The sequence below is a fragment of the Xyrauchen texanus genome, chromosome 16 (genome assembly GCF_025860055.1).
Source record: "Xyrauchen texanus isolate HMW12.3.18 chromosome 16, RBS_HiC_50CHRs, whole genome shotgun sequence".
NCBI lineage: Eukaryota > Metazoa > Chordata > Actinopteri > Cypriniformes > Catostomidae > Xyrauchen > Xyrauchen texanus.
Window position 1 is genome coordinate 21,286,395 of NC_068291.1, and position 120,928 is coordinate 21,407,322.

At 39.5% G+C, this 120,928-nt stretch overlaps 1 protein-coding gene across 1 annotated transcript; it reads left to right on the forward strand.

The window, feature by feature from the left end:
- Positions 1-17,235: 17,235 nt before the first annotated feature.
- LOC127657279 (tyrosine-protein kinase receptor-like) lies at positions 17,236-119,571 on the forward strand. The gene is made up of 29 exons (XM_052146006.1): positions 17,236-17,403; positions 47,814-47,909; positions 52,598-52,747; positions 52,889-53,114; positions 55,722-55,861; positions 56,034-56,180; positions 59,029-59,178; positions 60,424-60,524; positions 61,408-61,568; positions 69,145-69,239; positions 71,989-72,084; positions 72,254-72,428; positions 74,775-74,925; positions 88,648-88,779; positions 89,857-90,013; positions 93,144-93,326; positions 94,166-94,264; positions 96,334-96,486; positions 98,050-98,163; positions 101,769-101,955; positions 104,919-105,009; positions 105,860-105,924; positions 106,978-107,107; positions 113,419-113,516; positions 113,627-113,719; positions 113,864-113,965; positions 114,205-114,339; positions 114,499-114,589; positions 115,526-119,571. Exons 1-29 carry the CDS (start codon positions 17,349-17,351, stop codon positions 116,516-116,518), a joined length of 4,566 nt encoding a protein of 1,521 aa, XP_052001966.1. The 5' UTR covers positions 17,236-17,348; the 3' UTR covers positions 116,519-119,571.
- The last annotated feature ends 1,357 nt before the right edge of the window (positions 119,572-120,928 follow it).

Below are 120,928 nucleotides of genomic sequence, written 5' to 3' on the forward strand. Positions count from 1 at the left end.
CAGAGCCAACAAATGTCAGTGAGCTAAGGAGTTTTCTTGGTATGGTCAACCAGCTGGGGAAATTCATTCCTCATCTGGCAGAAAAAGATAAACCCCTCAGAGATCTCCTGTCCAAGAAAAATTGTTGGTTCTGGGGGGAAGAGCAAGTCAAAGCTTTTAAGAACTTGAAAAGAGACTTGTCTTCTGCTCCAGTGCTGGCCCTGTATGATGCAAACAAGCAACTCAAAGTATCTGCAGATGCATCATCGTATGGCTTGGGAGCAGTCCTGCTGCAAAAAGAGGGTGTTGATTGGCGACCTGTGGCCTATGCATCACGGTCTCTTACTCCTATTGAGCAAAGATATGCACAAGTTGAAAAGGAGGCCCTTGGGCTGACCTGGGCATGTGAGAGATTTCGTGACTTTTTGATCGGACAACAATTTGAGATGGAAACCGATCACAAACCACTGTTGAGTCTCCTTGGTGGCCAGGATTTGGATGCCCTACCTCCCCGCATCCAGCGGTTCCGTATGCGGCTGATGCGCTATTCATACAAGATTTCTCATGTTCCTGGAAAGAGCTTATGGACTGCTGACACTCTGTCACGTGCTCCGCTACCTGCTCATAGAGAAAACATGAATGTGGATTTCATGGAAAGCACTAACATTTACGTCGACAGCATTGTGGAGCATCTCCCAGCAAGTCAATCTTACCTGGACAACCTGAGAGAGCACCTCAAGTCAGATAGTGTTTGCTCAAATGTCATGAAAATGTGCAAGGCGGATGGCCTGAGTCAGGTTGTTGTACAGGGACCGAGAAGCTCTACTGGTCTGAGCGAGCTTACCTATCTGTCCACAATGGCCTCCTTCTGAAAGGTACAAGACTCGTCATTCCCTCGGCTTTGCGAAATGATGTCCTTGACAGGCTGCATCAAGGAGTAGTTAAATGCAGAGCACGTGCATGGCAAAGTGTGTGGTGGCCGGGACTTAGCCAGCAGTTGAACGAGCTGGTTCTGAAATGCCATACTTGCATTAAAGAGCGCACTAATCACACTGAACCGTTGATCCCATCAGATCTTCCTGAGAGGCCCTGGCAAAAGCTAGGAACAGATCTGTTTGTCCTGAAAGGGAAAACCTATCTTTTAGTTGTGGATTATTATTCACGGTATGTTGAGGTGGCAAATCTTTCACTCACCAGCTCTGGAGATATTACTACACACCTAAAGTCTATCTTTGCACGGCACGGCATCCCAGAGATATTAGTGAGTGATAATGGGCCACAGTTCTCGTCCAGCACTTTCTCACATTTCGCAGGTGCTTATGGATTCAGACATGTCACCAGTAGCCCAAAGCATCCACGCAGCAACGGAGAAGCCGAGCGGGCTGTACAGACAGTAAAAAACCTTCTCAAAAAAGAGCAAGATCCTTATCTTGCCTTACTGTCATATAGGTCGACTCCACTTCAAAACGGCTACAGCCCAGCCCAGTTGCTCATGGGACGCCGCCTTCGTACTATGGTGCCAACCCTCCCAAGACTACTGGACCCCTTGTTACCTGATGGCACTGCCATAAGTGTTCGAGAGAGAGAAAAGAAGTGCAGATATGAGATATTTCAGCAAACGGCATAGGGTGCATGACCTGAACAAGCTCTCACCTGGCGATCAGGTGTGGGTCACAGATCAAAAGGTGACTGGGACTGTGGTAAAGAATCATCCAACACCCCATTCTTACCAGGTGAATGTGCCTCATGGAACTGTTCGTAGGAACCGGCATTTCCTCTTTCCTATGGATGTACACGATGGTGATTGTTACACCCATGCTGGTTCCCAGTTGTCTGAGAACAGTACAGAGACACAAAATGCTCTGACACCCCAAACATATTCTGTCAGTCCAACGGGAGCAGTAACCAGAACCAGATCTGGGAGGCCAGTCGTAAAACCTAAAAGACTGGATTTGTAGTCACTTTGCTGTAGCAGTTACCCCCCAGCCTCCCTGGTTGTGAAAAAAAAAAAAAGAACAGAAAAGGTGAAGAGGGGAAATGTTGCTAATAATGTTAAAAAAAATATATATATACATGTGTGTCTGTTGGTAATGTGTTTTTCATAACAACAACAGGTATTGGTTATTGCTCAGTGTTGAGTTGTTCTTTAAGCAATGTCTAGTAAAGAAAATATGTTATTGTTTTTGTTGTTGCTTCTGTTAAAAGGGGAGATGTAGGATAATCTATGTAGTGGAACTACATAATAATGGGTTACATGGTTTAGGCCCGGAGTACTGTGGTCTGCCCAGGAGTGGGCGCTGGGTGGGGGTTCAATAAAGGCGAGGCTTGTGGAAGAGACGCACGAGTGAGTGTGTGTGTTTACTCATGCAATAAGCAAGAGAATACAACACATATCAGAGGCTTTCTCCTTCTCTGCAAGGCAGTGCAGATTTGCCCCTGGGTGCTTTGACAGCGCTTCTAAAAGAGTATATTTCTAAAAGAGTTTTTTTCTCTAAAAGAGCAATACACAGCTGGCGTTGAACATCCTCTTCAGGACGCGTCTTTGTAAAGATGCCCTTCCTCCGCTGTGTAGTTCCTGGATATGGTCGATTTCTCTCCACTCCTGACGGTCATAGACGCTGCCTCGTGTGTCTGGGCCACGATCACACTGTGGCGGCGTTTGTGAATGGTTCATGTTCTCACTGCGAGCAACGTTGCATTCACGGCTTTCCTTCTTAAAGAGGAATGCCACTTCAGCTGCCCCCCATGTTGCTCCTTCTTCCCACAGTATTGAGGACAACCCGGCTGGTGATGGAGGCGATTTGGGGATGGCAGCGTGCTCGGTTTCACCGGGTAGATCCCTACAAACCACCCGCCCCCCGGCACGCTTGTTGACTTCCGTCCGGGTTCGAGGTGAGAGCGGCTCGCCACACGGCCAGTCTGTTTACTCCCTCGAGCCCCCCGAGCTGGATGATGAATTTGCTGCTGCATCGGAGAGCGTTCCGGCGTCTGACGCGGAAGACTTGACTGCCACCTTTGGGTCGGCACGCCCAGTCTGAGACTGATGCCCAGATGGCCGACATGCTTGCCCGGGCCACTGTCAGTGTGGGGTTGGACTGGAACTCTCCGTCCTCCCCGCAGCCCTCATGGCTAGATGATTGGTTCCTTGGGTCCGGGCATCATTCACAGCCACACCCCCCCCAGGCCCTTTCTTCCAAAAGGTGCATAATGAGACGGCCACCGGACAGGCCGCCTCCGCCCTGTATGCCATGGCCCTCCTGCAGGTTCACCAGGCCAAGGCACTCAAATATCTGTACTTGGGTAGTCCTGACCCCAAAGTGCTGTAGGAACTGTGCATGGCGACGACCCTCTGGGCCAAGAAGGTCACAGCGTGGACACTCAGGCAGGTGATGGCCACCTTCGTGGTCCAGGAACGTCACTTATGGCTGAACCTGGTCGAGAAACGGGAGGTAGATAAAGCACGCTTTCTCAACACCACCGTCTCCCAGCTCGGCCTTTTCGGCAACACTGTCGACGACTTCACCCAGCAGTTCTCGGCGGTGAAGAAACAGATGGAGGCCATTTCCCACATCATGCCCCACTGCCGCTCCAGCGCGGGCCATGCTCCGTCTGCTCGCAGAGGGCATCCCCCTGCGGCTTCCAAACACCAGGCAGCTCTGCCTCAACCTGGGCCCAGCTCTCAGCCCCAGCATTGAGCGCCCCGCAGGAAGCGCACGCCCCCAGTCTCCCGAACGTCCTCGAGGACCTGGAAGGCTACCACGCGTTGCTGAGACGGATGACCCAGGGAACGAGACGTTTGCTCTGGAGCTGGTAAGCAGACCACTCCTTCCCCCAGTGGAGGTTCGGGAGGACATTATTTCCTTTGCTGCACCCCCTTCGGGCTACGGTAACCACAATCTCAATAAAAGGGCGATTTTCTCATTTCCTGGGTCATCTGGCCTGCAAATGCCTGCAACCCGGTGCCACACTCCGGCAGACCCGGACCTCCGGGTGAGGACCCCTCGCCTCCAGACCCATGACTGCTTCCCCCTCCGGCTTGCTGGTTCTGACGAGTCCAGAGGACGCCTACACGGGACCTCCTCTTCAGTCACTAACCCGCTCCCTGCTGGGTGTGCAGAGCAAGGTAATTGCTTCGAGCCTTCTCGCAGCACCAAAGCCTCGGGACGCGACTTTGCCTCCTGTCGCCACAGTACCTGCTCCGCCCTGCTGCGAAGCCTCGCCAGGTACGTCAAAAACAATAATTCCCTTAGTGCCCCTCGCACGGAGCTTGGACGCATGGCTCTCACTTCCCAACCCATCGTGCTGACTGGCCTGGACCATCCGACTTGGCTACGCGTATCAGTTCGCCAGGCCCCCGCCCCCTTTCAGCAGCGTCCGCTTTACCTCGGTGCACGGCGAAGATGCCAACATCCTACATGCGGAGATCACGTCCCTTTTACTCAAAGACTAGATAGAGCCTGTCCCTCCAGCCAAGTTGAAGAAGGGTTTCTACAGCCCTTACTTTATCGTACCCTAAAAAGGCGGCGGCTTACGACCGATCTTGGACTTGCAAGTTTTCAACCGGGCCTTGCACAAACAACCGTTCAAAATGCTCATGAAAAGACACCGTCTAACTTGCGTCCGGCATCAAGATTCGTTTGCAGCGGTAGACCTGAAGGACGCATACTTCCACATCTCTATCTAGCCTCAAAACCAACCCTTCCTATGGTTTGTGTTCAACGGCCAGGTGTAGCAGTACAATGTGCTCCCCTGCATGTACCTGTTCCCTCGCGTCTTCATGAAGCCCTTGCCACACTAAGGGAAGTGGGCATCCGCATACTCAATTACCTCGATGACTGGCTCATCCTCCCTATCGAGAGTCACTGTGCGCCCACAGGGACCAGGTGCTCAGACACCTCAGCCGTCTAGAGCTTCAGGTCAGCTGGGAAAAGAGTAAGCTCGACCCGGTTCAGAGCATCTCTTGTCTCGGAATGGAGTTAGACTCAGTCTAAATGACAGCATGCCTCACCAACGAGCGTGCACAGTTGGTGCTGAAATGCCTCACCTTATTAAAGCCAGGGACAGCGTTTCCTCTAAAACAATTCCAGAGGCTCCTGGGGCATATGGAATCCGCCGCAGCAGTCGCGCCACTGGGGTTGATACATATAAGACCACTTCGGTACTGGCTTCAGACTCGAGTCCCAAGATGGGCATGGCGACGCGGCACATACCGTGTGTTCATCACCCCTGCCTGCAACTATGACTTTCAACCCCAGGGGTCCCCATACAGCAGGTGTCCCAACGCACTCTGGTCACCACAAATGCCTCCAAACAGGGTTGGGGCGCCGTGTACGGGGCCCCAGCTTGGTTGGAACATGTAATCCTTGCCCTGTGGAGGTTTCTCCCACTACTTCGGGGCAAGCACGTCTTGATTCACTCATACAGCACTGCCATGATAAAGTACATAAATAAACAAGGCGGTGTGCACTCTCGTCACATGTCGCAACTCGCCCTCCATCTCCTCCTTTGGAGCCAGCAGAGACACCTCTCATATCCCGGGCAACCTCAACATGGCAGCGGACTGATTTGGGACTAGTTCGGCAAAGCACAGGTAGACCTGTTTGCTTCCCAAGAGACCTCCCACTGCCCGCTCTGTTACTCCGTAGCAGAGGCTCCCCTCGGGACAGACGTGCTGGCACACAGCAGTTCTCATTGGCCTTTTCTCAAGTTCAGAGGTAACCGAGGCCTTCAAGAAAGTCCCCTAATGTCGCTTCACTCGACACCATGTCTCGTTCCCTCCATCAGGGAACGGAGGTTACAATAGTAATCTAGACGTTATTGATGAGATTGTTAATAGTGGGGCTATTTAATGAGAAGAAAGATGTAAAAGGGGGCTGAAACTAAAGTTTCCATATGCTCTTTTATTTATTTTTGTTGCTGTCTAGGAGAAACAACTGATATATTAAAGTTCTCATTCGACAGTTTCTTTTCTATGGGATGTCTTTTCTATCTGATAACTCACCTTTTCCTGCATGGATTATTCAGAATAAGATTATTGAAAAATAATTCTAGTTAAATAGTTATAATTGAATAAATTCACAGAATTTAAATAAAAACAAAAAGCAGTAGTGTCTGTGCGTATGAATATCCAGAGAGCTATAATGACTCTCTGTACTGTCTATCCAAGCACAAACTGCTTTTTGACACCAGTTATCTTGATCAAGAATAGGGCCTGAATATTTAAGCTATAGTGGGAAGAAAAAGAATGTGAACCCTTTGGAAATACCCGTATTTCTGCATGAATTATTCATAAAATGTGGTCTGATCTTCACCTAAGTCCTGACAAAAGACAAACACAATCTGTTTCATTTAATGACAAACAAATAATTGCATTTGTTTTTGTCAATACTGAATACACTGTACGTGTAATGTTTACCATTTAAACATTCATAGCCTAGGTTTGAGAAAGTATGTGAACCTCTGGGCTTCTGACGTATAAAAAATGCTATTTAGAGGTAGGTGTTCCAGTTAATGAGCTGAGATTGTAGGTGAGGACTTTAGAGGTGCCCTGCTGTAAAACAAACAGTACAGTCTGGTGTACTGACAGAGTCTGAACTTCTCAAGATTACTGTGAACCATGCCCTGATCAAAACACATGTCAGAGGACCTTAAAAGAAGAATTGTAGAGATGCTTAAAGTTGGAAAAGGCTGCAAAAAAGTTAGAAAGTCTGGATATTCAACAATCCACAGTACGAAAAATTCAGCAATGTTACTAGTTTGGAGCAAGTGTCCTGCACAGTTCACACAAAGAGCACAACATGCAATGCTGAGGGAAGTGAAAAAGAACCCAAAGGTAACAGCAAAATATCTGCAAAAATCTCTTGAACTTGCTAAAGTCTCATGTTCATGTGTCAACTATAAGAAAAACACTGTGCAAAATGGTATTCATGGGAAGACACCACAGAGGAAACCACTGCTCTCTTTGTCACATGTTTGCAATAGACCCCGTTGGTGCTCCACAAAACTTTTTGAATAATGTTCTGTGGACATATGGAACAAAATCTAACTTTTTGGAAGAAACAAACAACACTATATTGTGAGGAAAAAGGCACTGCACACCAACAAAATCATAATCCCAACTGTGAAGCATGGTGGAGGAAGCATCATGGTTTAGGACTGTTTTGGTACATCAGGGCCTGGACAGCTTGCAATCATTGAGGAAGAGTGAATTCAAAAATGTATCAAGAGATTTAACAGGAGAATATCAGCGCAGGGGTGCAGATTCCACGGTGACGCCCCCAATGACAATGTCCCAAAATACACAAGCAAATCAACAACAGAAAACAGATGAATAAAATGTGTGTTTTGGAATGGCCAAGTCACAGTCCAGCACTTAACTCAATTCAGATGTTGTGACATGACCTAAAGAGGACTATTCATGCAAGAAATCCCAGAAATATTAATGAACTGAAACAAATTTGAAGGGAGGAATGTGTACAATCCCTCAGTGAAATACAAGACTGATGCAGCTACAGGAAATTTCTGGTGGAGGTTATTGCTGTTAATGGAGGTTCCACCAGTTATTAAATAGAAGGTTTCACATGCTTTTTCCAGCACGGACTGTGAATAATTAAACAACATGTTCAATAAATCTTGAAAACTACAATTATTTGTATGTCATTACTTTAAGCAGATTGTGTTTGTCTATTAGTTTGTCTTAGGTGAAGATCAGACCACATTTAATGCGGAAATGCGGGTAATTCCAAAGGGTTCACATACTTTTTATTGCCACTGTATGAAAAAGTTCTCTCCTGTTTTGCAATATTTCTTTTGGAGGAGTCTGTGTTCTATTTGTTCAGTATTACTTACTCTTCTTATTTAATTCATCATTAAAGTATTATTTTAACTGTAATTTACATCTATAAAAAATGCAATTTGCTCTATGGCTCTGTGCCTAGATAAGGCGAGGCAATCTGTGACCACTGTCATGATTTGTCAATGTTTTATAGATGGATTGCTTTTTTTTCAATGTACTTGTTTGTGCATGCCCTGTCTATTTCATATGAAAACCGAAAAGTGGGCTGCTGGAGTTGCTAGATGATTTTATTAAATTTACTTCAAAGTTTGGGAACAAACTCAATGTTTTTTCTTTTATAGAAAGTAGAATACATATTCACTCCTGATGCTCTCAATGGCTTGTTAAATTGAATGTTTAAAGAGCCCATATTATGCTCATTTACAGGTTCATAATTTTGTTTTCGTGGTCTACTAGAATCAGTTTACATGCTTTAATGTTCAAAAAACAAACTTTTTCTCATACTATACATGTCTGCTAAACCTATTTTCATCCTCTGGCTCAAACGCTCAGAATTAGCTCCTGTCTCTTTAAAGCCCCCCTTTACACTATTGTAACTTCGGTAACATTGGCGTCAGTTTTTGCAGCAGATTGAGATCGATAATTAAAGTTTGGAAGAACAAGCTGATTGACCCGAACCACCTTCACAAGCATGAATTGAGCAGAATGTTTCACAGTGGTAAGTTTTACTTTAGTAGATTTCTTACTAGTACACTGTTGATTATTGTGTACCTAACAAAGCTTCAAATAAAAGACACACATCTAAGTTAGTCATCTTTTGCTGGAATGAGTGCAGATTAACTTTTTCACCCGAGCTATGAACGGAGAACAGAGGCTTAATGTCCGGTTGGACATTACTGGGTGTTTTAGAGTGTTAGTGAGCAAGTTAGCCATGACTACCATGGATAGTGGCCGTAACATTACAGCTTGTAAATATATAATTATATAAGACTCTTGAGATCAACCATTTTGTTACACAGTTTTAGGTAAAAGCCGGCACACAGCTAAATAGTAAACCTTACCAAAACAATAACATTACATAGCAAGTTAGCCGCGCACTATCGTGGATTGCGAACGTAAAATTACCATTTGTTAAAATTAATCCATCTCCAAACTTGATCACTATTCATGATAGTAAGAAGGACATACAATCTGCATAATTCTACACAATTGTTGGTAAAAATGGGCCCACAGCTGATTAGCAAATCTATTTCAACACAATAACATTAGCTAGCAGGTTAGCAGAGGCCTACAGCTGTGCACTGGGTGTACACAGTAGCTACAACACAAAACTCATCATTTGATCTCTCGGTAGCAGATAAATCCATAAATCAATCATACTTAAAGGATGTGATCCTAGAGCGACAGATTGTTCCAACAAAGTGGGAACCGCAACTTCTTTCAGTAGTAATCACCTTGAATATCCAGCATTGGTTGTGATTGTACTGCTAAATAATTCAAATACATTTTAACCACTGATTCTTCAATTAGTCTGCCTTTGGAAGTACAAACAAAGAGGTTTTGCTTTTGCAGTGAAGTGACATGGTGACAACACTAAAGCAACTCATCCTTGCCTCTGCTATAACTAAGTTTGTATGAGGGCGGGCCAAAGTAGCCCTTGGGCAGGCATTGTGCAAATGTTTTAAATAGTGACACTGATACTTTAATGAATAAATGGCTGGATTACAATCAACTGTTTCTTGTAGTTCTTGTGTCTGTGTTGTCTGTGGGAGAGAATAACTCCCTTAAAAAATGTATTTTGTTGGCAATTAGTGCATATGGTTGTAGAGTAATTCTTTGCATATTTAATCTTTGAGTGATGATGCAATGTTCAGGTCAAGACGCTCTCCAAGCTAATAACCTGTTCAGGCTTTTGTCTGCATCCAAACATCACATTGCTGCCTTATGAGGGGATCTATCACATTCGAAATAGAGAATCATTGCTGACATCAACTAAATAAATCTAATCTAAATCAAATATCTAATATAAAATATTTAAATTAAAGATTTTCTATTAAACAAAGTTTTTTAGTTCAAGATGATAAACATTTGGAAAATCACTTGTGAGATCAGGCAATTTATCTCCCATAAAACTTCAGCTGGGATAGTGTATTGCACGAATGTAACCTGTGCAGTTTCATGCTATAGAGAGTTGTTTAAATGTTTGGAAACTTGATCTTTTTGGCAGTCAGCACATTTGTCCATACAAGCTATTCAATTTTAAACATCCCTTAGGCAATTTACCAACAACTCACAACAGCTGCAGCTTAATTATTGCAGGAGGCAGCATGTTTGTTTGCATTTTAAACATTTTGACTTTTCATTTATGTTTTAGGTGTGCAAAGAATTTGTGCATTTGAATAGTATTTGCAAAAATAAAACAAATAATCAAATTTAAAAGAGTATCTGCAAGAGTTGTGCATGTGCATGAGTGTGTAAGGTCAATCAAGGTAAACAAACACACACACACACACACATATATATATATATATATATATATACATATACATATACATACACTGTAATGCTCTTTTAGCCAGCCTTGCTGCATGCACAATTAAGGTCTTTGCAATTGATCCAGAATGCAGCAGCATGGATGGTCTTCAACAAAATAAAGAGAGTGCATGTTACATCCACTCCTTGTCTCTCTTCACTGACTGCCGATTGCTGCACATATCAAGTTCAAGGCTCTAAAGCTGGCATACAGAACAATCACTGGGTCTGCGCCAGCTCACCTAAAATCATTCCTGCAGAGCTACGTTCCCAATGAAGGCTGCAGTCTGCAAATGAGTGGCTTCTTGTGGTACCAACACAAATATAAATGTTTTTTTTTTTTTCTTTTTTTTTTTTAACTCTTATCTCTATCTTGGATAGTACTTTTCTAATGCAATTGACACTCTGTAATGCAGCACATTTTTTGATAATGTTTCTTAAGATGAATTGCTTATGTTCTATCCTTCCTAATTCTGTATGTCACTTTGGACAAAAGCATTTGCTAAATGAATAAATGTAAAATAAATGTAACTACTATGCCGATTTTTTTATCAGATATTGTGACTAAATCAGAAGTTAGGCCGTGTAAAATTTTCCTGATAATCTGCTTCAAGTGTTCATTATTTCCCCTAACTATATAAGGCCAGATCTATGGCATTTATATATAATCTTATATAACTTATATATTAGCAGGCACATGTAGACAAATGATAGGCAAGTCAATATAATTTGTCTCCGTGTAAAAAAAATGTTAGTCATTTACTTATTTTCTCAAGTGTGAAAAAAGAATTTCTCTTCAGAGAAAATTTTTACAGAATGCAAAAGCCTTTCAGGCTTTATTACTGGTGCTCCTGGAGGGAACTGCTTGTTATAAAGGCTGGCTTTACAATCATTAGAATGGATCAAATGTAATATCTGAGCTGAGAGGGAAGATACAGTATTATTACAATCAATCCATATGATAAAAAATTCTTACTGCTGAATCCTTCAGGGCATTGATTTAAAATAAGGATATAGAACATTATTGTCCTCTGAATTTTGTTGGAGATGTGATATTTGGGTATGTGCTGGTCTGCCTATTTTGAACCAGATGGATGGCATTAGGCTTAGGGCTCAGCGGAAACCTCAACACTAAAAACTTTAATGGGGTGGCTATGACTCAGGTGGCAGAGGTTAAAAAAGGCCCTATATAAGTGCAGACCATTTTTTTTACTTATTTAGAGTAGCTATATTTCAAGGTTTGAAAATGTACCTAAAACTTATGGTTTATGTATTGGCATCTTACTCCAGGGCAGGCTTCAAGGCATAAATTCTCATCTCAAATCGTCCAAAAATATCTTTCAAAACAGGAAGATAGCCTGACAGAGACATAGACAAGGAGTTCCCCGTCTGTCGCTCACTTCGACGTTGTGTCGAAGAAGCGACACTAGGGGTCTCTCTTGAGCGCCGAATATGCCTCTGATCTATAAAAAAAGGCCAATGAGAAGTTGGCAGACAGTATTTGCATACCCCGCCCCCGGACATACGGGTATAAAGGCGGTGAAATACGTCTAGTTCATTCAGAAATTTTCTTCGGAGCCGATGGTCGTGTATGCAGTCAGCTGCGAGTCACACACCTGTTCCTCTTCCTCTGAGCTGATTCTGCTGTTGGATCTACGGCGCACTTCAGCGGCTTTCTCCTTCTATGCACGGCAGTGCAGTTTGCCACTGGGCACTTCGACAGTGCAAGACTTAAAATAGTTTGTTGTTAAAAGAGTGAATTTCTCAGTAAAAGAGTATTTTCTAAAAGAGCAATACACAGCGGCGTTGAACGTCCTTTTCAGGACACGTCTTTATAAAGATGCCCTTCCGCCCCTGTGTAGTTCCTGGATGCGGTAGAGTGCTCTCCGCTTCAGACAGCCACAGGCGTTGTCTTGTGTGTCTGGGCTGCGATCACACCGAGGCAGCATTTGTGGATGGTTCATGTTCTCACTGCGAGAGCTCATTGACTCCCGTCCATGCTCGAGGCAACAGTGGCTCGCCTCACAGCCAGCCTGCCTATCCTCTAGAGCTTGAGGTGGATGAGCTCGCCGCTGCATCGGAGAGCGGTCCAGCGTTTGACGCGGACGACTCCCCTGGGCTGCCACCTTCGGGCCAGCACGCCCAGGCTGATGCTGACACGCAGATGTCCGACATGCTTGCCTGGGCCACCGCCAGCGTGGGGCTGGACTGGAACCCTCTGGAACCCTCTGTCCACAGCTGGATGACTGGTTCCTGGGGTCCGCGGGTCGCTCACTGGAAATTGAGCGAGCTCACAGAGTCCCGGCTCGCAGATCCGATGAGGGAGACAGGCCCTGATCATTTCTGGATCATCTGATAAAGATCTTGTGTTACGCAAGGCAAGAAGCAAAGAAATACAGCATTTTCTTGTTACCAGACTTTGCGAATTTGACAAGAGAGAAACACAATCGATTCAAGGAATGCAAGAAACTCTTACATCAACGGAAGATCGCTTTTGCGACCAAGCTGAGAATAGATGCTAAGGATTGCCGCAAAGTATTTACATGTCACCAGCAAGCATTGTCTTTCATAGAGACAATGGTGTGAGTAGGCCTTTTGGTGATTTTCATGTGGCCCCCAATTGAGCTTGTCTCACTGAACATACACTTGACCGTCCAAGAAAACTTGGCACCTGTTTTGTTTCTTTTTGTGCTGGTTCTGCCTAGCAGCTGGAGTTTGTTTTTTGGAATTACACACCTTCGGGACAGTTGTGGATGAATCTGATCATTCTTTGTGTTTATGCCTCCTATTGGCTGGAGTTTGTTTTGTGACATGAAGACAGCTTGCGACCTGGCCACGCGTTGCAACGTGAGCGTGACATGAGACATCAACAGACAGACATGGAGCACGAGTGTACAGATCCCGGCACAGACTGAAACCGAACCAGACAGGAAGTCAAGATCCAGACACCATGCTCTCGACATGAAACAAGACGGACTGAAAAGTGCACAGCAGGGAATGCAACCAAAACCAGTTCTGTTCGCTCTCCTTGAGACTCCTCCACCAGCAGTTCCATCCACTCCTCCAGAGACTCCTCCTGAGGTTCTGTCCGCCCTCACTGAGACTGCTCTTACAGCCGCTCTGCCTGCTCCTCCTCCAGTGGCACTGCCTCCTGACCCTGTCCTGGCCCTGTGTCCACCTCCCAGGCCTCCTGACCTAGTTCCTGCCCTGCGGCCGCCTCCCAGGCCTCCTGTTCCTGCCTAACCTGTCTCCTGGTCCACGTTGGTCTTCGGGCTCCCTATCCACTTCACCTTGGCTTCCTGGTCCGTCTTGCCCTCTGGAGGGCTCTCTGGGTTTACTGGTGACCAATTATGTTTAGGAGCACCAGGAGTCACTCCTTAAGGGGGGCTATGTCACACCTGAGACTTTTGCCAAGCAGCCACCAGAGGTCGCTAGGTGTTTAAGAGACTTTTAATTTAAGTTTTGTTTACCTTCTTGTGTCTCTGTTCCTGGTTCCTGCCCTGGTTTTCCCAGCTGTTTCTCATTTACCTTGCTTGACCCAATGTATTTAATATCCTTGTATTTGCTTGTGTCTTCGTCAGTTGTTGTTTCCTGTTACCCCCATGGATGTGACATTTGTTCTGTTCCAGAGTTTTAGTTTTGTTTTGTTCCTGTGTTTTCTAAGTATTGTATATGGACTTCTTTTCTTGTTAAATTAAAGCTGCACTTAGATCCTGCTCTCTTGACTCTTCCTGCTTTCGTTACATTACATTACATTTTTGTAATGTAGAATGTAGAGACATTTTTATAAATAGAAATAGGAAGTCCCAGATTCTCATTATTTAGATAAATGTTTTCACACCAATCTATTTAAGATAAACCACCCCTAAATGGCTTATAGAAACAAAATGGTAACACTTTACAATAAGGTTCCATTTGTTAACATAAATTAACTATATTAGTTAACATGAAATAACAATGAACAATACATTTACTGCATTTATTAATCTTAGTTAATATTAAATTCAACATATAATAATACATTTTTAAAATCATAATTTGTATATGTTAACATTATTTAATGCATTATGAACTTATATGAACTAACAATGTTATTTGCCGTGGCGACACCATTCCATGGCTCTCCTGTTTTCTTCTGTATTCTCTGATGGCTCTGTTTTTATGTTGGGTTGCCAGTCTTTCTATTGTTCAACCCTCTCCCTACATGGAGTAATGCCATCCAATTTAGTTTTCCACTTAATTTGTCAATGTTAAATTAATTAGGTTTATAAGAAAATATGGAGCTTTACAAAATGTACAACAGTCATGTCAGTGTTCACAAATGTAAATAATCATGCAGTTTTAATTACAACATCAAACCTCAAAACACAGACCTCATTAGACATGGGCTGGACTACTGAGAGACACTCAATTTACAGTCCTTTCTAAAGGAGAGTTTGAGGGGGAGCCATGAAATCTTAAATTAATCCAAAACAAAGGTTTAATTCTGAGTACAATTTAAAGCAATGATGTTGTGCTAATTTGATTAGATGATTGAATTTGTGGCCATTCTGATATGGGCGGATACTGTCAGATGGAGGTCACATTACCAGTGCATTGTGGACCCCTCTCCCAACACAGGCATCTCTATGGATCTTACTGGATTTAAAAAAAAATTATGTTTAATCTTAAAAGTTATTGTCTACTATTTAGCACTGACTGCTGATTACAGACTCCTCAAATAACCCTAAAAAGGACATTTAACACTTAAGTGCTCCTTTTTTCAGTAGTTTACCACACATACTTCATATTCACTTTTACATTCACACAACTGATTAACATACTGTATTTACATGCATAACTTAAACTAGCTTATTTAAAAATATGTTTTGGTTGGTGTTGATCATATACTAATCTCACACAGACATGCAAAAACACAAACAAAAATATGTCATGAGGTTTTAGAGACAATGCTGAATAGATTTGACATAAAGACGACCATGTGAAGAGCTTCAAAGGCAGGAAGTGAACTATTTGCTGAAAGGTTAAATGCCAGCCATCCCATCATTATTCTGAGCGATGACAAGCAAATCTAAATTCTATACTAGAAACTCATGTCACACACAGGCTTTATCACATGACATAGAGAAACACAATAGTCCCTAATTCTGGCAACAACACTCACTGTGAACATGAAACATCTTAAATGACAGTAATGCCACGGTGAGTTCTAAATATTTGTGATTGCTTTGGATATTGAGGTAATTACACACACTGATATTCATATTATATTGTTAAGACTTTGATTTTTATACTTTAATGTGTGTGTTTGTTGTTGTTGTTTTTTTTAAAGAAATCCAGTTATTTCAATATGAGATTTATAGACCACAGGCTGCTTAACATTACTTTCCTCAATGAGCAAGGTAGAACGTAAGAAAGTATGCAATCCTTGGGATGTAAGAATTTGTGCATCTTTTCCTATCAATGCACAATTTCCAAGTTTCCTATTTAAAAAGCATTTTTACAAAGTTTAATTGTATTCAAACTGTATTTAAAAATTAAAATAACAGTTTTAGCATGTGGTCAATTTATTGTTGCACGAAAAACAATACAGGATTAATCACAGATTAAAATCTTTTCTGATTTCATTTTATTCACTTGCAGAGATGTATTACAAACCCTTTTTTGTGCTTGTTTCATGTACTACTATGCCCTTGATATTCATCAGCAACTGCAATAAAACCCAAACATTCTGTGCTCTATTTTCTTGACTGCGTTCTTAACAAATGTTTGCTACGTCTTATCCAATTTTCATGAGATCACTAATTCTAAGAGCAATTTTTTTATGCCAGCGCAAAAGCAAGTGGGAGTGTTTGCGCTTTCTGTGGGTGCATGAGCACAAACTGTGGGTGTATTGTATGTTAATGAAGTGCCGCAAAGCCTGATTTGCTATTCTTCTGATAAATAGGTAATTGCGCTTAGATGTTTGTGAAGCACCTAATCTAAGTCAGTTCCTGCATATGCAGTTTGGAGATTCCACCAGCAGATGATATTAAAGAGGTATCACTCAATTTGAATACTAGTCATGATTTGTGTGTCAGTAGATCAATTTAATTAACAATAATAATAATAATAATAATAATAATAATAATAATAATAATAATATGTTTATTTTCTATAGCAGCTTTAATAATTATAATAATTATTAAATTATTTTATAATAAATAATTTAATAATTAATAATATATATATATATATATATATATATATATATATATATATATATATATATATATATATATATATATATATATATATATATATATATATATATATAGATAGATACAGATATATATAGATATAGATATAATTATTATTATTCATTAAACATAAGTCCAAATGGTTTATTACAGTACATTTTCAGAATTACTTCACTTCCTGTTGCTCATTTAAAAAATTTTAAAAAATTGTTCAAATATATATATATATATATATATATATATATATTTGAACGAAATGAACCAGTTATTAACCGGTTTCCAACATTTAAAGTAACATTCAAGTTTTCGGTTATGTTCTGCAAAAAAAATAAAAAATCGTTCCTTTTCCAGGTTTTCGTTCCTCTGAACGTTTTCTGGCCCTGTAAGAAGTCGCCTATGTTGCCTTGGACCGCCGAAAGCTGTGGATGCACTGAGGACCCGGCTTTGTATGACTGACGTATTAATTAGAACCAACCAGATCTCATGAAAAGTCGCTTTGAGTGTGTGTTGATTAGGACCGAGCGTTAGTGAGTGAGTGAGTGAGTGAGTGTGTGTGTGTGTGTGTGAGAGAGAGAGAGAGAGAGAGAGAGAGAGAGAGAGAGAGAGAGAGAGAGAGGCAGGCTGTAGCATCAGCATCATATTGAATCACAGCAGCTTTGAAGCGCGAGACGCAACCCCGAGCAGCGCGAGCTGGCGGAACTGGATGCTTAAGGAAAGACGTTTTATTTGTTATTATTTATCTTCTTCCCCCCCAAAACACTAGGTTAACAGTATTTTATCTCCTGGATCCTTTTTAAGCAGCCATGGATTATCTTACCGGACAGACTTTTCTAAAACTTGCCTTTCTTATCCTTACAGGTGAGTGTTTATAAATTCTCTGGTGATTTCAAACGTGCTGCCGTTAAAAAACGGATATAAATTAATTGAGACTTGAAGGTTTAAACGAAATTCACATTGTCTCGTGGAATAGGCCTACTGATAACAGCATTAATTTCCATTTAATATGTGGGATGAGGTGTCATTCATCAGGAACTGCTCTGCAAGATGTGTTTAATTTCTACTTCTAAAATACTATAAATATCAATAAGTGCAAATTGCCCAAAGATTTGAGCTGAGCAACACTTCGAAGAGCCGCTTCACTCCACTTGTGCGTCATTAAGCTGCAATGCTTCAGATCAATCCTGCATCATTTTCGTTTAGTTAATTTATTCAGAGGCATAAAACCTTTGGAGGTCTCAGAATAGACTGGCCAAATGTGTGGTGTCATAATGAAAGAAAGTACCCTGCTTAGATCATTCTTCAGGGAAGATCATTCTTCAGATGGTCCCCAGATATGAGCAAAGCAGGGGAGATCCAACTGTTCTTGGCAACCTATGTGAAGTTTAAGAAAAACTCTAGCTTCAGTCTATTTACTTTTTTCACATTAAGTTTCATGTCAGCTCTCTTAAAAAACCCATGTTACACATCTTCAAGTCTGTTATTGGCTATTTGGCTTTCCAAAATGTTGATTGTTTTTATGGAAAGCTACTGACTTACCTGTTTTTTGTGTATGTTGTTCACATGGCATACATTATATGATTATTATTTGATATTGGCTTTAAAATGTAAGGCTATTATATTTCCCTTCTATATTATTTGTCATCATGGTCAACTTCTGGCACAAATGCTGTCGATTGAAGTAAACTTGTACTGAACCCCGGATATTCCTTTAATAATATTAGTAAACTAATTCATTTATGATATTGTCCTCAAAATATTGCTCTGGGGCGAAGAACACTATAGACCGAGTTTGCAATTCCAGGAGTATGCAGTCTAGATGCATACACAGATGTGCAGAAAACATATAGAAATATTCAAACACATTAACGTCTGAAAACATTCGCTTACAGATGTTGATATTCACTAATGGAAATACAGAAGCAAAGACATTTGCATCTGGAAATCTGTTTATATTGGTCTGTGTCTTTCATATTTATATTTCATATCTAGTCTAATTCTGCTGTTGAGAAACTCATCTGTCCTTCTCCGACATAATGATCTTACCAAAACCACATTTGTTGCTTTATTGCATGCCTTTAAAGTCAGACGTTGTTTGTCGTCCATTAGGCAGAAATATTTGATTTATGTAAAGAGCATGCTACTCACAGTTACTCAGGCCATACTGTACATGCGTGTAGATGAATACTTTAATGTTTTTACATGTTTTTCTTTTATTTTAATTTGTTTATGGTTTCACTACCATTATTAGTTTCCACTGATTTATGTATCTTTCCATGAAACTTTTTAAGACAAATTAAGTAACTTATGACTTACTCAGAAATTAGTCATACAAATATGGATGAATAATGATAAAAAAGTGATTTATCAAAATTGTTAGCCTGGTTTCAGTTGCTTACACATTAAAGACAGTACAGCACACAGATGTCATGTATTATGAGTCTGTCCTGTCAGCTTACAGCTGTCTTTGAGGATATTTTACTATATTTACCAGGGATTGTTAATGTCGGTGCTTTTGAATTAAAAGCCAGATTCAAATGTCTTATTCAGATACATTTTAATGTATTTTATATTGTCTTTTCAACCATTCTGACTTATAAGATTGAGTATGCCATATACTGTAGTATATTATTGTGACACTTAAAAGGTAGGCAAACTGTCAGTAGAAGTGGCTGTATAAGAAATGAATAAGTAGTGTCAATAGAACATCAGTTTTGCAGAGCCGGATTTTTGATTGGCATAAATTCTAGTCCACTTTGCAGCTTATTCTGGCCAAGAACCACCGACTTAGATAGGAAAAGCATGTATGACTGACATGTAAAGCGACCAGCTGCAGTTCCATTCGCTTTTACATGCCATTTGTGGGTTAGTTTATCTGAAAAAGTTGATAGCACAATAATAGAGCACAACAGTCTGGTTCTGGAAGTAACAATCCCATTCATTTCTTCCATAGACTAATTGATTTTCAATGATAACTTATAAACCTTTAAAGAAAGACCTACCTTGAGCTCCGAGATTGTTCATCGATGATATATGCTTCCGTGGAATCCATTGATCTGCGTTATTTCTTCATTGTTTAAAAATCATGTTTGATAGCAAAATTCTTGGTAAACAACTACATTACCCATGGTACAGCAGAGAAAGATCCACCAAACAAAGAACCGTGGGTAACAAAGCCTGCAAAATGTGTCTCGGGAGCGCCCACTCCCATGAGGCACTGTGAATGATGTAGTTGAGTCAGTGTCTCTTCACCCTTAAACTACTTATCAATCTACAGTATTTGTACATATCGGAATATTTAGCAATAAACATAAAATATATTGTTTCTATACTACAGGCTGCACAGAAAACTCTGAAATTAGTAGAAATGTGTTTAAATTTTGTCATTAGAATCCATTCAAAAGTAATAAGTACTGATTATTTGGCAGGTATGATTCAGAAAACAAAGTCAAGGATACAGTTCTGCTTGTGGATATCTATTTTGCTTGCAACTACATACCTCAAACAAAGCTCTGACTATCTTTCAAAGATTTGTCTCCACAAATCTTTGTCTTTCCTGCACTTTAATTAAGGAACAGTACATTTTATAAAAGCACTTTATACCTGGGCCAAAATGTAGCTGATTATTCAAGTTATAACTGTCTCTTTAGAAGGTCATTTGAACAGCAGGGGGCAAAAATAGTGGGCTAATGAATCTATAGGTGGGCGCTTAGCTGACAGGTTGCAGCTGATTGCTGAAGTCATAGCATGGATCACATCCTGAAGTTTAAGGAGGCCAGAAATTTTGAGTCTGATTCTAGCAGTTAATGCAAGCCAGAGGAGGAACCACAGAAGACTTGTGAAGATTTCATGGGGTTTACTAAACAAATCAGGGTGCAGCAGATTAGATGTGCTCAAAGTTTCATAGCTAAAATGAGGAAAACTACACAAGGAGCCTTTGGTGGAGTAGGGCTTTGGGAAATATATTTTATTATGTTTTGGAAGTTGCAGGAGGTGCTGAATTACTTAATTGGGTACTGAATTGGAGGTGTACCTCTGGATGTATTTTAAGGCCTACCTTCAAACTTAGTGCCTCTTTGTTGACATCATGGGAAAATCAAAAGAAATCATCCAAGACCTCAGAAAAAACAATTGTGGAAATCCACAAGTCTGTTCATCCTTGGGAACAATTTCCAAATGCCTGAAGATTCATCTGTACTAACAATAGTATGCAAGCATAAACACCATGGGACCACGCCGCCATCATAACGCTCAGGAAGGAGATGCATTCTGTCTCCTAGAGATGAACGTAGTTGGTGCGAAAAGTGCAAATCAATCCCAGAACAGCAGCAAAGGACCTTGTGAAGATGCTGTAGGATGCAGGTAGACAAGTATCTATATCCACAGTAAAACGAGTCCTATATCAACATAACGAGCTGCTCAGCAAGGAAAAAGTCACTGCTCCAAATTAAAGTTTGCAAGTGCTCATGGGGACAAAGATTTTACATTTTGGAGAAATGTCCTCTGGTCTGATGAAACAGAAATTGAACTGTTTGGCCATGATGACCATCGTTATGTTTGGGAAAAAATGGGTGAGGCTTGCAAGCCGAAGTACACCATCCCAACCATGAAGCATGGGGGTGGTTGCATCATGTTGTGGGGGTGCTTTGCTGCAGAAGGGACTGGTGCACTTCACAAAATAGATGACATCATGAGGAAGGAAAATTATTTGTATTTTTATATCTCTAGACATCAGCCAGGAAGTTAAAGCTCGGTCACAAATGGGGCTTCCAAATGGACAATGACCTCCAAAGTTGTAGTAAAATGGCTTAAGGGCAACAAAGTCAAGGTATTGGAGTGGCCATCACAAAGCCCTGACCTCAATCTGATTGAAAATTTGTGGACAGAACTGAAAAAGCATGTGCGAGCAAGGAGGCCTACAAACCTGACTCCGTTACACCAGTTCTGTCTGGAGGAATGGGCCATAATTCCAGAAACTTATTGTGCAAAGCTTGTGGAAGGTTACCCAAAAGGTTTGACCCAAGTTAAACAATTTAAAGGCAATGATACCAAATACTAACAAAGTGTGTGTAAACTTCTGACCCTATGGGAATATGATGAAAGAAATAAAAGCTGAAATAAATAATTCTCTGTACTATTATTCTGACATTTCACATTCTTAAAATAAAGTAGTGATCCTAACTGATCTTAGACAGGTAATTTTTTCTAAGATTAAATGTCAGGACTTGTGAAAAGCTGAGTTTAAATGTATAGACTTCTGGTGTAAACTTCTGACTTCAACTGTATGTGATAAAACAAAAATAAACTTCGGCACCATGGTTTCAGAGAAAACCGCATTTCATTATTTCCAATACGATTAATTAATGGTGAAATCACAATACATCGCTTAAAAAGTTTTCATTGTGTGAAGTAAATGCATGTGCAAGTGCAACTCAGCATGACTCTTGTAAAGGAACTTTAGACAGCATGTTTAGTGAGAAGGAGTTCATTTGCCAAGGCAACTGCATAATAGTCCAGCAATTACAGATGAGAATCTCTAAACACAGTTTAAAGTATTTGCTTTTAGCATCACAAATTACAGGGGTGCAATAAGTGCTTTGCAATGTGCCTCACTGAAATGTGTCTGCATACTGAAAAGTGGTATTAAGATTTGTTTTGGGTGATCTGATCACAAGTGGTCAGGCAGGCAGGACACATCACTGTTCACATCTGGTAGTTACATGTCTCAAACATGTTTCATGTTCGGATTTTGAGGGGAGGGTCTCTGATTTTGTGACAACATATACTCAAAAAAGAGAGAGAAAAAAGAAAACTTTCACACTGTTTCTAATCTTAGCCCGAACATGATGTTTTGTGCTAAATTTTGCATTATTTTAGTGCTTTGGAAGTCTTGTGCTTGTATATTTGCTATTTTCCAAACTTTTCAATCAGACAGTTATACCTAACTGGTACATTTTAAAACCCTTGTTTTTATTGTAGTGGTTGATTGACAAATTAATAGGTGGCCCTTTGGAGATGTCTGGGACGCATCAGAACAGCTTTTACAGTACAATTGTGGACACATACGTTTTTGTCTACCTTCCAATGTGGTTTGAGTGATCTGATCACATAATGTTTTGGACCCTGTTTACACCTGGATTTAGTGCTGTCCACTTGTGATCACACCACCCAAAATGGCATAAACAGGGCAAGGCTCATTGACATGGTTACTGTTTCTTTTTCAACTGTGTTGCAAAATCAGGATTTGAGTGGACTGACTCGAAAAGTGGTCAATCGGGAGTCGCCATATCACTTCAGGTGCTCCTCCAGAACAGTTATCTGTCCTGAGTATGGAGAGGTAATCATGCTGAGAATTCAGGGCTATGAATGGTTAGTAATTGTACTGTACTAAACCATGCTCAAATGGAAATGTTACTGGAACCATTCAGCCCGATGGTAAAAAGCAATTTATGATGCTTGGTTGTGTCACGTCCAAGTAGTTGTGTTTTTGTTTGTTCATCTTTTGACCATGTGCATACTTGTAGTACTTGTAAGATTCATACTAATTCAACCAAACTGTCTCATGAAGGCTGGCCAAACAAAATAAATTATCCTGTAATTATTTTGTTCCCTTAATGTCTCTCACACCTACTACATAGTAATGAAACACTTTGAATTCAAAGGCAGAGTGTGTTATAATGCAGTGGACCAGAATGTGCATTAAAAATACCTGAATCTGTCTGATGCTGTCTGGCAGCAGTTTTGACTTTGTCATGTTGACATTTATTTTTGACATTGTCTCAATATGAAGTTTGTTTTAGAGATCTATAGCTCCTAAAGAGCAGCAGTTTAACTGACGTCGTTTTTTCATCATTCCTTTTTAGATTAGACAGTTGTGAGTAGGGATGTGTAAAAATATATATATATATAAAGACTTTCTGATGCATTGTGATCTTCATTTGAATGATCTCAATATGGATTCTTAAATCCCCAAATCAATCTTTTACTCTGTGCACAGCCCTGTACTACATTGAGAGGAAATGACTCGCATTTGCAAACAAATTTCACACAATGCATCTAAAATGTATACAGTACTGTGTACAAGTTTTAGCCACTTGTGAAAAGCTTTCAGTGAAGTAATGATTTCTTAAAATAATTATGACATAAATAGTTTTCATTAATCAATTAACATCATACAAACTCTAGTAAACAGAAAAAGAGCTAAATCAGTATTTGGTGTGAAAACATTTGCCTTCAAAACAGCACCAATTCTCCTACTTACACCTGACACAGTTTTTCTTGGTTGTTGGCAGATAGGATGTTCCAAGTTATTTTATTTATTTAAACTGTCTCATTTACTTCTGTCTCTTCATAATCCCAGACTGACTCGATGTTCAGTGGGGGATCTGTGAGGGTCATGCCATCTTTTGCAGGGCTCCCTGTTTTTCTAATCTATTCTATTTGCAAAAGGAATATTTGGGAGTATAAAATGTATATTTCCCATACACTCACTAAAGTAGCAGATGTAAATAACCTGTAAATAATCTTAAGACGAATGTTTTTGTGAAACATCTTGTGTGCCTAAGACTTTTGCACAGTACTGTATATTTGGCGTCTGGCTGGTAAATGTTTACATTTCACTCACCAGTAACTGTGTAGTATAGTGGTGGAGTATTCAGCAGCAAGATCCTTTCGCTGCATTTTGAGAGTTAAAAGATGTTCCAAAGACGAGATCCATGCGACCCATTTGTCATCGAATAATGTCATTTTTAATATCCTTTCAGTTCTATACATTTAGTTGTTGATCAAATACAACAAAAAAGAAAAATGTATTTCTAATAATCATGGTACAGATGAGATAAAGTCATTCAAGTCCTCTCTCATTAACATGCGCTCATCTACAGATGCTCTTAAAAGAAATGCTGGTTTTGTTAAAGAGACTGTACCGGTTTCAGCACGTATTCAACAAATCAATATAAATTCTTGTAAATAGTAAAAAGTTTGCAATTAAACAAATAAATAGGTAACTAAAAATAATATATGAAATACTGTTTCTTGATAGAATACACAGATATGTTCATTTATTTGTTCATCATCAGGGGCTTGTGAATCGGAATCAGATTGAATCTCTATCAATACTCAGCCCAAGTTGTGAGCTTGTACATATTGAGTACATACTTTACATACAATGTAGAGTAAATCATTTTGGCTGACTTGACCCAGACTTGGTAATCTGACATAGCAAGTCAATGAATCATTGAATGTTTTCGACATGTGGCAGTGTAGATTGTTAATAGCAACTCAGATATTGTATAGTCTATGATTGAATGATTACAAGGAACACTCTATGTTAAGTATTATTCTCTCAATGGCATTGAATCTGATAAGGATAACCAAAGGTAATTGACTGAGCAGGGCGGAGGGTGATCAGGCTAATCAAACCTCCGAGAGGGATAAAAGTCCACCAAAGATGGCGGTGGGTGTGTGTGTGTGTGAGAGAGAGAGAGAGAGAGCGATGTGTTACGGGCAGATGTCCGACACTTGTCTGTGTGTGTGTGTTTGTCTTTTGGTTCAGTTCTTCATTAAATATAATTTATATTATCAAACCGGTTCTCGGCTCCTCCTTTTCCATTAATCCCTTTACACTGGTGCTGAAACCCGGGAAAGGAGGAGGGAGTAGTAGAGCCGTAGTAGAGTCCTTGCCACTGCCATCCACCCCAACGGAGCAGCCGCGGCCATTAGCCAAGGGACAGAGGAGCTCGGCCACCTGAGAGCGGAGGAATGGCCGCCGACCATGAGAGGCCAGTGCCAGGGGCGGAGGAGGCCTCTACCAGCCGCTGAAACGCGGTGGGGTCTGAGACCGCTGACCGCGAGCGGGGAGGGGCTCCTGGCCAACCGCCTGGAGTGGGAGGACCGCTGCCAGGGGTGGGGAGACCCCTTCCATCCCCCAGAACAAGGCAAGGCATTCCATCTGCCAGGGGCCTGCCGCCAATCCGCCCGGGGAGGCGCGGCTGTCGTCCGCCAGAGGGTGGAGGAGTGGCCGAGTACCAAGCTACAGCGTATTGGAGGACCGGCGAGTAAGTTTTCTCTCTCTCTCTCTCTTCCGCTGCCTCTCCGTGTTGGCCTTTCCCTCTCTTTTAAAATTTTTCTATTTTTTTTTGTATGTTGCTTTTACCGTGAGTACCGTGTTTTTTTTATTAATATTGTTGTTTCCCTCAGCCTGTCCCCTCCCAGATCCAGGAAGTCTGGGATGTACTGCCGATGATCTTTTCCTGTGTCCTTAACTCTTTCCCCGCCAAACACGGAATTTTCCGGGTTTTATGAAAAAACGCTTCCCCGCCAAACACTGAATTTTCCGGGTATCCGTGTTTTAGGTGGTATACGGTAAGGAAGACCCGCGCGCATGTTTTGAAAGCGTATGCAACTCTTTGATCAAAGAAACAGACTGAACTGAGACTCGTCTCAAACGTGAAGAAGTGGAACACCATACTAATACTAAAGCACTTGTTTGATAAAAATGCCTTTTTCTCAGCTTTTTGTCCGAAATGTTGTTATTGACAAAACCTACCTCTGTTCAAGTGGCAATAAAAAAGTTTTTTTTGCCTAAAAGCAGAGGCTCAGATCTTTATTTTGATATATATAGCATCTTCATATATTCATGGAAGAAAATACTCTGCGGGCCATTAAATTTTAACGAAAATCGTCAAAAACCCTGGCGGTGGCTGGCAACTTTTTTTAAAAACGCTGGCAGGGAAAGAGTTAATGAGCTTGGAAATTATTATTAGGGGTGCTGTGTAATGCACGCATTCCTATTGCTATTGCTATGTTTATTTATTTATTTTTTAATGAGACCTGAAATTGTGCATAATTTTTTGAAGTATGGTATCAGTTTACTAAAGCCTGGTTTATAATTGACACATCACCTTGTTTACAAGGGGTTGCGGGCAAAGTGACATCATCGCTTCTAGTGATGTCTAGTCTTCGCGGGGCTCTGTTTTGCGCGAACATGACAATTTCTGTACCTTTTTGTGCAGTGCATGTGCAGTGCTTCAATCCCATTGGATAAATTCGAGGAAAGGGGCAGGGCCGATGTGCCTACACTTTTGAGTCACGTAAATATACTGCGAATAGTATTAAAAGGATAATTTTTTCCTATGAAATTACCACTTGCAGCTCCTCAGCTGTTCTTGTTTAGAAAGACAAGCAAGCCACTCCCTTTTGCACACTGAATAAAAATGTCTAAACAATACACTAAAGTTTCAGTAACCTATAGTTGAACAGCTCTTGTTTATTGTATACTGTGTAAAATATTTCATTATTCATTAACATGTGTTGAACTAGTCTCCAAAAATAAAACACTAGTATAATTTTATTATAATAATTATTATAAAAAAAATATTTGTATCCCATTTTCTCCCAATTTGGAATGCTCAATTCCCACAACTTAGTAGGTCCTGGAGGTGGCGTGGTTACTCACCTCAATCCAGTGGTGGAGGACAAGTCTCAGTTGCCTCCGCTTCTGAGACAGTCAATCTGCGTATCTTATCACGTGACTCATAGTGCATGACACCGTGGAGATTCACAGCATGTGGAGACTGCGATCTCTGCGATCCATGCACAACTTACCACACGCCCCATAGAGAGCGAGAACCACTGATCATGACCATGAGGAGGTTACCCCATGTGACTCTATCCTCCCTATCAGCCGGGCCAATTTGGTTGCTTAGGAGACCTAGCTGGAGTCATTCAGCACATCCTGGATTTGAACTTGCGACTCCAGGGGTGGTAGTCAGCGTCAACACTCGCTGAGCTACCCAGGTCCCCAAAACACTAGTATCTTAACTGTAATCCTAAATGCTTGTGTTGAGCCATTGACAGTTAGACAGACTACTGGTTTGTAAGTGTTTTTGTTTTGTTTATCTCTTGTACATAACATAAACATAAACTATTGTTGTCAAACCTGGCTAGGTAAATGTTAAGTTCAGCAATGCTCTTCTTTACTGCTGAGAGCTGTGCGCACAGGACGTGTGGTGGTACTAGAAGAACGTATAAACCAGGCTAAAGAGCTTTTTACCCAGCAGATGGTAAAACGTGCAAAAAATCTGATTGATCTTAATAGGGGTGCAGCGATCGATCGGTTACCGATCTAAATCGGCCAGTATTCATCTTAAATCGTGCCTAGATTTAGATTTATTATTATATATAATAAAATATATGCCACCCTCCCCATCTCCACACACCACTCCGGAAATGGTGGCACTCTGTCCGACTTCCAACCCCTTAAAATAATTTGTCTGCCAATCATCATGCTAGTCAGATTGTTTTTATATTTGTCCCCCAAATGTATGCCTGCCCCATCACCCAAAATACAAAGTCTGGGACAAAGTAATTTTTGAGTGCCCAAAACATCACACAAATAATTCTGAGCCTTTAACCAAAAATCTTAGATCTTAACACCCCTCCCACAAAGGACAAGGGTTATGTCTCTAACTTCTGATTGGCATCACAAGCAGGTGGGTGTGTCTTTAAGACCAAGCCTATATAATCTAGAGGGGGTCCAATAAACTCATGTAAAAGTTTATGATGCAGACCTGACAGGAGTCCACACTCCTTCCTCAAAAACTAAGTAAACAAATTTCTCCCATAATCTGTTGATAGAAGTTAAAGCTCCATCCCTCAGACTCTGAATTGGCAGGGAGTAATATGCTGATACCTCATTACCTTTTCCAAAAACAGTACAGAGTATGTGGCGCAGCTGTAAATACCTATAAAACTGAGATCTGGGAATCCCCAAATAATGACCCATAATAATGACCCATTATACTTTTCTGACGAACAGAAAGAGGACTTGTTGATACATAATTTAGAGTTCAGCCATATGCTTGAGGCAACATTTAAATATATGTCCAAATTAAATACTCTGGCCACGCTTGTCCAAATCACGTGCAAATGTGAGATAAAGGGGTGTGACTTAACTTCCCTGGGTAGGTTTATAGCGTCTTGGGTAGGCCTATCCCACTTTGTCAACCGGCCTTGTAAATGTAACTTGTTGAAATGTAATCTTGGATGTTTATCGTTCCAAATAAAGGACTTCGCTATCCTATCAAATTGCTTGAAATAAGAAAGAGGACAATTACAGCGAGAGATTGTAGCAGGTAGTTGAACTTTGGAATACAATTCATTTTAAGAACATTAATCTTCCCAATCATAGCAAAACTACATTGATAAAACCTATTCATATCACTTGAAAACCTTTTATTAAAGGGTCAAAATTAACTCTAACTAAATCAGACAAATTAGCTTTGAATAAAATGCCCAAATACTTAATGCCCTGTTTGGGCCACTGGAAGGTGCCCAGCTTGAAGGCTGTTACCGTGCAGTATGCTGTCAGAGCAAAAGCTTTGGATTTAGACCAATTGACTCTGTATCCTGAGAATTTAGAAAAGGAATGAATAATTCTGTGGAGGCAAGGCATAGATCTAGTGGGGTCAGAGACGAATAATAAAATATCATCTGCATAAAGCAGAAGCTTCCAGGGCAAGACAGAACAATAATGGGAAAGAAGGCAACTCTGCCGGGTGACCCTATCCAGAGTAAATTCATCTGAAATTAATCCATTTGTTTGTACCGCTGCTACCGGATGTTTATAAAGTAACTTAATCCGATCAATAAAAGTATTCCTGAACCCATACATTTCCAAGATAATCCCATTCTACCATATCAAATGCCTTTTCAGCATCAAGTGAGATGGCATCGACCGGAGTCTGATCGTTCGCCACTGACCACATGATATTAATTAGATACCTGGTTTTATCAGAAGAGCTACGGCCTCGAATAAACCCTACATGATCTATATGTATAAGAGATATCATAACTTTAATTAATCAGTTAGCCATAAATTTTGACAACATTTTAATGTCTAGCTGGATCAGGGACATTAGATTGTAACTCCTACACTTGCTTGGATCTTTGTATTTTTTAAGAATCAGACTGATTCCTGGCTTGTGTCATGGTTGGCAGAAGTTTTCCATTCTTTTATGATTCCATATAAATCTCTAGCAAAAGTGGAGCCAGTTCTGTAGCAAAAATTCAGCGGGAAAGCCATCTGGCCCTGGTGCCTTGCCTGTAGGCAGGGCCTTAATTACCTTGTCAAGCTCCTCAAGATTATCTCACAATCAAGAGAATTGTTTCATTCAGCCATCAGTTTAGGAAGATCTAATGGTTCCACAAAATGTCTAATATCTTCATCAGTAGATAAAAACGTGGAACTATAAAGATCAAGATAGAATTCTTTAAAAGCATTATTAATATCAATGGCCGAGGTAAACATTTCACCACCAGCAGATTTCACTGAGGGATAGAAAAAGACTATCTCTGCTTTATATATCTAGCCAAAAGCTTCCCTACTTTGTCCCCTGACTCAAAGTATGAGTGTCTTGCCCTGAATAGCCAAAACTCCACCTTCCGTGACAAAATAGCATTATATCTGTATTTCAATTGGGTCAATTCTCTGAGGCCGTCAGACGACATTTGGTGCTTCAGCTCTGTCTCGGTACTTTTAATGTTCTCTTCCAACTCCAGGAGTTCTCGTGCTTTGGATTTTTTGATGAATGAGTCACACTGTATGATCCGACCCCCTACGAACCGACTTAAATGCCTCACAATCTACGCCCAGTTGGTCTACATAAAAGATAAATGTATTGTCGCTACCAGATAGCTTCAAAAGTCTACAAATATCTGTAAGACCAACATTTTCACACATCATGTGAAGCATCAATGTTGCTCTAGGGGACTTGCACACTTTTGCTTCACTATGATTAAGGATTGAGTAAAGTCTCCCCCCAATATTATATCATGAGGGTTTCCAGCGGTTTGCAATATCCCTTCAAGATCTTTAAAATAGCACTGATCATCAGATTAGGTGCGTAAATATTAGCCAAAATCAATCTTTGGCCCTAAATTTAAGCTAAAACAAAAACGACTCTACATAATTTATCTTTAATCTTTTTGAGACATTTGAATTGTAGATGTTTACGTATCAATGTAATGACTCCCCTGCTTTTACTTGAGCCAGCACTAAAGAAAACATGTCCACCCTATATCTTCCCAATTTTTCATTTCGTTTAAGAAAATAAATAACCTTACTTCTTTTTATGGGGTGCCCAAACCCATTCACATTCCATGTGGAGAGAGACAATCCATTCATATTAACCTTTGACATTTTGACATATTAGAAAAAAATCGATTCTGTGTCAAAAATAAAATTATAAAGACCACATTCCCATTAGTGCAAAAATCAAACCCCGAACTTCCCCCCGAACCAAACAAACAGAAAAAAGAAAAATGTGTGCATTAACCCAGTGCATGACCACGCCAACCGGCGTCCATCCCTCCAAACTCAAAGAGTCCATGTATGCCTGCGAGAGTTCCCATGACAACTTTGCCATCGGATTACTCAAGTCCGATGATTCTATAAAAATTTTGTGAAACAGAATTGCACAACAAAAGATCATCTATAAAACAAACTCCAGCCAATAGGCGGAATAAAAAACTTGTATATTCATACACAATACAGTCACGAAGGTGAGATCCATCACAAAACAATCTCCAGCCTAAAGCAGAACCAGCACAAATAAATAAATTAATGAATGAATTAAAAATTCATAAAAAAATTAATTAATAAAAATTAAATAATAATAAAGCTGTAAACAACTGTTCAGTGAGCCGGCTGTTTCATAAGTGCAGCAAATGACATAATCATTCCAAAAAAATAAAAAATCCTCGAAACAAACTCCATCCAATTGGAGGCATATGCTCCAGCCGTTAGGTGGGATAAAAAAAATAAAAAAATAAATAAATATTTGCGCCCAGCTTCCTCAGACAAACAATAGTAAGTTTTGCGGCCATCCTTAGTACCTATTCTCAATTTGGCTGGAAACTCTGCAAAAGTACATTTACATTTATGCATTTGGCAGACGCTTTTACCCAAAGAGACATACAGAGCACATATTACAGGGACAATCCCCCTGGAGCAACCTGGAGTTAAGTGCCTTGCTCAAGGACACAGTGGTGGTGGCTGTGGGGATCGAACCAGCAACATTCTGATCAAACCAGCGACCTTCTAATTTACAGTTATGTGCTTTAGCCCACTACACCACCACTACTTCCATTAAGAGTTTTTTGCATTCCTTGAATCGATCACGTTTCTCTCTTGTTGAATTCGCAAAATCTGTGAAAAAGAAAATGCTGTGGTTTTTCCAAGAAAGCTTTCCTTTGCACCTCGCTTCATGCAAAACAAGATCTTTATCGGATGATCTCAGAAATTCAAAAATCAACCAAGTCAGAGACAAATTCGTCAGCGTCACAAACATGTTGGACAGTTGACGCTGGAATTCTCCCGCTACACAGTCCAAAACGAGTCAACAACAAAAAGCTACAGGAAGTTAAAAATTGAAGAGCATATTTACTTATATGAGCCCATTATTATCCTATGTGTTTCTTAATTTCAAACATAATTTGCACAGAACATACATATTACTCAGGAGGAAAGGCTCCTCATTACCATGGTTAAGTCAGTGTAGCTAGTCTTAAATGATGACAATAATAACAAATCATAGTATTTATGAAAAAAGAAATACTAGCTGAAACACATCTTGAAAAATGCCACTGTTGATATAAAATGAGGTCTAATAGATTCTACCTTTAGATTATTTAATATGAAACTATATAATTTTGTCAAAATATAAGTTACTTTTACTCATGTAAAATTTGTGGAACAATTTTGTAAAGGTGATGATGTATAAGGAAAATAAAAATTTGCGCATAGCACTCTTTTCCTCCTCAGTGCTGTTTGGCATTTCAGGGCTGCCTACTGTTTGAGAGGTTTGAATTGACTTCCTTTGTAACGCTTTAAACTAGAAAATGCTCACTAGAATTGAAATTGGTCACATCAGTTTTGAGGTCTGCACTCCGCAATATCGAGGGAAGCCTGGTTGTTGCATGTGCATGCATGCCAGAGAGCAGGCCAGATTGTGAGCTTGTTACACTCGTGCAAAAGTGTAGATGAGAAACCTTTAGTTGATTGCAAGATTATAATTAAATCTGCCTCGGCAGTCCTAAGTAGGCTATCACTTGGGCGGCTGCCAAAATATCTTCAATGGGAGAACCATTGCATTGTTCTTTCCCTGCTGTCCGCTACACAGTCTGAACAGACATGCGACCCACCAGTTAAGAAACACTGCTCTAGCTCACACACTTATGTCAGACCCCCTCACCTCACTTCTCTCTGACATTTTCTCCACTGCATGTGTGTGGCGCAATTTGACGAGTCTGACAGGCAGTCGTGGAGGAAAGGAGATGTGCATGCGCAGGTGAGATTCTCCGTACCGTTGCATTTTTTTCTCAATAATATTTTTACAGCATTTATTAATCATAATCTTTGTTAATAAAAATACAATTGTTCATTGTTAGTTTGTGTTAGTTCACAGTGCATTAACTAATACAACTTTGATTTTAAAAATGTATTAGTATATTTTGTAACTAACATTAAGTTCATTAGTTTAATTTAACTACAGTAATGTTGTTAAATAATGTTAACAAATTGAACCTTTTTGTAAAGTGTTACTGTAATTTTACTGTGTAGGGCATAAACATATACAGTAGATGCAGCATATAACTTACAAAAAATGGCAAAAGGCACTTTAAAAAATTGGTATCGGCTGATCTTAGTGTTAATGTGGCAGGGCAGAGGGCGGGGCCGGGTTGTAATTATACACACCCGGTCCCTTATCAGGCTAATTAAGCCTCGGAGAGGGATAAAGGCCGATGACAGACGGTGGTGCGACGAGAGAGAGATAGTTTACCGACATGTCCGTCATGTGTGTGATTGTCTTTTAAATTTATCATTAAAACTATTATTTATATGGTCAAGCCTGTTCTCGCCTCCTCCTTTCCATTAACCCCTTTACAGTTAAATAATCGGAGATTGGTATTGGCCTCAAATTTCCTGATTGGTGCACCACTAGATCTCACTCACAATTCGGCGACAGTAGGTTGAAAGTTCTGCTGCTGAAATTGGTCTGTGCTAATCAATCAGCATCATGTGCTGTTCATGTTAATTTTTCAGGTATGAAGACAAAAATCACCTTTAATTGGCAGAATATGATTTTCTTTTTTCTAAGCATTCCTAGTGGCAGATAAGTTTGTTATTTTCCTGCTAGAATGTATTGCTGGCTTTTAACATTTGGCAAGCTGCAGCATTCACGCTAACTTAATAATCATTCTTGATTTGCTGGTCACATGCACAGGTCCCTCTATGCATGGCCAACATTAAACTTTTCTCCTTTGTTTCACTGGGGTTTACAAGATCATATTTCCATCTGCTAATAATAAATCTAGACAGTCTTTGACCTGTGCAAAATCAAATGAATTTCAGAGTATAACAAAAATGATCTTGCCTTCTTTAAACATCAGTTTGATAATAGAACTTTACAGACATGAAGTGAGTGCTGGGGTTTTGGGGTCAGAGGAGGTTTTATTGTCAGAACAGTATGTCAGCATAGTGGCAGGCTGAAGACAGGAGGAAATGGAGACAAAGTAGCTGAAGTGTGAACCCAAGAGCAGATTTATTTACAGTGCTGGTATCCAACGCATGAAACCAAAATAAACATAAATGACTTGACTAAGAATCGGATAAACTGGACAGGAAAACAGTTACACCAGAGTTACACCAACAATACTCGATGAGGGACTATAGCAAAAAAGATAACTTAAATACACTGACAAGGGAAACACATGACAAAGACAACCAATGACAAGACTAAACTAATAACAAGATAAGAGTGTTAATAGGAACCAATAACAGAACAGAACTGATAACAAGTTAACAAGACAACGAAATAACGAGAACAAGACACATTAACATGAGGGAAACAGGATATCACATGACAAGACGTACACCAAACGTCAAACTAAAAGTCTAAAAGTAACACTGCCGCCCCCCCCTCCCCCCTTTAAAGAGCAACTCCTGGGGCTCCTAGACATAACACCAAAAAAAAAAGAGTTCATAGGTGGAGCAGGACACCATGGAACCGGCAGTCCAAGAAAGCACAGGGGGAACGAGAGGGCAAAACATATCAGGTAGCCAAGGCGGAGCGAACAGGGAATCTGAGGACCAACATAAACCAGGAGACCAAGCAGGCCAGGGCAGATCAGGTGGACAGTCCGGAGGCCAAGGCTGATTAGGCAGATGGCCTGGAGATCAAGGAGGCTAGGGTAGTAGTTTCAGGAATGGAGTAGGGTCCGGAGGTTTGGGCGGCAACTCCAGGAAGGGAACTGACAGAGTGTGAGGAGACCAGGACAGAATAGCGGAGGGTCAGGAGACCAGTACAGAACTCGTAGAGGGTCAGGAGACCAGGACAGAACTGGCAGAGGCTCAGGAGACCAGGACTGAACTGGCAGAGGGTCAAGAGACCAGGGCGGAATGGGAGGAGGGTCAGGAGACCAGAACAGAACTGGCAGAGGCTCAGGAGACCAGGACTGAACTGGCAGAGGGTCAAGAGACCAGGGCGGAATGGGAGGAGGGTCAGGAGACCAGAACAGAACTGGTGGAGGGTCAGGAGACCAGGACAGAACTGGCAGAGAGTCAGGAGACCAGGACGGAACTGGCGGAGGGCCAGGAAACCAGAACAGAACTGGCGGAGGGGTCAGGAGACCAGGATGGAACTGGCAGAGTGTGAGGAGACCAGGACAGAATAGCGGAGGGTCAGGAGACCAGTACAGAACTCGTAGAGGGTCAGGAGACCAGGACAGAACTGGCAGAGGGTCAGTAAACCAGGACGGAACTGGCAGAGTGTGAGGAGACCAGGATGAAACTGGCAGAGGGTAAGGAGACCAGGACGGAACTGGCAGAGTCTGAGGAGACCAGGACGGAACTGGCAGTGGGTAAGGAGACCAGGACGGAACTGGCAGAGGGTCAGGAGGTGGAAGCCCAGGGGATGGAGCCGCTGAAGGTAGGGACTCCTAGGGAAGAGCTGCCAGGGATGGAGGCTCAGGAGATGGAGCTGCTGGAGGCAAGGGCTCAGGGGTGGAGCTGCAGGGGGCAGAGGCTCAAGAGGCTGAGCCACAGGACGTTCAGCGGCTGTGCCGCAGGAGGCGGAGTCACAGGAGGCTCAGCAGATGGAGCCAGAGGTGGAGTGGGCAGTGCCGCTGGAGGATCAGGAATTTGAGTCTCAGGGGTGGAGCCAGAGGATGAAGCAGGCGGAGCCGCAGGATGAGCAGGGAATTGAAACTTAGGGAGTGGAGCCGGAGATGGAGCAGGCGGAGTTGCTGGAGTATAATGGAATTGAGACTCATGGGGCGGAGCCATAGAAGACTCAACAGCTGGAGCCATAGGTGGATCGGGCGGAGCTGCTGGAGGATCAGGAATCTGAGTCTCAGTGGCGGAGCCACAGGAGGAAAAGGGAATTGAGACTCAGGGAGGGGTACCGAAGGTGGAGTAGGTGGAGTCGCTGGAGTATCAGGGAATTGAGACTCAGGGGGTGTAGCCGTAGAAGACCCAGGGAGGCAGAGTCGTGGAAGACTCAAGGGACTGAATGGACTTAAGAAACTGGACAAGCTTGGGGAACTTGACAGCCTCTGGGAACTGGACAGGATCATCAACAGCCTCGGGGAACTGGACAGGCTCGTTGTTGACCACGCTGTTCAGGAGCGCTGGCAGTGGCTGGTGAATGACCTCCGTGGCTATGAGCGCTGACAGCGACTGGGGTGTATGTTCCCTTCTCCTCCTCGTCTTCTTCCGGACATTCATGAGCACTGCTGTGCGAACGGCCTCCGTGGCTTCATGCGCTGGCCTCGGTGGCCAATCAGTGCTGGCAGCGACTGGGAAGTAGGAGCCCTTCTCCTCCTCCTCTTCTGGGCGGCCATGATGGGGAACCGGGGCTTGGCGGCCATGACGGGGATCTTGGGTTTGGAGGCCATGACGGGGCACTCGTGCTTAGCGTCCATGATGGGGAACTCGGGCTCGGCGGCCACAACGGGGAACTTGGGCTTGGTGGACATGACGGGCAACTCGAGCTTGGCGGCCATGATGGGAATCTCAGGCTTGGTGGTTGCTGTAGGTGGAATGCTGATTTCCTCTTCAGCCACTCCCACAGTGAAGGCCGAACCACTCAGGAGCAGCGCAAAGTCTATATATTTCTGCAGAGACTAATCTATTCCCCCTGGTTGCATCAATGAATAGATAGGCTCATGTCTTGCATGGAAAACCAGCATCAGGGAGATCTCTTAGAAACTCACCCGGTGGCAGAGTCGACAGAATTCCACCACAAATTCCTCTACAGAACGATCCCCTTGCCGTAGAACTGGATAAACTGGACAGGAAAACAGAGTTACAACCACAACTTGATGAGGGAATATTGGAAAAAATAGGGCTTAAAAACACTGACAAGGGAAACACATGACAAAAACAACCAATGACAAGACTAAACTAATAACAAGATAACAAGAGTATCCAACAGGGTAACACTTTATTTTGATGGTCCCCCTACAGATATTCAACTGACTATAAGTGACTTATCAACTGACTTGCTGTAGCTAGTAAACAGTGTTTCAACAAACATTCAGGAGACTTTCAATAGCCTGTAATAAAGATCTTTATTAATGACCTACTTAAATTATTGTTGAGAACATCAGTTCATTAATATTGTTGGACAAAACAATGACTTCTGTACATTTATATTTATTTTACATATATGTGCTGCTTGCAATGTGGTGCTGCTATTCCTGTGTGTTATTATCAGTATTGGTATTTACCATCTGTTAATAGTCTGTTTAAAAAAAGGAGACATGTGGTAGTGTAACCCGCACAAGAAGAGACAGTCACAATGTAAGTCAAAAACTGTGTTTTATTGCAGGCAGGCAAAAGTACAGAAAAAGGGCAAATCCAGTGAAGAGTAGTCAAAGGGAGCGTGAGGTCGAAAGCCGGGGAATCAAGAGGAAAATGACGAGAATAGTGGGAGCAAAAGACAGGGGAACAAGGGGAGCTGGCAAGCTAAGAGGTGAACGAGAGGAGGTCAAAACTAGATAAGACTAGCGGGGGGCAAAGACACGGGAAACTAAATACAATAACCAACCCTCGTGAGACGAAAGGGTAGTGATATATATAGGGGCGAGTGCAGGTGTAAACCATGACAGGTGATGAGACGAGTGCAGGTGAAACTAATGTGCAGGAGTGCAGATGACGCGAGTGCAGGTGGTCATAATGTTCTGGGGGATTGGAAACGTGTGAGAAACTCGAGGAAGGGAGATTGCCTACGAGCAAAAAGAGCGTGAAAAGCTCGAGGGGGCGGAGCGAGGGAGTGAGGTCGAGGGAGTGTGCGTGTGTGTGCTAGACGATGCGGGGAGAAGCAGAGGAGCGGGGTTCGTGACAGGTAGTCAGTTAACTGTATACCTTAGATGTTCACTTTATTTTGATGTTCTCTAGGAAACTATAGATGAACAGTTCATACTATCTTAAAGTAAAGTGACTCTGTACTGATAGTTAATTCATATGCAACAAACAGTCAGTAGAGCATTTTCAGAAAACCTTTGTGTAACTAAAGGTGTAATAATAAAACTAACAGGTAAGCAAATAAATGTTAGTAGGTCATTAATAAATATCTATAAACAGTCTACTGAATGTCTAATGAATGTTTGTTGAAACACTGTTTATTAGCTATAGTAAGTCAGTTGATAAGTCACTTATTGTCAGTTGAATTTCTGTAGGGGGACCATCAAATTAAAGTTTTACTTAAGTACACCGAACTTCAAACTAAAAGTCTTAAATACACCTAGTGACCGCTAGTGGCCGCTAGGGCAAATGTCCATGGTGTAACAATATGACAAGCTTTTTGAAATGCAGGTGCAGATGTACTGTAGCTTATAAAAGCTATTATTGGACATCATAATTTGACCCTAGCTGCAACCAATTACAAGAAAAATGTAATTATGTGAGTACATATTTCGGGAATGTCTGAAGTTTGAATGGAGTCTCGGATATGTGGACTCTTCACTCTTTATTACAACTTATTTTTAAGTCTTAGCTTAGCATAACTTAGAACAATGTAGGTCATTATCAGGACAATTTCCATGAGAGATGCAGAACAGAATAAAGCAAACTGACTGGAAATTAGGAGTATGAAAGTTTTCTTTGCAAAGATCTCAAATATATTATTTAGCATCGCCGAATCAACCTGAACATATTAGGCAACACCAACAAAACACATTTTAAGGCAGAAATAGCTCCTGAAGGCAACAATTGTATGTTGCCAATTTGTTTCAGTTTAGAGTTATTATGATGAACTACACCTGTCTTAACTGACTTTAACACCCTCTAAAAATTACATAGAGTCCAGATGGTTTACAGTAATTGCAAAAGTGTTAAAAATAAATGTTAGTTCTGAAATAGCACCATAATTTGTTTGCAAATACCACTTGAAATTTTGTCGTCTAATGCTAGATACATTCAATAAGTACTTTATTAAGAACACCTGTACACCTATTTATTCATGCAATTATCTAATCAGCCAATCATGTGGCAGTAGTGCAATGCATAAAATCATTCAGATATGGCTCAGGAGCTTCAGTTAATGTTCTCATCAACCATTAGAATGGCGAATAAATGTGATCTCAGTGATTTCGACTGTGGCATGACTGTTGGTGCCAGACCGGCTGGTTTGAGTATTTCTTTCTTTTTTTTTCTGCCCCTTTTTCTCCCCAATTTGGAATGCCCAATTCCCAATGTGCTTCTAAGTCCTCATGGTGGCGTAGTGATTCGCCTCAATCCAGGTAGTGGAGGACGAATCTCAGATTCCTCCCCATCTGAGACGTCAATCCACGCATCTTATCACATGGCTTGCAAGAGACATAGCATGTGTAGAGGATTCACACTTTTCTTCACAGCATCAACACACAACTCACCGTGTGCTCCACCGAGAGTGAGGAGGTTACCCCATGTGACACTACCGGGCCTATTTGGTTGCTTAGGAGACCTGGCTGGAGTCATTCAGCACACCATGGATTCGAACTCGCGACTCCAGGGGTGATAGTCAGCATATTTACTCGCTGAGCTACCCAGGCCCCAGTTTGAGTATTTCTGTAACTGCTGATGTTCTGGGATTTTCATGCAGTCTCTATAGAGTTTCATCAGAATGGTGCCAAAAACTAAAATGCATCCAGTGAGCGACAATTCTGTGGACGGAAATGCCTTGTTGATTAGAGAGGTAAGTGGAGAATGGCCAGGGCTGCATTTCCCAAAAGCTTCGTAAGCAGAAGTTGGCACCAATGGTCTCTATGATCAATTTGGGATTGCAATGCTTTTGGGAAACATAGCCCAGACTGGTTCAAGCTGACAGAAAGGCTACGGTAACTCAGATAACCACTCTGCACAATTGCAGTGAGCAGAATAGCATCTCAGATTGCACAATATGTCAAACCTTGAGGTGGATGGGCTACAACAGCAGAATATGACCATAGTGTTCCTAATAAAGTGCTCATTAAGTGTATATCCAAATACTTTTTGGGGCCACTGAAGGTCTTGTGGTATAACAAGCAATGACATGTCCTTTTGATCAATTCTTGATACCAATATCGATTAAAAGTGGGTCAGTTCGTTCAGTCTTCCTGAACTAATTATCTGCTTTGTTAAATTTCTTTCTATCAGAACATTTTCATCCTTAATTTGGTGAAATTGTAACTTGTTGCAAAGGTATACTGATATGCTTGTTTGTTACAGCATTTAGACTCAACATTTTTAATTAGTGTTTTCTTACCATTTTTCAGTTATTAGTTATGTTGTTGTCTTGACCTGTTTTTTCCTCCTCATGGTAGTGTGTGATACAATATGTCAAATAGGGCAATCTTTTAATTACCGTTATATAATTACAAGTCCCAAGCATGCTCTGTGATCTTCACTAACTGCTACAATTAAGCTCTAAATTGATGTTAAAAAATATGTGCTGACAGCCTGGTTTTGTCTTGCACGAGTGGCTTGTGAACCCAGGGAGTGTGGCTGTGATCGCTTTCGAGAGACCCATGAAAACTTTCATAAACAACCTACAGATGTCTCTGCAGATTGGGTTTTTGTGTCTGTCTCATAAACACATATTTGCTAATTTTCTTTAGACATTTGGCATTATGGATTTGATAGGAAGGCCAAGACTAGGACTTTAAGGAAAAAATAAAAATAAATTAATTTCATAGATGGCTTTTACCATTAATATGTACTCTACAATTTAGGGAATTCGTTTTTATTAATACAATATGGATTGGACAGAGATGCAATAAGTTTCATTGAAGAAGACTAGCCTATATCTCTCCTACTCTCCAAAATGCTTTACCATTTTCAGAAATCCAATTGGAGTGTTCACTGTGTGATCCCAAGGGGTTGCTGTTCTTTCCACTGTGAAGCTGTTGCTTTGAAGAGATCAGCCATTAATGAATAACGTTTTCTTTTTAGGGAAGTAATATAGAGTTTGAAACATTTGGAGGAACCTGACAGTATGTTATGATCAATGTTGGGTAAGTTAATTAAAAAAAGTAATACACTACAAATATCTAATTATTTCTAAAAATTTGTAATCAAATTACATTACTAGGCTAATTACTTCATTGAAAAATCAATCACATTACTAATTTCTTTTACTGTAAATTACTTTTTAAAACACTTTTCCCCTCAACAAATTAAAGATAATGTATATATTTCTTCCTTGTTCATTGTGACACACAAGTTACACTAAGCACCTCACATTTCTCCTTCACAATGACTTGATATGGGGCCATAATTCATGTACTCAACATAAATAATATATTAGAAATAAGCAAAACCCTATAATGTACTTAAAAGTAATTGAATGAATTGAAAGTCAGTAACTGTAATCTGATTACACTACTTTAAAATGTAATTCATTACACTGCTTTAAATACAAAGTAATTATATTAGAGTAACTAATTACTTTGCAATTGGATTACACCCAACACTGGTTATGATTGATCTAGATATTGGTGTGCATGTGCTATACTAAATGTCTTTGAAGAAAATCACCTTTATGGTATCTCTCTATTTTAATGATATTCTCGTTGCCCATTGGCATTCCAATATTATATTTGAATATTAGCCTTATTGTTTTTCCATGTTTTTTTGAGCTTCTGAAAAGATGAGAAGAACATGATGTGATGTAGCTCAACCATCTTTGGCACTGTCTCATACCCAAAAGGACTCTGAATATAGCGTTCAGAGGCGCAGTGTCCCCAAAATGTATTTGGATACTTTTGGATACTTACATGTAAGTTACACTTTAAAATGTCTAAATGCCTTTGCATTAGATAGCCTACAAAATATCAAACCAGGTGGCACCAGCAAACAAATTATTATATACTTTTCACAGAACTAACTTTTATTAGTAATTTTACCCCAATATTTTTTATTGTTTTATAATTTGAAACCTAACAAACTAGGCCTACTTCTAGTAAAAATGTTTTGCTTGAAAGTGTGTTTGTGCAATATTTCTTTAAAATAAATTCAACTTGGTTTAATATTTTGTTATGTAATGCAAAGACAGTCATGCATATTTTAAGTGTGGTTTATGTGGACAAATGCTTTTTGGTGGCATTGTATCAAACCAATATTTTTCATGGTTAAGCAAATAGCCTTTTATCGTGTGAAATTGGTTAGCTGTGTAATAGCATTGATTTGTTTTTAGTTTCTTGCCAGTCTGGTACAATTTTCTTCTAAAAAAAAAAAAAACACTCAGTACTAACTTAATAAGTACAACCCTTTAGTCAGCACACTTTCAATCTTTAAGCCCCTTGCCTGATGATTTAACCCACACTGAATGTCTGAGCTCCTCCAAAGCAGTAGGCACTAGTGGTGCGGATGGCCTCTCATCTTAAATGGAGAGAATTAAGAATCAGCATTATCCTCAGAGGAAGAAAGAAAAGGATCAAGCCTCAGACGTGGGCACTCTCTCAGCAGACTCTTGAGTCAGTCTTGAGGTCTGACGGCCCTCCACTGAGGGTGTGTAGTTAATCAAGCCCAGCTGTCAGATGTTCCTCTGTTGCCCTAACCAGGGCGGAACAGGTAGGCCAAAAGTCACGTTGCACCACTTGGATACAAATCAGAGGGCCGTCACACATGTAGATGCGACAGAGTGTCCTCTCTTGGTAGAGCAAAATAGATGCAAATCGTAGCTACTGTTGACAACTGGGCTTTGCTCTTGCTGAAGGACAGACTCCTTAGATGAATTCTTCACTGAGAGAGCTAGTCAAATCCAGACTCTTGCCCATGTTCCTTGTACACCTGTACACCTACCTATTCATGCTATTGTCTAATCAGCCAATTATGTGGCAGCAGTGTGATGCATAAAATCATGCAGATACAGGTCAGGAGCTTCAGTTAATGTTCACATCAACCATCAGATTGGGGGAAAATGTGATCTCAGTGATTTCAACTGTGGCATGATTGTTGGTGCCAGATGGGCTGGTTTGAGTATTTCTGTAACTGCTGATCTCCTGGGATTTTCACACACAACAGTCTCTAGAATTTACTAAGAATGGTGCCAAAACAAAAAACATTCAGTGAGCGGCAGTTCTGCGGACAGAAAGAGCTTGTTGATGAGAGAGATCAATGGAGAAGGGCCAGAATGGTTCTAATGCAGAACTTGGCAAATCCAACATGACATTATGTATAAGTAAATGAAACTATAACTTTGCATCAAATCTTTATTGCTTATGTCTTCAAATAATGAGAGCTCAACATTTTAGGGGACTCTTGGATTTACCCTTTGAACAGCATGTAGTTCCATTATTTACTTAATTACTGATAGTGTGACTAATATATTTGCCATTGCCCTTGGTTAATATATGTAAATTGTTTGTGCACGATCTTTGATACCAACTATATGATGTCAATTTTCACTTGTGATTGAAATATATGAGGCCTGCCCAATTTATGACAAACGTTTACAACTTCTGTTTCAGCTTTTGCGGTCAACTTGTATATTTAGATGAAGATCACATTATTTTGTGTCACATGACAGTTTGCCTGTGGGCCATGGGTGTGATTGAGCATTCTCTATCTTCATTGTCTTTGTTGCTAAAATTTGCCATGTGTTTCTATTTTATGCTTTAAAAGCTTGTTTACAATATTTTCAATTGAACACTCATTCTTATATTTGTCACAGTTGTCTTGAGCAGTTTGAACACCATTTTATTAGGATCTTCTTGCAAAGTTGCAGCCATAAAAACACACTGATGGGTTAATAATGGGTGAAATGACCAAATCCGTTAAAGGAATAATTTAATCATAAATTAATATTCTGTCATGATTTACTCAACCTCATGTTGTTCCAAATCTGTATGACTTTCTTTATTCCATGAAGCACAAAAGGAAATGTTAGGCAGCATGACAGCCTCAGTCATAATTCACAGCCATAGTATAGAAAAAATATATACAATGGAAGTCAATGGTGACTGTGGCTAACATCTCATTTTTTGTTCCATGAAAGAAACAAGGTCGTACAGGTTTGGAACTACATGAAGATCAGTAAATTATGATTTTTTGTAACTTTTTGGATAAAGTATTTCTTTAATAAGAAGATGGATTCCAAGCACTTTGGTGATGTAGTTCATTTAAGGTTAGGTTGGGTTCTTATAAAATTTGTAATGATTTTGATCTGAACATAAAAGTAATCAATATGTCTTTTTCAGTTCCTGCTTTTTTATGGCTTCATGGCTCTCTCTTTATTAGCATTCCAGAGACTTTACTTGTTAACTGGATCCAGTTGATGCCATTTAAATTAAAGGATTATATTTGTGCAGTGGTGGGGCAATGGTAATTGCTGTGATAATTACCATTTCTCAAATATTGTATGTTTTTGTAACAGATTATGGAGTTTGTTTTGCTATGACAACCTCTTATCTCCCCAAATCTTAAAATAAATACAATATTTGATTCAGCACTTAGAAATATCAATTATGAAAAAACTAATTACATTCAAATTGATACACAGTAAGAACACTCTTCCCATTTTCATGCATGTATGCAGCAAACAAATTTAAAGAACATTAAAAAACAAACAAACATAAAGATGTTTTCATGTGTGCCAATAACCACAAGAGCAAACACAGGCTTTTTATTTTAATTTTTTTAACTACAGTGAGAAGGCATTTAAAAGATTTAGATCCCAGTGTGAAAGCAATAGTCATTGAAATACTGATATAATTTGGTTAATTCTGTGCTAATTCAATGCAAAAACAGAATGGCTTTGTTTGAAATGTGGCCCACTTCAGTTAATCATAATCCAGTCGTCTAATTCTTTGTTGAAACAGCATTATTGTTGTTTTAGAAAGTTAAACTTCACATGCCAAAAATAAACATCTGTATGTTAAGTCTCATTAAAAGGAATAGTTCACCCAAAAATGAAAATTCTCTCATCATTTAATCACCTTCATGCCATCCCTCATGTGTATGACATTCTTTCTTCAGCAAAACACAAACTTTTTTTAGCTGATTTTAAGAATATCTCAGCTTCGTTGGTCCTTTCTAAGCAATTCAATGGTGGCCAGAAATCTGAAAATCCAAAAAGCACATAAAAGCAGCATATAAGTAATCCATATGATTGTAGTGGTTAAACCCATATCTTCAAAAGCATTAAGATAAGTGTGGGTAAGAAACAGATCAATATTTAAGTCATTTTTTACTATAAATCTCCAATTTCACTTATACTTTCAGATGTGAAAGTGAAACTAAACAGGCACCACACGTATATATATATATATATATATATATATATATATATATATATATATATATATATTCAGATAATTAAAATGCGTTACATTCTTGTGGCAGAAGAGTTAATCATTGATAAGACAATACAAAAAGCGGCTTTAGAATACAATGTATTGTTTACTACCATATTATTGATCATAAGTCAATCATTGGCATACAGTTCACAGCAATCCATTTCACAAGTGAATTTGTCAATCAGTTGGAGATTCATTATGAGGGCTTGTTTAAGAGCCCATCAATCTACACCTGCATCAGACGTCTAGGGTGTGTTACGTCATAAACATAAAATGTTTTAAGTTAAATATAGTTTAATACTCAATCTTTAAACACATTTTGAGATCCCTTAGTTCGCATTTGCACTCCTTCAAGTGTTTTGAACGCAAGAATGTAACGTATGTTTGCATTGTTCTGCCTAGTGAAGTGTTTTCTTCACTGTATAAACTGTGCATTGCTCATACAGCTGAAATTTCACTTACTGCCCTCTGGAGTAAACAGGTGGTACTACAAGCTTGCATTTCTCAGGAATCTTCCTTATAATGCTGCGATTAATTGAGTTAATTTTTTTAACGCATTAATTTTGGTCAAATTAATCGCACTGAATTAACGTGTTAAATCGACAGTCCTAATAAATATATAATATAAACGATTTTTTCTTAAGATTTTGTAAGCCTAAATGGGAAAACTCTTGTGCCTGTGTGGGTACTGGAGCTGTTGCTGTGGTTACGGATGTTGGCAGCGTGGTGCTTTAATGGCCAGGTGTCGCGAACTGAACATGAACTTCCAATTCCCGTGAAACTGAATCTTAAACACACAAATAATAAAATATAACAGAGGAATTCGATCTCCCAGAGTCAGATCCATCAAAAAAGCAACTTAAATTGGCTGTTTGGCAGCATTTAAATGACTGACTGAAGATGACGGATGTAAATTAAGCAGACAGATGTTATAGAAAGAAACACATTGTACATATGGGACCGGATGCTCCATTAATCATCTAACAACAAATTAGCAAGTTTAATATTGTTATCTGTGGTGATTTAAAATGATGAATTAAAGATGCCACTTTTTGTAATGTTTAAAGCATGTGGTGCATTGCGTGTAGTTACTTTCAGCAAGTAAACTTTGAAAAGTTGCATCTGAAACCGTCCTCATTATTGGCCACCATTCACTTGCATTTTATGGATCTACAGAGCTGCAATATTCTTCTAAAAATCCAAATTTTTGTCCAGCAGAAGAAAGAAAGTATTACACATCTGGTATGGCATGAGTGTGAGTAAATGATGAGAGAATTTTCATTTCTGTGAAAACTATCTCTTTAAGAGCCATACTGTATATTCTAATCTATAAGTTTTTCTAAAAGGATAGTCTTAAAACTAATTTTAGCTTATGGCCATATTTCCACCTGGTATTAAGATGGTTTGGGGTGATCTGATCACATGGTCAGCCCTAAATACAGGTCTAAACCGTTTTGTGATCGGATCACAAAAAACACATACGAATGTGGTCAAAAACGCATGTGACCACCACATCGCATTTCAGGTGTAAACAGTAATATGTCCTGTATGCGTTCTGGCAGCAGTGAAGTCCCGCCCCTCACCTGTCAATCAACCACTGCACTAATACAAGAGTTTAAAATTGGCGAGTTACAAGCGATTATAAAAGGATTTAACCGTAAAAGTGGAAACTTTTAAAAGCGGATACAAACGCTACACGAGAGCTTCATGGATCTTCTTTAGTGTGTCTGATACCAACACAGATGACAAGCACGAACACCCGAAGCTCCTTTAAAACAGGTAATACACAAAATAATGGATAATTCTGCTCGAAATGTTGCGTTTGTGCTTAGATTACATTTTAATTGCATCTGGGAGAAGCAGTGCGCCGTTTTTTGTTTCGCTCTTTCTTTGTATTTTCTTACTTTGTTGAGCTTTATTATCATTTAGTAACATACTGACACAGTGATTGATGTATGTCGTCGTGAAACAGAGACCCTCCCCTCCAAATACGAACACAAGTGGTCACCGGAGACGCATTTATGTAACCAGATTTAAACAGCGATGTGTCTCACTTGACCATCACCCGGGACGCATCGTAATACCAGGTGAAAACGGGGCCAACGTCTTCAAAAACACTCATCACTGTATTCAACTGTTCTGAATGAAATGCCTCATTGACAGAACAAAAGAACTGTGCTTAATGTCACCATTGGGCGTAACAACTAGGCAGACCTAAAAATATCATAAAGCTTCTCAGGTCCTTATTGGGTACTAACATAGAGATAACAGACCAATACGGTCTTCAGTCTAAAACTTTTGTTCTTTCATTTGAAAGCTTCATTTGAAACATCTGCTAACCAGTAATCATCATTTATTAAATAATTTTACAAGAGAGCAAAAATTTGCTTTATTCCTATTGACGATGTGGTTAACCTTTGGTCTCATAAAGCTTATTTAAGTTGTCTTTTCAGTGTTCAGGAGCAGCTGTTCTATGTTGGAAAGAGCTGTCGAACATGTTCCTGTGCATCCATATCCTCATCAATCCAGTCCAAAAGAAGACAGTGAATGTAAGACATTGATTATTACTTCATCCTTTCAACTGTTTCTTTTTAAGGAAGTGATCAGCCATGCAAACCACCCTGAAGACAGAGGATAACTAGTTTGAATCCCTAATAATAGTTTGGGTTTTTTACTGTTCTACTGTCCATTTATGTTTCTTATGAAGTTTCACTTGCCACATTTAACTGAGATGAAACAATGATTTGGTTAAGTATTCCACCCAAGATACTTCCCGTCGGGACATCTATGTCAAATCCCAGAGGGGGTTTGTGGTTTCACTCTGTGGTCTTTCTTCATCAATATTCAACAAGATTCCAAACACAACTAGGAATACCTGATGACAAACAGAAAGCCCTGAAGATATTCTTTATCCTGTCTAAACTGACAAACCTTGTCCTGATTAATTAGTTGTATTTTTATGTTTGGCATTTTTGGAAGTACTTTAGAGGAATGACAGTTTAATTACGTGTTTTTCTCAAGGGCGTTCCAGTGCGTTCGTTCCACTGAAACCAATTTCTTCCAGAATCTGTTTACAAACAATCACTCTTTTATAAAAACTAATAACTGACAGATACGATTTAAGACAGATGGTTTCAGTGGGCTTGTTTTATCTTTTTTTTATATATATATATATATATATATATATATATATATATCACTCCAATAACATGTTGAATGTTTCTTAATGGTTGTGTCCTTAAAGGGATAGTTCACCCAAAAATGAAAATACTGTCATAATTTACTCACCCTCACGTTGTTCCAAACCTTAATGACTGTGTTTTTTCTGTGGAACTCAAGAGGAGATATAAGGCAGAGTATTCAGTCTCAAGGCTCTGATATACTTCCGGAGAAGTTCAACTTCATTCTTAGTTATAGGTTAAAAAGAAGTTCTAAACAGCCGAGCAACGGTATACTGTTTGCAATCATTCAGACATCGGCCGCACCTCTGTGGGAGGCGTTTATGAGTACATTTAAACATGAGGATGCTACATGTAAAACCTTAATGGGTTAGTTCACCCAAAAATGAAAATTATCCCTTAATTTACTCACCCTCAAGCCATCCTAGGTGCATATGACTTTCTTCTTTCAGCCAAACACAATCAGAGTTATAATAAAAAATATTCTGGCTCTTCAAGCTTTATAATGGGAGTGAATGGTACCTTAGATGTTGAAGCCCCAAAAAAGCACATCCATCCATCAAAAAAGTAATCCATACAGCTCCAGGGGGATAATAAATGCGTTCTGAAGCGAAGTGATGCACTTTTGTAAGAAAAATATCCATATTTATAAACTGTAATCACTGGCTTCCTCTTTCCTCTGTACTTCCACGTTCGTTATATCTCACCGGAGCTTATAATACATCTATGTCATATGCCGGAACTCGACTCTCTCGTGAACACGCGGACGGCCATTACCGGAAGCTGGTGATTTTATAAAGTTATATTTATATATATATATATATATATATATATATATATATATATATATATATATATATATATATGGATATTTTTCTTACAAAAATGCATCATTTCGCTTCAGAAGACCTTTATTTACACCCTGGAGCCGTATAGATTACTTTTTTGATGGTTGGATGTACTTTTTGGGGGCTTTAAAATCTAAGGTACTATTCATTCCGATTATAAAGCTTGGAAGAGCCAGGATATTTTTTAATATAACTCAGATTGTGTTTGGCTGAAAAAAGAAATTAATTTCTATCAGGAAGACTTGCTGATTTTAGTGAAATTTAAGATGAAATTTATTTGATGAATATAAAACAGAAAAGTAATGTCTCTTTTTGGCATAGGCCCCGTCTGGCGGTCCGAAGAAGTTGTACTCGGAACCGTCATATCCTGCCGGAGATAGGAGGCAGGGGCAAGGAGCCTACCCCCGTGCAGAACGGGACTCAACTGGTGGTGGTGGGGTGGTGGAGGTTGCCTTGTTAGCACACTGAAACAGCAATGTGATAGATTTTGAGCAGACTTATAAAGCAAGGGGGACTCGAGGGGGACCTACACAATATTAGGCAGGTGGTTTTAATGTTGTGTCTGATTGGTGTGTATATATATATATATATATATATATATATATATATATATATATATATATATATATATATATGAATATATATATATAAATTGTTGTCCTAACTTTGTTATAGGGGTGTGCAGTGAAGCCATTATTTGTATCTGTATCTGTTACTATTGCAAAATGATCTGTATCTGTATTCTGATACAACTGGATGTGGGCATGGCTAAAACCGGAAGTGCTTCAAAACTCATTTTAAAACTTAGGCTATATCATCTGTATATGAAGCATGCCTCAGATAGGCCGGTTTAAATATTATTAATAATAATAATAATATATTAATATTATTATTTAATTCTATTATTTATATATTCTTTATTTTTTTCTCACCAGATGAGGCTGAATATGCAGGCTACATAAACTTTGGAATATGATGTTAACTGTGGTTTCTCTTGATTTTTTTGACATTAATATCTGCTGAAACAGAATTTTCATATACGTCTGTGTAGTGTGCATGTATAACATCGCTACTCTGGAGGCACAAGGTGTCAAGCAATTGTAAAATGTAAAGCACACATTTTTCAGTGAATATTAAATACAAATACGAATATTAAAAGAAATTTGAATAAATGAATTTAGCCTACAGACTGAAAGCACTGCAAATCTCTATCAGAAAGTTTTATGATACTCAAAGCTTATTTTGTGTTCACATATGTTTGTGGAGGACATAATTAATTGGTTAAATTACATGTGCAGAATTAGTGAAATGCAGTAGAATACATTGCAAGATCAAGCCTCTATACATTTCTACAAATGAAAAGCGAAATTTGTTTGCATTTTTTGGTTTTTAGCGCAATCCTCCATGTGCAGGAATAATCTGAATAGAGTTACACTCCATGAAGTATTTAAACCTCTATGGAGCATTTAAAAGAATTAACCAGATAATTCCCTTAATCGGTAATGTGGTTATAAATGTGGCCACCTTAGAGTCGAGCTCTGCTATAAATCCTTTATAAATCCTTACGTGTGAATTGTGTGAAACATTTGGTGTTAATGTGTTACAGATCAGACATTACAAGAAGTGGAAAATGTGTATAGATAATACTCTTTACAAGCTTAGAATTCTAAGATGTGCACATTATACGGACACTGCAAACAGAGTCAAGACTGCTACCATCCGATCTGAGCTTGAAATCACACTGCATGTTTTCATTCATTATGTTTACACTGTAGTAATATTGGCTTCACAGACTCATCATTGCTTTGTAATTTTCTATATGTTTATTTAAAATATCGCTTTATACCTGTGCTCAGTGGATGATCAGTCTTCTGAATATTTTTTATATTATTCTGATTAATTTGTTATTTGTTTTGAAGTCATTATTTGTGCCTTTCCGAATAAGGTATTCGGCTTTAGGCACATCCCTACTTTGTAAGCATGTAATTCTGGTTCTGTTCACTCGATCGCCCTCCAAAACGTCCACTATTTTATTCTAATAGATGTTTCATCAAATATCTCGGCCTCTGAGTGGACTAGAGTGCTAACTCTGAGTGATTTGAAAGCTGAGACCCTCTCCTTTACAAAGTGTGTATAACATTTAATCATCAATAGCTGATTTTTCAGATGATTTGTTTAGCATGCTTTTCCTGCTGGACTCCATATTTTGTTCTGGATATCTAAGATATATAATTGGATTATTCAAACAAGCAAGCTCACAGACATGTAAAAAATGGCTCATGTTTTAGAAAAGGTAAAAGCAGATATAAAGTTTTTAGCTATTTGGGTTTTACAGCATTAGTGATTGGTGCATAAAAGAGACTTTTGGTCTAACAGAAATCCTATTTCACTTTATGAATCTTTTGAAACATTTTTGAACTGTGGGATTAGGACAACAAAATAAACTGTTAAAATGTTTAACTGTTCCTTAGAATGAGAGCTTTTATTTGATTATATGATTTGTCTATTAATGTGCTATTTGACTTTTATATTCATATTAATATTTCTACCACATGAACTTTAGGTGGCATTTTATTATTTTATGTATCATGAATGCAAAAGTGATGGTTATTTATGAAAATTTCAGCTTTCAAACGGTACCCCATATGCCTGACTTCTGTTTACATAGTCTTGAACATTTGAAGCGTAAACTTTTTTGCGACATAGCGCCCCATTTAAAAAAATTAAAGAATATGTCAAGATTTATCTTTTCTATTTAGTTTCATTATTTTTGCCCTGCTTTCACTTTTAGTGATATAATCAGCTGGATCAGATTAAATATTTACTGGTACTAATACATTGTTCTGTCAAGAGCGCAAGGAAGTTTGAAAAGATGTATTTACAATGTAGAATTGTGCAAATCAGTTAGAAAATATGAGGGGTGTCTTTCACTCTCTACTACTATAATTTATATTCTAAACTGTTTTGGGGTTCCCTTATTGTCTTGTCCTGATTTTATGCCAGATGTGTTTTCTGATATATCTGTATTGCTAACTGTACAATTCCAGACATACAGACTTATTATTCTCTCCTCTATTATAATTAGAATTTCTATTAAAGCTGATTATGCATTTCATGTGGAATAAAGCTTAGGTCATGGTTTTGTCACCACCGTGTTTGTTGTGACTTCCCTTTAACCCTCTAAAATAGTGTTACTTTTTCCTTCTACAGTTTCCTTCTGTGATTTTGAATCTCCATGTTCTTGGACCTTATCCAATCACAGCACTGGAGAGGACTGGTATGTCACATCACCGCAGCAACACAGATCCAATAGATGGGGTGTCTTACCAATCAAAGATCATTCCGCTGGAAAATCTGAAGGTGTGAATTTTAATTCTCCCTATAATTTATACCTCATTTAAGGTTGTTTTGCATAAACAGGCATAGCTTTTGGTATAGATTGGCAATATGACCATTAGATGCAGTCCTATAATGTTTTAAAGGTTTCCTTCCTTTCAACAGGTCATTTTCTGTTACTAAAACCAAGCTCAACTCAGTTGTCCTCTGGGAGCTGTAGTTTCCAAATGACCAGTCCTGTAGAACTCCACAGTGGGCCACTCTGTCTTTTGCGCCTCGCACGCTTCCAGCCAAAACCACACACAGGAAACTTATCTGCCTTTGTGAAAACCACTGATTCCTCAGTCATCAAGCCATTGGCTCTTACAATCAAGGAACATGGGGTTGGCAGGTGAGCCTTCTACATTCAACCGTGGTTTTATTTTTAATTGCTTCAAACAATGAGAAACAAAAATTTTAAAGCAAAAAAAGTTGCATATAGTGGCCCAGAATGACACATGAGCCACAAAAAAATTCTGAATGTCTGAATGTTATTGCATTAGATAACAAAATATCATACCAAGTGGCTTTATTCAGAGCAATTTTTGCTATGTCTTTTAACCAACTGGTGTCAAATTGATTCTTAGTGGATGTATGAAGTCTGTTCTACCAGAAAGAATGGGAATAAATGAGAATTTATCAAAAATATTGTAATAAATTTGTTTCCTTTGGCATAAGCCCTGTCCTACGGTTCAGCGCCAAACCTAAACTGGTGGTGATGGGGTGATGTGGGGTGAAAACAAACATAGCTATAATGAGCAATGAAAGAAAGCTTTGCAGGGCTCATAAATCAGAGGCTGGATTATGATTGTATGAGATGCCTGAATTGAATGAATGGCGTAAGAGTCTTTCTGACAGAACTACTGTTTGCATTTCCATTTCTCCTCAAGTTTACAAAGGTGCCCTAGTTGTTCACAACAGTACCTATGGATATTTTCCACCTATGTTTGACAACCAGAAAGAGTCCAAATAATTTGTACTTTTAGTATTAATAGTGTATATTTTGTTTTATCAATGTTACAATTAATCTAATTGACAGACCTTAAAAGGAGAACTGACATGTCTCAGAGCTACTGTAAATAAGTGAGAAATAATTGGCATATGCTTTACTTACAAGCAGGACAGCATGAAGCAGCATTCTGTAACCACAATAAAAAAAAGTTAACCAAAAGACTTTTGTTATGGAGATGTTATACTTATTGATTTTCTTATGCTGAGCACATCACAACCGAGATGGTTGAAAGCATTTCTTTTCTAAAGGTAGATATTTATTTTGCCCTAATATTTTCTGACAGAGGGCTAGAAATAGATGGTGATGCAATGCAATTTAGAATGAGCTTGAACAATCATTATTTTACTCTCTGGATTGGATTGTTTGGCACTGAGCCCAATAAACTTGGGGTTACAGCATTGAGTGTGGTGTATTATACAAATCAGTTATACACTTACAATATGTGTTTCTATTTAGACTTAGAGACCCATGTTTAATTTGTATTATCTGCTTCTGTGTACTTTACAAGCTTATACATCTAATGAAGCACTCACACATGCAGCTGTGAGACCGCTCTCATGTAAGGTGTGGCAGGGCGGAGGGCAGGGCCGGGTGGTGATTATACACACCAGGTCCCTTATCAGGCTAATCAAGCCTCTAAGAGGGATAAAGGCCGACTGTGGAGGATTGTGCGAGAGAGAGAGAGCGTTTACGGACATGTCCGTCATGTGTGTGTTTGTGTCTTTTTGTTTCAGTTTATAATTAAAATATAATTTATATTGTCAAGCTGGTTCTCGCCTCCTCCTTTCCATTGAACTGATTACACTGGTGCCAAAACCCGGGAAGGAGGAGGGATACGCCGTAGTAGAGTTCTCGCCACTACCGTCCACCCCAACAGAGCAGCTGCGGCCATCTGCCGGGGGACGAGGAGCCCGGCCGCCTGGAAGCGGAGGATGGCCGCCGACCACGAGGGGAGCAGGGGCTCCTAACTGACCGCCTGGAGCGGTCAGGGCCGCTGCCAGGGGTGGAGGAGTCCCCTACCAGCCGCTGAAACGCAGCGGGGTCTGAGAGTGGGGAGAGGCTCGCTGCCGACCGCCTGGAGCGGGAGAACTGCTGCCAGGGGCGGGGGAGACCCCTTCTGTTCCCCAAGAACGCGGCTAGGCATTCCGTCCGCCAGGGGCTGGAGGACTGCCTCCGATCCACTCGGCGAGGCACGGCTGTCGTCTGTTAGAGGGTGGAGGAGTGGCCGAGGAACAAGCTACGGCGTATCGGAGAACTGGTGAGTAAGTGTTTTTTTTTTTCATCTCTCTCTCCTCTCTCTCTCACTACCACTCCGCGTTGGCCTTTTCCCTCTCGTTTAAATTTTACAGTGTTTTTTTGGGGGGTACTACACTGTTACAGGAAGTACCCCCCATTTTTATTATTTCTGTTTACCTCCCCTTGTCCCTCCCTCATCCAGGTGGATGGGGATGACCTGCCGGCAGACGGGGCTTCGGGCACGCCCACCCCCAGGGAAAGGGGGGGGGGTGTACGTCATGCCGGGGGCTCCCCTGCCTTATAGAATGAGGGAGGAATGTGGCAGGGCAGAGGGCGGGGCCAGGTGGTGATTATACACACCCGGTCATTTATCAGGCTAATCAAGCCTCCGAGAGGGATAAAGGCCGACTGTGGAGGATTGTGCGAGAGAGAAAGAACGTTTATGGACATGTCCGTCATGTGTGTGTTTGTGTTTTTTGTTTCAGTTTATAATTAAAATATAATTTATATTGTCAAGCCGGTTCTCGCCTCCTACTTTCCATTGAACTGATTACATAAGGTTATAAGCATAAGGGATTTTTTAATGATATGGAATATGAGTATTTCAAGGTCTTTGCAAAGTGTCTCTCAGTTTCGCTCTGTCATTAAACTAGATATACAGACTCATGTAGTTCTAAACCATGCACCTTAATTTCTTTCTTTGTTGCCCAGGTCACAGTGGGAGGTGCTTGAGGCTCTGATTGGTAAATTAGACGAGCCCTTCCAGGTGACAGTGCAGTACTCTTCCTGTAGCAGCCATGAATTTGGATTTCTCGCATTTGATTCGCTGGAACTGAAGGACTGTGTCATGGGTAAGCGCTTTATTATCTAAAACTATGACTTATGACATCTTTAGAGCATTTCCACTGTATCACTATTTTATGCCAACAGCATTTTTTAATGCACTAAAGATAATTATTTTTTCATTATGTATGTGTGGTACTTCTGAGCTAAATCTTTCTGGTTTTCTTTTGTTTTTTACAGGTTATGAGGATTTCGATTTGGATGTTGTTTCAGAATGTGAAAAATTATCATCATTTCACTGTGATTTTGGAGGCTGTATAGAGAAGAGCCGTGTGTGTGATTTGCATACTGACTGCCCACTAGGGGAGGATGAAGGATTAATATGCGGTTAGCAAAATAAGATTTTATAAATATTTGATGAGCCTTGAAGATGTATACAGTAGTTTCTGTTTATCAGTCTATGAGTACTGTTAATTTTATCCAATTACACTGGCCAGAATAATGCAATAACAGAGCATGTCTGTTTAGAACATTTAAAGGAATATTCCAGGTTCAGTAAAAGTTAAACTCAATTGACAGTATTTGGGAGATAATATTGATAACAACAAAAATGTATTTTGACTTGCCCTCCTTTAAAAAAAAAATCAAAAATCCAGGTTCCAGTGAGGCACTTACATTGGAAGTGAATGGGGGCCAATCTGTAAACTATAAAATACTCACTATTTCAAAAGTATAGCCACAAGACATAAACAATATGCATGTTCACATGATTTTAGTGTGATAAAATCACTTACTAACCTTTTCTGTGTAAAGTTATGGCCATTTTTACAACTTCATTGCCATGATTATGTAATGTCAACAAACCCTAAAATGACGTTCTCTAAAAAACCCTAAATTGGGTTTTAAAAACCCTAAATTTTTTAAAAAACCCTAAAATGACGAAATCGTTTTTTACGATTTAAAAAACTTTAAAATGTTAAGCTTCACACCTTTAAACCCTAAAAAAATTGGCCCCATTGACTTCCATTGTAAGTGCCTCACTGTAACTTCAATTTTTGCTCTTTTTAAAGAAAAGGAGGGACAAGTCGAAATAATTTGTTAATAAAGTGTTAATAAATATTATGCCACAAATGCTGTCGATTGAGCTCAGCTTGTATTGAACCTGCAATAGCTTTAGTGCTCTTTAAATCTTTTAAAGATACAAAAGTTAAAGTTTTTGAACAATTTTAAATGTAAAAGAACACTGTACACCCCACCTCTTCAGCATTCAGCATTTAATTTATGATAGTTGAAACATTTCTCTGAAAGGTGGCCTTTATAATATAAATCCTTGTAAGATTTGCCAAATCATTCTTGCCAATTTGCATTTCGTTGAGAGTGCACAATTAAAGTATGAAGAGCAGGGTGACAGGGCGATGTGAAAGGGGGCCATTGAGTAACTTGCTGGCTGTGTGTCATTCACATTAGCTGTATTAAAGCATAAAGCCATGATAAATTGTTAATCCTTTCTCTGGAGCCATTGGATTTGCAAAATTGCACTGTCAAAGTTTTCCACTGAGTAAAGAGCTGCAAGACTGATATTTACACCAAGGGCCTGAAATGACTCATTGTTGCTTTCCCATGTTTATTGATTTTGTTAATCTTAATTAGTGTTTGAACTATGCATAGATTGATAATTACCTAATTTATTATTATGGTAATGTCTACGTACAAAGAACTTTGTAGATTTTAGCATTTGCCACACAGCACTTATAGTAATAATCCACCGAGGTGAGAACAACTGTCATATATCACAGCAGGCAATACAAATATATTCAAGATTTCTCTGATCACATGCTCGCATAACATGAATCAATATTTTTGTCTTGTTTTACAGTAAAATATAAGTAATTTAACACAATAACCTTAATCCTTAAAACAAGTAGAAAAATTGCATATGATATTAAGACTTATTTTCAAAGAATATATCTTGAATTAAGTTTAGTTTTCCTAATTCAAAGACATTTTTTACCCCCTTATTGTTTTCAGCTCAAATCCTACTAAATTTAGTAAAAAAATAAATTGTGGGGTAAGAAAAAAAAAAAAACTCAACTCAAGATATAAAGCCTTTTTAACAGGGTTTCACACGGCATCCTTATGAAAATTATCAAAGTAACTCTTATTAACTGCATTCATGATGTTCTTAAATGTGTCATAATAAATCTATGAATTAATTAAATAATCCCTCTCCACCCAACACCTCCTGAGAACATTTTGTTACACATCAGTTTGAGTCCCGTCATTTAGTTTTTTTATTTGCAGTCAGTATTTAGGTGTATTTTATTTTAGGTCTAAACCTAATTGATTCTATAGACAAGTGAAAAGCACAACATGTGCTTGAGTTCCATTAAAAATATTAACAGTAATGTGCCACACCCCAATACAGCACAGCACAGAAGGAAATTGGTATTTCTAGTATGAAATTAAATTATTGGTGTTGGATTCTTGAATGTTGTGGGTTATGGGACCCTGAAATGTAACATTTGGCCAATAATTGACCTACCCCTGTTCCATATCAACATAACCGTGGTTAGTGAACACAAAGGTGTGAGAAATATAAATTGTGGTGTCTTATTATTTCAAAGTTAAGATATTTTATTCCATAAATCCAGCCATGCAAATTAATTCCGATCTGATTTGCATAATTCCTTTAGTCATTTGGCTGATAAAACAATGCAGACAACATTAACAACACTATCAGTGGGCTAAATTCATTCTTGGTTAATTCACCCCTGATTTGTTTTTGTAATTTTTTTTGGTCTTAGCAAAACAAACTACACTGTAAAAGCATTAACATACAGTTGTTTCCTAATTACTTCTACCTGATGTAATCCTTAAAAATGACTTTAATGAAATCAGTTTATTTACATGTTACCACATGAAGCACACTTTTGTTCTACCTGACAATTTTGTTTTACAGTGTACACCGTTTGCAAAACAAACTACACAAACTTAATTTATTTAATGTTCATCATAATCATTTTTGAGTGGACTTAATAGATAATTGGAAGTAGTGGAATATCATGAGACAATGTTGGAAAGGAAAATAAGATACTAAAAGGAACTTTAAAGGAAACGTGTATAATTATAATTTGATGAGCTTTTAGATTTACTAATGTCTGTAGACAAAACATCATCTGTATTCTGCTCTTTTAAATTGGTCAGATGTTTCATCATTTGCTCAATGTCTTTGCAGATGCTTTACCCTTGGGTTCGCACTGTTCATTTGAGTCGGGTTCCTGTGGATGGTCGGTTTCAAATACACAATCCTCTTGGAGGCTAGTTAGTGGAGAACATCTAACTGAAAGCACGGATCTTCAGGGCACAACTCTGCAAAATACTCAAGGTACATAATAGAAAGAAAGAAAAAACAGCTTCTGTCAGTTATTTTATTTGTTGCCCATCATGGTCAACATGTTGTATTATGACCATATCAGAGTGAGATGGGGACATTTATGAGACCCAAGTGTAAAAAAAAAAAGGCAATTCTTTAAATGCTAGATTGTCTTCTTTAAAGTCACAGAAAATGGAAAACATTGCTTTCAGTTATGAATGGTGCCAATAAGATTTTCATGCTGAATCCAAAATATTTATTAAAGAAACTTCATGAGGGCTCTGCAAATGGCACCTGAGATTTTAACCTGGGGAAAGATATACTTTTGAGAAGTCTGTAATGATTGCACAGCACAAGTTATCGTAGTTCATTTTATGGCTGATGTGTTATATTCCAGCTCATTTAGCTAAAATTATTGGTACATTTACAAGGTATTGTTTGTTTTGTGAAACCCCCATACTGTGCTGTGTATGGGGGTTACAAAACTTTAAAGGAATAGTTCAGCCAAATGTGGAAATTCCATCATAATTTACTCCCCTTCATGTTGTACCAAACCCATTTGGCTTGTGCAGAATAAAAAAAGGTAGAATTATAAGGAATAATATTTTCAATACAATGTCAGTGGATAGTACCTCACTTTGAAGCTTAAAATATGACCCCAAAGTATCATAAATTTAGTCCATGCAACTCTGTTATCATATTCCAAACACTTCTGAAGGCATATGATTGGTTTTGATGAGAAACAACCTGAAATGCAAATAATTTTTCAATGGAAATCCTGCCGTTATATTATGTGCTAAACAATGCAAATTTTCTCATGAACACATGAGCCACTATAAATGAGCTTCTCTTATAGCTCTCATAAATGTGCAATGGAAATGAAGATTTTCACTGAAAAAATATCTTACATTTTGATAATTGTTTTCCATCATCATATGAAGAGTTGGAATATGCACAAGCTGCATGGGCTACTTTTATGATACTTTTGGGACCTTTTTTAAGCTTTAAATTAACTCACTATCAATTGCTATTGTATCGAAAAGATTGCAATATTTGTAGAACGTTTTCCTTTTGTTTTCCACATAAGAAATAAAGTATTGTTTGGAATGACATGAAGATGAGTAGTTATGATGGAATTTTCTGTTTTGGGTGAATCTTTAAATCACATTTGAAGATGTTCCCAATGCTACCGATTCAATTGTAATCAGTACAACACAATATCTGAGCACCATTGAGACCTCATCATCCTTGCCTCAGGGCACTTCCTTTTCTTAAAGCTTAGCGGACATGGTGACGAAAATGAAACACTGGTTCAAAGCCCAGCTCTCCCTTCAACTTTATCTAATCAAGAATGTCAGGTAAGGTTTATGACAGTTAAAGATTTGTGAGGACTAGTAATGATGTGTCAGTGAACAGCATACACATGCTCATTGAATTATTTAAGGTTTTTAATTTGATATAGCTTTGACCTTCTTATACATTCACTAATAAGCTATATTAAATAATTTGCTCCTGATAATGTACAGCTGTTTTCACTAATGTTTTATAATTATTTATGTGTTTCTCCACCATGAGTGTCTGTTTAAAAAAAAAAGTAGCATTTTGAGCACATATGATTTTGGTTTTAAGATGTCTTAATGAACATAATGAATATTTCAAGAATATTTTGAAAAAAGATGTGCACATTTTTGCACTTTAGTGATGTCAAATGGTCAGACAGGCAACATGTTCTTGTAACTCTAATTAAAGAGCATGGAAGGCCAAGGTCACAGGTTCAATTCCGCAAATCTGCAACTGAAATGTTGCAGATTTAACAATGTAAATTGTACATTGTCACATATAAAATGTCTGCAAAACGCTTAAAGGTAATGTTAATGTGTGAGTTAGCCTATTAATTTCATTACAGTAAATGACGACCACAAAAAAAAATATATATATATATATATATATATATATATTTTTTTAACAATCTAAGTTTATTTATGATGAATATACAGTATATTAACTTATACTGATATGATTTTCCTGTTGTAGAAGAACGTTATATCTGGTTTGGGAATTTCACTTTATGGGCAGATTCCTAGGAGTTAATTATCCTTCAAAAATTGAGACATCGCATTTCTAAAAATTGCTTACAAATAAAAACCTTACATTTTGTTGTTCTACATGCATGAATATGGCATTATACAGAGACATCTGGTTCTGTACAAAATCTATTAATCACTGATGTTTTGTCTGTAGTTGCACTTTTCCCTTTACCTCTATGGCGACTTCAATGGTACAGTTCTACTGTCAGTGGTAGAGAATGGATCTGCTACACCTCAACTTGTGTGGGAGAGATCTGGACACTGGAAAGATAACTGGCAAGATGTCACTCTACAGATTACAGATATTTTAAATGGGTGAGATGTTTGGATGGATTGATGGATTTTTTAATATGTGGATGGATAATGAATTGGTGGATGAATGTATGGATGAATAAGTGAATGCATGGGTGAATGGATGAATAAGTGAATGCAGGGGTGGATAGGTGAATGCATGGGTGAATAGGTGAATGGATGGATGAATAAGTGAATGCATGGGTGGATAGGTGAATGGATGGATGAATAAGTGAATGCATGGGTGGATAGGTGAATGGATGGATGAATAAGTGAATGCATGGGTGAATAGGTGAATGGATGGATGAATAAGTGAATGCATGGGTGGATTGGTGAATGGATGGATGAATAAGTGAATGCATGGGTGGATAGGTGAATGGATGGATGAATAAGTGAATGCATGGGTGGATAGGTGAATGGATGGATGAATAAGTGAATGCATGGTGGATAGGTGAATGGATGGATGAATAAGTGAATGCATGGGTGGATAGGTGAATGGATGGATGAATAAGTGAATGCATGGGTGGATAGGTGAATGGATGGATGTATAAGTGAATGCATGGTGAATAGGTGAATGGATGGATGAATAAGTGAATGCATGGGTGGATAGGTGAATGGATGGATGAATAAGTGAATGCATGGGTGGATAGGTGAATGGATGGATGAATAAGTGAATGCATGGTGGATAGGTGAATGGATGGATGAATAAGTGAATGCATGGGTGGATAGGTGAATGGATGGATAAATAAGTGAATGCATGGGTGGATAGGTGAATGGATGGATAAATAAGTGAATGCATGGGTGGATAGGTGAGTGGATGGATAAATAAGTGAATGCATGGGTGGATAGGTGAATGGATGGATGAATAAGTGAATGCATGGTGGATAGGTGAATGGATGGATAAATAAGTGAATGCATGGGTGGATAGGTGAATGGATGGATAAATATGGACCTCAAAGGATATGGCGGCGCTGTGGAGACGCAGCGTGGCAGGGGTTGCCGACCCGCACTTTTTTTACATCAAAAAGGCCGCCTATCGCGTGGTAAAACACACTTGTTTGCAGCCACATCAACTTCATTCAGTGGGCCTACTGTTAAACATTATAAACGAAAGATCTTGCAAAGTATACACAATGCGCTCTTCACTCTGTTGCTGCTGATCACTATCGCACTACCTTTGCGAATCTATCTGACTGGAGTGACACATGTTGGCCATTTAAACATCGGAAATCAGTGGAAACATTGGATGAACTGGGCCGATGTAAACACAGTGAACACATTGAGCACTGACGCTGCAAGCCTTCGCTATAATCTGCTGGGCTTCTATACAGTCTACTCTTCCATGTTGCGTCAAGGGCAGGCTATGGTAGACCGAGGTAACGTTAAACAAACCACCAAACGACAGAGACTCACCACTCCGGCCCGAGGGATTCGTGGCGTTCTATTGCTGATGCTGCTGCTATCAGGGGATGTTCATCTAAACCCAGGACCAGTTTCACCGGACCTATCGCAAAACATCGGTGCAGAGCTCTTGTTTAAATCCCAGGTAACATCTTCCTTGGAGGTGAGTGACTATGGAATATCTATACCCAGTGCCCCCTTAAACAGAGCGGTTTCAGTCGCTATTGGTAACTGTGATTTTTTGTCCAACACACAACCGGCACTTGAAGTGCTCAGTGAACATAATGCGAACCTTAAACCTACAAGCCACCCGACGTGTCGGAATCCTGCAGTAATGAAGCAGTGATCTTCTTACTTATTTTGGACTGTTAATCACGCAAAGGTCGTATGGGATCCAAAATTGAAACCCAGAGGACTTTTTGGTGGACACTTGAACATTAGAAGTGTTGTCTTAAAGACTGATCAGTTGACTCATTTACTATTGAACTCCAATCTGGACTATTTGTGTTTATCGGAGACGTGGCTACAACAGTCAACCCCATTTAATGTTTTCTCTGTACCGGGGTATCAGTGTTTCAGACGAGACAGAGTTGGAGGGAGAGGAGGAGGGGTATTGATATACGTAAAAGATGACATCAAATGTGAGCGCATTCTTTTTAAAGCAGCAGATACATTGGAATATGTTGCTTTAAGAATTGTATTATCCCAACAAATGTCTTTCATTCTAATAGGATTATATAGACCTCCATCAGCAGATGACACTTTCTATGATCAATTCACTGATATGTTAAAAGAGTGTAATCTTAACAAAGAGCTTATTCTGATTTAATTTAAACTGGGAAAATAAGGGGATGAGAAAAAAACTTAAAATAATTACAGACAAACATAATTTCCAACAGCTGATTAAAGGCCCAACAAGAATTGCAAAAAATTAAAGTACAGTATTGAATCTTGTCTTCTCAAGTAGACCAGAAAGGATAACAAAAAGCTACAATTTGATCACTGGGCTGTCTGATCACAACTTAACATTAGTAGCTAGAAAATTAACTAAAAATAGATTTAAGAATATAATGCCATTCCACACAGACATTATGTCTCATATACCTAAAAGTAAACAACCTGCATTTGACAGTGAGATCAATGGTTTGGTCTGGGATGATATTTTGTCTACAGATGATGTGGAATATGGTTGTGATTTATTTACAACAAAAATCGAATCTATTAGAAAGAAGTTTATAGTTAAAGTCAAGAGAAAATACAGAAAGATAGTTAATCTACCTTGGTTTAGTGACAACTTGTGGCAAATGATGAAGTGTAGAGACTCCGCTTTAAAGAAAGCAATAAAGACTAGAAGAGATACAGATATTTTAATTTATAAAGGTTTGAGGAATAAAGTGGTTAAGGAATTAAGATTAGCCAAATCACGTTTTTATCTCCAAGTAATCAATGAGGCTAAAGGTAATAGTAAAGAAATCTGGAAAAATATTAATAACCTTGTAGGGCGAGAACAACTTCATACAGAAGATATACATCTCAGATTTCAGGGTAAGAAAATTGAAGACAAAGTTGAAATTGCCTCTATTTTTAATTCCTTTTTTATTGAATCGTTCCATGAGTTAGGAAATCACTTCAAAAAAAGAGAACCTATTATACATACTAATAAAGATCAGGGTTTTAATTTGGTGAAAACTAATGAAGGACAAGTAAAAAAAATGATCTATTCTCTAAAGAATTCTAAAAGTAGAGATGCTTTTAATATGGATAGTATGCTAATTAAGAAACACTTAGATACTTTAACTCCCCCAATTACACATTTAATTAATCTTTCGATTACTCAAAGCCACTTTCCTGATAACTGGAAGCATGCAGTGATCTCGCCTATTTTTAAGTCTGGAGACCGCTATGATGCAAGTAACTATAGGCCGATAAGTATATTACCAGTACTATCAAAGGTCATGGAAAAAATTATCATAGAGCAGTTGAGAATGCATCTAAATAACTGCAACTCTGCCTTAAATTACATGCAATTTGGATTCAGGTAGAACTATTGCACAGAAACAGCCATTCTACACTTCACAGAAAAAGTAAGAACACAACTTGATAAGGGAGGAGTTGTTGCTGCTGTGTTCTTGGATTTGCGTAAGGCTTTTGACACAGTGAATCATGATGTTCTTATTTTTAAGCTCTCTAAATTTAATCTTTCTGCCAAAACACTAGCATGGCTCTCAACCTACTTATCAAATAGGATGCAGTGTGTTAGAATTAAAGATGTACGCTCTAGTTATATGAAAAACACAATGGGGGTGCCTCAAGGATCTGTATTAGGTCCTTTACTTTTTAGTCTTTATATTAATAATCTTCCACAACACTGTAATGGAGTTGATATACAATTATATGCCGATGACACTGTTCTGTACACACATGCAAAAAATGCTCAGCTAGCGGCTGAGAAATTAACTTATGCCATGCAAGGTGTTGTTGAATGGCTTGAACAATCTTGTCTTACCTTGACTATTAATAAGACAAAGGGTATGTTCTTTAGTAAAACTAAGGGGCAGACTCAAATTGCAGACATTTTAATTAAAAATAAATCAATTGACATAGTAACTGAATTTAAATATCTTGGTGTCATTTTAGATTCAAATTTCAATTTTAAGAAACACATTAAGAAAATGACAAAAACTATAAAATACAATTTGGCAAACTTTAGACAGATTAGATTGTTCCTCCCTATGGATGTAGCCAAAATATTTATGCATGCCTTAATTTTTTCACATATTTCATATTGTATCACCTGTTGGGGACAGGCCAGTGAGTCTGCCATTAGACCTTTAGAATCATTATACAAGCAAGCTATAAAAATCCTTCATTAAAAGCCATTCCGATATCACCATTGCAAGATCTTAGAGAAACATAATTTATTGAGTTTTGAAAATTTTAGACTCTTTTCAAACTTGACTCTAGTGTATAAGATTCTACACGGCCTGGCCCCTGCTTGTTTATTGGTTTTTGTTTGCAATCGCCCTGTAACTTCAGTAAAATCTACCAGAATAGCTTCCATTTTTGACTGTAACATACCCTTCTGTCGTTCAACCTTTAGACAATCTGCTTTTTCTTACAAAGCCACTACACAGTGGAATGCAATAGCGAATGACGTAAAGAGCTGCAATTCCATCAAGAGTTTTAAGTCAGAACTGAAAACCTTTCTGAAGACCACTCAAATCTGTACTCACTGAAGCTGATGTGGTGTTGATAAAATGTGTTTTTAGAATGTATGTAGGTGTAACGAATGAGCAGCGAAGGCAGACGAGGAGAGCGGATCTAAATGCAAACTTACTTTATTTAAACAGACAAACCAATAAAGACAAAGGAAAACCCTCAATGGGGAAATAAACATAAAACTGAAAACACGGGCAGGGAAAACATACCAGGCTAAACAACATTCAACGATTGACAGCGACGAAACAAACAGACAGGGTTAAATACATGGACATAGGAAGACAGGAACCAATGAACAAACAGAACTCAAACAAGATAACAAGGGGATAAACAGAAACCAGTGGCGAATTAACGAGGGCAGGTGAAAACAATGAACGGAGAACACGAACGCTAACAGGGAGACTTTGGAGCTACAAAAGGGACAAAAGTGAAAACTAAGGAATTACAAAAGTGACAAAAATGGTAAACAAAGGGCAACGGTGAAACAAGACGAGGTATGTCTAACAGAGCCCCCCCTCAAGGATCGGATTCCAGACGATCCGAAATAAAAAGAAACAACTATAAAAAAAAAACACCAAGAGCAGGCGGGCAGACCTGGGGGGGGCACGAGAGCAAGAAGGCAGTCCAAGGGGGCACAAAGGGCAGGCAGGAAGTCCAAGGGGGCACAGAGGGCAGGCAGGAAGTCCAAGGGGGCACAGAGGGCAGGCAGGAAGTCCCGGGGGGCACAAAGGGCAGGCAGGAAGTCCAAGGGGGCACAGAGGGGACTGGGTCAGGGGGCCTGGGAGGTGGCCACAGGACAGGGACCGGTTCAGGAGGCCTGGGAGCTGGCCACAGGGCAGGGACCGGTTCAGGAGGCCTGGGAGGAGGCCACCGGACAGGGGCGGGTTCAGAAGGCGGAGCTGAGGGAGGTAGCACCGTAGGAGGCTCTAGAGGCGGAGACCTGGAAGGCTCTGGCGGCGGAGCCGATGGAGGTAGCACCGTAGGAGGCTCTAGAGGCGGAGGCCTGGAAGGCTCTGGAGGCGGAGCCGAGGGAGGCTCAGGAAGCGGAGCCCAGGAAGGCTCGAGAGACTTGAGGGGCAGAGCCCTGGGAGGCTCGAGAGACTTGAGGGGCGGAGCCCTAGAGGGCTCGGGAGGTGGAGCCGTAGGAGGCTCGGGAGGCTCTGGGAGCAGAGCCATAGGAGGCTCGGGAGGCGGGGCCGAAGGAGGCTCGGGAGGCGGAGCCGTAGGAGGCTCAGGAGGTGGAGCCGTAGGATGCTCGAGAGGTGGAGCCCTAGAAAGCTCTGGAGTCTCTGGGAACAGAGCCGTAGGAGGCTCGGGAGGCGGAGCCGTAGGAGGCTCGAGAGGCGGAGCCGTAGGAGGCTCGAGAAGCGGAACCCTAGAAAGCTCAGGAGTCTCTGGGAGCAGAGCCGTAGGAGGCTCGGGCGGTGGAGCCGTAGGAGGCTCGGGAGGTGGAGCCGTAGAAGGCTCGGGGAGAAGGGCTCTGGAAAGCTTGGGAAGCTCGGAAGGCGGAGCTCTGGAAAGCTCGGAAGTCGGAGCTCTGGAAAGCTCGGACAGCTCTGAAGGCAGAGCTCTGGAAAGCTCGGAAGGCGGAGCTCTGGAAAGCTCGGAAGGCGGAGCTCTGGAAAGCTCGGGAGGCGGAGCTCTGGAAAGCTCGGGAGGCGCTGGCTCTTGGACGGTCATGGCTACTGGCTAGATGGTCTTCAGGGATGTGTCGTCGAAGCCGATGTGGATGGCAACAGTGGAAAAGAAGTGGGAGTATTCGCGGGTGGTCAAATCCGCCTGGGTCAGTTCCGTAAAGTAAGCTGCTAGATCCATATTTGGCAGTCAATCGTTCTGTTACGAATGAGCAGCGAAGGCAGACGAGGAGAGCGGATCTAAATGCAAACTTACTTTATTTAAACAGACAAACCAATAAAGACAAAGGAAAACCCTCAATGGGGAAATAAACATAAAACTGAAAACACGGGCAGGGAAAACATACCAGGCTAAACAACATTCAACGATTGACAGCGACGAAACAAACAGACAGGGTTAAATACATGGACATAGGAAGACAGGAACCAATGAACAAACAGAACTCAAACAAGATAACAAGGGGATAAACAGAAACCAGTGGCGAATTAACGAGGGCAGGTGAAAACAATGAACGGAGAACACGAACGCTAACAGGGAAACTGTGGAGCTACAAAAGGGACAAAAGTGAAAACTAAGGAATTACAAAAGTGACAAAAATGGTAAACAAAGGGCAACGGTGAAACAAGACGAGGTATGCCTAACAGTAGGGGATGGGGGGTGGGTGAGTTTGTTTTTATTGTATCCTGCCAGGGGACTGCAGATGTAAAATAGCCTACGGCTAACTCTGGTACAATGCATCAAATGGCAACATTTATGTTTGAAATTGTACATGGTCCCTAATAAATAAATAAAAAAAATAAAAAAAATAAGTGAATGCATGGGTGGATAGGTGAATGGATGGATAAATAAGTGAATGCATGGTGGATAGGTGAATGGATGGATGAATAAGTGAATGCATGGTGGATAGGTGAATGGATGGATAAATAAGTGAATGCATGGGTGGATAGGTGAATGGATGGATGAATAAGTGAATGCATGGTGGATAGGTGAATGGATGGATAAATAAGTGAATGCATGGGTGGATAGGTGAATGGATGGATGAATAAGTGAATGCATGGATGGGTTGATTAATTGGTGAATGGATGGATTAATAGATGACTGGATTGGTGGTCGGTGAATAGGTATTGTACTGTATGTATGCATGTATGTATGGATGGATGGATAGATGGGTGGAAAATGTATCTACCTTGAATTACTCTTATTTACAGGAAATGTATTTCACATCATTGTTGTTTTTGAAGCTTTACAATTGTTTTTTCCATTTTATTTAATACATTTATGTTAACAAAGCCCATTTGATATTTGCTGATTTTATAACATAATTTGCAATTTGCTTTGACCACAGGTTCCATGTTAAAGTGCAGGCTTTGTTGGGTTCTGGTTCTAAGGCTGACATTGCACTGGATGACATTTCGTTAAGTGCAGCGTGCTTTTACCCAGGTAACATTTCTGTCTCACCCTCACACATGCATGAATGTACAGAGGTGGCTAGAGTACCCAAAATTTTTACTCAAGTAAGAGTACAGTTACTTTACTACTTCTACTTCAGTAATACTTTTTTAATGTAAAAAATTACTCGATTAAGAGTAAGAAAGTATCCAATTAAAAGAATACTCAAGTAGTGAGTAACTAGTTACTTCCACATAAAACATAATGGATGATTATGCCCCAATATTCCGTTATACCATACATATATAACATGTATTACAGAATAATAATAATAATAATAAAAATAATTATTATTATTATTCATATTATTATGAATGGAAATTGTCATCATACACCCTCATGTTGTTTCAAACAAGATGACTTTCTTCAATGCAACACAATTAAAGAGATGTTAGACAGAATGTTACTGAGAATGGTGACTGAGACTGTCAGTCTCTATCATTATGTCTAATATCTTTTTTGGATTCCACAAAATACACAAAGTCACATAGATTTGGAACAACATGAGGATGAATTTGTGGATTAGAAGAGAAGTTTTAAAACCAGTTTCTAGTAATTATTATGGTGAATAATGTAAACAATGTCCCACAGGCCCAAATATATGTAATGCTGAATAAAATGAAACAAGATCATGGTTTATTAATGCCTACTGTCACTATTTCAAAAGTCCTGTCACATTTTAAAGTCCTGTATTGATTCTTAGATCAGTGTAGTTACAGTATTTTCAGTGTTGAATTAATTTAGATAATTAGTTCTGTCCACTAAAGGTAAACTGCATCTTATCTATGTATCTGGAAGCAAGCAGGGCTTATTTAAATTCAGATCTCTGTTATCCATGAGAAAAATACTCACTGAAATGCTGTACAGGCGCAGACATGCTGTCAGCTCATGCTCCAGAAGTCAAGCACGTGATCCACAAAGCACAAGACATTTAAACTTAATGCAGATGTCAACATTGATTTAGGATCTGATATATTGCAACACTAATATAAAAATGTATACTTATAAACTGAGGTCATATTAGCCCATAGTTACATAATCACCCTAAAAATGACAATTACACAGACAACCCCATGTTTTCATAATCGACAAAACTTACCGCGCTGAAATTTTAATTTAATCTTGAAATATCCACTTGTCTTTGTGTAAAATGAAGGCACTGCATGACAAAACTACTCTTTTTCATGGTGTGGAACGAAGAAAGTGTTTATTTGATGCACTTGCTGCTACTGCAGTGGTGGACTCGACTCCAGTGACAGAGCGAAGCTGTAAAGTTCCGCTGTTGTAAATACCTTTCAAAAATCTCTCAATAAATTATGCAATTATTTACACTTAATAAATTAAAACATGTATAGTAATGTTAGGAACGTCGGTCATTGTAACGAAGTAAAAGTAAAAAAAAATTATTCAAAATTTACTTGAGTAAGATTTAAAAGTACCCACCTTTAAATGTACTCATAAAAGTAAAATTCTTCCCAAAAAGTTACTCAATTAAATGTAATGGAGGTAATGAAGTGCGTATAAGTACCGTATGCATGCACAGACACTCACTTCCCCACTTTTGTACTGCTTTTAACATGGTTGTTAACTATTGAGTGCAATTGTGATGGTCCATCGCTGGTCCACAAGGATATTGACCTTTCCACAGTTTAAAACTCACAATTGCGTCCAACCACTCAAAAACAGGGCTCATTTATGAGGCTGAAACACAGAGAGAATTTAAAAAATTTGATGCAAGCACATGATATCTAACCACTGTTTCCAGTTTCCAGAATGAGATAGTTTGCATAATCCTGTTGATGTAGACCCTGCTTAATTGAATTTGATGGTGTGGAAACCGATAAGGAGACCTCCCTATTCGCTCTCCCATTCCACAATCCTGCAATTCTCGTAAAAGCGGCAGTTATAGACTTTCTGCCAGCATAGTACGTACATACATCTGTTGAATTTGAGATCTGATGTAGCACCATGAACTCTCAAATGCCTTTCTTTTTTTTAGCTGTTGTTCATAGTAACGTTTAACAGGTTTGTAGAATATTTTGCAACAATTGGTTTTATTTTTTGCAATACCCACTATAGTACTTCCATGGATATATGTGAAGTGTTAATCCTTCTGTGCAGTGGGTGGCCGCAGGAATTGGTGGGCCTGTTGAATTAAATTCAAGAGTCCCATGAAGGTCGAGATTTACTGTCCCTGCTAACTTTCTTTCCCATTATCATTGATACAGTGAAATTCCTGAGCCATCTGCTCACTAAACATCATGTCAGTTCTAGCTATCCATCTAGTCCTCCTGTCCTTTGTTATGTTGTCTTTTCTCACTCTTCCACCTTAATTTTCCACCATATTTATCTCTATCTCATCCAATAACTCGGATATTGGATCCGAAAGCTCTTATTGTCTCTTTAACCTGCATGTTCTTCTTTTTTGTTGATCTCTTATCCTTACGAAATGTGGAAGAAAGAATGTTCAAATAAAAGGTTCAAAATGTTGGAACTGTGGCCTAGTCGTTATTACACATGTAGATACATTTAGCTGTTGCACTCTTGTGAGTGACGGAAGAAGGAATCTGGTTTGTGACATTTCCAGATTCCCTTTTAGCCCCATTGTTCCTTGTCTTTTCTATTTTATCCTGTAACTAAACATGACTAAAAGGCCAAAAAGAACATAAAAAAAGCTATGTTTAAAAATATTTTTAATCTCTACTTTGTCTTCCACCCCCCCACACACTGGGTTTATCAGATCTAAATGACTTGCTTCTTGGACAAAGACCTCATGATTTGGACTTCATCAGTGATTTGGATTACTTTAGCCCTCTACCAGAGCCCTCAGCATCAGGTACAGTTTTTACTATGAAGGTCTGATAAAAGGCCTTCATAATGAAGTTTCTCTCCTGGATATTTTAAAAACAAAATTTTCAGAAGATCCATCTGTAGAACCATCAGTTTTTTCAGTCCATTGGCTCTGAAGTATTTGGTGCGGACAAACCAATGTCTTTTATTTTCAGAGGTGTCCCTAATGACATGGTGGTTTACTTCCTGTGGAGCCAGTGGACCTCTAGGCCCTACTCAAGCCCAGTGTGACAGCGCTTACCGCAATACCAACCTCAGCGTGGTGGTGGGGAAGGAGGACCCTCTCAAGGGGGTTCAGATGTGGAGGGTCCCAGCAACCAACATGTACAAGTAAGTTCCCAGAAGATTATTATTGTTTCCAAGTGAGCAGCTTAGACCAGCATGAAGCAAGTAGTTAGTGCTGTTTTTGTTTTTTTGCTGGTCTAGCTGGTGGACCTGCATAGCTTTACTGGTCACCAGAAAAACTTCACAAAGGAAGCTGCTCAACCAGCATGGTCTTACTGGTGAGGCTGTTTGGCTGAAAAAGTCTTGCTGGTTAAGTTAGTTAAGAAGCCTTTTGGAGATCTTTCAGTATTGGCAGCCAGCATCCAAACATATGCATTTATCAATTAACATCATAGTAAACAGAAAAAAAGCTAAATTAATATTTGGTGTGACCACCTTTCCCTTCAAAACAGCACTAATTATCCTAGGTACACCTGGACAAAGTTTTTCTAGATTGTTATTAGATAGGATGTCACAAGCTTCTTGGAGAATTCACCACAGTTCTTTTAACTATTTAGTCTCGATTGCTTCTGTCTCTTCATGTAATCCCAGACGACTCTATGTTTAGTGGGGGGCTATGTGGAGTGCATGCCATCTGCTGCAGGGCTCCCTGTTTTTCAATTTTAATAATTTTGCAAAAAGAATGTTTGGGAGTCTAAAATGTATATTTCCTGTTTACACACTAAAGCTGAATATATAAATAACCATCATAAAAAATATTTTTTTGGTGAAACATCTTATGTCCCAAAAACATTTACACAGTAATATATACATTTGCAGACAGCATGCATGAGCAAAAAAGTTGAGTTTGTTTTTCAGAAATGTCAAAACAAGAGGGCTCTCTCTTTCTTTTTGGCCTAGTTTACACCTACACCTGTCTTGGGCAATCCGATCACAATTAGATTTGTTTAAAAGCAAGCAAACAAAAAACAAAACAAACAAATTAAATTATATATTAATAATTTGACATTGTTCTTTTTTTGTTAGTATGGGATGGTCCCTTAAGGGATGGTAATCTGGCACCCATTTTACTACTTGGATGTTTATTTTCCTTTAAAGACACATGTAACCGGCAAAGTTGAATCCCTTCTTTTAGCTCAATGAATGAACAGGTGAGTAGGGGGACAGGCAGTACGGGTCATTTGATATTGTCCAGGACTCAACAGGACGATTTAGCATTTACACGATAAATGCAGAATGTGGTTTGCGTGATCAGATCACAAAATGTATTTAGTGCTGTCCACTTGTGATTCGGATCACCTGAAACGAATGTAAGAATCAGTTGTAAACTGGGTCTCACTGTCTTCCTGTCTTTTTCTCACCCCTCTTTGTCTCATTCACTCTCTTGTAGAAAAGAAGCAAAAGTGATGACTCACTGGCTGTAGGCATAGATAAATCTCTTCCTGTACTTCACTTAATCTGGCCCCTGTGTGGTGAAACCTTCTAACTGATTTACAGTGATTACAGAGGCTAGTCATCTGAGCTTGTTAAAAAAACAACTCCTAAACTGTTTTCGAGAGGAATGCATAAGTGGAAAAATGGGCATAAATATGATAGATAATCTCTAAAATGTATCTACGTGTGACAGTGTTGTGCTTCCATTGCATTTAGCATGCAGTAGTGGGAGACTGAAAAACAGAAATTCAGCCCAGGCTTTTTATCATTCCAAAACTGAATTATTTTATATTGTCCTTTTGTTTTGGTGCCCTAAGCACTGGCTGGTTTTAATCACAAAAGTTTTTATTTCCCCGGAGACAGGAAGTTTTATCTTCCTTACGTGATGTGAAGGACTTAAAGCCTTTCCTTTCACAGCAGCCTCCTAGTATGAAAGCTGAAATATTAAAATATTTTCTCTTATCCCATCTTAATATGCAGAGACATCTATGAGGAAGCCATTTGTAGGTTGATTTCCATGAGAATCTTAAACATGGTGACAGTGTGGTGCTGTAAAACCATTGCTCTTTTTTTTGGAGCATGCTGACAAGCCAGAAACAGCAACATTGTCTCAACTATTGCCGTTAATTTGGTGCGGGACTATCTTTTTCCATAATTTTGCAGTTTCAGTTGGTATTGCTAGCACTGCAGAAATTACACACTTCAGCGTTATCTCATCTTAATCAGGATTTACTTGTGTATATTCAGTATATTAAATTGATAGTGTATTATATTAACAAGCCTAATGTTGATTAGCCACTTATGGGATGCTTAATGCTTAAATGATTCAAATTCAATGTGGTTGTGATGATAGTTTTGATTTTATGCGAAGTAAATCACAAAGAGTCTTCATTTTATTTAAAAATATTCTTTATTCTATGCTGTTTTTTTGGTTATTAGTATATAGAGATGACAGGTGTGTCCTCTGTTGATAATTAAATTCTTGGAGAACACTGATGGACGATACAAATGTTCCAGGATTTCTGCCTATGGAGCCGCAGGAGGCAAAGGAGCAAAGAACCATAACAAGCGTTCGCATGGCGTCATCATCTCAGCTATCTTCCCACTGGAGAAAGGGGATATACTCTACATCCTAATTGGTCACCAAGGGGAAGATGCCTGTCCAGGGGTGAGTGATGACTTTCTTTAAAATGGAAAGTCTGGCCAGGTCATTCATAATTGACTTGAGAATGGCTTTTAAATTTTGAATTTGAATTGAACTTGAATTGAGGTAGCAAAACGGATGCAAAACTTTAGTTTGAATTTGAATTTAAGAAACTAGAATGGAATGAAACTCCATTTAGTTTCCTCCTCCAGAAATTAATTTAACAGCTGTAAGTGTAGTTTTTAATAATACATTTACTTTTTGTCCAGCATTATGATACACAAAATTTTATATTTCCAGAAATATTAGATTATATTAACTATCAATATTTAAAATGCCAACTATAGAAATTTGGGTTTAATTTATATAGAATATTTAGTTATATTTACAGATATAAGTAAATTTTTTTCCCAAAATATTTGCATTTACCCCAAAGTCTTCAAAATGGCCAAATGACACAATGCAAGTTTACAAGATGGAAACCTTTAAACAGACAAACTCTGAAGTTATCTTTTGTTGACCATCGTGTTGCTGTGCTGATTTAATGAAATTCCTCTATTGTGTGATTGTGTGGAATTACTTTGAATTGTAACACAGTGATGTTTGAGTGCTTTTTATCAAGTACTGTAGCTCTAACCCACACCCAGCGAGTAACAGGGCATGGAAATCACACACCATACATCCTTTCAAACCGTGTCGACAAACGTCCGCACTGGCAGGAAAAGCTTACTCGGCGGCAGGACAAGCTGGATCAGCACTCCACGCAATAGTGTTTCTTCAAGTGTTTCTAGCCATGCTCCTCAGTCAAATGGACGAGCATGGCTTCGATCCAGAGCCATTCAAAGAGCTCCGTACCGCAACAGACTTAGCACTGCATACCATGAAAGTCACTGCGCAGGTCATCGGCAAGTCCATGGGCAACCTGGTAGTGCTGGATCGACATCTATGGCTGACCCTCACAGAAAAGTGTGATAAGGATAAAGCCACTCTGTTGGATGCTCCAGTGTCTCCAGCCAGCCTTTTTAGCGGCTCTGTGAATACATTTGCTGTGCATTACGTCGTGATTCAGCAGAAGTCACAGGCTATGAGACACTTTATGCCCAAATGGAGTACATCACAGCCGGTTCGCCCTCAGTCTGTTTCGAGCCGGAGCCTAACTAAAAGCCCTGTACCTGCTGCCTCACGAGCACCTGCGTATCAGCACGTGCAGCAAAAGCTCTCCTGATGGACACAACCTTTTGAAGCGGAAAGCAGAGCACATGGTTCCCTCCGGGTCTGCTCCAAAAAAGGCTCAGTTGTTTTTGTGTCTTGCACTCAAATAAATGCAATCAAAAATTCAATTAGTGCAAAAAAGAATACAGCATTCATTGCAAATCGATGAGATGCTCACACATTCTCAATTAAGAGCCCTTTACCTCTTCAAAGCACACGCATTATGCACAACCGCTTCCCTATTGTGAGCTACACATATCATATGGTAAACAAACGGAATTGCCGTCTGTCCCATTGAGTAGACGCGTGGTGAGCCTTAACGGGTATTTCAGAATGGGTGCAAAAAACGATCGAACATGGTTATACGATCCAATTTGCATGCTGGCCACCCCGTTTCAATGGTCTTCCACAGTTTCACCTGAAGATGCGCCAGTGTTATGAGATGAAATACACAGTCTCCTCATGAAAAACACGATAGAGATTGTGCCAAATTGTCTAGCACAAAAAGGGTTTTACAGTCGTTATTTTCTTGTTCCAAAGAAAGACGGCGGACTTCGGCCGATCCTGGATCTGAGACATTTAAGTTGCACACTTACAAAGTGCCCATTCAAAATGACTCCGAAACGGATCTTATCGGATGTATGCCCACACGATTGGTTTGCGTCGATAGATCTGAAGGATGCATACTTTCATATCCAAATTGTACAACATCACAGGATGTTTTTGAGATTTGCGTTCAAGGGAACAGCGTATCAGTTAGAGGCTCTATTATGCCAGCATAGAACACTTCCACTGAAGCTATTTCCGAAAGCATTGGGATTTATAGTGGCAGCATCCGCGCATGGGCATCACTATACTAGCTGCTTTAGCACCATGGACAGCTCCTGTGTTTATCTAGCGAGGTGCCGTGCTGGGGCAAGTTGACATGCGGCACCTAGAGCTATCGGCTGTATTTCTAGCCTTAAAGGCTTTTCAGTTAGAAATAGTGAACTGTCATGTCCAGGTTCTCTTAGACACTGAGGTGGGTAGAGTACATTTTTATGCTCCAAAAAGCACATACAAGCAGTATAAAAGTAGTCCATAAGACTCTAGTGGTTTAAACCATGATATGATAGGTGTGGGTGAGAAACAGATCAATATATGTCATTTTTTGCTAGACAGCAGGGGGCGATATGCAGAGAAGAATGTGAATCATCATAATAGACGTTTGATCTGTTTCTCTGTTTCTCATCCACACCCATCACATCGCTTCTGAAGATACTGATTTAACCACTAGAGTCTTATGGATCAATTTTATGCTGACTTGTGTTTGTTTGTTTGTTTGTTTTGTTTGTTTGTTTAGCTTTAAACATCATTCATTCACTTGCATTGTATGGACCTACAGAGCTGAGAAATTCTTCTAAAAATCTTCATTTAAGTTCAGCAGTACAAAGTACACATCTGGGGTTGCATGAGGGTGAGTAAATAATGAGAATTGCAATTTTTGGGTGAACTAGTGCTTTAAGGGCTCTTGTCTGATCTGGATGAACTTGTCAATAAGAAGAGAGGTTTGGAAACATTTCTAGTAATTACTACAGTGAAAACATGAAAATGTCCCACAAGGACATTTTATATAATGCTGAAATATAATGCCTTCTTTTGCTATTTCTATAGCTTTTAAAGTCCTGTGTGGATTCTTATTTCAGTGTAGTTCCAGTTTTCAGTGTCGTAAGTATTTAGATCATTAGTTCTGTACCGCCGCTCTCTAAATGCTGAGTACACAACCTACGTAGGGCACCAACCCTGATTGTGGAACACTCGCTGTGTCTGAAACCGCCCCCTATCCACTATATAGTGCACTATTTTGAGTTTTCACTATTTTGTAGGAGTGTCTTAATTCTGAGTGAGCCACTCATTCCCTAATTTTGTTCACTCATTCTTACCCACAATGCACTCTTATTTAAAGTGTACATTTCAAGTACACTCGATACAGGCTAATACAGGCTAATTTCCCACAATCCACCACGGGGAAGATGTACGAGCTGGGAGTTTACTGCTTCCTTCACTCCTGAAATGTGTTATTTCATGCTGAATGTAGTAAATTACTTTTTGACAAATCATTACTGGATTAAAATAACATTTCAACATATGGAGAGGAAAAACATACAGATACATTTTAAAATGTACTCTTTATTTGATCAAATGTGTTTAATCTTTATATTAACACACAGTATATATTAAAAATGACAAACAGAATGATTTAATAAGAATAACAAATAAGGCCCAAATATTTTTAAATATTACATGTGCACCAGCCTCAGAGCTTCTACACTCTCATCCGAATTCACTCATTTTGTTCATTTACTGCTGAGATGTTGTGCACTAACTGCCATTTACTATATAGGAAATAGTGAATGAGTGAACAATTGCAGACACAGCCACTCTCGTTGCGACGATTGCCTTGTGCACATCACACGCTCACGCCCTGTGCACCTCGCTGTGCACGCGCAGAAATACTGTCTGTTCGCCCTCCAGTTGTCAATCACGTGAATGTTAGTGATTTACGCTCAACTTGGATGTTTATATGGATTTATACAGTTCATCCGCCTGAAGTAGTTGCGATAGTTTCCAGTACCCCCGCTAGGGCGCGGAGTAATGCATAAATACTGCTTATGACATGTGGGACAAAGCACACTGATATATTGCTGCACTAATTTAAAAATGTAATTTAAAAAACTGATGTAATAAGAGCCCAGTTACAGAATCCCCCTGAAAATTACACAGAAAAGCCCGCATTAGAATTAGAGCCAAAATTTACCTCAGCATATTGCCAGATGTTGGAGCTGTGACTAATCTTGAAATATCAGCTTCTCTTGGTGTTAAATGAATGCATTGCATGACGAAACTATTATCTTTTTCACTGTGTGGAGCGAAGAAAGTGTTTCACTTTGAAAAGTTTGATGCTGCTGCACTGATGACTTGGGTGACAGTCTTATCATTCAAGTGGGAGCGTCTCATCACGCTCAGCTGTGAACTTCCGTGCTCGTAAATGTCCCATTCAATAATCTCTCAATAAATTACACATGAATTCAAATAAAACCCAGTAATGTAACAACAGTAATGCCACAAATTGTAAAAAATGCATTAGAAATGTACTTGTGTGAGAGTAACTGTCACTGTTTCGTGTCACCCGCACCATGTTTCGTGTCACCCGCACCATGTTTCGCGTCATCTGCACCATGTTTCGCGTCGTCTGCACCGTTTTTCGTGTTCTCCGCCCCGTATTTTCTGTTTCACCCGTCGCTAGTCACTTTCCATTTCACAATCCCTTGTTGTCCGCCCGTGTTTTCTGTTTTACCGTTCACGCTCCCTGTCATGTCTTCCTTGTTGTCCGCCCATGTTTCACTGTCTCTGTGAAAACTACACTTCCCTTCTTCCCGTCGTTTCCGGCCCTGTCTGCGTGTTATTGTCCGCACCTGTCTGTCATTTTGTCATTACAGTGTCTCTTTATTTAAACCTCGCTGTTTTCCCTTCCCGTTGTCGTGCGTTAACGTTCCGTGTCTCCTCTGATGTCTGTAGCCTCGACCGTCCCTGAGCCAGCGCCTGTAGCCTCGACCGTCCCTGAGCCAGCGCCTGTAGCCTCGACCGTCCCTGAGCCAGCGCCTGTAGCCTCGACCGTCCCTGAGCCAGCGCCAGTAGCCGTGACCGTCCAAGAGCCAGCGCCAGTGGTCGTGCCCGTCCTAGAGCCAGTGCCTCTCGAGCCTCCTAGGACTCTCCTCTTGAGCCGTCCAGGGCTCCGCCTCTCAAGCCTCTCGAGCCTTCCAGGGCTCCTCCTCCCGAGCCTCTTAGGGCTCCGCCTCTCCAGTCTCTCGAGTCTTCCAGGGCTCCCCCTTCCGAGCCTCCTAGAGCTCTGCCTCTCAAGTCTCCCGAGCCTCCCAGGGCTCCGCCCCTTGAGTCTTCCAGGGCTCCTCCTCTCGAGCCTCCCAGGGCTCCGCCTCTCAAGCCTCTCGAGCCTTCCAGGGCTCTGCCTCTCAAGCCTACCAGGGCTCCGCCTCTCGAGCCTCCCAGGGCTCTGCCTCTCAAGTCTCTCGAGCCTCCCAGGGCTCCGCCTCTCGAGCCTCCCAGGACTCCGCCTCTCGAACCTCCCAGGGCTCCGCCTCTCGAGCCTCTCGAGCCACCCAGTGCTCCGCCTTCGGAGCCTCCTTCGGCTCCGCCTCCGGAGCCTTCTTCGCCCTCGCCTCCTTCGGCTCTGCCTCCTGAACCTCCCTCGGTTCCACCTCCAGAACCTCCTTCAGTTCCACCTCCCGAGCCTCTCCCGGCTCCGCCTCTTAAGCCTCCTACAGCTCTGCCTCTTAAGCCTCCTACGGCTCCGCCTCCCCGTCCCTGAGCCAGCGCCAGTAGCCGTGACCGTTCAAGAGCCAGCGCCAGTGGTCGTGCCCGTCCTAGAGCCAGCGCCTCTCGAGCCTCCTAGGACTCTCCTCTTGAGCCGTCCAGGGCTCCGCCTCTCAAGCCTCTCGAGCCTTCCAGGGCTCCTCCTCCCGAGCCTCCTAGGGCTCCGCCTCTCCAGTCTCTCGAGTCTTCCAGGGCTCCGGCTCTCAAGCCTACCAGGGCTCCGCCTCTCGAGCCTCCCAGGGCTCTGCCTCTCAAGTCTCTCGAGCCTCCCAGGGCTCCGCCTCTCGAGCCTCCCAGGACTCCGCCTCTCGAGCCTCCCAGGTCTCCGCCTCTCGAGCCTCTCGAGCCACCCAGTGCTCCGCCTTCGGAGCCTCCTTCGGCTCCGCCTCCAGAGCCTTCTTTGCCCTCGCCTCCTTCGGCTCCGCCTCCAGAACCTCCTTCAGTTCCACCTCCCGAGCCTCTCCCGGCTCCGCCTCTTAAGCCTCCTACGGCTCCGCCTCCCGAGCCTCCTACGGCTCCACCTCCCGAGCCTCCTACGGCTCTGCTCCCAGAGACTCCAGAGCCTTCCAGGTCTCCGCCTCTGAAACCTCCTATGGCGCCACCTTCTTCGCCCTCGCCTCCTTCGGCTCCGCCTCCTGAACCTCCCTCGGTTCCACCTCCAGAACCTCCTTCAGTTCCACTTCCTGATCCTCCCTCGGCTCTGCCTCCGGAGTCTCCCGAGCCTCTCCCGGCTCCGCCCCAGAGCCTTCCAGGTCTCCGCCTCTTAAGTCTCCTACGGCGCCACCTTCCTCGGCCCCGCCTCCTGAGCCTTCCTTGGCTCAGCCTCCAGAGCCTCCCACGGCTCCGCCTCCTGGGCCTCCTGAGCCATCCTCGGCTCCGCCTTCCTCAACCCCGTCTCCTAGGCCTTCCTCGGCTCTGCCTCCTGAGGTACCCTTTGCTGGGCCTCCTGAACTTCCCTTGGCTCCGCCTTCAGAGCCTTCTTCACCCTCGCCACCTTCGGCTCCGCCTCCTGAACCTCCCTCGGTTCCGCCTCCGGAGTGTCCTTCTGCTCCACCTCCTGAGCCCCCCTCGGCTCCGCCTCCAGTGGCTCCCCCAGCTCCGCCTTCTGAGCCTTCTACGCCGTCGCCTCCCTTGGCTCCGCCCAACACTTTTCCGCCTCCTGACCCACCCAAGGCCTTACCGCCTGAGTCTGCCATGGCCCTGCCTACGCCTCCTTTGGCGCCGCCTCCCAAGTCTTCTACGGCTCCGCCTCCGAAGTCCTCCTTGGCTTCGCCTCACACGGCTCTGCCAGCCTCTGTCCTGCGGCCACCTCCCAGGTCTCCAGTACCGGCCCCTGCCCAGAGACCAGCTCCCAGGCCACCCAAACCAGCTCCTGCCCCATGGCCCGCTCCCAGACCTCCTAATCTGAACCTGGTACTCACCTCGTGGCCAGCTCCCGAGCCCCCCCCCGGCCTATCCCCACATTGTGGCCGCCTTCCAGGCCTCCTGAACCTGCCCCTGCCCGGTTGAAGCCCCCCAGGCCGCCGGACCCGGTCCCCTTCGCACACCCCCATGGACTGCTTGCCTGCCCTCTCGGCCTCCCTGGTCTGCCTGTCTACCCTCTCGACCTCCCTGGTCTGCCTTCCTCCCGTTGACTGCCTAATTGGCCCCTTGGCCTGTCTCAGCACCCCTTGCACCCCCGCGAACTGTCTTTGTGCCCCTTGTTTGTCCCCTGGTCTGTCTGTTTACCCCCCAGTCTACCCCCTCTCTCCTGGGTTCTTCATTCCTTTTTATTGTTTCTTTTGTTCATTTTAAGACCGTCTGGAATCCGGTCTTTTTGAGGGGGGATTATGTCACGGTTTCGTGTCACCCGCACCATGTTTCGTGTCACCTGCACTGTGTTTCGCGTCATCTGCACCATGTTTCGCGTCGTCTGCACCGTGTTTCGTGTTCTCCGCCCCGTGTTTTCTGTTTCACCCGTCACTAGTCACTTTCCATGTCACGCTCCCTTGTTGTCCGCCTGTGTTTTCTGTTTTACCGTTCACGCTCCCTGTCATGTCTTCCTTGTTGTCCACCCGTGTTTCACTGTCTCTGTGAAAACTACACTTCCATTCTTCCCGTCGTTTCCGGCCCTGTCTGCATGTTATTGTCCGCACCTGTCTGTCATTTTGTCATTACCGTGTCTCTTTATTTAAACCCCGCTGTTTTCCCTTCCCGTTGTCGTGCGTTAACGTTCCGTGTCTCCTCTGATGTCTGGTAAAACGCTCTCTGTTCGTGTTCCCTGTCATTCTGTCTACTCGTTCGTGGTTACCCAGCTATCTGTCAGTCCGTCCGAGATTACCCTGCTGTTCTCGCGCCCCTGCCTGTTTGACTTGTTCGAGGATTTCCTCTGCATTCTCTAGTGTTTAGTTCACCCTTTTTCCCATCGTGGATTTTTGCTTTGTTCCAGTGTTTTGTTTCTTTGTGTTTTTATTAATAAAGCCGCGCTTGGATCCACACCCCCGTCTGCATTCTCCTGTTTCCACACCACATCATTACAGTAACCCACTTTTAATCCTTCTCTAAAAGTACATTTTCCCCCCAAAAGTTACTAAAATAAATGTAACGGAGTAAATGTAATGCACTACTACCCACCTCTGCTCAGACAACATGACATATATAAACCGCCAAGGTGGAATTCAGGAGACGTCATCCTCAAACTGTATTGAGGATTTGCGAAATATTCGGCAAAGCAGAAATCAATCTATTTGCCTTAGTGGAGAATGCCCACTGTCCCCTCTGGTACACGAAGTCCCAAGCCCCACTGGGAGCAAGCGCAAAGGCACACAAATGGCCGGCGAAATCCAGGAGACGCCTCTACATGCTAAAATGGAAGGTGTTCACTGATTGGTGTCTCTCACATGGCAAAGACCCAGTAAACTGCCGCATACAGGAAATTTTCATATTTCATCAAGAGTGATTAGACGCAGGACTCAACTCGTCAACGTTTAAAGTGTATGTGGCAACTGTATCTGCGTATCACGCACATGAAGCCGGCGCCTCTATGGAAATGTATGATTAAATCATGCTTGCCTATAAAGGAGCAAGGCGGTTAAACCCACCTCGGCTGGCTACAGTCCCAACTTGGGACTTAACTTTAGTCCTAAAAGCTGTCATAGGGCCCCCCTTCGAACCTTTGTACTTTGTTGATTTGCGGATGCTCTCTGTTAAGACCGCAAGAAAAGACTTTCTCACTGGATCGTTGATGCGATTGCCCTGGCTTATGAGTCGCAGAGTAAGGCTTACCTAGTTGGTGTTAAAGCACACTCAACTAGAGGCATGGCCTCCTCAAGGGCATGGACAAATGGTGTGTCCTTACAGGACATATGTTTTTTAGCAGGATGGTCCTCTCAAAACACATTTGCAAGGTTTTAAAACCTAGACGTAACGTCTCTCTCTTCACAAGTGCTCTCGGTTTAGAGCGCTTGCTATCCATTGGCCAAATATATATACTTATGCTCCTCCCTTTTTGGACGAGCTCCCCATCTTTTACACAACCACCTGCATTAGGCTGTTGTAATTTACCATAAGTCACAAGAACTTACAATATAAATAAACTCCCTTCCCGACTTGGTTCGTGAAGGAGTTAATTCATACTATATAACAATAGTTCATACATTCGTCCTTAGAATGCAATTATTGTAGAGAGGTTTCAACTAGGTAGTGTAAGAAGGCACTCCCCATATGCATTAATAAACACAAAACTTTTGTCTCAGGGAACCACGGTTACATATGTAACCAATAAGTTTTTCTTTGCTCTTCACTTGTGCTTCCATATTTTGCAAGTAGAGTTTCATGCAAAACAGGGTGGGGTTTAGTGTCCCCATTGGTCCACTCATTCTACATTGACAGCTCTAATCTAGCCAATCAATCAAAGTGGGGAGTTGACATCACTCAAGTGCCACTCTGGCTTACTGCTCAAAAGTGAACAGGTGAAAACTGTTAAGACAGTCTAGAAAACATCAATGCAGTTCAAGGTTTGTCTCATTTTCTCTCATTTAATCTAAGAGCAGTTCGTTTCAAATGCTCTAAATTGAAATAACTATTTTAAAAGTGAAAGCCCTGATTACAGCACTTTGGTGAAAAGCCAGGTTTTAAAACACTTTTTAGCTGGTCAGGCTGGGCGACCAGCTAAAACCATCCAACCAGCTTAGGCTGGTTTTAGCTTGTCTTTACAGCAGGGAGCGTTCTATCTAAAATAAATAAATAAAAAAAAGACATCTGGCTCTGTTGTTTGATGTTCCAGGCATCAATCAGTCAGCTGTTTTAATCTTAACTAAGTTTCTTAACTGGGCTACATCATAAGAAATACCTGTTTGTGTCATAAAACCATAGATATTTAATGTTACAAACACCAGGCACTGTTGCATGCTGTCTAGAAGCTAGTGCCTGTATGAAACATGAATCACAAGTCCAAATGATCATCTGAAGAGCACATATCATGTATTAATACCTTAAATTTACAAATTACCTGCTATGGCAAGAATTGGTCTTCAAATTGTTTGTTATTGTAAAGATAATTTTCAATAAGGTAGTTATTAATTTCAAAGATATTTTTTGTTTTTTCCCTGTTGTGTGAATGTTATGGCAGGCCCTTAATGATATAATTTTAAGTTCAGACAATAATAATTGATGCAGTGTTTATTGCAATCTTTTTCAGATGTTTCACATGTACTGCCCATCAACCCAAAGCATTTGACTCACCTGCTCCCAAACTGACTTTCCAGCTCCAATACAGTATAATAATACAGTGTAATAATACAGCCATTATCTTCCTCTGATGTTATGTCAGACTTCGTTTTAGGAACATGTCCTTGTGTTTACATAAAAGTAAAATAAATAATTGACTAAATAATCATCAATGTCTTCTTTTAGTTCACCCTAAAATTTACATTTTTCTATAATTTACACAGTCTCACATCATTCAAAATCTGCGTGACTTTTTTGTGAATAAAATAAATTGTAAAAGTTTACACAGCTCTTTTTCTTTTCTTTTTTTTTTTTGCTCACAATTAAAGTAAATGGGGACTAAGGCTGTCAGTCCCTAACATTCTGCCTTACATCTCCTTTTGTGTTTAACAGAAGTAAATCATATGAAATTTGAACATGAGATTAGATTAGTTTCAACTGTATCATTGTGTGGAGTACAAGTAAAGAGCCATTGAAATACAGTTGCATCCAAATAGAAGTGCAAATAGCAATATGTATTTAAACTATGGTGCAAGTGTTGAGAATGGCAGGTAACTATTACAATGGAAAAATATAGCTGCAAGCAGCGATGACGGACCCAAGCACCATGGGTCCATTTCTACCCGTTGGCTTTCGGAAAACAATGCAAGGTATTCGTACATGTATTCAGCATATGCTATTAAACAATTTTGAAGCAGTTTTGGTAAATAAAAGAGGACTATTTTAAAGTCTATTTTAAGAGCCACACTTCCTGCTGCCAAGTAGTGGTGCTATGACCTTGACCCAAAATAGTCACATCCAATTGATTAGCCTCAAAGACTAAATATAAATCACACATTGCACACAGAAGTTATGAGACACTTCCTGTTTCCCAGTTTCACCATTAATTGAATGCCTTGCTATGGCAACACTGTTCGATATATTAAAAATCTGTTTGCAATTTAGCATCTTCAGTGTCTTGGCATAATATTTTTTAAATGTGGAGTATTTAAAATTTCAGAGACTGCAATATTTAAAAAAAATCCAAAATGACCAACTTAAGACAAAGTTGTCCAGCTTAATGAGAAATACATTTGCACCAATTTAGGTGACTGTAGGTAAAAATGGGGGGGTGCTACAGAGTCCGTCTTACACACCCATTTTAAACCTGTTGACTGTCACTGGCCAACAGGTGGGCCTTTGAGTGTGGCTATAAAACAAATGCTTTGTTTTATGTAAAAATCTTCATCAATGTTCACAAACTTATCAGAGAGATAAGTGGTAAACGTGTTCCACCTGTGTGCTACACCGATCTTGTGTTCCAAGGAGGAGCGGCGGGAGTATTTAAGGAGAGGAGACAGCGGCAGATGGAGAAAGATGTACTGAGCTGTGTATGTGCGCGTCTGTGTCACAGTGACTGCTGAAAAGCAAGGCTGTTGCATGTTGTTGAATGTGTTTGTTTATTGTGTCAAAAGCACGTTTATGTTTTGATGTGCACTGTAAAGTGTGGCATTAAAGTCTCACGTGGATTGTTCACCCGGCTCCCGCTTCCTCCTTCATAGGAAAGGCTTAGTTCTGCCATATATATATATATATATATATATATATATATATATATATATATATATATATTGTTTTTTTTTGCCTACTGATTCATTTAACATTTTTGCTATAGTTTAATATAATTATTTATTGAAAAAATATGTAGATCTGAAGATTATATTGTAATGAAGTCATTTACAATTTTGATTATGTTATTTTGTTGCAATAATGTGGCAATAGGTCTCAATTTCTTTTTTGTTACATTTTTCTGTCTGTTCTGTCAAAATAAATGAAGTACATTAACTTTGATTCTGCATTTGTTATTGAAACGCACAACTGTTTAAATAGCCTTTATATTATGTTGGGCAAATAAGGACATAAATTAGGTTAGACTACTGAATAATTATTAAAAGCAACAATTACCAACTGGTTACCAACAAACAACTATTTTTCCTTGATGTTGCCACAACGTCGTCATGATGGACTGGCACCATTCCGATGTTACGTTGTGGCTACGAATCCAGGAATTTCACTTTTCACAATCAGTTACATTGCCACGATGAAAGTTTGGTCATCAAATTATGGTGAAGTTCCTATAACAAAAAAAATTTGGTCTGATCTGGGCTCATACTTATTTGATCCTGCCAATACTAGGCTACATATTCTTTTAGCATGAAAGACATAATTATTTACTATAATAATTCCACAAACAGACCCTTTGAAAATATTGTCAATTTCATTATCCTGCAAGCCTAATTTTTTATTCATAAAGAAAAGTTTGCAAGCTGCCTTTCTTTCCCCCATTTTATTGTTGAATTAAGATCTCATCATCCCTCAGTTTTGTTAAAAAAAGGCTTTTGAAATATTTTAAAAAATATTTTAAAGGAAGATGCTAGATGCTTTCCTTTTATATACTGTACATTTATGTATATATATTAATCATCTGTTTCTCTGTCTTGTCCTTAATTCCTTAAATCCTTTTTTAAATTATTTTATTATTTATATATTTTGTAATTTTTTTATGTCCGTGCTTATGTTTGTTGAATATTCTCCTGTATCCTAATTTGGTTTAATAACTGTTTTATTTGTATGTATATCTGTTATTATTGATCCTGAAGTTGAAAAAACTCTCATTAAAAAAAAAAAAAAATGTATGGTGCCTTTAGGAAATGCAAGAAACGTTAAACGTTAAAATAGACGTACAATAAATCTGTAAACTAAAAACACAAATGAGGATTCAATAATTAGGCCTGTTGCCATTTTTGCATTGTCTGATATTTAAATCTGGTATATGGCCATATGGGGTTCACATACTTTTTCCTACCTACACTGTGAATATTTGAACAATGTGTTTAATATGTACAAGAACAATACAATAATTTGTGTGTTATTAGTTAAACAGATTGTCGTAGATTGTATTTGTTCATTATTGTAACGTAGATGAAGATCAAACCAGATTTTAAGACAAATTTATACATATATGCAGGTAATTCCAAAGGGTTCACATACTTTGTCTTGCCACTTTATTAACCTGGCATCAGTTTATAAATACTAGTCAAAACCGTTGCAATGTAGTTTCAAATACAACTTCTGGGGGTGTTGACAGTATATTTGACATCTTTTCCCCCTCTGTCTGTCAAAATACATCTCTATTTTTTCCTCATTTGGAAAGTCATGGAAACGTAATAGTGGATATTTGTTTTGCTGTTAGAACACATGCAAAAATTATTTTTGCTGTGGTGTCCCATTCACCACTATAGAAGCCACACTACCATTTACATCTGCATTCCAAATGGGGAAATATGAGAAAGCCAATTCTATTTAAATTCCAACTCATTAACTGAAATTAAGCCAATTCTTAAATTAAATTTTCCCCAACCAATGTATTTATGTATAATTTCTCTCTGTCTGCATGTGTTGTTCATATGGATACAGAGGAACCCCCTGACCCGTAACATCTGTCTGGGCGAGTCTTCGGTTATTGAAGATGGTTTTGACAGTGATGGTTCAGCTTTGGAGTGGGCAGGGGGTGGAGGTGGTGGTGGGGGAGCCACTCACATCTATCGGGTAAGTGCTGGGTTTCACGATAACACTGTGACTTATGCTTTAACGATCATCTTAACTAATGTTGCTCGTTATTTTATGATGGAGTAACACCTGTTTCCCAAACCAGGACTTAGATTGCTTATTATAAAGGTGAACTTAAGTGCTTCGTTACGGGAGCTGTCCAGTCTAAAGGTGCTGGTCACTTTGGCCAGTATGTTCAGGTGGTTGTCTTCTCAAAATGAAAATAAGATGGAAATACTGACAAACATGGAAGTTGTTTGTTACCTTGTTGAGGCACTGAATTTTATTACCTAACTATTACAGAATTTAATTAAATAACTAATTATGGCTTTGGTAAGACAGAGTTTTAGATATATTGATGCACAATTATAGAGATGAATGAAAGTGATGCAATAAATGCATGTAACGTGAATGTTCGATCTGTGAATCGTAAGGAGCTCTCACGTAGCCTAAAGTTTTGTTACATTGGCTGGAAACTCTTCAAAGAAGGCTAATATAATGTTATACTGTATTAAGTGTCTGGTAATTTAGACCTTTCATGGCGCCTTCGCAGACTGCGGAGACTGCCTATTGATTTCAGAAAAAAATTTTAAACACGTTTTTATCCTCTGAAATAGTTTACAATGGCTTTCCAATTATCAAAATATATTAATAAAATTTATTAAATGTCCCATTTTGTTTGATAACCTGTGAAAGATGCAAGAAATATACATTTAAGTTGCACTTAATGGACTTAGCAGTTCAAAGCACTTGTTAATTTACGAACGTTTTTACGAATTACTCAGGTTATGATGCTAATGTACTGCTAATGTTCTACTTAGTGCTTTAGGAAACCCAGCCAAGATCTTTGTTTTTTTCTCTGTTGTCTTTTCTCAAACACTTATTTAATCACCTCCATCACAGTCTTGTGAGTCCTCTTAAGGAGAGCCATGTGAATGGCAGTCCATCTGATAGTGCCTGTCTTGACGAGCATTTTTGAGACATCCTGAAATCATTTAGAGTTGTTCAAACTGAAACACAGATGGAAGCGAGGGCTTGACTAGAAAGATAATTTTTTTTTTTTATCTTTGGGGGAAGATGGAGAATGGGGAACCAGTTCCTTTGCTGATTGCAGCTGGAGGGGGAGGGAAGGCCTACCTGGAGGACCCTGAAAGCAGCCTGGACCAGATTTTCCTGGAACAGTATGAGAATGACACTGCAGCCTCTGGTGTCAATGGCAAATCGGGAGCAGCAGGTCTCTTTCAAGCATTTATCACTCCAATATGTGTTTAGAAATATTCTAGAAATGATCACTTTCTACCAATGACAAAGAAGCTAGTGTTTGAATTTTTTTGGCACACCATATGACACCAAAGTGGTGAAAAAGGCAAAACCCAGCTCTAGACCATTTTTCCTGGTCAAGCAAAGTCGCTTGTATGTTTCAACTTAAACATAGTATCAAATATTATGTCTCTGATAAAATCTGATAAATGTCTCTGATAAAATCTGTTGAACTTAAGATTTTTAAAGATAAACATTTTTGAATATTATAAGTGAGAAAAGAAAAGAAATCATAGCCCTTACATTCACTATTATGTTCATTCACAATGATGTACCAGGTCACATATTGTTAAGCAAAGAGTAAGATCAAATTCAATTTCAGCCCAAAAGATTTAATTTGACCTTACTCTTTGCTTAACAATATGTGACCTGGTACATCATTGTGAATCACTTTGACCTAGAAACACATTTTGAGCTTTATGCATTAAAGCAGGGGTTTAATGGCTTGCGAGCCACAAGTGGCTCTTTGTTATAAATCAATTGGCTCGCCGGGTGTCTCACAATTTACCAACAAATGATCTAAAGCTTTCTAGAAATAATTTTCCTGCAGAAAGTGTGGGTGCGATTGCAAAGCTTGAAGTCAATGACAGTGTTTTGATTTCCTTTCTCCATAATTTTCCATACAGCCTACTCCTGGTGAACAAGGTTTGAAATGAACACCGCCAAATGTGTATTTTTCATGCGGAGTATTTTGCTGATTTACCAGCCACTGTGGAAAGTGACCTGTAAGACTTCTCGGAGTGATATATTACAAAAAATTAGACACAAAGACGTGCGTTTGATGAAACGTGATTATATTTTGAACTCTGCTATTCATGAGTGCAATGAAAACACTTCTCCAAGACACGCATATGCATAGAGTTCTGGTCCTCGTTTCCCAATAACTATTGATCTTAGCGGTTAAGAGCATTTTCTATGAGCAGTTTTACGAACGTTCGTTATTTTTATGTGCGCCCAGGGTATGAAATATCACCCGCCACACTCCAAATGCAACGAGGTTCAATACAGTTCACAAGCTCCTTGTTCAAATGCAGGTATTTCATGTGTGAGTAATTTTGCTCCTCTACCCGCAAAAGGTGGGCGACCTGTGAGACGTCTCGGAGTGACACATGACAAGAAATACTGTAAGTCAAAAAGACACTTGCTTGAAGAAACTTTATTATATATGAACAGACAAATTAAAGCCATCAATGTTTGTGTCTGATTCGCTGTTTGTTCAGAGGAGTGCAACAGGAACCTGTCTCGTCGAACAAGTGCATGTAATGAATTTTCATTTTTTTCTCAGTTTCATTTGACTGAAAATGTTTTGCAAAAATAATGTCATCTATAAGAATGCTGCAAATGATCTCCGATCATCTCGTGAGGTGCTGTGAGTTTAGTTTGCTTTATTTCCATGGAGAAGTTTGCTCTTACACATTGGGAATGCAACTCTGCAGATTCAGTAATATGTATCATTGTATTAAAGAAACAAATACAAAAGTGATTAAATCATAAAGTAATATAAGACATGTTCTATTTTATTTTCTTTAGGCAGCATTAACTGTATTACCAAAATGCAATACAAACACATTCGATAAGAACACATTTGGCAGCATTATTTTGGGAACACAAGGGAATTTATTAGGCTTATTTATTATGATGATTATTATAATTATCTTTACATTTATAATTGTCTTTAGTTCTTAAGTTGTTGGCTATTAGTCATTTTTCACCTGGTGCTGTTGAGGATGTTTGCGTGATAGCAAATGGTGCCATTGGAGACAGTAAATGTTTGGATTTGGGGTGGTTATATAAAATATTTTTTTAATCACTTTGTTATTTTAATTGCTTTTTTTGTTTCGTTTAAAGTGCAGTTTGAATTTAGAAGTGTCTTTTGTTTAAGTTTTTATGTTTCAATAAATTAATTACATTTCAATGCTAAATCAATAAAGCAAGAATATTCACTGACCCTTGGCAGGGGGGTTGACCATATAATCGGATATTGTGATATTTTAAAGGCAATTATCGTTAAAATATTTTTTACGTATCGCCCAGCCCAAAAAGCAAGTAACATTTTTCATGAACGAAGTCATTTTATGGAGACCCACACAAACACGTGTACTCAATTCCACATTGCAACATGTTACCTATTTTCGCATATTTGCTTGTTTTTGTGTTTTTAAGTAGTCTATGGGCAATATGAACTTTTTGTTTTATTGAAAAACGTTGTTTTTGAAAATAGTAAATTATTAGTTTGTGCTATGGCTCTTTCAAAAAAATGCATCAACCAAAAATTTAAGAATTGGCTCCTTTGTGAAAAAAGGTTCCTGACACATGCCTTAAAGTAAAAGTATTATATCTCAGGAAATGTTTGGAGAAGAAACCTAATCATATAATTTAAAGTCTAGAACTTCTACTACCTTTTTACTTTAATGCATAAAGTTCAAAATATGTTTCTTGGTGGAAGTTACTAATGGAACAGGTCACATATATATATATATATATATATATATATTTGTATGAAACCTGGACCCATTTAAAGGCATGTTCTTTCAATCTGCAATATACAAGCACAAGGCCAGTGGTTGGTTATCGTGATTTGAAATTGAAATTGTTTTCTTTGAATGCAAACAATTAAACTGTTGTGTAGGTTTGTATGAAGGTCAACATTTTTCCCCCCAAATTGCAGCTAATGCCACATTTCTGTATGTTTTTTTTTGGGCTGCTTAATTGCATTAGCTACCAACCAGGTTTTCACAAAAATAAGAGCTTGCTGCTTTCTCAGTTCAACCATCAGGATCACATTATCTTGTGACAATCCTCTAAGTTATGAAGGTTGTTTTGTGGGTTAGACATCTGGGAGATGCTTTATATGCTAAGTAGCCATATGAAAGCAGTTCTGAGCTCTCAGTTTTAAAGACAAATACAATATAACCACCAATTATAATTACTCTTCAAACTTGCTGAATATTTCTTCCTCAAACCAAAGTTTTGTAAGAATTGTAAATGAACATCTTTAGACACATCAGTAATGTGCTTGTTTGTATTTTTGTGTGAGTGTTTAGGAGGCGGAGGTGGATGGAGCGACGACTCCTATCTCCCTTGGGCAGGGAAATCTCTGGTTGAAGGAGGACAGGGAGGCTCATCCTGTCCTCAAGCTCTGTCTAAGCTCGGATGGGCTACATTTGGGGGGTTTGGAGGGGGAGGGGGCGCTTGCACTGCCGGAGGGGGTGGTGGAGGATACAGAGGTGAATGGGATATTATAAGCACTTGGACAGACAGCCCCAAAATTATTTGGATATTTAAGGGGAACTTATGAGTTTCTATGCATTATACAGTATATATAAAAAAAATCTAACCAAATTGTTTTTATTTTAATTAAACAAAGCACAAAAACTCTTATCAAGCAACACATTTTGCTCTAAGCATCAAATAATAAATCAATAGATATAATTTTCAAACTTAAAACAGAATGTACAGTAAATTGTCACTTTCTCATTCTGTCACAGATGACTTTCTTTCTTCTGAACATGAACAAAGAATTTTAGAAGAATATTTCTGCTTTTTATGTCCTCACAATGGAAGTGAATGGGTACCAAAATGTTTAAGCTCCACAAAGACATAAAGGCAGCATAAAAATAATCCAAATGAATCCACTTGTTAAATCTATATCTTCAGAAGAGATATGATTGATATTGAAGTCCTTTTTTACTATCAATTTCCACTTTCACATTCTTCTTTTTTTGGTTTTGGATATTTGCATTCTTCATGCATATCGCCACCTACTGTGGAGGGAGGAGAATTTATGATAAAAACGGACTTAAATATGGATCTGTTTCTCACACACGCTTTTCATATCGCTTCTGAAGATATGGTGTCTTACGGATTACCTTTGTACTGCCTGTATGTGCATTTTGGTGCTTTAAGATTTTTGTACCCAATAACTTGCATTGTATGGACCTACAGAACTGAAATATTCTTCTAAAAATCTTCAAGTGTATTAGGCAGGAGAAAGTCATACACATCTGGGATAGCATGAGGCTGAGTTAAAAATGGAATCTTAATATTTCATATCACATCTGACCAGGTGGTGATGCACCCCTTTTTGATGGGATCACAGCAGATGGACAAGATGGAATCTCTTTTGTCCACCCAATGGGAAAGATATTTTTACAACCACTGGCAGGTGTGTCTTTACTTTATCTCAGCTGTCTAAGTCTCTAATACTTATGTGGGTACTGTTATAACACTGATATAAAATGTCCTTGCACTTTTCTTTTAATCAACATCAAGATTAAAATGTACATGTACGGAATACAGGTAAGTGTATATTTTAGGTGCTATGACGGGTCAACATTTCTCTTAAAGTCACTCGAAAATGTCTCAGTCACCATTCACTTTCATTGGATCTTTTCTCCATACACTGAAAGTGAATGGTGAAAGAGGATCACATTCTGCCTAACATCTCCTTTTGTTTTTCGTGAAGAAAGAATGTCACAAGGGTTTTGAACAACATGAGGTTGAGTAAACGATGACAGATATTAAGACTTTAAGTTCTCCACTATTTTTAATACCTTTTGTCTTTACTATTATTTTAAATGGTCATGATTGTTAAAAGTGCCAATATTACATATACAGTAGTTTCATATTGTCATAAAAACTGCATGCATAATAATTAGAAAATAATTAGCAAAACACCTTTTATAATAGTTATAGATGGATTTTAGTATGTCAAATCACAGGGCGTCAACTTCCAAAAAGTACTTAATGTCAACTACCCATGCACAGAATTGCAATGGCACAAACATGCATGTTGTTACTCTAGAATCAATTCTACAAAAGGTTTAAAATACTTTTTATTTTATTTAATACACAATACTGTAAATATGAGCTTGCAGTCTTTGTTTGTCTCAGAGAAGTTGGCTGTTTGAGAAAATAAGTCATACAAAAACATACACACAATGGCACACACTGATTTAATATTGGATGTGGAAATGAGAAATGCAGCTTGTGGTATATAATAGAAGAACTTACGTGACTTATTGAAGTTGGCGCTGCAGTCTATTACTGCAAGAGTGTTTGCAGTTAAAGGGCCAGAGTCCAGACTGACTGTCTCTTGTGCGACTAAGCACAGACAAATCTTTAGTAGTATTTTATGATAAATTGTATTAAAAAGACATTAACAAAAATATTAAATTCTTAACGTCAGTAGTGCATGTGCATTTAAATATTAATGTACTGTATATGAAAATATATTAATCAGAGTTTCTTGACATTTTAAACCATTTGAATGTACATTAACTATGGATCTGTTAATCGTTATATAATGCAACCATGTTTGTTGCTAATAAAGGTATTAATTTTAAAGGGGTAGTTCACCCAAAAATGAAAATTCTCTCACATTTATTTACCCTCGTGCCATCCCAGATGTGTATGACTTTCTTTCTTCTGCTGAACACCAATGAAGATTTTTAGAAGAATATTTCAGGTCTGTAGGTCCATACAATGCAAGTGAATGGTGATCAGCAATTTAAGCTCTAAAAAGCACAGACAATCATAATAAAAGTAATCCATACGTCTCCAGTGGTTAAATTAATGTGTTCTAAAGTGATAAGATCACTTTGGGTTAGAAACAGATTAATATTTCACCTTTTCACTATAATTGTTTACTTCCGGTAGCTCTCCAAAGCACGACCACAAGGGGACTCCATTCGTGCCGCCTCTCACGTGACGTAAGTGTATTGGCTTGTTCAAATTAAAGCAAAACCAATGAAGCTTGTGAACACCATTCTCTTTTAAACAAATCGAGCTGAACTTTGGGTGGTATCACACACAGCAGTTCTCGCATAAAAATGCATGCTTGCAGCATGCTTACATGAGTCCCTTTTTGGACACGCATCAGAGAGTGACCAGAAGTAAGCAGTTATAGTGAGAAGGACTTATATATTGATCTGTGTCTCACCCAAAGCGATTGTTTTGCTTTTGAGGACACTCGTTGATGAAATGATGAGAGAATCTTCATTTTTGCATGAACTAACCATTTAATCACAGATACAGGTTTTACTGTAACTTGAACAGATGCCAAATCAGTTATTATGATCCTTTATGGTCCCCCAGAATTTTTTGTTCAGTTTAAAGTTAGCAAGTACATAACGTGTAAAAGACAAGAAGACTTCCTAGTTTTTACACTGATCTGTACCAGCGCTGTGCTAGAGCTGTGCACATATTGATGTGTTGTTTTGTGCTGTGTTCTAGCCATGGAGAGTCACGGGGAAGCTGAGATCAAGGTGTTTCTGAATTGCAGCCACTGTCAGACCCAGAGCTGTAAGCGAGTTGAAGATACCAGGCTCATCTTCTGCTTGTGTGACAACAATGAGGTGCTTGCACCAGACAATGTCACCTGCACAGGTACAGTAGCTAAATAATCTATGCATTCCCTAGAGGAAAATGTATTGCTCAGAAATTGTCTTTCATAGCTCATGACAGTCTCAGATATGTTTCATTGAAATACAAATTGGTACAAATGAGACAGTTGTTGTCATAGAGTAAGAGTACACTGCCTGGCCAAAAAAAAAGTTTCATTTTGTAAAATTTTGTTGGACTGCATTTAGATTTGATTATGTGCACATTCATTGTGGCATTGTTTAAAAAGCCTTATGCAACCTCACAACATTTATTTCCATCCAGAGTTGCATTCATTTTTGGCCCGAGATCTTGTATTGATGATGGGAGAGCGAACCATTCCATAAAGTCTTCTCCAACACATCCCAAAGACATTTTGAGTTTAACATGTTGCAGCAACATTGATGTTTCATACCCCTTAACAAATGTGTAGTGTAATGTAAATGTAATTGTTGCAAACTTTTTTTATATTTCCAATGTAAAAAAATATTTATCAGTGTACATTGTATTATATTACCCTGGAATAAGTTTAAAAAAAAATCAGTTACCACAGCTGTGATGAGGCTTCTAACATAGCTGTTGAGGGAGTGGCAGAAAATGTGTCCATTGTCTCTCTTCTTACTGCTGTTATCCAGCGCTATGATTTTATATTCTTTTGCAAAGCTGTGAAAGTGTAATCGTTGATTTATTTCTTTTGCTGTTGGAGCAAATAGGTAAGCAAAAATTACATTTGCTGCGGTCCCCCATGTACTGCCATTAACCAACTATAATGGCTTTTGCTTCACGAACGCTTACGCATGAAAAGGGTCCATTGAAGCAACCCCTACATATAGGTATAACACTACCTCCATAGGCTTGTACAGTGGGCACTATGCATGACGGGTGCATTGCTTCATGCGCTTCCCTTCTTAACCTGATGTGCCCATCGCTTTGGAATATGGACTCATCAGACCACATGATCTTTTTCCATGGCTCCACAGTCCAATCTTTATGCTCCCTAGCAAATTGAAGTTGTTTTTTCCTGATTAGCCCCACTAACAAGTGGCTTTATTGTGGCCACACAGCTTTTTACAAAGACATTAAAACAAATTTAATGTCACAAATTTGCTTATTTGATGACTGATCATGAAATTGTGTGGAATCTTAAATATCTCTTATATCATGTCACTGTAATCATTAAATCACTGCACACAAGCAACAGCGAGAGAGAAGCAGGCTATTTTATTTATATGACGTTATTGCCACTCCCCTAACAAGCTATGATTGCTGCTGGGCAGCACCTGTGAGAATCAAGAGGGAGAACATTGACACACACAAACATGGTACACGGTACACTTGTCAGGCCAGAATGTGACAAAACGTAGTCCATGTGCCTCAAGCATTATATTTCAAGTCTTCTGGAGGCATTTTTACATGAGTACTACATGAGGGTGAATAAATTATGACAGAATTAAAACATTTTGGTGAACTATTCCTTTAAAGATATCTCATTTGTAATCTTTTCTACCAGTCTATAAATGTAATTGTTCTAAAGATGTTTCATATATCACTGTCCATCTCATCCCACAGTTGTTTCTCTGGGCTCCCTGGCAGATGGGCCCCCATCCCTTATTTTTATCCTGGCAGTGATTGCGTCCACGGTAATAACAGGTGTCGTTCTGATCTGCGCCAGCCTCACTCTCAGTAAGAGACTCTTCCAGTTCTTCCTCAACTCTGTGCCTTCAACCTTCCATCGGCTCTGACATGTTCCATTTATCTCTCTGTGACACTACAGCAAAGATTTTGCCATGTTAAATTGTACTTCCCTGAAAAGCAAGTTTAAGAGAGAGCAGCATCAGTGCTTTGAGAGCTGCTAGGAACAGTAATTTTGAGGAGGAAAGGAAAGACAACTAAACATTTTTTCCATTTTCATACCCCACAAATATTTTAGACAAAAAAAGATAAAGGGCTATTTCATGAGCCATTGGGCATTAGAGTTTGATCAGAAAGAAATAAGTTTAGAGTTATATGTGACATGAACAAAACTGTGATGTAAAAGAATTATTGGGACAATTATGTGAAACCAGGCCAAATTTCTTACTGCACTTTATTACTGTGAAAAATAATTGCTCAATAGGTGGGTCCCTGTACCGGGGTACGTGGGTCTTAAAATAGTGACAATTGACACACATACAGATTTATATGGATGATATGAACCCCTCTCAACCCATTTAAAACCCAATAATGCCAAATATTTGTCACCTGTAGTATTACAGAACCTTTATGCCAAACTAAATGAAATAACTGACAATTATATCTGCAGCAATTCATAATTATCCAAACTTGTTCCTTCTGTTTTTAATTTTGTCATTCTGTGTTTGCTGTTTAGTTTATTTAGTTCAGTTAAAATATAGGAAAATTAACAAAAAATACATTATACATTAAATACAAATAGCAAACATTTGCTAATCTTAAAGGAATATTCCAGGATTAATACAAGTTAAGCTCAATTGACAGCATTTGTAGTATAATGTTGATTACCACAAATATATATTTTATTTGTACTCGTCCCTCCTTTTCTTTAAAAAAGCAAAAATCTGGCTTTTACAATGGAAGTGAATGGGGCCAATCCGTAAACGTTAAAATATTCACTGATTCAAAAAATATATTTTTTAACTGACTATTTCATGTAAGTGCTTTTATAAATTTATAAGCTTGACATTTCTGCCTTAGACCCTCCAAACATTGGCCCTAGTCACTTCGATTGTAAGAGCCTCACTGTAACCTCGCCTTTTGCTTTTTTTTTTAAGAAAACAAGTTAGAAAATAATAAAAAATAATAATAATGAAAACAAAAAAAGGAGGTAATCATCCTTATATCTCAAATGCTGTCGATTGAGCTTAATTTGTATTCCAGTTTAATTGCTGCTATTTAACGTGTGTTTTGTATTTGCGACAACATTTAATTCAAGGGCAAAAATATATATATTTTCCAACATAGGACAGTGAGGGAATTTTGAGGGTGTCATGATACACTGTCCCTATAAATGTGGGCATCTTGTTGAATACATATTTTCTGTCCTGTCCTTTCCTGTCTTTTTTTTATTTTTTATAATTGTTCAGATCCATAATACCTTTGTGACACTGGTGGCTGTCAAACATACTCACTTTTGAAAAAAGGAAAAACTCCAACAATGCTGTAAAAGTATCTCTAGAAACAATGACGTCAAAAGAGATGAATTGACCAGGGATGCACTAATAAAGATTTAGGAGATAATACAAATAAAAAAACTGATAATTGCTTTAAGGACTATTCCTGGTTCAATACAATTTAAGCTCAATCGACAGCATTTGTGACAATGCTGATTACCACAAAAAATAATTATGAACTGTCCGTCCTTTTATTTAAAAAAAGCAATTACGGTGTTAGTTACGGTGTGGCACTTATAATGGAAGTCAATGGGACCCATTTTTGGAGGGCTTGAAGACAGAAACGTGCTGCTTGAAATTTTATAAAAGCACTTACATTAATTCTTCTGTTAAAACTCATGTATTATTTGAGCTGTAAAGTTGTTTAAATCATCGTTAAGTAGGGTTTTAGGGTTTGTTGGCATTTCATCATCATGGCAACAAAGTTGTAAAATTGGCTATAACTTTATAGAAGTTATAAAGGTTTAGTATGCGATTTTATCACACTAAACTCAAGTCAACACACATATTGTTAACGTCTTGTGGCTATATTTTTGAAACATTGTGTATTTAAATGTTTATGGATTGGCCCCCATTCACTTAAATATTTGTGATAGTAAATATTTTGCCACAAATGCTGTGGATTGAGCTTAACTTGTGTTAAACCTAGATTTTTTTTTTATTTAACAGCATTCACGCTAATGCTCCAATCTGGAATTTAACATTACAAATCAGATATTTGTAATTAATCAATTAATTATAATGTGCATGGCTGATGTAGATAATTATAAAACACTTATATATCCAATGCCGATATTGTTACCGACATATCATGCATACCTAGAAAATACTTTTTACAGTCATTCACAAGTAGGTTGGTTCTTTTCAATGGTGTGAAACATGTTATTGAAAATAGTTGGGTTGCTCAAATTCTCTATGAGTAGGTATTTTGTTGGAATGTAACATTTTAAATGTTACATATTCTAGCTTCTTTAGACAAAACATAAATGATTGATGTAGATAAATCATATCACAGATCTAGATTGTTGCCTTTTTGTCACAATCTTTTTATTCTCTTAAGCCACCAAATTTCCCAAACCCTTCAAATGTGACTAAGGTATGCCTTAAACCAATTGTTTATCAGGGTGCTCAATTGACAATTGCAGTAATAACTATAAATGCTTTATTTTTGTATGACCATGCTTAATATCAGGTATTCCCTTATGTCTAATGAACAAAATAAACAAACATATATTGTCTGTTTGACTTGTGCACTAACTATAGATATGCTGTGCCATGCCATGTCTTTGTATGTCTTTGTAAGATACAGTAAATAAAGACTTGCCATAACTCAAATACTTAAAGAAAAGTGAAACTTTTTTTTTTTTGTAAGGTTAATCCACCATGATCTGTCTTAATTGGGTTACTTAATAATTAAATTATCTACATACTCCCAACATTACTTAAACAAAGTTCTGTACCGTACATGCAAGACTGTTATAAAGGTACACTCCTATTAGGTCAATTTAAACAGCCGAGCAAGGTCTCTGAGTCCTCACTCTGAGCTCAAATGGACACTAACTGTGTCTCTTCCCCTGAGCTCTCCCCCATGCAGGTTGGTAGTCTTTGCTTGGGCCTTCCCTCCCTCACCCCTAATCCCTGGTCAACTTCCTGCCGGCTTCGCGCCACTGCGCCAGCAGCCTGATGGCAAAAGGGGACCTCTCACCTCCACGCAGCGCCCTCCCCAGCAGACTACCAACCTGCATCGGGGACATGGGCAGCCTCCGTTGAGGGTGAGTCCACCCTGCCCGATTGTCATCTAAAACGTCCAGAGCTTCACTCCTTACCTGAGGGTCTTTCTTTTATATTAAAATGCTAAAAGCAAAATTTTCTGATCTTTATAGAGTTCCCTAGGGAGAAATAAGTGCACTTGGTTGTTTTGGTTATTTGAGAGAATTGCCAATATGTTAAAAGCTTATTGAAACTTTTAGGATACAACATTTCTTATCCACATCAGAGACTTTCATCTACTCTGATACAAATAATCATGTAAATGAAAGAGTGCATTTCTCAAAAACACTCAACAATCACTCAACAATGATGTGTTTTGTCTCTTTGCAGTATATTATCGTAAGAAGAACCACTTGAATGCTGTCAGGATTCGTCTGCAGAGCCCAGAGTACAAGCTTAGCAAAATTCGTTCCTCCACCATAATGACTGACTACAACCCCAACTACTGCTTTGCCGGGAAGGCGGCTTCGCTAAGTGAGCTTAAGGAGGTGCCACGTAAGAATATCACACTTCTCAGGTACACCAAATCTATACTGTATGCCACTTCATACATAAAACAGTCATATAAATATGGTTTTTATGATATAATGTCTACAAAATTACAATGATATGTGGTGTGGTGTAGAGGTTAAAGGATAGTTCACCCAAAAATGAAAATTGTCTCATTATTTACTCAACCTCATTCCATCCCAGATGTGTACGATTTTATTTATTCTGCTGAAAGATTTTTAGAAGAATATTTCAGCTCTGAAATTCCATACAATGCAAGTGAATGGTGGCCAGAACTTTGAAGGTCCAAAAAGCACATAAAGGCAACAAATAGTAATCCAGTAGCTCCAGTGGTTAAATCCATGTCTTCAGAAGCGATATGATAAGTGTGGGTGAGAAGGAGATCAATATTTAAGTAATTTTTTACTATTTATCTCCACTTTCTAATGTTTTCTTTTGTTTCTGGTGATTCGCATTCTTTGTGCATATCGCCACCTACTGGGTAGGGAGGACAATTTATAGTAAAAAAGGACTTAAATATTGATCAGGGCTGTTTTTCCCAATAACAATTGAGCTTTGCATTTAAGAACGTGTTCTATGTCTTTATGAACGTTCGTTATTTTTAACGTGCATTTTCCAAAACTGCACTTAACATGAATGTGCGAGGACGTGATTTAAGTGCTACTTAAGAGAGACGTTGTCCACAAACATGAAGTGCTGAAATGTGACCAAATAGTGCTGCTTGTCATTGCAACATTATATTTGTTGCGCAATTTTAAAAACTTTTGTAATTTACCTAACTGGAAATATTTACAAATATTTTTTACATTTAATTCACTACATAATTGCATTTTGTTTGCAATCGTTTTGTGCAGAACAATATATTTCTTTTACACAATCATTGCTTCGTTCATCAGATGCGCATTTTAATATTTTGTTTTTAAAAATGGCTCTGTGGGTCGAGATTAAATCTTCCAGTATCAGTGAAGACAGTGGAGGCCCTGTTTATGGTCCTGCTTATAACAACAAGCATTTAATGAATATAACAAGGTTCACCGTATTATTGTGGAGCGCAAAATAAGGAGACGCAGGGAAGCTGCACTTTAGGGACATTCACCTATCAAAGGGAAAACTGCTCTTTACTCTTCAAAAGTGATAACAGTAACATTAATGCTACACAACATGTGAGGTACTACACAACATGTGGTGCATTTGAGAGTGCCCTTAGGTGTCAGAGAGGAAGAGGAGATGAAGATGAGGAGCCAATATACTGTACAGGCTATTTTCATTTAAGGCAGCAAGTTATTGAATTTTTTCCTTCCGTCTCACTGATTGTAAGTTTTACTGTTTTCTGCAACAATCATGCCACCACTTTGTTGTTACCAACTAGTCCACAAATAACTTTTATTTTTTACTTATAATTGATCTGTTCATCCAATATTGACTAACCATTTTTTTGTAGCTACAGATGTTTATATTGTATCAGGTGTAATTTTGCATTTGTCCTGCTGGTGTCTGCATAAGTCTGTGTGCCTACGGTGTTCTTAACACTGGATGACTACTCCAGAGCACTCGTTAATCTATGAGCATTTTCAAGTATTTAAATTACAATGCTTTTGGGAAAAGGGCTGCAAAACTAAGATGAATCATAAGATGAATTCTACGATCTACTTAAGCTTACAATGCTTTTGGGAAACAAGGCCCTGTTTCTCATCCACATTTATCATATCGCTTCTGAAGACATGGCTTAAACAACTGGGGTCATATGGATTATTTTTATGCTGCCTTTATTTGATTTTTGGACCTTCAAAGATCTGGCCACCATTTACTTGCATTTTATTGACCTACAAAGCTGAGATAATCATCTAAAAATCTTTGTGTTGTGCAGAAGAAAAAGTCACACAGATGGGATAGCATGAGGGTGAATAAATGATGAGATTTTCAGTCAGAAGGTTGCTTGTTTGATGCCAACCACAGGCGGGCTGACTCACACATTCTGTGTGTGCAAAACTTTGCAGAAAGTTCTGCGTATTTGTTTCAGGGTTTACACAGTCTTGGAAAACCTGAAAATAACAGTGAATTTTACTATAAAAGTGTGATTTCCAGTTCCAGAAATAATTCATGGAAATTAATACATTTTAAAAAAAGAGTTGTGATTTACAGGCCCAGAAAAAAAGAAGTCTTGAAAATGAATACAATCTTTAAAAGTAATGGAAAAAACGTCTTTAATAGAGTATTTATTATATTTATTATTATTTTTATGGCCTTTTGGCTTTAATAGGATAGGGAAAGTAGAGAGCCTGAATGTGATTGGGACAGCACTTCACAAGCCAGGATTCGAACTCGGGTCACCCGCAATGTCACCACGTCATGAGCGCAGCCCGCTCGGCTACAGATCTGCCTTTTTTTATGCACAGCTGTACAAAAATGTACATTAAAAAAATTATCTAGTAATCACGAAGACTGCAAAAATCTTGGATATTCATTGAGCAAAACGTGGGAACCCTGTTGATCATTACATTTTTGGGCTAATTGAATTATGCCTTTTAGCAACCAATAGGAATGTAGTTCTCTCAACTACATTTAACACATTTTAGCATGTTTACTAAATCCAGAGTTTCACCACAAAGCTAGGCATCTAACCCCAGGTTGCTCCAGGGAGACTCCCTGTTATAAATTAAACAAATATTCCTGATCAAACACAAGATAAACTCCTTCGACTGCATTTGTGGCATGCTGTCAATTACCAAAGAAAACTGTTTTGAATACCTCAGTTTGAAAAAACAAATATTTTTTTTTGACAGCTATGTACTTACAATGGAAGCAACTGTATAGCATATAACTTGTGTTTAATATTTCTTTAATCCACTGCTCCTTGATGACATCATGTGAAAGTTGTAGAAATTACTTGGAAATGGTTGTGTGACAATAAATTAAGATTTCATTCTTGTCTTGGCAACTGTCTGTCTGGGATCTATAACTATACTGTAGGGCATTGGGGCACGGTGCCTTTGGGGAAGTGTATGAAGGACAGGTTTTGGGTATGAATGGAGACGACACAGCCATGCAGGTCGCTATAAAGGTGAGAGTTCCCAGATCTGCCTTTGCCTTTTAATGCGCATGCGTTCCTTGTTACTGTACTCTTAAAGGAATAGTTCACAAAAACAAAAAGAATTCCCCTCATGTTGTTCCAAACCATATCATTTTCTGGTAACAATTTATTTTAAGGGTCCACATTAATGCACTAGTTAAGCATGAATAATACAGTAATTAATTAGTAACAGAATGTAGAGAAAGGATATATTTGCCATCATATCCAACTTATTAAACATCTTATTTTGTCTGAATGTAATGTAATAAATGCTAAATTTCAGAGATCATATATCAAGTTTACTAAACAATATTAAGTCAGTAATTAAAGCTATTACAAATCTGTTACTAGTAAATTAATAACAACCCTCATCTAACCATAACCCCTGTTCTAAAGTGAAAGTTTAACCTACTAAAGTTATGGGTTGTTTTGCACACATTTCAGTTACTGTAAATTAAGTTTACTGCAAATACTGTAATCACCTAATAAATGTCAAACAACTAAATAACTTTTGTAAGTAAATGATTCACTACAGAAAAAGAAGTCAAATTGTCTTCAAGATTGTTGCAATTCTATAGTAACAATTTAGTGACCCTTAAAATAAAATGTTACCAAAAGTGAATGTTAGGAAAATTGCAATGAAAGTAAAAAGTGACTGAGACTGTCAGTCACATTCTGAATAACATCTGCTTTTTTGTTCCATGGAAGCAAGAAAGTAATGCAGGTTTTGAACAACATGAGTTAAGTTGTTTTCTTTTTTTGGGAGAACTATCTTCAAAATGTTTTGTTTGTTTGTTTGTTTGTTTGTTTGTTGAGTTGTCTATCTCTTTATCTATGTCAGACTCTTCCAGAAATCTGTTCAGAACAGGATGAGATGGATTTCCTTATGGAGGCCTTGATTATGAGGTATGCTTGACAATAAAACACACGCCTCCCCCAAATGCACACACACACACACACACAATTGCTGTGCCTGTACATGTGTGCGACAGACAGCAAGTAGGGAAACAAAGATTGTCATTCCAATCCTCTGCTCTCAGTCAACTGACTTCAGGCTATGAAATCTTTTCCTTCCATTTTAAATGTTTGTTTTGATTGCCTGGTTCACATCTGTTTTTGTTTGTTTGTTTGTTTTTTGGATGGGCAAATGTCCTCCTTAGTCAGGCAGCAGATGTTCTGCAGAGATTCTCTTTCATAATCATTTATGTAAACTGAAAACTGTAGTTAGTGAAGTTAATGAACAACATGAACAACAACGTTCATACTTAATTTTCATTGGTCTAGATAATTTTCAACCCATACATAAACGATAAAAGATTTAGATTTTGCTTTGTTAGATCTAGAAAGCAGAAACTGCAGCTGAAAAATATTAGGCCTGACAAAATCATAAAAATAATTAAAGCAGAATTTTTTAAAGTCTTTCATTGTTAAAATACTTTATCCTATACCAGCTTAATACAGAGAGACAATTATAAGTAAGCCATTTATGGTTCATTTCCTCTAAAACCATAAACACTGTGTCTCTGTGGTGCTATGAAATGTCTTATCATACATAAGACAAAAAATGTTGGGGAAACACTGGCCTAGTTATACATAAGCTCTGAATAATATTATACAGAGAAAAGTGCATTAATTATTTCAATTAGCTGTTAACATGTTCCACCATGTGGACGACAATTGTTTTTTAATTTTTTCCAGAATTTGTTACAAAGCACCAAACTTTGTTATCCTTCAATGCAAAATGCCTCTCAGACTGCCCTTCACTTAAAGGTGTTATACGGTATAACTTTCAATATAATAGATATCTAATAAACTATAATATAGTATAATAGTAACAGCTTGACATGTATAGAGGTGTGTGACTGTTTGTGATCGAGTTGGAGTCAAGATGACCTGTATCTGCAGAACAAGTGTTCATGGTTCATTGAAGTCAAGTTCTCCACTCTTTTGTGTCTGCAGTAAGTTCAGCCATCAGAACATTGTGCGCTGTATTGGAGTCAGTCTGCAGATCCTGCCTCGCTTCATCTTACTGGAGCTCATGACGGGAGGAGACTTAAAGAGCTTCTTGAGACTAAACCGCCCCAGAACTGTAAGTGTGTTTGTTTTGTGTAGTAGTGTACATACTATACATAGTGTAACTTTGTTGACAAGTTTGTTCCCAGAAGTGAGCTGAAAAAAATGTCTTTGGGGACATTTCAGGATGTCCTCATTTTGAAAACCAACTCATAATTTTTTTTATTATTATTATTAAAATTCCAAAAGTTGTCTTTTAGGGTTAGGATTGAATTTAGTCTATGGTAATTATCTGGGCCATGCACAGACATTTTTAAGGGCAGTGGCTCAAACTGAGGAAAGGGCATATACTGTATATGACTGATATAGGCTTTATATACAGTATGTGTATACAGTATACTTTAAATACACAGTAATTTTAAGCAGACAGCTTGCATCATATATTCATTCAGCAACAGTTCAAGGGCACAATTATCTGAATTTTATGATTTAGCTGTGCAACAATTGTAGTAAGTTGACAGCCTATATTTAAGTTTAAATAACAACAAAATGAAAGAAAAGTATTAGAGATAAAATTTTGTATTACACGTTTTTATGCATTTGGGCCCACTCAAGCAATGTCAATACGCCTACTCTGGTTGGTCATAAATGGATATTTATGACAAATTTGGATGGACCCCTCTCCCCCTTCACTCCTGCAATACAGAGAAGACAGCCATCTATTGCATGTGTATATATACTAACATATATAAATTGCTTTGGTACTGTGAATAACAATCGTCTGCAAAACGTGAAATACAATATTTCATCCACTTTCTGATAAGAAAAATGATGTCTGTACCTCCAAGACACAAATGCCCTTCACTGTGAAAATGTAGCTACTAAGCATGGTTGTTTATGAATGTCTAGAAACTCATTATTTGATTATTTGAACTGCCAAAAATTAAGACTTTTTAAAATGGATAAGAAATGCAAATTAACCATATTTATTTTTTCGAGATGAAAACTGGACATCTGTTGCAGAACTAAACATGGAACATAGTGAGGTCATGTGACAACAGTGTACAGTAGGTACTCAACCAGAATAGGCTTATGCTGCCTTCAACATGGTAGAGGAGAGTACGGTTTCTGTAGAGAATGACAGGTTTTTATAAATTTAGCTAGATACTGCTAATTGTTAGCGTTTGCTGTTTCGGGCATATATATTTACGTATATGTAATTGAGCACTTATGAAGTGGGAAGTAGGATAATTCCAACTGAAGGCAGCATTATACAGCTGCAGTCACCACATGGATTAGTCATTAGCAGCTCTAAACCGCTAAGTGGCGCTGTAACCACAGAATTTCAACAGACCAGAGCTGAACACCTCAATTTTCTTAAAGCTCTTATTAGCAACTGTATATGAGTGATTTTAACTAGGCTTGCTTGCATATTTATTTATTTATGGTCTCTTTTATTACTTACACTTTTATGTTTTGGGTGCTTTTAATTATTTTACTCTTTGTGTTTTATATGTCGATTTTATATGTTTTTTTTAATCACTTGAGATTAAAAAAAAAAGTGAAATAGACTGTTAATATGATTAACATGCCTGTATGTTACTGAACTATCTGTACATATTTTTTACAAGATTATTAAATTTAATTAACAGTATTTACATTTATTTTCTGTCGCCGTTATGAACTCCTCTGATCAAAGTCCCTTTTCCTCTCCCAGTGCTTGCTGTCACAGTCTGGCCTGACTGTGCCTCCCCTGACTGTCTGTTTGTCTTGTCTGAGTGTTTTCCTGTGTTGGTTTTGTCTATCCCTCTTATGTTTTGCTGGTGCCACATAGAGAATGACAGTTCTGTTACCCGGACAACAACTCGTTCTCCAATTAACAATCATCGGCAGTGCCTGCTCCCTATCAACCCTTCCCTGCTCCCCTCGTGTTTAATTCTTTGTCGAGTAGTTGTTAGTAATGTTAGTAATGTTTGTGTGTATTCCCTGTTGGTCAGTTCCGAGGGTCCTTGCGGATCCTTAAAATGTTCCTTGTGTGTTTTCTTTAGACATATGTTTCATGTTTGTGTGATAAGTATTCGCGGAGTTTGAGTTCATTTTTGTGACGTGTTTCAGAAATATCCTTGTGGAGACAGAGACGTCTGATAGCTCACCCTTTTTATTTTCTTTATTTTACACAAATAAAAGTAGACCCTTTATAGTCTCTAATGATGTCTTTCACTTATCTGTATGCCAAAAATGACAATTTGATGTTGTTTCCGCTGTAATGACGAAAAAATCCAGCAGGACGCGCCAGTGCGTCCGTTGACCCCAGAGGGCTAAAGAAAAATTGATGCGGTGTAATATCAGGGTTTACATATCATCTAATCCAGCGTTTCTCAACGGGGGCGGTACCGCCCCCTAGGGGGCATTTGGACAGTGTTGGGGGGCGGTGTGAACGAGGCAGCAGAGAGGGGGGCGCTCAGGCACAAATGGGGGCGTTACTCAGAGGTACTCAACAGGCGGCCTGCGCAAAAATCTTTTCAGCTCTTCTCCTTAGCCTATGTCGTCGTCTTGCTCGGATTACTGCTGCCACTTCACCAGGAGGATATGCCAGGAGAGCCGCCTCCTAAGTTACACATGCTTTTAAGAGGCGGAGAATTTTCAGCGCAAAATAGAGGCGCGCTTTCACCGGCTTTTTCTGTACATAACGCGGATTACATAATTAGGCGCATAATTAGTGCTCAGGGCTCACACTAATGACCGTAATTAATTTTAAAAAAGTGGCTGTTTTTGATGTCGTTTTTTCTTTGGTTCAGTTCAGGTGGCCGAGCTGTTGTCGTCTTTGTTCGTCATTTGAAATCAAATGACTGTTTGTAGGCTATTCAAATTTGAAGCCTAGTATATATTGCCTAATTGAGTGCGCGAACGACCGCTGCTTTTTCATTGGCCATTTAGGTTAGTTACGTTATTGTTCACGTGATTGGTTCATCTTAAAAAATTTTGTGTGTGAGCCTGAATTTGTTTGAATTTCTAAAAACATTTGCAATACCTTTCCAAACAATCCATGTGTTTTTGCATTTTTTTCCAAACACAATATTACTCAACTTGAGGCTTTTACATGTAGTTTAAATACAATAAGAAACTTCTGTTTCAGTTTTTTTTTACCAAAAACTCAGGCTTCAGGTATCAGTGTTGCAATTGTTTGGCTGTAATAGTATTTCTGAAGTGTTTTTTTTTAGGGGGGGGCGTTAAGAGGATCATGAAGAGGTCAGGGGGGCGTTTGTTCAAAAAAGGTTGAGAACCACTGATCTAATCTAAAGCATCACCATCACAACTGCATTATGTCCCATAACATGTAACGACCAACTGAACTTGATTGTCATCTAAAACGTATTTTAGTATCACAATAAAATGTACATTTTCTGAAGAAGCTCAGCAAATACTATCCGAGGTATAGAGAGTTAGATTTAAAATATTCAAATATTTTTGGAGCTGGTCAGTGAGCATCACAGGTGGTGCTTTGAAGAGACCAAGTTGAAGCATCTATTCCTTTTGGGCTTGGAAAATCTGCTTAGCACGTTTCACTCTTTTGGGATCTGGTGGACCATGTCTGCCACCTTGCAAATGTTGAAACCCAGCTGCAGAGATGAAACGCCGTCTCAGCCCGTGCACTGTTACCCCCTGGGCACTTCTCGGGCTTCATGTCACCATAGGAGGAGGAAGATCACGGCTGACCATCAGGAGGCGGAGGAGCCCACTTCTGACCGCCAGGAGTTGGAGGAGCCTGCTGCTGACCACTAGGAAGTGGAGGAGCCCGTAGCAGACTACCAGGAGGTGTCGGCTGTTACCACTGTTGCACAGTCGCTACCAGTGCTCACGGCCATAGAGGCCATTGCCAGTCACTGCCCGCGCTCACGGCCTCAGAAGCCGTTCCCTAATCACTGCCAGCTCCCTCGGCCACAGAGGCCATTCCCCTGCCGCCTTCAGCATTCTCGGCCACGGTGGCCATTTTCCAGTCTCTGCCAGTGTTCTCGACCACAGTGGTCACCGCAAAGCCTGTCCAGTTCCCTGTGGTCATCAAACCTTACCAGTTCCCTGAGGCCATTGACGAGTCTGTTCTGTTCCCTGTGGCCATCAACAAGCTTGTCCAGTTCCCTGTGGCTGTCAACAACCCTTTCCTGTTCCCTGTGGCTGTCAACAAGCCTTTCCTGTTCCCTGTGGTCATCGACGAACCTGTCCATTTCCCTGTGCTCATCGAGTCCATCCAGTTCACTAAGCATGTCGATGAGTCTGTCCAGTTCCCTGTGGTCGTCAACGAGTCCATCCAGTTCCCTGAGGCTGTCAACGAGCCTGTCCAATTCCCCTTGACTGTTGACAAGTCTGTCCTGTTCCCTAGGGCTGTCGAAGAGCCTGTTCAGTTCCCCGTGGCTGTTGACAAGTCTGTCTAGTCCCCTGTAACCATCAACTATCCTGTCCAGTCCCTAGCGGCCGTTGACCGTTGTCAGACACCAGCCACCAGTTTGTTGCTCAGCCCAACCAGCACCCGGCTGACACCAGTTACCAATCTGTTGCCCACTCTGTCCAGTTCCCTGCATTATACAGCTGCAGTCACCACATGGATTAGTCATAGAACTCTGTCCAGTTCCCAGCAGTCGCCATCCAATCTGTTCAGTCCCAAGTCGCCGCCGCCCTGCCTGATCTTATACTGTTCCCAGCCCTGGCCGTCTGAGCCTGTCTTATTCCTCAGGCCTTCTCGCTGGCCACCGGTTGCATCTTCCCTCAGGCCTTCACCCTGGTCATCTGACAGTGAGTTCTACCTGAAGCCTCCTCCCAGGCCTCCAGACCCTGCCCCGTTCCTCGATCTTCCTCCCAGGCCTCTCAACCCCACCCCCTACCTGGTGCCACATCCCAGGCCTCTGGATCCTACCCCCTACCGGATCCACATCCCAGGCCTCCAGACTCCGCCCCCTACCTGGATCCACATCCCAGGCCACCGGACCTTGCCCTCTACCTTGACCTTCCTCCCAGGCCTCCAGAACCCGTCCCTTTCCTTAACCGTCCTCCAAGGCCTCTGGACCCCACCCCTAACTTAGAGCATCCTCCATGGTTTCCCCCTCTCTTCCTCCCTCCCTCCCTTGACTGGTTCTGTTTTCTGTGCCCTGGTCTATGTTTCCAGCCCTGTCTTAGTCCGTTTTTGTGTCTGTGTTTGGTCTTGTTTTGTTTTTAATATTCCCCTTTTGAGTCATCCCTTTGAGGGGGTAGTGTGAGGATCCTGTCACTTTGTCAGTCATGTTTATTGTGATAACAGCATCCTGACACTAATGTCCTGTGCCTGTGTTAAGCACATTATTCTCCTGGCCATGTGCTCTACCTGTCTTTGTTTTGTCTCTGTGTGGGCGCACTGCTTTGGTTTTGGTTTCCTTGCCCTGCATTCTTCGATCTATTTTGTGTTTTCATGTTCGAAGCATGGTGTCTGGATCCTGACTCTCCTGTCTAGTTTGGTTTCGTTCTGGTGTCTGGATCTGGACACTCATGCTCCATGTCTTGTCTTTCTTCCTACCCTTCCTCCCAGGTCAGTCCCTCTCATGTTGGTGTGTTTGCTGTTGATGCCAGGAGGTGTCCGTCAGTTAAGGGGTACTGTCACAGTCTGGCCTGACTGTGCCTCCCCTGACTGTATGTGTGTCTTACCTGAGTGTTTTCCTGTGTTGGTTTTGTCTCTCTCTCACCCTCTTGTGTTTTGTAGGTGCCATGTGGAGAACGCCAGCTACGTTGTTCAGACAACAGCTCGTTCTCCAATTAACAATCATCGGCAGCACCTTCTCCCTATCAACCCCTCCCTTCTTAAGCTCCTCTCGTGTTTAATTATTTGTCAGATCATTTATAATGTTAGTAATGTTTGTGTGTATTCTCAGTCGGTTGGTTCTAGTCTTGCTTCAGTTTGTTTTCTGGTATGCTTGTATTTTGAGAGTTTTTGTTTGTACTTTGATTTATTTTACATCAAAGCCTTTGAAATTTCCTCTTGCGTTTGGGTCCTGCCTTGCTCTCATACACTTGTGACAGTTTGCAGTTGTTTTTCCCATATTTAAATATTCATATTATTGTTGTTGTATAAAACTGCTGTTTCTCAATAGACCTTTATCCTCTGCAAGTTCTCGATGTGGATGTTACTAGAGCTGCCTTTACAAAATCAGCACGGAATCCGCTTATGTAGCTGTTTACACCTTTTTGTGAAACAAAATGGAATAATGTGTTTTTAAAGTAAAGTCATTTTATTTGATGTCAAATAAAATTATTTAAGTGAGTTTGATAATTGATCATTATTTTGTGCTGCATATTCTTTCTCATTCCAATGGGGACTTAATTTACTTTTTACAATGTTACAGTTTTAATTATCTGTTTCAACAGAACAAGTCCTCTTCTCTGACTATGCTGGAGCTGTTGCATATGGCCAGGGACATTGCACTTGGCTGTCGCTACCTAGAAGAGAACCAGTTCATCCACAGGTGAACTTTATAATTACAAATCACTTGATGTACTAAACATGTATGGTTATTGTAGATACCTGTATATACCATTAGCAAGCCAAACCTGTAATTCTGGTGCTCTGTTTCAGGGACATTGCAGCACGCAACTGCCTTTTGACCTGTCCTGGTCCAGATAGAGTGGCTAAAATTGGAGATTTTGGGATGGCTCGTGACATTTATAGGTGCTGTAATTGAACTGATGACCTCACCTCCTGTTCTGCCTTTCCATTTTTGTTATGTTGTACCTGTAATATTTATTAATCTATAATGAGTATGAATGAACACAGACATTCTGTTTTTGACAAAGGGATGCCTTTGCATTGCAGGGCAAGTTATTATAGGAAGGGTGGTCATGCCATGTTGCCAGTGAAATGGATGCCACCTGAAGCCTTCTTAGAGGGCATTTTTACCTGCAAGACTGACACATGGTAATAACAGTTGTGGTTCATGTAAATACTTTCTATTTGTTAACTATGGTTAAAAAAAATAAAATAAAAAAATTACATCGATTAATGCATTAGACTGTTATTTCTGATATTCAGATTAAATATGACACCGGAAAATATTTGATTGTTTGTGGTATTTAAATTTTTCAAAATTGCAATGGTATCACTTGTCACAAGGCCAACTGTTTAAGTCATTATATGTGATTTGTCTCCATCTGCAGGTCTTTTGGGGTGCTGCTGTGGGAGATATTCTCACTTGGATACATGCCTTATCCCTGCAAGACCAATCAAGATGTATTGGAATTTGTAACCAGCGGAGGTCGGATGGACCCTCCTAAAAGCTGCCCAGGGCCTGTGTAAGTCCTTCAACTGTGATTGTGGGATTTTTTATATTAAGAATACATTTTGAAAGGCTCTTGGGTCTAACTTTAACTCATGATTTACTTATAGGTGCAGTATAGTGATACTGGTCTTGTAAATTTTATCGCTAGTATTTCTAATTTGTCCTGTTTTAGTTATCGGATCATGACACAGTGTTGGCAACACTGTCCAAATCACCGACCAAACTTCACTACCATTTTAGAACGGATCAACTACTGTACACAGGTATAACAAATCTAATGGAATATAATACATAACACAAGATATCACTGTTAAAATTCAGGCAGTACATTAAAGGTATAGCCCCCTAAATTTTAAATGTTCTCATAATTTACTCCGCCCTCATGCCATCCCACATGTGTCTGACTTTCTTTTTTCTGCTAAACACAAACAAAGATGTTAAGAAGAATATTTCATCTCTGTTGGTCCTTACATTGCAAGTGAATGGTGACCAGGACTTTAAAGGTCCAAAAATCATATAAAGGCATATAAAATTATTCTATAAGACAGAAGAAGTGACATGATAAGTGTGGTTGAGAAACAGATAAATATTTAATCCTTTGTGCTATAAATCTCCACTTTCACTCTCACTTTTTCCTTTTGGTAGAATGCATATCACCCCCTACTGGGCAGTAAGTAGAATTCATAGTAAAAAAAGACTTGAATATTGATCTGTTTATCACCCACACCAATCAAATCGCATCTGAAGATACAGACTTTACCACTGGAGTTTTATGCTGCCTTTATTTGCTTTTTGGAACTTTAAGGTTCTGGCCACCATTCACTTGCATTGTATGGACCTACAGAGCTGAGATATTCTTCTAAAAATCTTAATTTGTGTTCATCAGAAGAAAGAAAGTCATACACATCTTTTCATTTTTGGGTGAACTATACCTTAACCATCCATATTCCCTTCTCACTCCAAAGGGCATAGCACTTGAAATTCATACACTGAAGGGAGCATGGCATTAATTTATGAATGTACCATTCACAAACGACCCTTTCACAAGTTGCTCACTTTTGCTTCACCCTTCAAGGGTGCAGAAACAGTTTGGAATTTGCTGTTCTTTTTTTAAACTAAGATGACTTAATTCAACTCTTTTTGCATTTTCTGCCCACATCCTCTTCATTTCAACTGTCCCCCATCTCTTGAACCATCAGGACCCTGATGTCATCAACACCCCTCTTCCAGTGGAGTATGGTCCCTCTATGGAGGAAGAAGGTGGTATTGTTATCCATCCAGAAGGATCTGGCAGTTTGACACCTCTTTTTGTGGCCCACTCTATGTCACAGGAAGCCTCCCTTCGACCTGAGAACTTCGGCTTGAATCCACAGGCCCACAAACCCCATTTGCAGCAACAAAGACCAGTCCAGCTTGCACAGCAGGTGGGCACATACCATGAAACATTGGAACCATGTTGGGCTGAGTCGATTCCAGCTCCAGGGGTTTGTCCTGGGCAATGGCTTCAAGTCCCAGACCACCAACCATGCTCTAGAACCAGCTCATTGTCAGGCAGCCAGAAGCTCAAGAACAAGACGAAAAACCTTTGGAACCCCACCTACGGTTCCTGGATTCTAGAGAGCTGTGGACGGGGAAAATCATCCCTGTGCCATACCCAATCCATGCCGCTGTCTTATAATTCCACTCCCCTGTCTGCATTAGCTTCTAACTCAGAGCGCATTGACCCTGTAATAGTAGATGCAAGTGCAACTGTTTCGACATCCACAAACCCACCTCCAACTACAACATCCTCCCAGAACACTGGCAGTCCCACTGGGCCTCTAAGTCATGTTTCTCGGAAGGATGCAACAACAGGTGCTGCAGGGGGCTCGCTCGCTGCTGTTATGGATTTGGCGAAACTTCAGAGCTTCCCATGTGGTAACGTAAACTATGCTTACGATGAGCAGAGCTGTGAGACAGAGAGCTTTCCTGTGGTTGTGGCCAAGTCTGTGGAGCCCTGCACCAGCACTGCAGCAACTTCTTCACTGGCTGCTCTTGGTCTGGCTACAACCATTACTCACAAACCTCTGGTCAAACGCCATGCTAGCTATGGACATGAGGATGTTAAGAGGTACACCCAGCCTGAGAAACCTGCAAAGGACAGGGATTCTGGTTTTTCGTTGTCAGAAGACCTTAGTATCACCCCTGTGTAGCATTGCAGAAAAATATAAGAGGCACTTAGATAGTAGTACAGTATATAGGGAAATACCCAGCATCTCATTATGTTTGGCTCCGAACATTGATTTTGATGTTAATTTAATTTTGGCACTAAGGTATTTTATTACGCTTTGACACTTGCAGTGTATGCTAGAGGCAGAATGTCAGGTTAGTTACTGCCGGCAGACTACTACAGTATAAGACTATAACTATAAAAGAGAGAATACATAATTATTGTGTGGTACCAAAAACACCAAAGACATGGAGAGTTGGAGTTGTAACTGATTTGCCATGAACTGGCAGCTCTCTTCTAAATGGCTGATGGTTTCTATTGAAACTTCCTGTTGGCTAATAGCAGCCCTTGAACACTTAATTCACTGGATTCTCATCTACTGTCAACACTGTGAAAACATATTATATTTACTTTAAGGACTACATGAAAGAAGTAGTGCACTACATGCATTTCAGGCTGGCATTAGAAATAAACAGTAGGATCTAAAGCACGTTCAGACCTAAAATGGGACACAAATGGTTAGTAGACTAAACAATACCACATAATGATCAGTCAGAAGTTGTTTTTTTTAGGTATTGATTATACAATTTAATCGATTTGTAAAATTAGTATTATTTTTGTTGTTGCTTTGTTTAGATCGTTGAGTAACTTGGTAAACTTTAAAGGTGCACACAGTATTGTTGCAAACTGGTAACAAAAATCAGGTTACTATTCCAAAATTTTTACAACATTATTTTTATGTGCCTCATATCACGGCCATTTCTTGGTGAAATGAACACTAGAGGTGCTACAACAATGAGTTTTTTTCACTTTCACACAAAATAGAAGTGAAATGGCAGACTATCAGTTCATAAACACTTTTCACCCTGTTCCTCACACAGTACAATTTTACTAAAGTGCATGACTTGTAAGGTGATACATTTTAATGTATGCATTACATAACCATCTACATTTATAATCTTTTTATTTTTGGGGGGGCTCATGCTACACTCCGCGGTCCACGCACAACTTACCACGCACCCCATTGAGAGCGAGAACCCCTAATCGTGACCACAAGGAGGTTACCCCATGTGACTCTACCCTTCCTAGCAACCGGGCCAATTTGGCTGCTTAAGAGACCTTGCTGGAGTCACTCAGCACACCCTGGATTCGAACTTGTGAGTCCAGGGGTGCTAGTCAGCATCAATACTCATTGAGCTACCCAGGCCCCCCTACATTTATAATCTTGTTCTAGTGCAATCAAATTGCGAAGTAGCTCAACTGATAGAGCTTTGCACTTGCGATGCAAAGAATCAGGTAAGAGCGCTGCAGAGCATACGAGTCGACACGTGAGCTGAACGTGTCATAGAAGCCCCACAAAATTACATGGTTGCAGTTGTCAAGCAATTGTATTTATATCTCAGATTTGTTTTTTATGACTGTAGAATAATTTTGAATAGTGCCTTGTTTACTGAAACTGTGTTTCACTTGGGGCCAGTGAATGATGCCAATCTATAAACGCATATATACACACAGTTTCAAAAGTATAGCCACAAGACATAAAAAAAATATGCATGTTAACATGATTTTAGGCTACTTCCATATTAATCAGAATTAGAAACAGAATGAGGTTTTTTGCCAAGTATGCTTACACATACATGGAATTTGTCTTGCCGACAGAAGCTTCCAGTACCCAAACAACACAGCAACAAGACAGAGATAATAATTTAAAAAATAAAATAAAAAAAGCCAATAGAAAATATAAATATAGAAATACAAGTCAAGTCACCGTTTTCAGATATCTCAGTTGTCCCTGTCCACACTACAACATGAATACAGCGTTTTCAAATGTATCCACTTTGGAGTGTTTTCAAAAAGCTCAGTTTTCACTGTCAAAAACGGCATCTCAGTGTGGACGGAAGGCCAAAACGTAGATAAAAACTACGTAAAAACATTACATGAGAACATTGTGCTACAAATGCTGTCGATTGAGCTTAACTTAAATTCCTTTAATTCTCTTTTAGTTCCACTCAGTGGACATTTCACCTCTGATCTGCCACCATATGTGTTATGAACCACATAATATGATTTTGTGAAAATGTCTCCACTGTCACGGCTGGGGGGGTCATAACACAGCTACCACGGGGTAGGCCTGATCAATATAAAATAAAACAGCTTAAACACTGCTATACAGAGAACACCTTTTCCTTTAAGCTTAGATTAAAAAATCAGGTTGACTTTACAGGGTGTTTTGACTGGAAAAAAATGGATCAAAGATCAATAGTTTAGACTAAGCTTGGTGTTTGTCATGTATTTTGTCTGGTGTTAGTTTTGAAAAACAACAATGTAACCGGTAAAGGATGGGCAAGGAGGAGGTGGGAACCAGCTGAACAATCAACATAAACTTTGAATGCATAAATTCACTTAAAAAAACATAAACAAACAGCGTGGCTGTGTGTCCCTCTCTCTCCCGAACTGGGGTCTCTGGCTCCCCTTTATCTCTCTCTCCCACTGATTAATTGACTCGTTGGCACCCTCACGGCCCAGCCATGCCTTCCTCCTCATCACACTCCTCCCCCTTCCGTTTCAGGCCGGGGCACCATCCATTGAAATCTCCTGAGTGTTATTAAGAAATGTATGTTTATTTTGGAAGTGACTTTAATTGAACTGAGCAAATGAAAAAGCACTGAGAAGAGTGCAACAGCTGTGCAGAGAGGCAGAGAAATAAAGAGAAAAAATAATCTCCTCCTTCCCATACCCGAACATTGACTGTTACAAACACATTTATAAACAGTGTGTTGCCTTTTCAAAGGGGGTGTGTTTTGTGTGTAAAACACTGAGATAATTGTGAACGCTTGAGAAAAGGTGTTGCACCAGAATTTGTTGAAAGTCAATGAGCCATGTAACACTGGGTGTGATTGTTGTGGCTGCTGCGGAGAATATTGATTTCCACTTCAATGGACTCTTTTAGAAAGCTGTTTAAGACACCCATCCCTTGTGATATTTTTTTGCGATCTCTTTTTTAAATAAGTGAATAAATAGAAGTTGTATTTTTATCCCCATATGTCCTCAAACTAAACTTTGAGCATTGTTTAGCTACCCTGTTTTGAATGTGTCTTTATGTTTCTGCAGATGACATATGTAGGCAATTGTAAAGTATATACTGTAGTGTTATGAAAGCATGAACATACACACAACACCTCAGTGTATGTAATATGATGCATGAGAAATTAAATGGTTTGCTTATTGTTTGAGGTTATTTTGAAATGCTAAATTTGTTAGTTATTGTACTTATTAGTTATCGACGATGAACAATGTTTTTATGAGCAAATAACTTTTTTTAAACTTATTTTATTCAGGATCTGCTGATAATCCGTTTTTATGCAAGTTTACAGACAGAAGAGAGTAAAGTCTATTAGCACAATTTGTTGGTGGTTTTTATTGTACATTGTCTTGTTTAACTTTTATTTAAAACATTTTATATTTTAACTGCCATTTTAAAGAGCTTAAAGTTTGTCATGTTTTTGTAGCCTTACAAATGTGGATAATAACTGGATAGAAGATTAGAAATAGTCTTGCTTTAGCCATGAAAATGAGTGCTGTATTCTTCACACTAAACTAACCCCTAAAATATGTAGCCATAATATGATTTAGTTTTTAATTTGTGTTAATTATTATTTGTTGGATTGTGTTGAGGTTATCACTGCCAATGTTCTGCATACACCTTGCTGTTTAAGCGGTATCACACAGGGGCTCATTTCTAACAAGCCAGATTAGAAATGTTCAATCACATAAAGTGAATTTTAATGTAACAATTTTTCATGTATTTATTTTTTTTTTTTTAGGATGTTGCTGAGTAATAGAAAACCTTAAATAAATTGATTTGGACTATAATCCTGGTATGAATTACCTTACTTAAATTACTTCAGAACTGCAAAAAAAGAGAATACAGAACGATTTTAAGCAGATGTTTTATTTGTCATGAACATACTGCACAGGGAACACTGTAAATCTCACCTGCCCTAAAAAAACAAAATAGTGTCACAAGGTTAAGTTTGTCTTATCCATAATGAAAACACTTGGCCTTATGTGCAGTATGGAAAATTGCAACCCAGATTCTTCAACCTAACACCAATAAAATATGCCGATGCAATCATCAAAAGAATAATATATAACACCACCTCTGATTGATCACTGCGGTCAATGAACAAAATATTACCAAATATATTGTACTAGTAATGCATGCGTGCATTATTCACACTATTCTTGCATACACGCTCCACGTAGCACACTAGAAAATTTGAGCTATATTTGCTTAAAGGGATAGTTTTACCTAAATAAAGAACATTTTTCCATTATTTACTCACCCTCATGTTGTTCCTAACTCATATGACTTTCTTCTGTGTTAGGCAGA

Bases quoted from the DNA above. Each gene is read 5' to 3' on its own strand.
- LOC127657279 (XM_052146006.1), top strand. From the start codon at position 17,349: ATGGATTATCTTACCGGACAGACTTTTCTAAAACTTGCCTTTCTTATC. The intron at 94,265-96,333 runs GTGTGTCTTTAC...GCTGTGTTCTAG, and splicing joins ATTTTTACAACCACTGGCAG to CCATGGAGAGTCACGGGGAA. The intron at 113,517-113,626 runs GTGAACTTTATA...GCTCTGTTTCAG, and splicing joins GAGAACCAGTTCATCCACAG to GGACATTGCAGCACGCAACT.